At 37.9% G+C, this 144,179-nt stretch overlaps 8 protein-coding genes, 1 long non-coding RNA gene and 3 pseudogenes across 12 annotated transcripts; 4 read left to right on the top strand and 8 right to left on the bottom strand.

The window, feature by feature from the left end:
- Positions 1 to 8,676: 8,676 nt before the first annotated feature.
- Positions 8,677 to 16,347, bottom strand: LOC147503817 (uncharacterized). The gene is made up of 6 exons (XM_086604966.1): positions 16,253 to 16,347; positions 14,764 to 14,877; positions 13,945 to 13,998; positions 9,259 to 9,548; positions 8,858 to 9,163; positions 8,677 to 8,715 (listed from the first exon to the last, which is right to left on the bottom strand). The coding sequence occupies exons 4-6, from the start codon at positions 9,532 to 9,534 to the stop codon at positions 8,677 to 8,679; spliced, it is 621 nt and encodes a 206-aa protein (XP_086461092.1). The 5' UTR covers positions 9,535 to 9,548; positions 13,945 to 13,998; positions 14,764 to 14,877; positions 16,253 to 16,347.
- LOC147503818 (uncharacterized) lies at positions 9,945 to 10,860 on the bottom strand. Its single transcript, XM_086604967.1, has 3 exons — positions 10,661 to 10,860; positions 10,478 to 10,583; positions 9,945 to 10,397 (listed from the first exon to the last, which is right to left on the bottom strand). The coding sequence occupies exons 1-3, from the start codon at positions 10,858 to 10,860 to the stop codon at positions 9,945 to 9,947; spliced, it is 759 nt and encodes a 252-aa protein (XP_086461093.1).
- A 342-nt stretch (positions 16,348 to 16,689) lies between the features above and the next one.
- Positions 16,690 to 17,026, bottom strand: LOC147503819 (ATP synthase small subunit 6, mitochondrial pseudogene; annotated as a pseudogene).
- Positions 17,027 to 39,057: 22,031 nt separating this feature from the next.
- Positions 39,058 to 40,176, bottom strand: LOC147503820 (uncharacterized). The gene is made up of 2 exons (XM_086604968.1): positions 40,037 to 40,176; positions 39,058 to 39,307 (listed from the first exon to the last, which is right to left on the bottom strand). Exons 1-2 carry the CDS (start codon positions 40,174 to 40,176, stop codon positions 39,058 to 39,060), a joined length of 390 nt encoding a protein of 129 aa, XP_086461094.1.
- Positions 40,177 to 42,169: 1,993 nt separating this feature from the next.
- On the bottom strand, positions 42,170 to 42,622 carry LOC147503821 (uncharacterized). The gene has a single exon (XM_086604969.1). It carries the CDS (start codon positions 42,620 to 42,622, stop codon positions 42,170 to 42,172), a length of 453 nt encoding a protein of 150 aa, XP_086461095.1.
- Positions 42,623 to 43,126: 504 nt separating this feature from the next.
- On the bottom strand, positions 43,127 to 43,435 carry LOC147503822 (uncharacterized). Its single transcript, XM_086604970.1, has one exon. It carries the CDS (start codon positions 43,433 to 43,435, stop codon positions 43,127 to 43,129), a length of 309 nt encoding a protein of 102 aa, XP_086461096.1.
- A 1,957-nt stretch (positions 43,436 to 45,392) lies between these two features.
- On the top strand, positions 45,393 to 46,308 carry LOC147503823 (uncharacterized). The gene is made up of 4 exons (XR_015220270.1): positions 45,393 to 45,471; positions 45,559 to 45,624; positions 46,015 to 46,077; positions 46,174 to 46,308. It is a non-coding gene; the product is annotated as an uncharacterized LOC147503823 (long non-coding RNA).
- A 240-nt stretch (positions 46,309 to 46,548) lies between these two features.
- Positions 46,549 to 48,220, top strand: LOC147503824 (uncharacterized). 2 transcript variants are annotated; one of them, XM_086603998.1, is made up of 5 exons: positions 47,123 to 47,252; positions 47,346 to 47,418; positions 47,500 to 47,595; positions 47,736 to 47,837; positions 47,992 to 48,220. In XM_086603998.1, exons 1-4 carry the CDS (start codon positions 47,155 to 47,157, stop codon positions 47,826 to 47,828), a joined length of 360 nt encoding a protein of 119 aa, XP_086460124.1. In that variant the 5' UTR covers positions 47,123 to 47,154; the 3' UTR covers positions 47,829 to 47,837; positions 47,992 to 48,220. The 2 variants fall into 2 exon arrangements, 1 of the variants encoding a protein (XP_086460124.1); XR_015220271.1 differs by lacking the exons at positions 47,123 to 47,252; positions 47,346 to 47,418; positions 47,500 to 47,595 and adding exons at positions 46,549 to 46,740; positions 46,832 to 46,990.
- A 6,891-nt stretch (positions 48,221 to 55,111) lies between these two features.
- LOC147503825 (E3 ubiquitin-protein ligase UPL5-like) lies at positions 55,112 to 59,476 on the bottom strand. Of its 3 annotated transcripts, XR_015220273.1 has the most exons (4): positions 58,044 to 59,476; positions 57,764 to 57,978; positions 57,401 to 57,478; positions 55,112 to 55,898 (listed from the first exon to the last, which is right to left on the bottom strand). XR_015220273.1 is itself a non-coding variant. In XM_086604000.1 (2 exons), the coding sequence occupies exons 1-2, from the start codon at positions 58,374 to 58,376 to the stop codon at positions 55,714 to 55,716; spliced, it is 798 nt and encodes a 265-aa protein (XP_086460126.1). In that variant the 5' UTR covers positions 58,377 to 59,469; the 3' UTR covers positions 55,112 to 55,713. The 3 variants fall into 3 exon arrangements, 1 of the variants encoding a protein (XP_086460126.1); XR_015220272.1 differs by having other exon boundaries at positions 57,764 to 59,475; XM_086604000.1 differs by lacking the exon at positions 57,401 to 57,478 and having other exon boundaries at positions 57,764 to 59,469.
- A 2,298-nt stretch (positions 59,477 to 61,774) lies between these two features.
- LOC147503826 (ribonuclease III domain-containing protein RNC1, chloroplastic pseudogene) lies at positions 61,775 to 62,693 on the top strand (annotated as a pseudogene).
- Positions 62,694 to 68,660: 5,967 nt separating this feature from the next.
- Positions 68,661 to 69,786, top strand: LOC147503827 (double-stranded RNA-binding protein 4-like). Its single transcript, XM_086604971.1, has 3 exons — positions 68,661 to 68,903; positions 69,017 to 69,227; positions 69,369 to 69,786. The coding sequence occupies exons 1-3, from the start codon at positions 68,661 to 68,663 to the stop codon at positions 69,623 to 69,625; spliced, it is 711 nt and encodes a 236-aa protein (XP_086461097.1). The 3' UTR covers positions 69,626 to 69,786.
- A 5,395-nt stretch (positions 69,787 to 75,181) lies between these two features.
- LOC147503828 (protein FAR1-RELATED SEQUENCE 4 pseudogene) lies at positions 75,182 to 75,559 on the bottom strand (annotated as a pseudogene).
- Positions 75,560 to 144,179: the final 68,620 nt, after the last annotated feature.

Here is a 144,179-nt window from a genome sequence, read left to right on the forward strand (position 1 = left end):
ATGCATCATTTCATTTTGTTTGGGGGTAAATGCTTTCATATATTTTTCTATAGAAATCCCTAACTGTTTAGACTATTAGTATATAGTTAATAGCATATCATCCATCTCATATGCATAGCCTTAAGGAATCTGACTTAAAACAACCCCACATATAGTCTTGCATATCTGACTATAAAAGATTCATGTTATGTTTTCTCGATGCATTCCATGAGAGTGCATCACAAAGGTAAACGAACCACTCCACTTGGAGTGTGTGGTTGTAAGTGCCGAAGTCCTGAGTCCACGTATACTTGCATATTCCTTGTTATCACTTTTACTCGTAGTTTGAGTAGTGTACCCCTATGGAGCAAGTATACAATTTTCTTTTTCTTTATTTTACATTTTTTTTTAGAAAAACTTTTCTATTCCTGTCTTTATTTTCATTTCCTTGTTTTCTATTTTTAAATAAGCATTTTTCTTTCAATCTTCACTTTTGATGTTTGAGTAGTCTTTCCTTATAAAGAAGAGATGTGAAACAAAGCAGAGGTGAGATGGTGATTGAATGGAGGTGTCTTATGGTTGTTTTTCATGGTGGTATTATATAGGCATGCCAAACCATGGGATGGTTGGCAATTGTAGCCATTTTAATTTATTTTTTTCCCTTTTGTGGGTGATTTCTAGTTGTTTCGAGTTTCGTCTTACAATCTAGTCGGAATGACTTTAACTAGGGCTAACTAGAGAGTATGAGAGGAGAGACTAGATTATCTAGAAATAGAGCTAGTCTTCCTCACTAGATTTGCCTACTTGCAAAACAAGAGGTGGAAGATCTAGGGAGGCCAAATCATGGGATGGTTCGCAATTTGAGTCACCTAAATTCAAAAATATTTTCCTTCTATTGGGTGGATCACTCTCCTCATAGTGATTTTTCTTAGTAGTTTTCTCTTTTTCTGTTATTGTTTTAAGTAATTTAGGAACAAAAACCCAAAAAAAAAAACCCTTCTCTCACCCTTTCATAAAAGTTCTTGTTTTTCCTATGCTTATAATAGATGATTCTCGATACAACAATAGTTATAGGATTTTCTAAAACACGGGCAATGGATTCCATATAGACCAACCCTTAGAAGTACGCAATCTCCATTCTTCTAAGGGTGGTTTGAGAATCAGTTATGTGTTACTAAGGGTCCGCCCATATCACCATAATATTCGTACAAGACATCTTACGTCTTGCATAGTAAATTCTCCAACACACATAACTGAAGCCACAGTCTGACTGGATTGGGTTCAATAAAGAGCCCGCACGAAAGTTGCCTAAGATCACCTGTTATGATTTGTTTTCAAACTTAGAATAGAAATCACATCTTTTGTACGAGTTATTTTTATAACATCTCTCCATAGTTTTTCAAAAACTTGAGGATATAAAAATTAAAATCTTACGCCCCAGAGTAACCAAAATGATACTAAATAAATGTATGATTTTATCTTCTTGTAAAAGCCCTCTATATTGTTAGAGATACCTTTTGAGAAAAACAAGATTCAAAAAAAAAAAAAAAAAACCCCAAATATTTCATGGTAGAATAATTACGTAGCTTACTATTTAGATAAACCATGTATTTTTTATTCTATATCTAGCAAAACATACTCCAAACTTATTTGGGGGTGGTATATTCTCATCACGAAGAACAGAGTATAGGTTACTGCCATTTTTGCTCATGTTCTTATGATAAGCTCTTTCATTTTCTTTATACTTTGAGGACAAAACATATTTCTATTTGGGGGTGGTATAGTAACATTCTGCAAAAATTAGGCATTTATTATATAGCAACATCTCACTACACCAGAAAAGACGTTTACTAACGGTTATATCCGTTACTAATATTTTTACTAACGGTTATATCCGTTAGTTCTGGGGCGTCACTCTCAGTTAGGCCAACTTTTGTAACGGATATAACCGTTACTGATAATAATATTAGTAACGGATATATCCGTTACTAAAATTATTTGTAACAGATAGCCAACAACCCATGGTCCGATAAATTTGGCATTTGTAACGGATATAAGTGTTAGTCAAGTTGGCGCGTTTCAATTTCTAGCGGGAAAATAATTTGTTTGTCACGGATATAACCGTTAGTAATGTATGTGGTCACTTGTTTACTAACTATTGTTTGTAACGGATATATCCGTTAGTAAATTGGAGCCACTAAAAAAAAAAATTCCTGGGTCAAATAATATCAAATACAAATTTGGTCAAATAATATCCAATACAAATTTGGTCAAATAATGTCAGATGAGTAGAAACAGAAATATGTGACTGACTTCTCATATTTACATGCAATGATATGATGAGTACAAAATTTTCACCAAGGCTGGGCAGAAAAAGGAGCTCCCAAAGCCTTCAAGAGTGGTAGACGTGAATGGACTAAGTCAGGAGACTATGGAGAAGCAAATTGATTATTGGACCCTCTCCTTCGCCATCGACGCTTCTTCCGAATTCTACATAGATCTGAAAAGCTCAAAGTCATCTGAATTTCAGCTCACCCTTTAACATTATAACCTTCACTATTAAAATTATTATAAATACCAACCTCATTACTCTCCATTCTCTACTAGATCTAAGTAAACACAAAACATTTAACAGAATGCAAACATAAAACAATTACCCATTCTCTTTGAGGAAATCTAGTATGGTCAATAGCAGTAGCTTCTTTGCACTAATTGAAGCTGCCCCTCCATTTCTAACATTCCCAATATTACTGCCATTCATTCCTCCATTTCCAGCCATACTCATCATCATATACTTGTTACTCTCTCACATTTTCATAAAGATCTCTTACAATGACAAAGATCTCAGAACTCAATAAATCATTTCCCATATCTGTTTTCCCATATCTCTTGCAATGAGTTTCTCACGGAAACAAGACAAAAGTGCATACCCTAGAAGCTACAAACATATGCAGCTTGAATCTTTGGTCATCCCCTTGAACGGTGTAAGATTAGTGAGCAGTTCCCTCAAAACTATGGAGAAGCTGTAGATGTCAACCTTATGATCATAGTGTTTCTTCTCTCCACGTAGAAGTGGGGTTGTGCTACACAACTGATTAAAATAGAGAAGGTTGAGCATAATATGCTTTGTGATTGACATATTTATTTCAATTTTCAAAAGCAAACAAGTAGTCGGCAGAGGAGATACCTCGGGGGCCATCCATCCTGTAAAGTACCAATCTCGATGAGACATTGCTTCAAGACATACCTCGAGGGGCCGGCCGACTTAACCTTTGTTTGGTCTTACATTATGACACATTACCGTAAAACAACAATCATTTAGCGGTAGAATTACTCACTTGCATAAACTTGAGCCATATTTGATTATTATATTTAAAATTCAAGTCGAAATAGAAGGCGAGCAATACACGGATAAACTATGAAAGTTTTAAATTTGTTAACCTCATAAAATCGAGGAAAGAACTTTACCAGGCTTCAGTTCACGGTGAATGATGCCATTAGAATGTAAGCATTCCATCACTCGAGCAATATCTAATGCAAAGTTTAGAGAGGGGCAAATCTGGACAGCTTGGACGCATGTCCCACAGATACTTTTTAAGTGAACCACCTTTCATCAGATCCGTGACTATTAGCATATATGGTTGCAGAGATGCACCAATAAACTGTCACACCACAAAAGCTTATGTCAGTATCAAGAATAATGAGCCACAAAAGCATTGGTCTTTTTTTTTTTAAGGTAGAACAAAGCACATTGGTCTTTGATTTAGTTGGTTAACACCTATCTCCCATTTAGGTGTTGAGGAATTCTACCAAACTATTCTGATTTCTGATTTGGATGTCACTAGTGCCATAGGCCATAGCCACCCCTAACCTCCTGACCTTAATAATTAAAAAAAAAAAAAAACTACGAAACCCTTAGAAGTGTATATATATAGAGCAAATCCTATACAACTTCTTGCATCATAGTATTTTAGGAGACAAACAACTTCTCATCTTCAAATAATGAATCCCTCCAAGAATATTCAGTCAATCATTCCCTTGTTGTTCCTTTTTCTCTTCTTGAATCCTCTTGTTATCTGCCAACTTGACTACAGTTTTTACGATAATAGTTGTCCTAATCTGTCAAATATTGTCAATAGAATGTCCATACTTAAATTCCAAAAGTATTCAGTTATATGTGTGGTATATCTGAAGAGTAAGATGCAATTTATATTTAATTACAAAGTTGTAGGCTGCATATATGAAATATAAGTCGTGAACTATTCATTTCTACTCAAAGAAAAACAGTTCCTGGACACTTAGAGATCAATAAATTACATGCATTGTTCATTTCTGCACGATTTTAGAAGAACATATAAGAGTCAAGTACTAGGATATGACAAACTCTCACATACATATCCACAAGGTGGTAACTATGACGAATTCAAACTGAACTATGGAGAAATGACTCATAAACAATATAAACATAAACATGACACAACCTGATCCAGTGTCCAACTTTTACAACGCCTCAGACATCTTTGACCCTCAAGGTAACCTAACACACTCCCATCCCGTGGTCCACATGGGTCTAAAATGCGAGGCACAACATGGTCAGCCCCGAGACATAAAGTCGAGACTAAATGTGAGCTCTAAGCAAGTAAAAGAATCTATAATTAAGATGTCCAACTCTTACCATGAACTGGAAAGAAGCATGAACTACTTAAAAACGGGCGGGATCAGACCATGTGAAGCTTGTGGGGAGCTGGTGCTGGAGGAGTGACTGAGACAGCAATTCCCAAGCAAGATGAACTTCCTAATATTGGAGAATGCAATAGCAAGATCTCTATAAGAAAACATACAGGCTGCTAGAGGTTAGGATGTTGCAATTGCATCACTGCCATCTGCTTCATATATATCTCGAACACCACGACTATCACAGATATACACAATGACTCCTTTCTTTAACCTGAATTTGTAAAACAAAAATGGAAAAGTACAAGAAAATGAAAATGAATATGAAAAAAAAAAAACTATGGTTCTAAGACATATCATGCATTAAAGTTCATGTATACATACACAACACATGCATGGAAGCTAAGATTTGTTTCTAAGGAATATATCATTAAGCTTACGGATCTTTGCAATGCCAGCCCTACTGGCAGGGGTTCCGGAGAAGAAGATATAACAACAAGCCCATGGACAACCCTACACACGATTAAGAGCACCTTGAGTACCGATTCGCCTTCAAAGAAAATACAAAGATACGCCGAGGGAATAAGGTAAACAATTGCCACACTAGATTTTCCTCGGCTTTTTGGGTTCCTTGATGAAAACAAAACTAGGTCTCCCATTAAATAAACACTATCCACCATTCCTTCATTCAACCAATGAATGCCGATTTCTTTTAACCCGGTATCACGATATATCTTGGCATTTTGTACTATACTTCGTGGTTAAGGATATCCCTGTCTTGCAAATGCACGGAACCTCGGCTCCTTCCCTTTTGCTCTTTCTAAGAAAACCTCCACAACAAACATGTTCGTTTCTGATTCCATTCTCCTCATTAGCTTGTTTAAATTTCAATGCAAGTATATAGTTGTAAGGTTGAAAAGTTTGTTTCTTCGATGTCATAGTGCGAACTAACAAAGAATTTTGCCTTATGTATCAACATTATATATTTTCCAGTGTCTAATTGCAACAAATAAAAACTAAACAAAATCAATCAAACCACAAAAAACATAGATACCTTTGATAGATCAATGTATTAAGTATCAGGAAGGAACATTTCTACGACTATTATGAGACGCACCTTTGCAAACCGTTTTCAAACTAGCGATACCGCTTCTCCCCAAGTGCAAATGCAACTTCGAAAACCTCTCCCCGCATATTCAATTCTACAGAATCACATTCGGCTTCGCAATAAGGTTTTATGATATACTGAATAACGGAATCAAACCTATCCATTTGGCAACATCCATTCCATCATGGCCTAGATATTGAGATTTAAGTTTAGGAGAGAAATTAAACCTTATCTAGTTTTTCTTTTTTTTTGGATAGTTTCAACTTTATTCTCTAATCCCTTAAATTCCCCATTTCCTGTGAAGGTGGGAAAGGAACCCAAACTCCCAAGTCTCGACCGGTGAGACCACGACACACTTTCACAGTAGACCTTAACTAGATTTATCTACAAATAACATATAATTTCCTGCATTTCACAACTGTATAATTATCACAGAAAGCAACGATTTGTTCCATATAAAGTGAATATTAACTCATTAACTAAGCATCACCTATATTTAGCAGAGTGAGGATCTTGATCAAGGTGGTATTGGAGGTAAGATAAATCTTGGACATCGGTATAGTAGTCGAGGTTAAAAGCTGAAACATAACAAACAAAAGAATTAACAGAGAGATGCAGTACTTAAAAGAATGAACGGCGCTTTAATTTGTCACTAATATTTAACTAATTAGAAGTGCTTTACCACACCTAGCTTCCCAAAACTCTCAATGAGATCGATCTTAGACAAGACATTTATGTGAGGGAGTTCAAGATGTAACATGATTGATAATGAGAGAAGCAATGCGCTAACATATTTCGGGGTCAAATAATGTAAATGTAAATGAGAAGCCAAATAAAGCTCTCCCTACTGAAAGAAGAGCCCACATTGCGAAAAGCCAATGTTGTGTTACTAATAACTAATAAGAGAACTAGAGACAAGCTCAAGAGCTAAAGAAGGTTACAAGTAATTGGCTTCTTTACGATACAACTTCTTTAGTCCTTTAGATCATATTTATATAAACACGAAGTGGTTAAGGAGTTAATAAAACAGGAGTTCTTTAAGTATAAAGGTGATGGGGTCCCATGTTTATTGTGTGCACCAATTTTCTAGTTCAGAAGACATTTTCTCCATAAATTGAAGGGGTATATAGCTGTCTTTGGAAATTTGGAGAACTAATCGTATAGCAATATACCATGCACAACAAAACTGACATAGAAAGTCTCCTATAAGTTGGTGGTTCCATTCATTTAAAGATTATAATCATCTCCAGATATGGTTACTGCGCCTTACTGGTAGTCTGGTACTCACTATTCACTAAGTCACTAATGCATCACTTACTATGCGTTCCTAATTACGGTTCATCAAACTTGTCTTGATTCTTGATCAGGATCTCGCGATACGAAACCAGGCGAGGAGGGTATGTACTAGTTACATACTGCTTTCATTAGTTTCATATACTAGAAAAGCCAAAATAATAATAAAAAGAAAAACAGATAGAAGGATAGTATGTACCCGGTATGTTGCATAATCGGAAGTAGCAACAATGGAGTTCCAACATTATGAACCTCGCATGCATCAAACAATTACACAATCATTAGTGGCAAATAAAAGTAAAAACTTCAAATTAAAATAGCTAATGGAAAGAAGAAGGAAAAAAAAACTAACGGGGGCTTACGATCCCCCCGGTGACTACTAATTGCTCCAAGCATCTCGTCATCTCTATCCATGTTGCCATCTGCTTTTTTAAACTTAAAATACGAAAAGGCCTTGATTTCTTTACAACAAGGCAAGTCAAGACATAAAACTAATAAAAAGAATTGACATCTATGTACAATTAAGATTCTAAGTCATGATAACACTAACAGGTTCCAAGTCCCGGCAACCACAACCACATCAAAGTTTAACGCCATATTTGTTTCTTAAGTTTCCAAACTAAAGCACAAAACCAAAAAGTAGAGCAATCCAAAAAGATCTAAAACCTACAAACATCAATCATACTTCAATCGCCCATCAAGCCAAGCTATATACCCTCCTTCAACCCACGCGTTCAAAGTTGCATTACCATCTTGTGGACCGTCATAACAAAATAAACATCGGGAACCAATACTTCATCAATATACACTCTTCTCTCTCCACCAACCAGAATTCTGCCATGACAAATTGTTGCACCAACATCAATGGACCCTTAGCAACCGCGACCAAACTTATCTAGTAATGTGACTCTAGAACATTTCAAAGCGACCCAAAAGCAGGGGGTCAAGTTCGAGGAGTTCTTTGGAGAATGGCGTTGAGCAGAATTTGAACCAAGTTCAGTTCTAGGTGTAGTCACACCCATATGTGCTTCGGCATTGGCTGTCACATTATTATTGCATAGTTGTTGTTGAATGAGAACCTGCGATGGAGTAGATGATGCAAGGATATTTTTTATGTGTGGATCAAGTATTAACAACTCTAACCATTACCACTAATTGCAAAGAAAAAATTGACCTTGAGCATTGATTTGACCTCAGACATGTCTCCATCGACCTTTGATTTAAATGAAGCCATGTCGGCCTCGACCTTTGCAACTGATGTAGTGGCCATCTGGTTGATTAAATCATTTGCCACAGCAGCATGTTGTAGCTGCTTTCTAGTAATATTAGAACCAACTCCACGGACACGGTTCTTCTTTTCCTTGCCAAGTACTTCATTCAACGCATCAGAGTCGATGTCTTCAATGTCAGTCTCTCCCTTTCGCTAGTCTTTTCTCGAACCGCTTTCACTTGATCCCCGCAAATATATATATATTTTTTAAATCAAATCAAATATCTAAAAATATGTCCGATAGCAATAAAAACTACAGTTAGTTAATAGAAAGAAACAAAATTTCTACTCACATATTTTTCACGAGCACTTGGCAAACCGAACCATCCGGCGTTCACGGCCCTTGCACCGATCATCTACCGAGTCCTTTTGCTTGAGGGTTTTGTTCTTGCTACAAGCAAATAATCAATGCTTAGTAATAGTGCTAAAAGAAAGACAACTAAAAGAAAATATATTAGTCAACTAGCTAGTTAATTGTTTTGCAAATTTTATACATGATCAAAGCGACATTTTATTTCAAAAGTGATACGTACCAGCTCCTTATGTATTTGGGAAAAGGTTTTCCTCCCATTAGTAGTACCAATATCATTCATTGCCCTATTGTTTGCATTTTTTGCATTTCTTTCCTTTACTTTAGGTTGAAGCTCATAGTCAACAAAATCAACCCAAAGAGTTGGATTAACACCAGGTGGGCAGTTTGCCTTAGCTGCTTCAATGCTTTCAGAGTTTGCCAAGAACTTTGACCGATACGTCGCTTTCACAGTCCTAAGTTTTTGAGGATAATTCGTCTCAACCCATGGACGAGCAGCAAAATTGGATACATTAAATTCATATTCCTTCTGTCATGAGTAAAGTGATTGATAAGAAAAAAATATAGTGAGATATAGATGAAAGAAAGGTAGAATTGACCAAAAACAATACAAAAAAAAAATACCGTCAAGGCTTTCCAAATAGCATCCTTAAAGCTATCTTTCACTAGTCGCCAATCTTTAGTGTTGATCGGGATATGAAGCCTCACTTCATTCCCTATTGCAGTCTTGAAGTTGCTTGCATTTGGTCCAACAATTTGGCCATTAGACCACACCTCAACAAGCAACTTCCCAGAGGGACCTCTTAATTGTGCCGTTTTGGATGATCGAGAACTACATTCACCTGTGGGAGAAGATGCATCTGATGCGCTGCGGTGTGCATTTGTATTACCTGACTCCATTATTAAAAAACAACCTAACAATTCCCAACAATTGAAAACATATTATCAAGGATTTCATAATGCTTCAAATATGACATATAACAAACAATTATTTAAGATCTTTAAAATGTAGAATAGATAAAGTAAAAAGAAAATAAGAAAAATTAAAGGAAGAACACTATCAAATTAACCAAGATATCAAAAAATTAGCACCCAAATCTAGTACATAATCATCAAAAGAGAAAACTAGTCTTTTGAACATGTTTTCAAAATTACAACTACACACTACAATCATCGACGTGGTTCTAACAATGATCTCAAATTAGGTTGTTGTGCAAGAGTAGATTGAAAGTCTTCGGGTACTTCTAGCTGGTCCACTTGACTAGTCATTCGCCTTGGTGAATGTATGACCACCCACCAATCAGGATTTTTCAGATCTCTTGAATAGAACACTTGATGGGCTTTTTAGCTATAAATGGCGGTTCATCTAACATTTTGTCAGAGCTCTTGAGCCGATTAAAATTTACCATCAATAAGTTAGAGTCTGGGCATAGCTTACAGCCATTGGTCTTATCTTCCACCCTAACCCAGTCACAATAAAACACCACTTCCTTGAAATTTGTGTAATCCACCTCTAGTATTTGTTTGATGACCCCATACCACATAGCAGATGCATCGATAGGATTTTTATCTTTCCTACTTGATGTGAAAGTAGTAATTGCACTCATGCAAACACCACTGTCTTGCGTAAGAACGGTCTCATCATGAGACTTAGTAGAAAATAAATAACCATTAACGTGATACTTTCGAAAAGTTTTAGCTTTGAACAATGGCCCTCTAGCAAAGAACCACAATTCAGATGAAGTGTCATCATTCTCCAGCAACTACACAAAGAAAACATAACACAATTCAAAAAGTGTAAATAATATAAAAATCGTATCTTCCTATCCCCATTAAGTAATACCTTATTATATAACCAGTCGATAAAATCTGTTTGTATCTCTATTTCTGTCTTTGCTATCCCTTTCCTACTGCCTCGGAAACTAGATTGCAAAGACTCGCGATACTCACTACAATTTAACCAAAAAAGTTAGTATATATCTGTCAATTTATTACGGGGAAATAGACACATGTGAAGAACTAACACCTATAATGATCGTCAAGTCCATCGACTTCCAACCGAAAAAGTAACCATCTACGGATTTGTACAAATTGCTCCGACGACAAAATCACATCTTTACCTTCAAACACAGGCCCTTCATCAATATATTCATCATTTTCATCTAGAAACACTTCACTAGTAGTGCTTTTGTGATTTTTGCGCTGTGGATTTGGAATGTACTCCATTGCATATAATGGACTTCGAGACAAGATCACGACTCTGCAATCGATCCTTCAACAAATCGTTTGTTACTAGGTATATCTTTGCACTCCTTCATCGACCTATTTAAGCGATAAACCCATGAATGCATTTATTAATTTTATTTAAAACCGAGACAAAAACAATGGGGATTGAAAGAAGCATAATTTACCTCTCAAACGGATACATCCAACGATCTCTAGCTGGTTCACACATTAATGCCTCGTCAGCTAAATGCACAACAAGGTGGATGCTAATATCAAAAAATGATGGTGGAAAGTACTTTTCCAACACGCACAATGCCTCTGCAACCATGTATTTGGCATCTTGGATTTCTTTTCGAATTACAACTTTCGAACACAATATGTTAAAAAATAAGCTTATCTGGTGAAGAGCTCTCCGCAAATCGGGATGAGATGGAAAAGCATGTTGAAGTAGCACGGGCAAAAGATATTGCATAATCACATGATAATCATGTGATTTCATTCTGAAACAAACAAGGTGGATCAAGACTCCATCGATGTTACTCAGATTAGATGAAAAACCTGATGGGAGCTTCAAATTTTTTAAAGTTTTAAGAAAATTCATCTTCTCCATTTTATCTAGAATGAATGGTGCTGTAGGTTTAACTTGTTTCCCACTTGCAGGGTCAATTTGCATCCACTGATTTCGGTGTATGCCAAGTTCCCTCATATCCTCTCGTGCCTGGTCAGTATCCTTTGATTTGTCTTTCTTACTAAGGATCGTGTCGAGTATGTGCTCTGCAACATTCTTTTCAGTGTGCATCACATCAATAACATGACGAACTTTATGATGAATCCAGTAAACAAGGAAAAACAATATGGACTTTCTGTACCATGCCAATGTAACTTCATTACCCTCATTGTCGTTAACCACATTTTGACCGCCTCTCTTCCGCTTTTTACCAGGTTTATACTTCACATAACTCAACGTTTGCAAAAGTGCATCACCATTTAATCGTTGTGGAGGAGTTCTCGCTCCTCTTTCTTGCTACCCACTAGTCCCAAGTACTTACCGCTCTGAGCGGATGATTACCTTTAAGGAATATCGGTAATCAAGGTATACATTCTTCTGCTAGACTTCAAATATATGGAAGAAGTGTTGTCACATAAAATAGGACAAGCTTTGTAACCATGTGTTCGCAGCCCGCTAAGTTTCCATATCTTGGGCAAATCATGGATCCCCACATTAGTATAGCTTTTTAAAGTGAAGTCTTCTTTTTTGTTCATGTCATAAGCTGGCACTCCTTCCCACAACTCTTTCAACTCGTCATACAAAGGTTCAAGAAAAACATCAATGTCTCCTTTTGGTGCCTTGGGACCCGGTATAAGCAAAGACAACATCTGAAACTCTGATTTCATGCACATGGAAGGGGAGATTGTAAAGGCCACGATTGATGACAGCCAACAGCTATAACTAGTAGATTTGAATGCCACGCGGATTAAACCCATCGGGTTGCAATTGCAAGCCAAACATTGCGTTGCTCATTAGCAAAGTCCGGCCACTTTTCTTTACAAATTTTCCAGCGACCGAATCAATTGGATGACGATATAAAGCCACGGAAGTCTACGCTTTCGTGCATGCCATGTCATCTCATGTGCTATCCACGGTATACTATACAACCGCTTAAGTCTTGGAATTAAAGGAAAATGTCTCCGATTGCTTTGTTAGGCTCCTTGGAATTCTTCTTCCCTTACCCCCCTCCTTAACTTTATATCTTGGAGCTTGGCACTTAGGACATTCGTCAAATCTTTCTCTGTCTTCCAATATAAGATCTGTTGTTCCGCGCGATGAATGCACGTAGCCTTCATCCCTAAGTCTTTCAACATCTCCTTCATTTTGGATACTTCTCGGGGGAGTGTGTTACCTTTAGGCAACCATCGCCTCAACAAGGATAAAATCTTGTCATACCAGCTCGGACCAACCAAATTGCTTCTTTACATTGTGAAGTTCTACAAGTGCGAGAGAGTTGTCTCGGGACCCTCACATGCAGGATACAATTTTTCAGTTGCCTTTTTCTTATATTCATAATACCTCTTTCCTAAGTCTGGTTCGGGGAACATAAGGCTCATCAAACTCCGGTCCCGGTGCCATCACCCACAACTCTTTCATGCAATCCAAAAGAAGAGTCAACAAAGTTTCCCATCCCAATCCGACCTCCCCAATAGTTTCTTCCTCGGTGCCTTCCATCTCAATAGCAACATCACCAATGGTTGTTTCTCCAATATTTGCAACCATTGGAGGATGAACGGCAATGTTAGATAAGTCCTCACCATGTAAAGTCCATACACAATAGGACTTCTCTATACCGTTTGAGACTAAATGGTGCTCAACATCTTTATAAGTCAACCAATACCTATTTCGACACTTCTTGCACGGGCAAGGACACTTCTTCCCACCCAACTTCCACTTTGCAAATTTAAGAAAATCCTCGACTCCCATAGAATAGACTGTGCCGCCTCTTTCCTTTTCACTCATCCATTCTTTGTTTATTGGCTCAGACATTCTATACTATATTTAGACACCAAGGGAAATAATGATCAGCATAAATAACAGACAATTAGCTATCCAAGTACAACCAAAAGCAAGAAACAAAGCGGCATCATAAGATTCAAATGCAGGTAACATTGTTTTCAATCCATAAAGGCAAAGAATGGTTAGAACACTAAATTTTGCAGGTGTATAGCTCGTCGCTTAATGCAACATATAATTTCCATCATATCTACAACTCAAAACTAACAAATACTATGAATATATGTCATGCGCCCATATTTTTTCAGAATGAAAGAGCCACTAGGAAATTGTATTTGTGAGTACAGATGCTACTTTAGCACTACCTATTGATTTGATTTATTCTAGTGCAAGGCAACTAATGAAATTAAATATGCACCAACCTAAAAGAAAATGTCTAGCCTAGTTATATTCTTATGTCCTCAACAACTAATTATCGCATTTCAAGTAGTATGTAATCCTGGAGCTATGTACATAACCAACAAAGAAGCAAACTTTTATAACCACATCTATTAAACCAATAAAGATTAATATTTTACCTCAAAATTAGACTTAGCAGCAACAAGTGAAACTTTTGAGAAAATCAGTCAACCCTTCAAAAAAGAAACATATCAAGTATGAGAAAATAAATTCCAGTAGTTGAAAAGATGAGTCAAAGAAAGAAACCCCCAACTAATTTATATATATATATATATATATATATATATATATATATATATATATATATATATATATATATATATATATATAGTCTACTTTTATTTATAGAAAGAACAATCATAACACCAATATGGCCATCCCCATACTGTTATTATCCCTCTCCCTTTCATATAAACCACCTCCACCTTATCTCCAAGTAGGAGCAAATGTGCAATAAAGCCCAAGTACACCTTACGTCTGTAAGAGCAAGACACCTCATGCTACAATTAGACCCTATATGCAAATGACCAGTCCTACCTTAGGACTAAAGTGTTTCCCCTCCCCCACCCCCACCCCACACACACACAACTAACTTTAGTAGTAAATGTATTCCTTCTTTGCCGATTGATTAGAACTACTACAAACATCGTACTTTGGGGCCAAATTTTCAAAATGAACCCATTGTCTGGATCGCTCAATTTGTGGATATAATAATTATAATATTCTCCTATTCTATCTAATGACAACATCTTGTAATCTTGGACATCATCTCACACAAAAATCATTAAAGCTATGTGATTACAAAGAAGGAAATCATGATCTTAGTCTGAACACCCATACTCATCATCGACCAAAACGCAAATTAAACAAAATTAATTTCGAAATTAGAATACACTTGCCAGAGAAATGAAGAAAATACAATAAAAGCACAAACTTACAGATTAGAAGAAACTTTTTGTAGAATGCAGATCTGATTTGTGTACCAAACACATGGGTTATGGATTTCACCTCTTCAAGAGAAGACTTGTAGTATTTCAATAAGATCTGCAGAACTGAATCAGTAGTGCGTCAGTACTGGTTCAAGCCTTAAAGTCATTTTTCATCTTGCTTCTCTATAAAACAAAATTACTCAACCGCCACTATTATTATTCATTACATGCAAAACATAATGAAAAACATTTTTTTTTTGTCAAATTCAAACAACCAGATGAACACTAACGGTCCCTCTTTGAGTTCATTAATCAACTAACAATCAGAATTCCATATCTTACAACAATGAAAAATAGTAGATTCTTTGTCTAATAGAAATCCCAACATTAACTAATAGAAAATAGAAAGAACAAGAAAAAAAAAAACTAACTAGGGGAAACGCATCCCCCGGCTGACTACTAACCGCTCCAAGTATCTTATACCATTGACCAGTTCCATAACACACTCTGTTCACGTGTAAGAAACCACCACATCATCAACAACTTTCATTCAAATGAAACATGTAGAACTTAATAAGGTAACAACTTATCACCATGTGTACAAGGTACACTAGTTAATAAACCATTTTGTTATACAAAAAGTCAATAGGAACTAAGGCCAACACAATCTCATCCAAATCACTTATTCACAAACGTACTTTTTGTACATTATCAATTCTAGATAATAGATTCCAATAGTCCAATACCAATGATACTTAGATAAGTCCAAAAGAAAATAGTACCAACGAATTCTTGCAACTAATTAAATAGTTAAATTAATAAATCCATAAACCGAGGGGTATTACATAGGGTGCGCTTGTGTCACTATGATTAACACACTAGTCAAGAACAATTCTTAATAAATAATTAGCTCGAAATAGTAACATGGATTTGTATTAGACAAATAATTGACTATTTTTCATTGGAAAACAGATAGAGGAGCTTACCAAATTGAACTTCCAATTTAGAGCCTAAAATGATGCATTTCATTCAAACCTAAAATCTTAGAGAAGCAGAGGCCTTGTCTAAGTCACACGGTCAACTCACACTCATCCTTTGAAAAGAAAAAGGAAATAGAAAGAGGGGTAAAACTAAAGTATAAATTCAACTAAAAATATGACGGGCGAGAATCGTCAAAGGCGCTTTCGTTGTTTCTAGTCATTGTCTTGCGTGTGGTACGCAAAGGGATGGAAAAAAGAAAAATTGAAAAACATTTCCTAGTTGAACTGTTTCTAGAATTGTTCCAATGAATTTAAGAATTGCTGCAATTTTTGCAAATTTAGCTAAAAAATCAAGCATTTTCCGACGAGAACAAGCACAATGCACCATCAGTAAAATTTCTAACTACGATAATACAATAGAATACTGATGTAACAAAGAATAAGAGCCAATATGTCTTACTAATAGCATATAGAGTAGAATACCGACTTAAGAAACAATGAGAGGGAATGTGTCATACAATTGCCAATTCATATTCTTCTCCCTCTGCGCAATTTAGAGCTTATCCAGAATAAACTAACCCTTCAATGGAATTCTGCACATAAACATGTTTACAAACAACCAACAAAAATGAGAGAGAGAGATAGGTAGGTATCGGTAAAAAAGCAACCTTTTTTTTACTTTTCTATGATTCAACTACTTTTTGAGATTTCAAGCATTTAGATTAGCCAACATTCACTTAACCGGCATAGAGACCCTTTGAATTCAAGCACACAATGTGTTACGCAATCTACAATCTGCACAACCATGCACCGCGCCCGCCATGCATGGAGGAAACGCACTAACTACTGATTACTAAAGGAAAAGGTTGCATTTTCATACATTTCGACCACGGTTTACTTATCCATCGAGGAAAAACAAGCGCATGAATGAATTGAAGTCCAACTTTTTTCATAACGTCGGCTTATTGAGTTCAAAACAGCTATTTACTTCAAAACAAGAAATTTAAGAAACATCAGTGTTTTCTGAGCATTTGACAAGATAGAGCTGAACTTGCACAGTCAAGATAACAGCCCCAAACAAACCATCGCTCCAGCACTCCTCGAATCACCTCTTGTGCCTCTGCACAAAGGGCGAGTTCTTCTTGTCCTCCTCGGTTAGATTAAGAGTCATCTTAGTAATGATGGCCCCAGTGACAGCAAATCCAACCAAGAAAGGCCAAGTTCGCTTCCACTCTCTCTTGAAGAAAACAAGCCATGGATCAAATTTCCTCATTTTTTTTCTCTCTCTTGTTTGCGATGAGAAAAAAAAAAAAAAAAAAAAATCGAGCAGAATCTATATTGAGACTGAAGAGGAAATCGAAATCGAAAAAAGAAGTCAAGAGACTAAACGGTTCGTCGACAATATTTCACAACCCAAAAGAGAAAGAAGAAGATGCGAAGGAAACCCAAGATCTTTTTCCGGAAGGCTAGGGTTCTATAGAGAGTGTTTTATTTTATTTATTTTTTTGGTTTCCTCTTCATAAAAAAAAAGTGTTAGCGAACAAAAGAAAAAAAAAAAGGGGAAACAGAGTCGCTGATACCAAATATTGCCCGGCTTTTGATATTTCTTTTCATTTTAATTTATTTTACCTTATTTTCCTTTTTACTCACGGATACAAGTGTTACTCTATCCTAACATAATCGTCAAAATATTATTAAATATTAATTCCGGACTTTAAGTAACGCTTGTGGTAAGACGTAACGGATATATCTGTTACTTAATAAGTAACAATTATTTCCGTTACTAATGGAAAATTTGCACTGTTACAAAATAGCTATTATGGTGTAGTGTCTATATTAGTTATATTAAGTATATTTCTATATTTCTTTCTTTCTGTAAACAAATTTCGAAAAGACCAAAAATATTTTTCTGTTTAGTACTAAAAGTATTGTTTTCCTTTTTCTATGATAAACAAATGGTTTAGAAGTCTCATTATAGCAAATAGAGTAAAGTTTCGTTCTTCGAACTTAGACTAATATACATACAATAGTTTCTGCATATTTTAATGAATGGCATGCATCCGCATCATTGATTGTATATAGCAGTAAGTTTCTGAGACCAAGGTTGGAACAATTAAGTTCCATATCCGGTGAGAATCTAGCCAAAAGCCTCATCTGAATGATTATTGAGTGATGACACAAAGGATGTCCAGATAGAAAGATAACACGTCCACTTGCTTGGTCACCACGCCATATCCTAGGAGAGAATTTAGGCCATTTTTAGATTGATATAGCCAAATAAACGTTAAAAACCCAAAAAGATAGTTTTTCCTCTAATTACCCCCCTGAGCCTCCATCAATTTCTAAAAACCTTTTTATTTCTTCGCCATCAATCCCTGAACCATTACAACACACAATAAAAAGCGTACCTAGCTGACGAGTTGAGAATTGGATGAACAATAAAAAGAAAAGAGAAGGCTTTGTACAAAAACATAATAGTTAGAAGCTTCAAAAAGGAAAGAAAGAAAAAGAAATAAAAGAAAGAAAAGATTTAAAAATCAAAATCTCCCAAAAGTTCAAAATCAAAAGGAGTCGATTTCAAAAGAAACAAAAGCAAAGTTAGAACTCCCAAAAATCAAAATCATATGGAGTCACAAAGCCAAAGAGCTAAAAAAAATTGAATCAGAAATTCAGAAGCAAAAGAACAAAACAAGGTTCTTCTCTAGCCCTTATCTTTTATTTCTAAACCACAACCTTAGCCCCGTAATTCCTAATAAAAAACCTCTAGCTCAACTAGAAATAGGATGGTGTGATAGTAAGTGGATATTGTGATCAATTGACCCCAGTTTCTTTGGACGTCATTCGTGTATGTGAGTAATATAAGTGCCCTCTACACTTGAGAAAACAAAACTTGAGTGAATCTATTAGAGAGTTGTGATTGCAACACATCACTGTGAGAACCCACCTTAAGGACACTCTCTAAGAGTTTCAGAAACGATTCTGCTTTTGCATTTCACCGCTCATGTTTTGCATGTTTATCTTTAGATGATTAAATTACTATGTATATGTTATTCTGAGTTCAAAGGAGCTTTTCTTTATTCCCCCGCTAACGAGATGTATAGACTTCTGAGAATAACAAGGAGACAACAACCTTTGTACTAGATAGAGGAAGTTTGTGAGTACCTTCCATTGAAAACTCTTACGAGGCTTAAGCTCGTCCACTAGGGAATTCCTAGTGGTTTAAGGCTTTGATGCATATGGTCAATGCAATCACACTCCGTGAAACGAGACTAGAATAAGAAATCACACATTTGTGATCTTAGGTTTTTCTTTCTCTTCTTTGCTTAAGGACAAGCAAAATGCTGGGTAGTTAATCAGCCCCCAAATGTGCGTTTTATTACCTTTACAATACTTCAATTATGCCTTTCTTATATTTAATGAACAGACAACTTATAGCTGTTGCTACCTTTTGCAGGATACAAGCCATTTAGGACATATATTCCTAAAATGTCCATTTTAGCGCAAAAAGGATTGCTATTAACGCTGCTTGGGAAGATTCCAGTGTAGGAGCAAAAGTGCCAAAAAGTCAAAGTCAACTCTCAAAAACTCAGAACCAAAAGCTGAAGACTTAATGACTTAAAGCCAAAACCAAGAATTCAATTAGATGGGCTTTAGTCAAAAGCCCACAAAGCTTAATCTTATCCTCAAGAAGGGGCAATTATGTAATTGGTGTCCTATATAAACCAAAGAGATGTAAAGAATTAGTTATCCAATGCTTTTAGGGCCCAAACCATTTGGTTTGTAGCTTTATTTTCATACCCTAGAATTAATCTTCGGTCATTAGGAGTAGATAATATTGTTTCGGCAGTAACCTGCTTTAACACAACGAGAGCAATGGTGACGAACGCACTAAGAAACAGAGGATTTTGATGTTGGGGGAGATGAAACTGAACCAAATAATGGCTGCCTACGTACCCAAGATCTATTATCTAGGGATCAAGTTTCCACGTAGTTCCTTATGAAAAATAATGTGATATTTATATAGGTAGAGTAGAGAGTCCTTGTAGCTCAAGTAATCTTGTAGCTTGAGTAATTGTAATGGAGTATAACTGTCAACTGATAATTATCTTTTTGATAAGAAATAAATCTGGACATAAATCAATGTACATTAGTGGCAAGCCATGTGGCTAAGGTTCAACCTTAGACACATGAGTTAATGGGCCTGTATATTGATCCATGATATTGTGAATTGGGCTTTAGCCCTGTTGATTAAACGAATAAAATAGAGACCCCTAATAATGGACGTTTGACACGTATGTGGGGGTCGAAACACCGCCCCCTCTTTGTCATGCGAACAAAGTTCACATGGCAAAGAAGAGAAGAAAAAGCAAGGAAAAAATGGAATAAGAAAAAAGTGAGCGTAGTGTATAACGAAGTATCATGCGAAAGGAAATGATAGAAAAATGGAATGTCGAGAAAAATGCCTGAAATATTGTGTGTTAAATAATTTTAAACTAATTTATATGAGGCTGCAATGTAATTAATTGATAGAGGGGGAAGCAAGAAGTAAAATAGGTGACAAAAAATCGATAAAGAAAACCAATTTTTAACCCGGATTGGCAGATCTAGTATTAATAGAAGTATGGAAAAAAAATAGATTCCTTTCAAGAAAGTGGTTGGGCTGTAGTGGCACACCCACTAGTTGGTGAGAGGGGTGAACAATGTTCGAGTCTCCACATGGACAAATTAATTTTTGAATTTCAAAGATTCCCAAACCTGGGCTATTAAGCCGGTCCAGTATATTGAAAATATCCGGGTTGGATAAGGTAGGAAGAATTTAAATCTACTCAGTCGGTGGTTGAGGCAAGAAGGAGATAATGTAACGAATTTAAATCCGGATTAGGAAGTGATAAGCACGAATTTAAATCCGGATTAGGAAGTGATAAGCTCCGTAACTTGGAACAGTGGACGAACACAACAAAAACATAACTCGCGAAGGAAAAAAAATAATGAAGATTAGGAAGTGATAAGCTCCGTAACTTGGAACAGTGGACGAACACAACAAAAACATAACTCGCGAAGGAAAAAATAAAATAATGAAGCTGATGAAAATTTTCGTTCGGAAAAATTCTCGTAGAAAGATCGGTAGAAAGATCGGCAGAATACCTTAGAAAAAATAATGACGCTGACGAAAATTTTTGCTCGAAGAATTTTTCGTAGAAAGATCGGCACAATGCCTTAGAAAAAATAATGAAGCTGACGAAAATTTTCTCTTGGAAATTTTTTCGTAGAAAGATCGGCACAATGCTTTAGAAAAAATAACGACGTTGACGAAAATTTTTGTCGAAATTTTTTTCGTAGAAAGATCGGCACAATGCCTTAGAAAAAATAATGAAGCTGACGAAAATTTTCGTTCGGAAAATTTTGGTAGAAAGATCGGCAGAATGCCTTAGGAAAAATAATAATGCTGACGAAAATTTTCGATCGGAAAATTTTTCGGAGAAAGATCGGCACAATGCCATAGAAAAAATAATGATGTTGACGAAAATTTTCGCTCGGAAATTTTTTCGGAGAAAGATCGGCACAATGCCATAGAAAAAATAATGACGCTAACGAAAATTTTTGCTCGAAAATTTTTTCGTAGAAAGATCGGCACAATGCCTTAGAAAAAATAATGAAGGCGGCGAAAATTTTTTTCGGAGAAAGTTTTTCAGTAAAAGATCGGCACAATGCCTTAGAAAAAATAATGAAGCTGACGAAAATTTTTGCTTGGAAATTTTTTGTAGAAAGATCGACACAATGCTTTAGAAAAAATAACGACGTTGACGAAAATTTTCGTCGAAATTTTTTTCGTAGAAAGATCGGCACAATGCCTTAGAAAAAATAATGAAGTCGAATTGACGAAAATTTTAGGTAGAAAGATCGGTGAGAATGCCTTAGAAAAAAAATAATAATCTTGTTTAAAATTTTTCGTCGGAAATTTTTTGGGAGAAAGATTGGCACAATGCCATAGAAAAAAAATAATGATCTTGTTAAAAATTTTCACTTTCGGGAAAATTTTCGGAGAAAGATCGGCACAATGCCATAGAAAAAAATAATGATTGACGAAATTTTTCAGAGAAAGATCAACACAATGCCTTAGAAAAAATAATGAATTTGACGAAAATTTTTAAGCTCGGAAAGTTTTTCAGAAAGATCGGCACAATGCCTTAGAAAAATAATGAAAATTTGCGAAAATTTTCGCTTGGAAAATTTTTCAGAGAAAAGATCGCACAATGCCACGAGAAAAAATAATGATGATCGAAAAATTTTTAAACCGGAAAATTTCTCGGAGAAAGATCGGCACAATGCCATAGAAAAAATAATGACGTTGACGAAAATTATCGCTCGGAAAATTTTTCGTAGAAAGATCGATACAATGTTTAAAAAAATCGGAAGATAGTTAACCGAAAGCGCTAGCGAAACAAATGCAGATTTTGAATAAGAAAACGAAGATTTAATAGAGCGACCGTAAAACAATTGACAGAGGCAATTGATTAGGTAATTGTGTGAATGTAATATCATAGAGCTAAAACTTCTTTTGATGAAAAATAAAAATAAAGATGGGTTTGCTATTGAATATTGTTGTTGTGTCAGATAACATACCTGCGGAAAACTGACAATGTTGTAGATTTATAATTGAAATGAAATAGAACGAGACGCCCCCATGTAGATATAAACACCTCCAATGCGTACTTAACTTTGCAAAATTAGGCTAAGCGAGCATAAAAGCGTTCAAACTTAGGCTGACGAAGCTAAATGTGGTAACCTCGTCAGATTTTGTCGGAACGATAGTAATGGATTAAGCGAGCGTAAAAGCGTTCAAACTTAGACTGACAAAGTTAAATGCGATAACTTCGTCAGATTTTGTCGTAGCGATATTAACGAACTAAGCGAGCGTAAAAACATTCAAACTTAGACTAGCGAAGTTAAACGTAGTAACTTCGTCAGATTTTGTCGTAGCGATAGTAATGAGTAAGCGAGCGTAAAAAGCGTTCAAACTTAGATTGACAAAGCTAAATGTGGTAACTTCGTCAGATTTTTTTCGTAATGATAGTAATGAACTAAGCGAGCGTAAAAGCGTTCAAACTTAGACTGACAAAGTTAAATGTGGTAACTTTGTCAGATTTTTTTTTCGTAATGATAGTAATGAATTAAGCGAGTGTAAAAACGTTCAAACTTAGACTGACAAAGCTAAATGTGGTAACTTCGTCAGATTTTTTCGTAATGATAGTAATGAATTAAACGAGTGTAAAAACGTTCAAACTTAGACTGACAAAGCTAAATGTGGTAACTTCGTCAGATTTTTTCGTAATGATAGTAATAAATTAAGCGAGTGTAAAAACGTTCAAACTTAGACTGACGAAAAGATGACTGCAAAAGTGATGTGTCAAGCCCCCGCTTCTAACGTGCGGAGAGATAAGCCAATGAATCTGCATGGCGACGAAGTCATTCGAGTCTTTGAGTGATAGAGATGCTATCAAATTGTCGAGCAAGACTATGTATCAAACTAAGATAAGTCGCCATACGCTCATCTCTTGCTTCAAAAGACCCACCAAACTGATTTGCAACAAGGCGAGAATTCGTGTATAACTGGAGCTTTCGCGCCCCCAGTGTCAAAGCTGTTCTCAAGGCACAAATGGCATCCTCATACTCGGCTTCGTTATTTGAAGCGGCGAAGCCAAGTCGTATAGATTTCCCAATCTTTTCTCCGCCGGGTTTAACAAAAACACATCCAATTCCCGACCCAGATTTACTATGGGAGCCATCTGAGTAAACAATACATAGGTCAATGGGTTTAGGAATTGCGTTTTCAAGTTGGTCTTCGTCGCCCCCAGTTATTGGCGGCAGAATGTCTTCCATAGATTCTTCCTGGCGCAAAAAATCGTCAATAGGAGAATCATCAATCGGAAAATCAACTACCAAAGAAGCCAGAGCATGTCCTTTTTCAGTAGTACGACTTTCAAAGACAATGTTATATGCATTAAGATAACTTTCCCATTCGGCTAATCTGCTTGATTCTTGTGCATTACGAAAGATCTTGCGTAAGGGATACTCAGTATAAACTCTGACCAGCCTCCCTTGGAAGTATGGTTTTAACCGGCGAGCAGCATGAACCAATGCAAGTGCAATTTTTTCCATCTTTGAATAACGAGACTCAGCTCTAGTTAACGTCTTACTGATAAAAAAGATGGGTCTACCATCATCGACGAAAAGAACAGACTAACAGCTTGAGTTGTAGCTGCTAGGTATATGCCAATAGGTTGACTCGTTGAAGAACTTGTCAATATAGGAGGACTGACTAAGTATTTCTTCAGTTGTTGCAATGCCATATCACAATCAACGTTCCAAGTTGCCGCCTCCTTTAAAGTCTGGAAGAAGGGATGACAACGATCAGAATATTTAGAAATAAATCTATGAAGAGCGGCAAGCCGACCAGTAAGTCGTTGAATTTCCTTCTTATTTTTGGGTGATGGCATATCAATAACGGCGTGTATCTGATCAGGATTAGCCTCAATACCTCTACGAGTCATGAGGTATCCCAGAACTTTTCCAGAAGAGAGGCCCAAAATAACATTTGGCAGGATTGAGTCTCATGTTAAGCCTATCAAAAACAAGTTATAGATCGGAAAGATGATCACCCGTATCCTTCGATTTAACGACTATATCATCGATATAAGCCTTCATTATTTTTCCCAGCAGATCGGAAAAAATTGTATTGAAGAGTGAAATTCATTTCACCTAGAAGATTTAAACAGACAGACGCCCCCGGTCGAGCCTATGTGGAAGATGACACCTGCCATTACCTCTTACAAGAGTTAGAGATTTTAGGCGGTACACACTTTCGAGTCCAACTGGAGATTGTCTTTTTCTTTGTATGTAACCAACCTATCTAGGTCGGTAGTTTGTCTGGGATTGTGGTCTTCTCTCTAGTTTATACGCGGACACCTTCCATCCCTACCGGTGGGACACATGCGGGATGGCGGTTTTTCTCAAATCTGCGAGGTCGGCCTTCCCTGTAAGGTCAGTCCAGTCTAGGATGAAGGTTTTCCTTATACTTTCTTCCGTGACGCCTTTTTTCCCTGTCTGGATGGACCTGTCTAAGATGGCGATTTTTCGCAAATCTGCGAGGGTCGGCCTTCCTGTCAGTCGGTCCGATCTGGGATGAAGTTTTTCCTTATACTTTCTTCAGCGCGCCTTCTTCGAGGCGTTTGTACCGCCGTTCGCGGTAGCGGCCGGTCTTTCTTCTTCTGATTGTATGTTGCGAATTGATCCTACCACTAGGAGCAACTTTTCAACGGTTCTTGCATTGGCCGATTTAAATTTCGAGGGTTGCGAGTATTATTAGCAGGAGGAATATGTCGACTATTTGGTCTGCTTCTTGTGCTTACCATCTTGATTGTTTCACGTGATAATGAATTCTAAAATCCCCACAGACGGCACCAATTATGTTTCGGCAGTAACCTGCTTCAACACAACGAGAGTAATGGTGACGAACGCACTAAGAAACAGAGGATTTTGATGTTGGGGGAGATGAAACTGAACCAAATAATGGCTGCCTATGTACCCAAGATCTATTCTCTAGGGATCAAGTTTCCACGTAGTTCCTTATGAAAAATAATGTCGTATTTATATAGGTAGAGTAGAGAGTCCTTGTAGCTCAAGTAATCTTGTAGCTTGAGTAATTGTAATGGAGTATAACTATCAACTGATAATTATCTTTTTGATAAGAAATGAATCTGGACATAAATCAATGTACATTAGTGGCAAGCCATGTGGCTAAGGTTCAGCCTTAGACACATGAGTTAATGGGCCTGTATATTGATCCATGATATTGGGAATTGGGCTTTAGCCCTGTTGATTAAACGAATAAAATAGAGACCCCTAATAATGGACGTTTGCCACGTATGTGGGGGGTCGAAACAAATATATTTTAAATTAATAGTGTAATTTGTTATTTACTTGTTTTCCATTTTTATGTTCTTCAAGCTTTAGTGATTAAATCAAGTTCTTATTATCTTTAATACTAGTTTTCAATCTTGTCTTCAATACAAAGTTTTCATTACTTTTCTATCTTTGATTCAATCCCACAAACACTAGTCATACTCATTTGACAAGTTCAAATGAGTATACCTTTGTGAGCAAGATATCTATCAAAACCATTTTTTATACATGTTTTTTTTATCAAATTAAATCAATTGTTTAATTAAGAATTAAACCCATTATAGGTAAAGAACTAGTGTTTCCACCATTAAAACCTTAAGAACAAGAGTAGAGAAAGACTAGAAAGACTAGAAAGTGATTTTTCAACCATCAAACTATTCTGCCAAACAAAGGATTTAAGATGAACAACACAACCCTCAACACCACTATTTGCACATATTAAAAAAAACCCAAGAAAATATGTTTCCTCTAGTTAGCCCTTTTTGAGCCTTCAAAAATTTCTAAAAAGCTTTTTATTCTTCTCCATCAATCCCTCACCCGTTACAACACACAATAAAAAGCTTACCTAGCTGACGAGTTGAGAATTGGATGAGTATCAGAAAAAGAGAAGAGAAGACCTTGTACAAAAACAAATCAATTAGTTGTTTCAAAAAGAAAGAAAAGAAAAGAAAGACCCATCAAAAACCAAAACTCCAAAAAAATCAAATGTCTCAAAAATCGAATCTCCCAAAAGTTCATAATCAAAATGAGTCCATATCAAAAGAAACAAAAGCAAAGTTAGAACTCCCAAAAATCAAAATCATATAAAGTCACAAAGCCAAAGAATAAATCACAATTCGGAAGCAAAGAACAAAACGAGGTTCTTCTCTAGTTACAAGCATCTTAATGACCCAATTTCTCAACTTATCAGATTTTTTTCCCCTTCCTTTTTCTTTCTAAACCATCACTTTAGCCCGGCAACTCCTAATAAAATGCCTTTAGCTCGATTAGGAATATGATGGTGTTATAGTAAGTGGCAATTGTGATCAATCGACCCCAGTTTCCTTTGGACGTCATTCGTGTATGTGAGGAATATAAATATCCGCTGCATTTGAGAGAACGAAACTTGAGCGAATTTATCAGAGAGTTTGTGTTTTAACACATCCCCGTGAGAACCCACCTTAAGGACACTTTCCAAAAGTTTCGGAAACGACTCTACTTTTGCATTTCATTGCTCATGTTTGCACATTTATCTTTAGATGATTTAATTACTGTACATATATTATGCTAAGTTCAAAGGAACTTGTCTTTATTTCCTGCTAATGAGATGTATAAACTTTTGAGAATAAATAAGGAAACAAGACCTTTTGTACTAGATAGAGGAAGTTTGTGAGTACCTTCTCTGGAAAACTCTCACGAGGCATAAGCTCGTCTACTAGGGAATTCCTAGTGGTTTAAGGTCTTGTTGTATATGGTCAATGCAATCGTACTCCGTGAAATGAGATTTGGATAATAAATCACACATTTGTGATCTTAGTTTTCTCTCCTATTTTTGTTTGAGAATAAGCAAAATGCTGTTTGGGGGTTGTTGATCAGCTCCCAAATGTGCATATTTACCCATTTATATTACTGCATTACAATATTTCTTACGTATAATAAACAGACAACTCATAGCTTTTACTGCCTTTTGCAAGTTACAAGCCATTTCAGACCACTTATCATAGAAGATGCATTTTAGTGCCAAAAGGAGCTTTATTAACGCTTCTTATGAAGACTCGAGTTTATATGAAAATGTCAAAGTCAAAGTCAAAGTCAACGGTCAAGGACTCGAAACCAGAAGACTGAAGATTATGTCCTTAACTCAAAAGACTGGAGATGGATGACCTTGTCTCAAAAGTAGCTTTGCAGAAACCCTAGCTTGCTCAAGAAAAAGGAGGAAAAGCAAAAGCATAAAGGAAAAATGAAAAATAAAAAGCAAATGTGTGAGGTGTCTTAATTGTAAAGGGAGAGGGCAAATCAGTTATTTTATAAAGTAGGAGGTTAAAAGCAAAAAGTAGAGAGAGAAAGTATTATCCAATTTTTGGCTTGACAACCCAAAAATTGAGATCAAATTTTATTATGCTTTCTTAGGTAGATTTACATTATTGAAATTTATTTTTCTTGTTTAGTTATTATTATTTTTTTTATTTCAATCTATTTGTTTTTCTTTGTTTTCAAGTTCTTCATTGTATTCAATACTAGTTTCAATACTTGTTTTCAATCTAGTCATTTCAATCAAACTTGTTTTTAAACTTTCCTTGTCATTTAAATCTCAAGAACACAAGTTACACTAATTTGAAGACATCAAACGAGTGTGACTTGGTGACAAAGTCATCTCCTTACCTCTCTTTTCACTTCATGTTTTAATTCCACACCAACTTCAATGTTTTCAATATTTTTCCCTTCATAAGCAACTTGTTTTTCAATACCTTTTTAGATTTAGAACAATGAATAAGAAAAGTTGAAGAAGTTCTTGTTTTTAGTCATCAACCATTTTTTCCCATTTTAAGATTTAGAATGAACTTCAACTCATAAAACAAACTCACCACAATCTACATCTTTTCAGTGGTCGAAAGTCTATCTCACCATAGGCTCATGGGCTAAAATATTTCACTAGGGTCTAATAATCAAGGTCCAAATCTGTAGTGTTTTACTGTTGTGCTCTTTTCGTCAATTTATAACTACCCACCAAGACCTATACCATTAGAAAGCTATTTCCGAGTTGGTTATGTTGATATAAAATGGGGCTAAATCAGAGCTCTGAGTCCAAAGATATGCCTATTTGAAGTTCTATTGACTTTTCAACAATTTTCTATTCCGGGTTGGCTTTCGCTTGAGTTCTTTAACTTGAGATTTTTGAAGGTTTTTTCTTCATAAATATTGGCCTTTCTTCATAGTTTTCACCTTACAATCAATTTAGTTTCTGTTCACGCACAACTGACATCATTTCAACAGTTATTCAACTCGAAAGCCTGAATTACATAAAAACAAGTAAATAGTGAAACTCACATTATTATTAATATAATTGGCCTATGTAGAATACTATTAAGGTGTTTAAACTATAGTTTTTTGTGCTTATTACGTAACAAATTGGAAATATTGTAATAGGAAATTTATTTATTATTAAGACATTTTTAATGTTTAAATGGTGTTGTAATGTGAATCAAAGTGTACGTATGATTTTGTTGTGACATGACATTCCTGAAATACTGTAAAAATGTTATGCAGTATGTTTGGAGCAATGGTGATATTATGTGGTATGTTGTAATTGTTGTTCTGTTAAATGATATGATCGATATGTTATGATATCTATTAAATGTGACATTTTTGAGAAATAAATGTAAATGTACGCTTCATTATTATATAGGTGAGATGCTACTATGAGGTATTATAGTCTTTGTGGATATTTCCAAAGGAATTGTGGTTTAGTGCAATAATTTTATTTGGCACTTGAAAGAATAAAATGGTTATGAGATGGATAGTGATATTTCCAAACGTTGTGTTTTAGTGCAATATATTTTCTTTGGCATGTGATAGTGTGTGGAATGATTATGAGATATAATTGTAAGGTATTTGAATAATTTACGTAACGAAAATCCTAGTCCCTATTTACCACAACTCATTTGATTATATGATTAACCCTTGTGAAGGGAATGTGATTTTGTTTCAAGGGAATTTGGAGCCCTTGTAGCCAAATGATAACTTTATTTATCTCGTTGCCAATTCAGTATGAGACGCGCGATATGTTATGCCTAGTTAAGGCTTACTCACATAATTTTGGCGTCCATGTGGAGGTTACCTGGTATGTGACATCCCGCTTAGGGTAACTACGCACGGAATGGTTCCATTATGTGAGAGAGGCATGCAGATGTGCATGTTCGGCTCGATTGAGGGGAGCGATTGTGGTAGACAGGAAACTAGGTAAAATATAGAGACGACATTATTATAGGGACACTTGAAGAAATTCTAAATATTAATTATTATTTGTCAAAGTGTATGTTAACACAATAGTAAATGATTGACTGTGGTTGTGAGATTTGTCGTAGAGTTTGTTCTCCTTGGTTTGATGGAATGATTGGAATTTTGTATATGATATATTTTGTTTTATAGCATTTTATTTGCACTCACAACGGGTTTGCAGAAGGGTGAGTAAAATGAATTATTTATGTAGGTATGACCTACTTTGTGATCATGCCTATACCAGTGTAAGTATATAGCAAGTTTTACTTTTGTTATTTAGTTATTGTTAGATGCAGTTGATCTAGTTTAAATATAAGGCGCCTCGATGGAGGAACTAACTGCCTTTTTAATGTTGAATTGGAAACTAAATGTGATTAGTTGGATATTAAGGTGCCTCGGTGGAGGAACTAACTGTCTTATTAATTGTGTACATATGTGTATAAGTATGATTTGTATTTTAGGGCTACTCATACCAGTATTATTTATAATGCTGACCCAATTTGCATGTTTGTTTATCGGGTGTGTTCATAAAATGAACATAATTGATAAGTCTTGACAGGATTAGTGTTGAAGAAGGTTGATTGTTGCTTGTGGTTTGTGTTAACGTCTCATTACAGAATATATTTTGTTTTCCCTTGACGTGCAACAAATTTTTAGTTGAGACTATGTTTTTGTATTTTCGGTTGTAATTATAATTGAAGTGTTGTTTAATGGGAAGTTTGTAACTAAATCCTATTTGTGAATTTTTGTAATGAATAGGACTTTGGTTTATTTTAAAAAATTTATTGGTTTCAAATTATTGGAATAATTAAACAATGATAGATTTTTGAAAGTTGGGAGTGCATCACACCTCGAAAATCGAAGAGTCGGGAACAAATATTGTTTTTCCAATTTTGTCAAAATTTGGGGTGTGACAATGGTGAAACTAAAGAAATGGACAGATGTTTGGGTGGAAAGAAAACGAAGTTAACAGTTTAAAACAGAAAAACTTAACAGAGAAGATGAAACAAGGTGAAAGTTGATACCAAACTAATGATTTAATTAGAAAGCTAAAAAAGGATTTGGTATACTATAGACAAAGATATCTGAACAACAAATAGAACTTCGACGTTATAAAAGATAACATTATGGATTAACGAAAAAAGTAGGTTGGACCCATATCACTCATCGAAAAATGCAACTGCTATTATACTGATTGATTTGAAATGAGGATAGATCTTTGATTTATCAAGATATTCACATCCCTAAATTACACGGCATATAAATAAAGATAGCTTTACAATCTCACTACATCCTTTTACTCCTACATTATGCAATATCATTACATCATTTTACTCTTATGATCTCACTACATGTATCATCACTACGTCTTTTTATTCCTCATTACTTCTAGTTTTCACATATAATCATCTGTTTCCATCTCACATAACATAAATTTTTTATATATTGAAGGTTGGATATCCTTTCTTTCTTCTTATAAGGGTGGGCTTCTACCTTCCTCGATCTCCTTTTGTGTTCCTTCCATTCTTAGCTTTATCTACTTTGTGAAAACGGTAGTGTGCAGGCTTGCATAAGTAGTTTTAAACGTCGAAAATGCAATGATCCAAATTGGAATCAAACCTCATAACGTTAGGAAAGAGAAATGAAAAATATATTAAAGGAAATGCAAGAAAGTTTGAGGGAGAAGTTCTTATGTCCTACTTTTTTTTTGGTGAAACTAGAAGTGAGTCCTTGAGTGTAAAGCTATTTTTAGGTTTTTAATCCATGTTCAGATAGACCTCTATAGTGGTATATTAGCCTCTATTGTTGAAGTAGTGCACAACATTGTAAGTGAGATCTGTAAAGTTGGAAAAAACAATGAAATAACATTTTCATGTCAATGAAAGCACACGAAACTGGATAAAGGTCTACATCAAGTCTTAGATGATGTTATATATTGATGGTGCCTTCTCTATTTGATTCGTCTTCCTCTTTAAAAATGGATCAGATCAAGCAACAATTAAAAACCATTTTTGAAATTGTTCTTTTTCTCTTAAAATTTCTATTTTGATTTCTAAAAATTTCTATTTTGATTTCCAATTCGAAATCACTAACCCCTCATATTTTGTCATTTTTAGGGTTAGCTATGGAGCCTTCTTCTTCTTTGATAAGTTTAGTATGCTTTCTTATTGGGGATAGTTATATGAACTCCACTTCTACTTTATAGTGACTCCAAAGTTACTCCACTCCTAAAAGTGGACTTACAAACTAGATAAATTGATGACTATTTTTTTGTGGAGATATACATCACATGATGAAGAACACCCCCACAAAAAATCAACTCGATTGGATATATATGTTTAACTTTGTCAAAATTTGTTATGAAGTTAAAAAAAATTAGGTCGTTGGATAATTTTGTAACATTCTAAACGATTTTTGACAATATTGTACATCTTTGAATGAACTGATCTTTTTGTGAGGATGATCTCGATTGTGTGGAGAATAGGGGTGTCTCTTTTTTCCAAAAACCCATTTTTTCCGAATTCCGATCCGATATTTTTTCGAATTTGGCAATGATATTTGTGTTTCGATATTTGAAATTCCGATATCCAATTTTTTCTAAAAAATAATTGGATCGGAATTGGATGTGCTTTCAAAATACGATCCGATCCGATTTTCGATTAATTTCCGACTTTTTAACATATAGCAGTCTATTTCATATAGTTACTAAATTAAAACTACATATAATTTACAAACCAAATAAAAACTCTAGAGAAGTAGAACATTGTCTCTCTTACAACTTCAAGAAATCAATATTGTCATTTTAGTACATGTCTCAATTTATCTCATATTCCTATTTACTGAATTAATGCATTAACATGAATAAAAAAAAATTGCTAAATGAACGTGTTAAAAGGTCTAAGTTGTTTATTGAATTAATACATTTCAAAATGATTGCTAAATGAATGTATTAATTGGATGAAAAAATGGTTATTCTAAAAGAGAATCCGATTATATAATTCGAATTTCCAATTTACTTCCATATTTTGCGGATTTCGAAATTTCCAAAAAATTTCCTATTTTCCAAACTTTCTGAATTCGGAAAAAAAAATTGTCATCCGAAAAATAATTGGATCAGATTTGGAAAGGATATTGCCATCCGAAAAAAATTGGAATTTTTTTCGAAAACCCTTTATCCAATCCGAAGTCACCCCTAGTAAAGAATATCTCCACAAAAAAATCAGCTTTTAATTCATTATATTTAGTGGTGGAATAACTTTAGAGTCACTTTAAGTGGAGTTCATATAACCACCTTTTTTTTTTTTTTTAAAAAAAAATATACTTTTATCAAAATAGTATTTGTTTAATAACAATTCGTGGTGTCAAATGGGCTGGGTCGGGCCCTCAAACAATAAAGCCCTCATGCTTTGAGGGCCGGGCCAGCCCTACCCTAATTTACCTCGAGGGTCGGGTCGGGTCGAGCCAATGCTTAAATCTCAAAGCCTTTACCTGCCCCTCAACCCTCTCGAGAGGGCTTGAAAGGCCGGTCTTGAGGGCCAAATGTGAGGGCTGGATACTATGTTATACATTTGATTTACAAAATAAATTTAGAAACATTAGTTAAAAATAATAAAATCGAATGCACTTCACAATTAAACCTTCAAACTACTAAAAAAACTTGTTAAAGTTGTATTAATCAATTAAGATCAGTTAAATTCATTTCATAAAATATTATAATAAAATTATAAGGTTGACAAACTTAATAGATAAACGTTCTTTTAAGTGATTTTTAGTATATTAATGCTAAAATGAAATATATTGTAAAAACATTTATTAAAATATATGTAATAAATGTTGAGGGCCTAATGAGAGCCAGGCTTAAGGGAGGGCTTAAGTTTCAAAGTTTAGGCCCTTACCCTCCTCTCAAAGGATTGAGGGTCGGGTAGGCCCAGCCCACGAATGTGTGAAGGCCTCATTTTGAAGGTTTTACCGGACCATGGGCCGGGTTGGGGCGGGTGGGCTGAGGGTTTGAGGGCCATTTTGACACCCCTAATAACAATCACCCAGTGTTCTAAAAAATGCTAGGCGGTAGTCGGCCGGTGGGAGAGCGCCTAGCGCCTAGGCCTTTTAGGCAGTGCCTAGACGAGCTAGGCGCTAGGCGGTTTTTTTTCCTAATATATATAGTAATACACACATACTACAAGAAATGAAGAAAATCATTTACCATAACTCAAAAAATAAACACAAACAAAGATACTTATTACAAAAATACGTAATACTTGAGGAATATTGACTTCATATAAAAACATACTCTTTGTTATAGTGGCATATAATTTACATTAGACTTGAGTCTTTTAAACTCATTCAAATCTTAAGCCTACACGGGCCTTTATTTTTCGACATTTAATCATTCAAAAAAAAAAAAAAAACTTGACTGGACCGCCTAGCCAGCCTAGTTGGTCCACCGATTTTTTAAATGACTAGGGCCTAGGCAAGTTGGTTGGGCACCGCCTAGTGCCTAGAGACCGCCTAGGCGGCAGCCTAGACCAATTTTTAGAACAGTGCAATCACCCATTCGCCAGGACTTGAGAGGCAAAGTACGTGCCTTCCAGGCTAGTAAATCCTCTTCAAAGTCTACACAGCCAAAGCCACCAAGCAATTTGGCAGTAGATAATCAAGCAATGTTTCTCCCAATATGTTCTTTCTTCTCGACTTGGTCACCTGTATAACCCATGCAATGTACCTGAAGTAAATCGTTTTACATTTTCTAATATTGTTATGACGATGATTGTTATTATTAATATTATTATTTTCTTCCGATAAACAATCGTTTTACATATGATAGTTCTAGTATCCATCAATTCAGGCTATGCAGCCTATTGTCAAATTGTCTGAGAATTGGTCAGCAATCAACAGACGTAAAGAGTGGTTGTGGCTACACTAATGAACCTGCACTTCGTGTTTTCTCCAGTTTAAAATTTATACAAAAACGTTGTACAATCAAAAGAGAACAGAGAACAGCACAAAAAATTTGCTTTGGAATTTTCATTCAAATATAAAAAATTCGCATATTCTGCTTGTATTGACCTCTTTTTACTCTCTCACTCTCACCCCTTGCCTCATCCTCTTTTCCTTCCTTTTTTCCTCCCTTTCTCCTCTTTTCCCTATTCTCTTTATACCCCCTCCTACTCCCTCCTGACCCTCCACCTGTCCCTCAATCTCTCGGTCCCTCTGTTGCCACGTGTAGGGTTTATCTCTGTTCCCAAGGGTCTCAATCTCTATCTGGTACCACACGTGGATCATGCTTATCTGGCTCCTGGCTCACCCCACCTTAGACTCGTGGCCTCTATTTGTCAACTCATTGCCCCACGTGTTCACTTCTTTCCCTCTATATTCCGGTAGCTGCGACTTGGTTAGGATGCCTCCCACTTCTTGTTATCCCATTATAATGTCCCTTTATCGTTGATCTTACGACAGTCATAATTTGGGTCGCTACAATACCCCCTCTTGAGTTCGCGAACCTCCCGAGTGTTTGCGGAGTCGAGAACCCATCTTTGCCCGCCTTTTTCTTGGCTTCTGTTCCAGGCTCAATTATTACTCTTCCACGTGTCCCACGCGTGCATGGTTTGAATCGCCTCGTTTCTCGCTCCCCCACGTGTCGCGTTTCCTCTAGTTCAACTGTCGACCCCTTGGTTTCTGCTCCACTGCTTTTACCTTTTTACCCCCCTTGCTCTTCAAATCCCGCTCGCTCGCTCTTCTCTCTCTCTCATCTACAGCTCCCTATTCTCCTTGTTTTGCATCAGATGCCATTTTTGACCGCACTCACTCTTCCCTTGCTATCTTCATCTCCTCCTTGCAACCAGCCTGTTTTACCTCTTGGAGTTCTTCTTCCCCTTTCTTTCTCTTTTCAGTGCTTGCTCGGACGCTTGTTCTCGCCCTTGGATCAGTGCATCAGGTTGGTTGTCTTTTCTTTTCTCTCTTACATTTCCTTTCGTGTAACGGTTCATCTTCCTTTACTCTTCCCCTATGTCGGACTCCCAATCAGAGGATCCGACTTCTTCACAATCAGATATGGGAGAGTCCCCTCCTCCGGCAGACTCCACCGTGGCCCCCTCCATTACTGGGCGGCCCTTTAAACTTCCGCCGCCTCCCCCAAGATCCCATCGACCTAACTTAGAAGCGATTAGGGTTGGCTATGGTATACCAGATGACGTCCTCATTGAGCACGTGCCTGATGTGACTCATTTCCCGCATCTAGTTCCCAACAGACCGGGATGTCTAGTGGCCACAGCCGGTCAAATTGTTTCGGGCTTGAGATTCCCGCTGTCTTTATTAGATGTCGAAGTATGCAACAACTTCAACATCCCCCCTTGCCAAGGTATAGGCAATTTCTGGCGTATTATGTATGCCGCAAACCACTACAACCAGAACCGTGAGCCTAAGATAGTCCTCAGCGATATAATTTCCCACTATTATATATGCAAGAGTACCAAGGATGTGAGCGTGGGATACCACTATTTCTGTGTTCGTCCCGGCAAACAATCTTTTGTTCTTCAAATCACCTCTTCAGATAAAACCTGACATTATTACCCCTTGTATGTCTCTGGTAACTTTTTATCCGTAAATATGCCTCCTGCAGTGACTCTTAATCACCTCACCTTTCTGCCCTACGGTGAGTTCCATTACATCTTTCTCTTTCTCATGTTCGTTATGCCGCAGACTGACTCTTTATTTTCTCTTTGCATAGGTTGGAAGACCGACTCTAAATCCAGCTTCTACGCCGGGATCACTTCCACGGTCTTTGAACAAATTCGCAATCTGGGCTCCTCCCAAGCTGAAGTTCTCGGCATAGATCCTTCTCAGGGGACTCCCTTGTTGGCTGATCCCTCTTTACACACCTTGGGCAAATACTCTGCTCCCTTCTATCGCCCACCGCCTCCTAAAGAACGGAAGCCTCGGCCTTTACCTCCTCCCCCATTAGGACTCCGTCCTTCCAAAAGTAAATCCCACAGCCGCGGCTTTACCAGGAAAACCATCAAATCCTAGGCCCAGGTCCATGCTCTCGCAGAGATAGTCAGAAAGGCCACCGCTGACCTTCCCACTCCGTCCTGTAGATACACCCCCTCCCTCCCTTCACTTTATCATTGATTGGGAAGATCAATATATCTCTCCAAATTCCCCAGATTCCTTCTTCCATGGATGTCACCAAAATCAGGTTATATGACAGTGACTCTGATGATGAAGTGACAGAGGTTCCCGCTTCTTAAACTGTCTCGGCTCCGGCTGGCCCCTACGGCTGCGGAGCATTCATCCTGTGAGCCCCCTCTCAAGCGCATCAGACCTTCCACCTCTGCAGGACCTCCAACCGCGGCTCCCCCCACTTCCTAGACCCATCGTCGCGGCAAAGAGACCGCTCAACTACCCCCAGGGTCTGTGGCTCCAGAGATTTTCTGCCCCACCTTCAAGATACGCGGCCGTCATATCAATGTCGAGGATTCTGCTCTGGAGAACCCGACTGTGGCCTCTGCCATGTTCTATGGTTCGTATCTTCCCCGTGATCTAGCCGGTTGGTACCTTTGAACAACACCGCACCTCCCTCTACGCCGGTTGGTAGAAGGTACCCCCGTCTTTCACTGCATATCACTCCCGTCTATCTCTGTTATTTTGATCTCTCCTTCGTTTCTAGGTGAGCTTGGATATGTCATACATGATCCGCGACCTCTTCTCCTCTTTGAGCACCGTAGAGTCTCTCGAGAAGGAGGTTAGCGGTCCCAGCGGATTGAGGGCTACCTGTGCCCGTCTCTAAACTGACCTTGAGGCCGCGAATATGGCCAAACTTCGAGCTGAAGATGAACTAAAAACTGCCAAAGCTGCACATCAAAACTTCATGGATGGAGTAAATGACCGCTTGAGCAAGCATCGGGAAGCCCTTCTCCTCCAGCATATTGAAAGTACCAACGCCCTCCTTCTGCAACACACCCAGGATATGGAGCAGCTACGGATAAGCTTCAAGGCTCAAGCTGACAAATGCCTGGCTAAAAAGCTTAGTGAAGAACATGCCCGTTTGGTCAAAGAAAGTCGACTCCTCCCAGCCAAGCTTCAGTCTCCCCCACCAGAAACTCCTGAGGTTGCGGACCCCGTTGTTGCGGCTACTTCCAACCCGCTATCCAAGGACTCTATTAGTGAGAATACTCTTCCAGAACATGCTGCGAGCTCCCCTGAACAGACAATCCCTGCTGAAGTCCCACCACAGAACTTAGATTAGCCCCACTGTTGGCTATTCCGTTGCTTTGCCAATTGCATTTGAATGTACTCTACCCGTTTTGTAACTGACTTTGACATATGTGTACCCAGTTGTTATTTTCCTGGTGCTTAATTACTTTGTTTGAATTGCTATGCTTCCCCACCTTGTTTTTATCTCTCTTTGTTTTAATTATTGTCTTGACTGAGGTGCCACTACTTTTCTATTTCCATCTCAACTCTCTCAAATTCTCCGTGTCCCCGTTGGAGCCCTTTCTTTTCTTGCCCCCATGTGTGACTCAGGCCTCTCATTCGCGAAGGGCTTGTCCCACTTCGTAGGCTCTAGTAGGCTATGAAGCCCGTTGGGGCAGCTCTTCCTACCCCGGATTTGATTTGGACATTGCGTCCGCGAAGGGCTCATCCCCCGTAGCCTCTCTCTCTTGGAATGATTTCGCCGATATCTGGGGCCCCTCTCTTTGCCCCCAGGTGCGATTTAGGCCTTTCATCTGCTCCGCGGGCTCTAGTAAGCCATGAAGCCTGTTGGGACAGCTCATCCTACCCCAAATTGGATTCGGACCCCTCGTCCGTGATGGGCTTCTTTCCCCCAAGCTGTGTTTAGTTTGATTGTTGAAGTTATGCATAACAAGTGATATTCTCTTCTCAAAAGTGTCATTGTATTATATATTTACAAACAGCTCCAGCTTTTTGCTCTGGATTCCTATTACATTCAAGTGCAGAACTTTTTGAGCATTCTCACATTCCATGGCTTTTCTATTAACTTTCCCTCCACGGTCCGCAGTTTATATGTGCCAGCCCCTCCTACATCGGCCACTGTATAGGGCCCCTCCCAGCTTGGGCCAAGTTTTCCATCGTTCTCCCTCTTAGTAATGGGCATCACTTATCGCAGCACGGAATCTCCTATTCTGAACTGCCGCGGCTTGACTTTCTTGTTGTACTATCTCTGGAGACATCTTTGATACTTCTCTAGCTTAATGCGAGCCGCGTCCCTCCGTTCTTCTGCCAAATTCAAGTCATTGGCCAGTATGCCCCCATTTGAACCCTCTTCTACTGCCTTTGTTCGGGTCGTGGCTACCACCATTTATGAGGGGATCACGACCTCGACGCCGTAAGCCAGGGAGAAGAGAGTTTCTCCGATGAAAGTTCACGGCGTAGTTCTGTAAGCCCCGAGAACATGATTCAGCTCGTCTGCCCATGCCCCCTTCTTATCCTCTAACTTTTTCTTGAGATTGTTCATAATAGTTTTGTTAGAGGACTCCGCCTGCCCGTTGCCTTCGGGATTGTATGGAGCCGAGAACCCCTGTTTCACCTTGTATGCTTGTAAGAACACTTGTACCTTTGATCCCATGAACTGAGTCCCATTGTCCTCAATGATGGTATATGACAATCCAAATCTACATATGATGTTTTCCCACAAGAATTTAATCACTTACGCCTCCTTCACCTATTACAAGGGTACAACCTCTATCCACTTGGTGAAATAATCCGTGGCCGCGAGCATGAACCTCCTCTTGCCATTGGCCATGGGCAGCGGACCCACTATATCCATCGCCCACATCGCGAATGGCCACGGGCTAGATACGATGTGTAGTGGTTTTGCTGGTGCGAAAATCAACTGAGCGAATCTCTAACACTTATCACCTCGCTTAGCATACGCCACCGCGTTTCTCTTCATATGGGGCCAGAAGTAGCCCTGTGTTAGCAGTCGGTGTGCTGTGGTTCTCCCCGCTGAATGGCTTCCGCAATCTCCCCCATGTAACTCTGCTAACACCTCTAAGGCTGACCTCGGTCTGAGGCACTTCAACAAGGGTCCATTGAAATTCTTTTGATATAACTTCCCCTCTAACAGAATGTACCTCTGAGAAGTCTGTTCCAGTCTCCTTTTCTCCTTTTTATCCGTCACCATGTCCCCAGATAGAAAGCTCTTAATAGGACCCATCCAACCATCCTCCTCTTCCTCAGTTTGACATACCTCCGTAGCTTCCTATGTGCTGGGTTTCTCGAACCTTTTTACCTTTATCACCCTTTCCTCGGATCCAGGTATTATCGCGGCCACGTGGGCCAGGGCATCGGCATGTCTGTTCTCACCGTGACCTAAATGCACGAACTTGATCTTCGCAAACCTGGTGGATCTTTCCTGTAACACCTTCAAGTACCTCGCCATCCGCATACAGCGAGCATCAAACCTCCCATTCGCCTGGCACACTACCAGATTTGAGTCCGAGTACACTATTAGCTCTTTGACCCCCACATCCTCAGCCATTCTCAAACTCGCTATCACCGCCTCGTATTCTGATTCATGGTTAGTTCTATCCTGTTGTTATCTGGTGTAACCAATACAACCCCTATCCTACTACATGCAGCCGTAGCAGAACCATCTGCGAACACTCTCCACCCGTTTCTCTTGTCCCAAGGGTCCAAGTAATCCTGCTCAATGTTTCTTTCAGGCTCCATGACCATCTCTTCCCCCCAAGTGGGATCCTCTGTTGGGAACTCCGCTAGAAATTCTGCCACAGCCTGTGCCTTCTCCGCCGTCCTGATTTGATATTGTATCTCGTAAGAACTCAACATCACTGCCCACTTCAGCATTCTCCCAGACTTTTCCGCTTTTAACGCTTGTTTTAAGGGAAAATTTGTTACTACCACTACCGAGTGTGCTTCGAAATAAGGTTTCAACTTCAAGGCAGAAAAAACCAATGCCAAAGCATATTTCTCCACTCTACTATACCGGGTCTCGGCATTTAAAAAGGTTTTACTTTGGAAGTAAACCGACTTCTCTATCTTATTGACGATTCGAACTAGCACTAAGCTAACTGTATATTCCGTGACTCCCAGATACAAGTATAGTTTCTCTCCTTATTCAGGCCGCAACAATAAAGGAGCCTTGCCCAGATAACTCTTCAATTCCTGAAATGCTTTCTCGCACTCCGTGGTCCATAAGAAATCTGGTGTGTTCCTTTGCAACCGGTACATCGGCCTGCACTTGCCCGATAACTTTGAAATGAATCTATTTAATGCCGCGACCCTTCCCCCGAGGTGTTGCACCTCTTTGACGTCCTGCGGCGATGGCATTTCCACCAAGGATCTTATCTGCTCAGGGTTCGCCTCTATTCCCCAATGAGTAACAATGTAACCCAGGAACTTCCCCGTGGTCACGCCATACGTATACTTATCTGGGTTGAGCGTCAAATTGTGCGTCCGTAGTATACAGAACGTCTCCTTCAGACACTCGAAGTGCTCCTCCTCTAACATACTCTTCTCCACCATGTCATCTATGTATATCTTAATCCCCTTTCGGATTTTGCTTTCAAACATTTTCCCTCATAACCAGTTGAAACATAGCCCCAACGTTCTTCAACCTAAACGGCATCCTCGTATAACAATACGTACTGCCTTCTACCACAAAGGTCGTCTTCTCCTGATCTGGTCCATACATCGCGACTTGGTTGTATCCCATCGACGCATCCATGAAAGAAAATATCTTGAACCCTGTGGTTCTATCTACCAATTTGTCCACTTTCGGCATGGGATAGCTGTCTTTAGGGCACTCTGAGTTAACATCTGTAAAATCGACACACATATGGACCTTGCCATTCTTTTTCGGTACCGCGACCACATTTGATAACTAGTCGGTGAACGCCACTTCCCGTATTATCCCAGCTCCCTTCAATCTCGCGACCACCTCGCGGATTCCCTCGGCATATTTGGGCCTAATGCTTCGCATCTTTTGTCTCACAGGCTTAACATCTTCTCTCATGTGTAACTGATGACATGCGAATCTCGAATCTAATCCTGTGACATCCTCGATCGCCCACGCAAATACATCCTTATTTTTAGACAAAAAATGTACTAATTTATTCCTCCACTCCTCAGGCAAATTGGAACCTACTGACATGAACTTTTCCTCCTCTCCTTCCCCTAAATTCACTATTTCTATCTCATCAAGGGTCTTCGGCCCCACCGCCGGCTCAGCCTCCCCCTCCATGGAGACACATTGTAATTGCTATGCTTGCCTCTTCCTAAAGTGCGACGTCTCTCCCTCTGATCCGTGTACTAACCTCTTCACTGTACTCTGATGACTGTTCTTAGCCGTCACCTGATCACCGCGGACCTCATATGTCCCGATTATGGTAGGAAATCGGATAACTTGGTAGTAGGTGGAAGGGACCGCTTTCATCTCATGAATCCACCACCTTCCTAATATGGCGTTGTACTGCAAATCGACATCCACCACCTTGAACCGGGAGTCATGGCGGTCACGTGGGAGGGAGCAGGAGCTCCCCCAGAGGCTCAGTCATGCTTTCATTGAACCCATACAAGTTTGTCTGCGAGGGCCTCAACTGCTTCCTTTCTATCTTCATTTCCTCCATTGTCCCTCTGAACCACAAATCCACAGCGCTGCCGCAGTCAATTAGTACCCTTTTCACCACGTAATTACCCATCGCCCCCGTGATTACCAACTTATCTTCATGCGGGGAGTCCACTGCCTGGAGGTCTGCATCGTTGAACACTATGTTACCCCTTCCACTTGCAGACCATGGTGTCGACCGTGAATGACATGACGCCTTGTGGACCTGCTGTATGCTTGTAGTTCGTCTTATCTTATCTCGGTGGGCGTTGTGACTCAGAATCTCTCCACTGAAAATCACGTTAATCGTTCCCAATATCCTCCCTTGATTTGGTGCTTGTTCTGTTTTCTCCTCCTCCATTGTAAATTCCTTCAACAACCCCTTCCCTATCATCTTTTGAATTAACCACCTCAGCGCGTAACAGTCATCTATCTCATGGTTATGTAGCTGATGGTAGGCGCAATAAGGCTTGCCTTGCATTTCTGCTGGCTTGGTTCGCGGCCCCTCATACCCCTGCAGATTCTGAATTAACGACAATATCTCGCTCAACGGCTTGTTCAACGACACTTGTTCTGCTTCCCGGTAAGGCTTCCTCTCTCGGTTTTCCCTCCTGGCCTCCTCTCTACCCTTTTCGGGCCGCGATGAGTACCCCTGATACCCACTGCCTTCCTTGTCTGACGACTCATATCACCGACGGTCCTCGCCCCTGTCCAACGACAATACTGCCTTCCCCGGCCTTTTCATCTCTTTCTGCATAGTATCTTCATACCTGATATATTTTTCCACCCTCGGGTATAGATCCTGTTATGTTGCGATCTCATTCTTAGCTACCGACTCATGTACCCTCGTTCCCGGACGTAAACCTCACTCAAATGCTATCACCGCAGTTTTTTCGTCCAAGTTCTCCACCTTCAAGGTCTCTGCCTTGAATCTGCACAAGAAACCCCACACAGACTCCGTGGACCTCTGTCTTACATTAAACAAAGCTGCGATGTTTACTACCCGCTTCTTTTGATGTATGAAGTGATCTATGAAAGCCTGCTCCAACTCCTGAAAGCTGTTTATGCTCTTAGACGGTAAACGGTAATACCAGTCCGACGCTCCCCCTTTTAAGCTCACGGGGAACATCATGCACCGCAGCCCATCATACCGAGGTTCCTTCCATAGTGACATATGTTGCCTGAAATGATGGATGTGGTCCGCTGGGTCTCTAGTCCCATCATACCTCTCAAACCTGGGCTGGTTGAACCTCTTTGGAACCTCGGACTTCCAAACCGCGTCCGCCAACGGATTGCGATTTAATCCCGCCACCACTTGGCTGGCCTCTCCACCCACGCCTTTGGCCTATTCCCGGTTCACTTTCAGATCACTAGCGATCATTTCTCTAACTTGCTCCTTTGTCAGTCCAGCCACCTCTTGATCCGCCACGTTCGGCCTCCCATCCTCATCTTTCTCTGACTCCGACGCCTCCCTCTCAGACTCCTCTATGGTCTCCTTCTCCCTTAGTAGCCCTTCATTTTCTTCCCTCAACCTTACTATTTCCTCATGTAATAGCCTCGTTTCCTTTAAAGTGGGTGAAAGCATAAAAACACAGAGTACTAGTTCAAAGTGCCTTGAATCAGAAGGTGATTGAGTTCTTGATGGAATAGTCACTTGTTGTTTTTGGATACAGATTGGTGTACAAGGCAACTGAAGCATCATCGATCCATCTTGAAGGGAATCACTTTATTAATGGAAGATGGGGAGTGGGGAGTGGGGTGGTGGTTCAATCATCCTACTTTTCCAGAACATCTTCTGAAAGCAGGGGTTGCCCATTCTTTTAGGTCACTTGTATTCAAACAGATCTTTCACGCACTCTATGCTATTATGCTTACATGTTGTAGCTTCATTTGAGAAACGCAGAAGAAATTTAATCCAATTTTACTGATTTCCAACTTTCCTTTCAGAAATACTTTTTTGTCAGAGTGACATTATGTCTTAGGAGGAGATGGTCATTATTAGTTTACAGCTGCTAGGAATTATTAGTTTTCATTATGTCTATGTTAGTATGACCTTTGAACATTAGAGTGGACACATTTAGTTTACAGCTGCTAGGAATTAGTTTCTGTATGATGTGGACCAGAAAACTGATTGCCAAATGCATTTTATTAGATTCAAACGTTTATCCATATTTAGAATTACAACAAGAACAGAAGATGAAAAAGAGACTTCGCAAACATGACCGAGACCAAAAACAGAATTCTGATTCAAGTATCTTATATACTCAAGTATCACCATTTAATTTGTATGCTTGAAGTATCTTATATACTCAAGTCAAGTGCATTTGAGCCTGACTTGTTTTTCGAATCATTGTTTTGCATTTGGTATTTGGAAATTTTGGAATGCTTGTACATTTTTAGAGCTACTACCTAGTTTTGCACTTCCGCATTCAGAGATTTTGTAGTCTTTAATTACTTTGTTTAGATGATCTAAGCTTCTGCTGGCTCCGTGCCCCTTCTGTGATGGCGATATATATATATAATTCAAACGTGTCCATGACGTATCCGTATCCTATATTTTTGAAAAATGTCGTGTCCGCGTATCCGTGTCGTGTCGTATCCGTGTCGCGTGTCGTATCCTATATTATTCATAGCATTATAGAAATAGTTTTCGGGATTTCCATACATGAGGCAGACTTGGATAAAATCAGATGGAGGTTATATTCAAGTCTTAGAAGCTTTTTTCTCTGTCTTCGTCTATTCTTAGAACAACCTGTGGTCGCTCATTCGTTGATTTTGAATTTTATATCTATTTTTGCAGGAGGAGCTGAAAAATAAGGTAGAGGAGGGGGTTTTGGCAACGGAAGGAAAGAATGACATACTTACTATGGCATTGGGAACTCCAGAGCCTAGTGGTCGAGTTAGGGCGGGTGGACAATATACGACTCCCACTATGTGCTTCAATCTTCCTAATAAAAGATCAAAGAAATATCACGAGGATTTGGAAGTGAAGTTGAAAGAGAAAGAAGCTCAAAACGAGAAGTTGAAAATTTTGGTGCTACATGTGCTTAAAGAACAAGGTGAGACTAATTCACCGAAAGAACGCATTTGTTGGCGAGTGAGTTGCTCAATCAAGGACCAAAACTCGTCAACTCGTTGCCATTAGAAAATGTGGAATCCAATAGTGCCAAAAGTGATAATAGGCATCAGGTGATTGGCAAGTCTAAGTAGGTAAGTTTTTTGGCTTTTAAATTTGTATTTCTGATTTTCTACATATTTCGAGTGTTCTCTTTAACTAAACTCATATTTAATGTATAGAGAAAAGATGGTGGTCAACAAAAAAAAGGTGTGACTTCAGTAAAACTTAAGTCGAAAAATGTACAGGTAAGCTCATTCTATAGTTGCCTTAACCATGTTATATTCATTGTGGTATAATAAATGCAGGGAATGATACATAGCTTTTTTCATTCCTTTATTCCAAGTGCTTCACATATACTAACTTGATGTACACTTTGTCGTATAGTCAAAAATAGACAACGGAAAGAGAATTGTGGATTCCGAAAAACTTAAAGCTAAAGATGGGAAGGTAAAAAAATATTTTCTTAATTAAAAAAGGTTGATTAAATGTTTGTGTCAAATTTGTTACTAGATAATGTTGTTTTTGTTTTGCTTATTTGTTATAGGAGTAAATGCAGGGAATGATACGTAGCTTTTTTCATTCTTTTATTCCAAGTGCTTCACATATACTAACTTGATGTACACTTCGTCGTATAGTCAAAAATAGACAACGGAAAGAGCATTGTGGATTCCGAAAAACTTAAAGCTAAAGATGGGAAGGTAAAAAAATATTTTCTTAATTAAAAAGGTTGATTAAATGTTTTTGTCAAATTTGTTACTAGATAATGTTGTCTTTGTTTTGCTTATTTGTTATAGGACCAAGATTGTAGATTGGCATTGGGATCTAAAGACAACATTGTTGCCGAAGGTCGTGTTTTAGCAAGGAAGGGGCCAGAGGATACTATTCACAATATGCCTTTGGGAGAGTCATATCTGAAGGTCTCAATAAATAAAGCATTATGTGGTGATGCCTTTCTCCCAGTTCAAAACGGCGATGAACATGTATTTGTTAAAGATGCGGTAAACTCGTTTGTGGCATGGCCTAAGGAACTTGTGATACTTAAAAGTGACGAGGTAGTATAAGGATATGGATATTTGTATGGTAATTTATTTAATTTTGTTATATAAACATCAATCTTGTTCATCAACTTTTTGTTAGGTAGAGAAGCGTATTCCACTTCCGTGGGGCAGTATTTAATATAAGATCAGAAAGTTTGTGGATTGTGTCGACAAAATAGTGAAAGAAAACGCTTTTATAGAAGTTCCAATGGTTGGAACTCTTTTCCATGATGAGATGGCGGAAGTACGAGTTTCAAAAGATGAGTTGATGGATGTGTGTGAGAAGAGAATGTTAAATGGTAGCTGCATTATCTCCTACATGAGGTATGAATAATTAGGTGAGCTTATTTGTGTTAGTTATAATTTAACTTTTCATATGCGACGACTTAACAGAATGTATATATATATGTTGTAGATATTTATATGCGACTTTTGGAATTGCTCGAGCAAAGTATGCATTTGGTAACCCAGAAAGTTTTACTATTTATACAAAAGATGATGAGAAGGCTCGATATATTCAGAAGTTGGCTGAAGAACACGGTGATCATGTGCTTTTAATTCCTTTCAACACAGGGTAGTTGTGTTTATACATTTGCAGTACATATACATTATTTTCATATAATTAAAATTATTTTATTTTTATTTTTATTTATTTTTTTTCCGATTGGTTATATAATTAAAAGTACTTAATTGAATTTGTATCCACATAACTGGTCATGTAGGGGGCATTGGGTTTTAATGGTTCTTGACATACCATCAATGGAAGTGTACTGGTTGGACTCTTTAAAAGATTTTCGAGGGCCGCCGGATCCAACTTTTAAATTATTAGTAAACACGTGAGTTTAGTCTTTATTTATTGTATTTTTCATTGTATATTTGATTCTATCTTGAAAATAATGAAAATGAAACAAATGCATTTTCATTTTCAGTGCGATCAAGACATCAAATATGTCCAAAGGAAAGAGAAAGATGAATCCAAATCCAAATTGGAACTATGTGACAGTAAGCTTAGTTTATTTGGAATACAATACAAAGTATCTTTCAATTTGTGTATGTGTTAATGCAAGTATTAATTATGTATAGTGCCCACAACAACAAGGGGGGATTGTATGCGGATATTATGTATTGCGCTTTATGCGAGATTTAGTAGAGGATCCTGGTCCACAGATAAAAAAGAAGGTGACTGTAAAGTATCATTATTTTTCATATAGTCTTAGCTAGCTTATAATTTGGTGCATTTGTAAATATGTTAGGCAATGCATTGCATTGCCTGTATTATTCATTTTCATAATATTTATAATATATTTTTCGTCGAACAGGTATTGGAGTTCTCTAGCAAGAAGAGTTACACCACTGAAATAGATGAACTTCGTCTTGAATTCATCGACTTTATCCAACAATTTATCGAGTAGTTAATTTGGGTAAGTGGGCTTCCATATTTTCCCTTTGTTTATGTATATATACTTTTCTTATTGTTTTTTTTTCTTACTTGTACAATATACCCTTCTTGATTCACTTGCTTTTTAATTTTATATACTAGTCATAGTGGAATGACGACTTCATGATATGATACAGGTGTCATGGATCGATTAACAGATGAATAGATGGCAGCTAGGTTTTTGGTGTTGGAAGTGCGCACAACAAGCTAAGATATTGCTAGGATAGTATTGGCGTTATGTAGTTTTTTTTTTTTTTTTTAATTGTGATTCTTTTGGTATTGGAATGACTTCTTTTGTTGGGAGTCAAACTAGATGATAAATACTTGGTTTGATCGATGAAATCAATAGAAGTTAATTGTTTTGAATGTTGTTTCTTTCTTCTCGAGTGGATGTTGTTTCCGTATCATAAAGCAAGTTAAAGTGATTTTGGTTGTGATGTTTTGATAAATGTATGTGGATGTTGTTTATGTCATAAAGCAGGTTAATGGGATTTTGGTTATGACGTATAGGATGCAGATTGATAAATGAATACGATCGAATACAAAAATGAGAAAATGTTTTAAAAAAAAATAATTTTCATTTGTCTCACTTTTGGAAAAAGTGACATAATATCTATTAAAAGTGACACAACTGACCACTCTTATGTGTCGCTTTTTCTTTTCATAATGAGTTTATATGGAGTTGATTTCCCAAAAGTGACACAAGAAGTAAGGGGCTTTTGTGTCACTTTTGACGATTTGTGTCTCGCTCTGGTCCAAAAAGTGACACAACTAGTATAATTTTAATGTGTCACTTTTGATGTACTTTATGTCTCACTCTGGTCAAAAATGACACAACTAGTATACTTAATGTGTCACTTTTGACGTACTTATGTCTCACTCTGGTCCAAAAAAGTGACACAACTAGTATACTTAATGTGTCACTTTTGACGTACTTATGTCTCACTCTGGTCCAAAAGTGACACAACTAGTATATTTAATGTGTCACTTTTGACGTACTTATGTCTCACTCTGGTCTAAAGGTGACACAACTAGTATACGTAATGTGTCACTTTTGACGTACTTATGTCTCACTCTAGCCTAAAAGTGACACAACTAGTATACTTAATGTGCCCACTCTGGTCCTAAACGGATACAACTAGTATCACTTTTGACAAGCACTGTGACACTCTTTCTTAAAAGTGACACATTTAGTAAGGCTTTTGTGTCACTTTTGGTAGAACTTTATGTGTCGGGGGCTTATAGTTCACTCCAGAATTAGTTTCAAAAGTGACACAAAAAGCCCTTCTTTTAGTAGTGAAATCTGACATTATTGTCTCTTCCCCGCCTCACTCTCCCCCTTCACTCCTTACTGACTCCACATCCTCGTCGGCGACCACCGTCTTTCTCAGTCTACCCACACTCTCGTCGCCATTTCTCTACTCTCTTTGATATTTCCTACAGACGGCGCCAAATGTATTGACCTCTTTTTACTCTCTTACTCTCACCCCTTGCCTCCTCCTCTTTTCCTTCCTTTTTTCCTCCCTTTCTCCTCTCTTCCCTATTCTCTTTATAGCCCTTCCTACTCCCTCCTGACCCTCCACCTGTCCCTCACTCTCTCGGTCCCTCTGTTCAGTGCCGTCCCTAATATTTTGGTGGCCTAAAGCAAGGCAATAGAATGTGGCCCTATATGCGTTAATGTTATCGATTTTTTTTTTGTTATCCAATATAATCCAAGAGAGAGCGAGTGAAGTGATTTTGTTATTTAACAGAAGAGTTTTATTTGTTTTTTTAGATATAGATAAAAGTTTGGGTTTTTTAATTGTGAGTTGGTTTAATGTTTTTTGTTTTTTTTAATTGTTTGTAACGAGTGGAGGTAAGTATTACCAAAGAGTTTAATAAGGAGTTAGGTTCTCGGGGATTGTGAATAATTTTGTTATTTGGCAGAAGAGTTTTATTTGTTTTTTTAAATATAAATAAAAGTTTGGATTTTTTTAATTATGAGTTGGTTTAGTATTTTTTGTTTTTTTTTATTGTTTGTAACGAGTGGGAGTGGGGTAAGTATTGCCAAAGAGTTTAATAAGGAGTCGGGTTCTCATGGATTGTGAGTGATTTTGTTATTTGGTAGATGAGTTTTATTTGTTTTTTTAGATATATATAAAAGTTTGGGTTTTTTAATTGTGAGTTGGTTTATTTTTTTTTTTTTTTGGAAATTTTATTGATACCGATAAGGATTTTACAAATAATTAGGACAAGCGTGCAACAAAAGCCGTGCATGAAGTCCTTTCTGAATAGCAAATCCTATTCTTCTAAAACAAACTTCGTTAGAACCAATTTGTCATAACGCGTTCGTCCATGACTTTTCAAGTCTCTTGAGAAGCTCAACCGATTTGTTGTTCCAAGAAACCGAAAGTGTCGAAAAACTAAACGGAATGAAACAATTTGGTTAGCCGTGCAAGCTTCCTCATGCTTCTCCATCTTCCCCGTCGCCGCTTTCTCTTTTTCGCTTCTCCCACCTCAAAGACTCCATTCCCAAATTTCTACCAATGGAGAGGCTCCGGTTATATCAACACATGCATGTCTCCCCTCGGACCAATCAGTATATCAAGACATCCAGCGGGCCGGAGTGTAGATCTTCCCTCATTCGGATCGGTGAGAAAATTCACGGGAGCCTCCTTCTTTACTTGTACCCCAGCCCTCCAAAATGCATCACATAAAATATCTCGACATGATCATGTCGGTATTTGAAACCCGGAAAATGCCTACAATGTCTTTGCATGGTCCCCGGCGTCTAGTCTACTCTTTTTGCAAAGCGGGGCATAGACCACCATCGAGTACAAAGGAATCATGAGACGTACCGGAGAATAGAACGATACTCCACCGACGACATACGCTGTCCCAGTCCCTCCATTGGAATGGCAAGTAAAAAATCCTTAGCGTGTTCTGACTGCAAGCATCCAATGACTGCTTTCTGATGAGTAGATAACACAAACTCCCTCTCAAGACCAGCAACAATCTTACTATAGAATGCTTCCGCCAAAACTTTTTGTGGTTTTGAGGGGACGGTAGCATTCCCAGCCATAAAACTGAGGTCAAAATCGGGTAGACAAAGACTCAATGCACTCTTAGCAACATCAAGAATCTCATCCAAAGGCACTGGCCCACAACTCCTAAGAATGTGGTTCTGAAGCTCAGAAGTCTGACAACGGGAGGCCACAAAAGCAAAAGTAGAGACATCAGTGGCACAATAAATACCTAACCCACCAAGACGTAATGGGAGTGTCGATAAACGCCACTGCAAATCACCCGGTTAGGACCATCAGAAACCACAATACCCTGGAGAACATTGCGGAGATGCCGATCAAAAGTCTTAGCTGCCTCTCTAAAAAGGGATGGTGGACAAGTACGAATCACAAATACCAACTTAGAGAGCCCAGCACAAGCACGTAAGAGAGCTAACTCACATGCGTGGATCATCTAATATAGCTAAACGGTCCATCAAAGTCGCAACCTTTTCAACACGCCTTGTGAGCAAGGCCCATGACAAAAGATGGATCGAGGCCGACCGCACCTCCAAGCAACCCGACTCCTGGCGAGGGCCGGGACAAATCTGAAGGAAAGAGACCGGGGAGTGGAGCGGCGTGGATCCAATGATGGCCAAAATATCTCGGTTTTAGCCACATTAAGAACCCGACCCGTAAGAAGGTCCTTCTTCCCCGAATCATACCAAAGTTGCCGCCACTGCTCGTATCTCCAATCGAGTCCCATCATCTAGATACCAAGCATGCAAAGAACAATCGACAACCGGACTGGATCCGAGAATCGGGGATGCAACACCCGTCTGCAAATAGAAGGGGACCCAAAGTGGTCGCCTTCTTTGACCCCAAGAGCGGACCATATGTAGCCATCCCCCATATATAACCTCGCAGGTTGACAATACAAGTATTCAACCCAAGGGGCAATAGCTGGGCAACAGATACGAACCTCTCTCAACATGGTAGTCCGATCAACCATGTTAAAAGCATTCCGGAAATCTACAAAAAGATCGAAGAGTCGCATCCATCGTTAGCATACACTATGCGGTTGACAGCGTGCAAAAGCGCTTCTGCACCACCAGAAACACCAACCCCATACTGAAAATCCTGTAGGTATCCTACCACATCTTGGGAAACTCCTTTCATTGCAATCTTGGAGACTAGACGACGCCAAACCATCCCTACAGCTATAGGACGAATACCATTATCCGGCTTGAGAAGTGGAGTAAGCGGAGCACTCGCGATGAATTCCGCTAACGGCTGTGGACATCGTCCCTGTAACCAAAGATTCACCACAGGGGTCAATGCATCTAGCAAATCAGACGATATAGGCTGGCAAAGCACCACTCATGGCATCCAACAAATGCTGAGCTCGAAGACCATCACGACCACAAGAAGTGCCTTTCGGAAATGACCGAATACATGCTAATAGGGGCGACTCTCTCTACCACTAAAAAGGGGCTCAAAGAAAAGGAACGGTCGGGTCTCATGGGTGGTTGTTGTCGGGTGCTTCTCCTCTAATGCACATATAGTCTCTACAAGATTGAGGCTACTCGATGATGATAACACTTTAACGGCTGCAAAATGTCCATCGACAACTTTTCGTAAGCATCGACGCGCATTACATTCGAAGGTGGGAGCAGATTTCCTATTTGGCTAGATTGAAGGAGGCTCTATTACACACTCTAAGAGGCGAAACATCCCACCAGGCTCATTCCATGTCATCAAGGCATGGAGAAGAATTCTGGCGAAGGTTTTTCTAGTACCAGAACGACGTTCCTGACGATTCTGTGGTTGAAAAACTTGCAGAGTACAGCGTGGCAGAAGAAGGAGACGAACCCAAGGCATAACTGACCCAGGATCAGTCGTAATATCCCAAAGAGCAGATTTCAATGCACGTAAAAGCCAAACGACAAGCCGCGTGGTATACTTTTCACAAAGACGAAAAGGTATACGGAATGCACTATCAAGTAACGCCTCATCAAGTTCGCGAAACATTACCAACCCGATTAGGGTATCACCCGTCACCCACATTGTGTCGTGGAGTGTAAGATCCGTAGTGTTGGGCTTAGAGGCGGCCGTGGTATGCCCACAATAACACACGCGGGTTCTCCACTCTCCATCAAAGCGGCGGTTCTATGGTATCATCCGGATGACGACCACGGTATCCCAAGAGCATGGATGCAAAGACAAATGCCGCAAACCCATTTGTCTAATGACCTTAAGGAGTTCTCCAGTGACAAATACAATTCACGATCATCCTTAATTTCATCTCGTACCCTATCGATACTCAACTGGCAATCCAAATGTTGTTTATCGAAATGCGGAAAATATAGGGAACAGTAAACCCATTACCGTTTACAATCCAAATGATTTTTTTTTTTTTTTTTTTTTTTTTAACGAGTGGGGTAAGTATTGTAAAAGAGTTTAATAAGGAGTTGGGTTCTCGGGATTGTGAGTGATTTTGTTATTTGACAGAAGAGTTTTATTTGTTTTTTTAGATTTAGATAAAAGTTTGAGTTTTTTAATTGTGAGTTGGTTTAGTATTTTTTTTTTAATTGTTTGTAAGGAGTGGGGTAAGTATTGCCAAAGAGTTTAATATAAAGAGTTGGGTTCTCAGGTATTGAGGGATTAATTGAAATCGTGTGTTTATTTTTTTTTCTTAAATATGGTTGGTTTATTTTTTGTCCAAAATAAGTGGCAACTAACTAAACTCTTTATTAGAAAGTTTATTGTTTTGTGCCGATAATAGTGTGTCCCCTATTTTTTGTTTTGGTTTGGTGGTCGCTTTTCCTCAGGTCCGGCACTGCCTCTGTTGCCACTTGTAGGGTTTATCTTTGTTCCCAAGGGTCTCAATCTCTATTTCGTGGATCATGCTTATCTGGCTCCCGGCTCATCCCACCTCAGACTCGCGGCCTTCATTTGTCAACTCATTGCCCCACGTGTTCACTTCTTTCCCCCTATATTCCAGTAGCCGCGACCCGGCTAGGATGCCTCCCACTTCTTGTTATCCCATTATAATGTCCCTTTATCGTTGATCTTACTGCAGTCATAATTTGGGTCGCTACAATGCTATTCTGTTTTCTGTCTATTGACTTCCACACACCAAGGGACCAGTTTAGGGCTTGGTCCCATTTTCATGCAAACCTTTCCTACCCAGCGAAAGGCGGAAAGCTAGTTCATAATAAGCAACCATATTTACAGAGATTGGAATGTATTCAGTATTCAGTATTCACATGACAAAAAACCAAAAAGGTTTTCCAAATACCGGTCACCACCAGCGAGCTCCTTTCATCACATCCTAGACAATTTACACTATCCACTAGGCTTTGACAGTCTGAACCAGCAATTACTCTGATGATGCCTAGTTCAAAAGGTTTTTGTATACTCCTTCCCTCAGAGCAAGTGCTTCTGAATCTCCTGATCTTTGGCCTTCAACTTTTGAGCTTCCTGCAAATATAAACTTGTTTTTCATTTCTAGTAGGGAATTGTTTGAGAAGATGTTTTATAAAGTCTGAGGAATTTAAGATGTGGTCAAGCTTATCAAAACCAAGGAAAATGAGAGGTAAACCAAACATGTACCTTAGCCTCTTAGGGCAGGTGAATAAGAAATGAGCTAGGGCTTTAATGTTGTTGTGAGTTGTGACAACTGCAACAAGTGTCATCTTGAATGATGTATCTATAGGTTAGAATACTTTTAGAGCGAAGACAATTTTGAAATTTTTTTCCAAAGGAAAAGTCGTATTTGAAATGGAGAGTGAATCTTCCATATCATACTCCAAAGTCTTTTCAGGGTATTTATTCCAGAGCTGTGTTTTTTTTATAAAGATTCCAGAGTTGTTGGATTCAGTAGATTAGTGTACAAGTCAGTTAAAGACAGATTTTACAGTAAGTGAATCCAGTGACCCTGATCATCCAAGAAATGTGTAACAAATTTAATTCCAGAATTTTGGGGTCCAAAGAGAGTGGAATTGGGGGAAGGCAGTGATCCTCTCAAACTTTATTTTACTTGCACTTCCCACTTTCCAGCACAACCCCAGGTTAACGAGATCTCCGACTTCAAATAATTGTACATTTTCAGAACTTTGTATGACGCAGTGCTATGAGGGTACGCAATTACAGATTTTGAAAAAAAAAACTACTTTGAAAGGTGTCGATAAGAATGCTGCGTTATAACATTACTACAGTACAAAACACAACAAGAAAGGCTGCTATTCTATGACATACATACACTGTAATAATCTATGTGGAAATTTCATTTTTGATTGTAGTATGCATAGTTCACTTTAAGGTCAAAATACATCTAAAAGAGACGAGACATCAGAAAACAGATTTTAAAGATAAATGCTAATAAAAATCGGCAATCCAAATCTGCTCTACAGTTCAAAAAGTAACTACCATCATCAAGGACTACACAGGACTACCAAAATATAAATAGTAAGACTACACAGGAGCAAAACAACGTTGAAATCCATTTAGAAGTACAGACCAGAAGCTACAGAACTTCCAGTTTACCCATATCGAACTATCGCTTCCATGCAAGATGCGATCAAGATCTTCAAGCTCTAAACTCTGGAAAAATAATACTTCGAACTGTGACTTCCAAACAATATCACCAATCCCTTGCGCAAAATGAGCTACCTGTTCAGAAATAGATGTGACAAAGCGATGCTGAACAAGTAAGTTGACATAATCCTCTCTATTTTTGCTATTGACAGTAACGCTCTTTCCTCCAGGGCAGAGCTCGATTATTTTCCTTGACCCTAACTCGTCAATTTCTCGAACAAAAGTTAGTCCAAGAGCACGTGAGTCCAAAATTTCAGCATTCATCTCCCAAATCCTTTTTCATCTCAAATAAAAGCATGAATCTGCATCACGAACATCCTCCAAAGAGACTGACTTTTCAGCCAATTGCAAGAAAAATAGGCGATCAAGTACGACTCCTGCTTCCACTTTATGCATCAAGGCTAATGCAATCATCCGACAGCAAAAGTGAAAATTGTTAAGGTGCAGAGAATCCACTTTTGATACTGCAATCAGAATACACTGAATCAGAAACCTAAAATCTTTGTTTTCCGTAAAAGAAAAGGAAAAGTAAAACGAGTAAATAAAAGGTTTGCACAGCAAATAACTGTGGACAATTTCTACTTGTTTGGATTCACTTATACGGGTTTTATAGTCAGATATCTATTCTTCGCCAAAGCCTTGCAGGATATGTCCAAGTGTGTCGAAGCCTTGAATATAAAGGATAGAATAGTTACTAGATTTGATTGATTTGTACAATAAATTAGGGATGAGCAAGCACTTGTAATTGGACTGCTCCCGTTGTCAGGTGCAAGGTACAATTTATATTTTTAAGCTAAAGGGGCTTCAATAGATTCAGTGCCCAACCATTTCAAACTAAACAATCCTCCAATCTTGACTGACTACCAAGGGATGAATGGGTCGTCTGGCCATGGAGGTTCAAGGGGAGGTTTGAACAATAATTTATCTTTTCTATTTCAAGAATCGTGTGGCAAAGAATATGGTCCAGAGTTAGTTACCCAGTTCCCAGTAAACATTACAAATTTCAGAACTAATAACATAATAGGAGCATTCATCTGCAATTTAAACAACAGAAGGTGGGTTACCTAAATACTGCATTGCAGTTAGACCTAAAGTTCAATTTTTCCATTACTAATAGCACAATAAACCATGCCCTCTTATCTTGACCAATGTATGGAACACATTATACTTTTTCGTGCTGGAGGAGATGGGTAAAGCGGACATTTCAATTATCTGAACTCAATAATGGATTACAGAGGTCAGATTGAGAGCAGTATGTCATTTTGGCTTCAGGCCTGCTTTTTCCTCAGGGGGTCACTTAAGTAGCTTGCTTAGTTTGTGGTTCTTGAAGTTTTCAACCACAAGATGTGAAAGGGATTCCTAACTAGGTTAACTCTACAAAGGACAAGAAACTCCCATACGACAACTCCTGCTCAAAAAAGATCATCGCGTATACATGATGCCCACTAAATGACACACTCAAAACAAATAGTCATCCTAAATCCTAGTTCATAACCAGTACCAAAACCAAGTTTTAGTAGCTAACAAGAACTGTTTTTAATATAGGTAAATATTATGAAGTACATTTTACAACCTTCCAAGAGGCTCCTATGTGTATGTGAGATGGGTAGTTTGCCAATCATACTGCCATCCTCAGTCCCTACCCCTGCCACGTTTGATGGTAGTCTCAACCAGTTTAGGGTTGTACGTGTAGTTCATGTTTAGTGAAGGATTTGCCAGCCTCCTTATGCTCAAAAGCACACTCGAAGGGCAGTACAATGTGGGGCATATTTGGTATTAGCGTCTCTGGAGGTTGCTTTATTCTTAAGATGTGGAACAATATGAGCACACCATATCATTTCGCACAAAGTTCCAAAACGATCTAACTATCAGTTTTCTTTTGGTAAGGAGCAGCCTGTAAGAATGATGACAGGATCTCAGGTCGAAGAATAAATCACTGTGAGATAAAGAAAGATTTCCACTTTACCATAAATAGCAATGCTCGAGCTCCACAATCACGTTAAATGCTGCACTTTTCTCCATGGGGATACCAGCTTGGACGTGCCTAGATCAGCGTAAATATACTAGAGGAGTTAGGAAGGCACACGGAGTTTTGGGATGATTGTTTATTGAAAGCTCATATTTGATGTCTTATTGCAAATACTGTCTAACTTCTCTCCCACTACAAGAATAACGATAACAATAACAATAGCAAGATAAACAATTAATTACTAAATTAATGACGACAACAACTCATATTTCAAACATGAATATCTCCCAATTTAAAAGGAGACGAATGGCGACTAAAGATAAAAGGAACACAAGATGACTCAGATAAGTGGAAGCTTACCTGGATTGGGGAAAAACCTCCGACAGTCATTTGGACATGCTAGAAAAAGTGGATTCCTTGGATTAAATATCGCTTGGAACACCAAGTGAAACCATTCCTGTAGTACACCAGGACCCTTAGCTTCCTCGTTTTTGAACTCCACAGAAAGGCCACTGCGAAGTGACTCAGCATCGGCACGGGCAATATACTCGAAAGATTCCTCCAACAATTTAGATCTGTCAATAAGCATCTCATTTAGTTCCTGATGTTCATCTACCAACTTAGGAAACATCATCATTACCAGGTGCCTTCTTGATTCAAAATCAGTCACATCCTTGTACTCGAGAAGCCAATGATGGTCATCGCCCCGCTTTAAGTACCTGATAAGAAAATTTAATGGAAGCCTTCTAGACTTCATCATAGAAGCTAGTCTATCTCCAGCACCTTTATAGACTTTACAAACACTTTTCAATTCTTTCAAAATAGGAATATATAGATACCAACTGAATGGATGACTTTCACTTGCCCCCGCTGCACCTTCTGAAACTAAGACGCCCTCCACTCTAACCAGGCACTGGTTAATTGTCTCTAGCAACTTGCAGAAAATATCATAAAGATGTTCAATTTCAGCCATGTAACTCGGGTTCTTATTATCTAGATAGATAGGGAAGGGTACTCAACCCACCCACATGGTCTTCAATAGCCCTAAATAGTGGTTGCAAGAAAGCAGTGAAATCATGGGCATCAATCTTTAACGACATCTCCATGCCCGGCAATGAATTCCAACTCGACTCCAAACCGATAGTCAGCTTACCGGCCAGGTCACGAACAAATGGGAGAAACTCTTGAATTATAACAGGGGGTTTTGCATCATCAAAGATTTTATTCACATGAGCACACTTAATAGTATCTAACAAAGTCCCAAGAGTGCTCCGACAAGCAATGTATAGTGAATCATCATAAGCATTTCCATGTAACAAATTACAAAACAATAAAACAATAGATGCAAACTGATGTTGTGTAGATTTCAATAAAAACTCAATATTAGGAATGAGCAGTAGCCGAATTGCCTCTTCGGCATACTCCTTATTACCATCAAAATGAGTTAATAACAAAACAACCAAGGCAGTTGGAGCACCCAGAGTCTTAAAGATTTTAAGATACCTCGACGCAGATTCCCCATCATTCTTATTAGGAGTCAATCTTATAAACTCCTTAATTCTAACCTTAACATTTATAATATGCTTTAGAGATTCACCTTTGGAAAGACCACCTTTGCAAAGAGTACGAATAGAGGATAACAAATCACTGACAAGTTGCCAAGTTGATGATAAGCTATACTCCTCATCCGTCCAATAAGTTGAAGCCCTGCATCATTCTGAATAGAACACTCCTCAAGTGTTTGTTCCGACTGAAGCTGCCTTCCTTGGTAAAGCAATCTCTGTTCAGTTATCGGAATGCCAGTCATTTTCTTAATATGTTGGTGAACAGATTCGACGGAATCATTAGAACTTGCATGTATTACTATTGTGTTACCACCCCATACTCGAACAAAGAAATGCAAAGAAGAAGAGATTTCTGTGCTCGACATGAGAGAGAAAGAATGAGAGTTTTTCAAGATCATCTCAAGGAAGTTGGATACTCTATATATGGGCACTCGTGGTGGGCCATGATAAATTCACCCACGACCCGCTAAAAGATTTTGAAATTTTGTGATAACAGTATGAATAAAGAAGATATGTTTCACATAATAAAACAAATAACAATAAAAGAATACTAAATCTAAAATGCGAAGACCTATAAATGCATCCCAATGAGCACAGATCTAGACCACACATCTGTTATCTTATAGCATAAAGATGAGAAAATGTACTAAGGGTGAAACTGGCATAAAACTGGATGAAATTTTGTTTAGGTTTCCCATTTTTCTGTAACAAGAAACTCGTGCCTAGACTCCTCGCCCCAGTCTCTATTTTCGATAACTCTCTCCTCCGTCTCTCTTTACTCATTGACAAATAGGCTTGCTTGCATTTTCCTTTTCTTGGTACTATCCAATCTAACAAAGATAATATTGAACTTATAACCTAAACACAAATACACACAAAGACACAAAGCTTATCTTTGAGGCCTTCAAAGACGCTTAGCTTTGGATTTACGTGGATGGAAGGATTATGACATCCTATGGCAAAAATGTACTGAACCGCTCTTCCTCATGATGCAAGGAGGTATATCTTTTACTTGAACCCCGGGTTGAAATAATAGTTGAGACTTATATTATCAAGTGTTGCAAGTTATTATTTTTCTCTTGTATGATGTTAATTAATATCAGAAAAATTATTACTTGCCCTTTGTAAGAGGTTTAACAATATGTTTGCCATGTTACGTAAAAATTATCACGATTCATGGATACTAAGTGACACAATGTGTTTAACTTTTTGATGTTTTTAATTTTACGGATGTATGTAGGAAAATTATTCACCTCTTTAGCATTGATTCTAATTGTTTTTCGGGATGGATTGACGCCGCTATTGCCAAAAGTAGTTGATCTCGTTCTTTGGTCAAGATAGACCCATCATCATTGCAGGTGGTATTGTGGATGGGCGTGGTTATGTTCTTTGCTTTGGCCCTTGGGGCTCGGGGCATCGGACTTGGCACTAGGTGAGCGGTATAATGGTTCTTTTCACGAAGCTAAGGTAACAACTCTTTGTAATGAAAGTTGTTCTATCCGTGAAGGAGATGTTTATAGTAAAAAGTTAGAGTGATAAAAGTCCTCGTTCGAAACTATGTATAGAACGACACTTAGGTTTCATAGCCGTGTTCTGATTTCATTTTTTTTATTTACACACTTATCATTTAAACTACTTTAGTTTTTGCTTTTTAGGAAGCTATCGTGCGACAAAGTGTCTAGGTTCCAACATAGACATGCAGTGTTTAAACCGGTGTGCCGAGAAAAGATATGATCTTACCTTAGAATTTGTTCCATTATTTACAGATTTGTCATGAATCGAGGAAAGCTATGCCCATCCAACATATAAGAGGAAGTTGGTTGAACTAGATAAAACTGAATATACCGATATATTTGGGGCGTGTAAAGGTGGCTCGATGTTCCACGAGGGTCCTTAGGACCCCTTCTTAACCGACTTGAGGCTTCTTCCGGATCATGAAAATGAGGCAAACCAACCAATCATTGGCCATACTACGATACATAGAAGGGTTGGCTTCTCCTAACTTTGTGTACCGCTCTAATGAAATATTTAATATTTTCAACAAGTTGTTATATTTTGGCTTGCATATGTTTTTTTTATGTAACGTCATTTTATTACACGAGATGCAACACATATGATTGCAAGTACTATTCTATTATGTTATATATGCAAGAAGGCCAAGTAGTCATGATGAAAAATTGATGTTTGATATGCTTGATTCAATTATTCCATCCCCTTCTCGCATAATAGTTTAATAGCATCTCAGCTTGCATATTTTGACCTGCCGTGTGCTGAATAACCCCAAATTGTCTACTATCTCTGAACGAAAATGCTTTAAGGTAGGGTAGTCCTGTTCAAAAGTTCAAGGAAGCGATGCCTCTTTCTACATTTTAGCGTGTTATTTTCCCACATTCAGTTTTTTAGAGCACAATACAAAGAACTGCCTATGTGTCAAGTTATTTCCTACTGATTTGGTGGGAACATAACAGTGTTCCTTCAGGACTTTGAATTGCATTACTTACTTCGAAATAAAGCTTGGATAAACTGAAGCTCTTGGAATACATGAGCAATCTAATTACCTGAGCGGTGAGCGCATACAAGCATACCTTGATGAAGTCTATTTTCACCTGCTGCAATGTTATAACTTATATCTATCTTGAACCTTTTTAAAGTGAATCTCCTACCTTTTCCCCCATCAAATCACCCTTAAATTGATTTTCTTGTACCCTTTGTATGTATATCAGATCAATACGACTTATGATATATGAACTTGTTACTTATCATATGGTGAATGTTTGTCTTTGTCAATGGATCCATAAGCTCAAAAGGGTAAGAGCGCTCATTATTTGAGAGGCTGATGGTTCGAATCCATCTGGATCCACTTCTAATTAATTGTTTAATCTGAAAGAGGCACATTTTTTTTTGTGTTTCTCTTTTTCCGTCTATTTCATGATCATATTACAACTTAAGATAATATCGCAGCATTGAAGAGCCAAATATGAAATTTATCTATTTTTCTTCTATTCAGGATCTTGTCATGGCCGAGAAGCAACTCATGAAGCATATCGATGCTCCTGGAAGATGGTTACCGGAGAGGGATCGGCGTCTTCTGCTCAACAAGTTCTGTGGGAGGTACTTCAGGGACAAAAACCTCCACCGCTTTATCATCTACGATGAGCAGATCCAGGACAAGTACGAACATAACCGAAGACTTATGAATCCTGTCACCACTGCTATTCAGCAAGCCATCCATGGACTCTCTTACACCGTGTATGGGAAGGCAGATGTGAGATGCCTCATGTTTGAGGTATTTGACTTCGAGCAAATTCAGCCAAAAGAAGTGTGAAGTTGGTTTGTTATCAATGAATTGGTTCACATGTACTAGGCGAACACAAGTCTCTGTTGTTGCACATTCAGTTCAAATGACAGCTTTTATTGCAATTATGGATTGTGGCTCTAGACAATCCTCTATTGATGGATGAAAGCCGGTCTAAAATCTTTGGAAGTGTTTTAAGTGATGTTCATTAGGATAAACTCAAGTTTTAGGAGACACTTCTCATCAATCGTCATGGTATATATATTGTACCGATGTCAACATGTATTTAATGTCCTTCACTATACAGTTGTATCTTCAGCTAAGCTATTTGCCATTTCTAACGTAGACATGGTGTTAACCAATGTATTTCATTGTAAAATTCGTCTGGCATTATATATGTCCTGGTGTGTTAAATTTAGCATTAACAGAATTGGTAGGTCCAGAAACTTTTGCTTGTGGTTCTGGTTGATGAAGTTATGTGGAATTGTGTACTGTGCTTCCAATTCGAATTCTCATATCAGTTCTTACAGCTTCAACCATTTTATCCATTATCATTCCTTAAACTCACCTACCTATAATTGAACGACCTGGTTATATACTAAAAGCGGTTTCCACTAGACAGTAAAATGGTCCTCCTCCTTGCTTAGTTTTGACTTTTGACTGTGTACCCATAAAATTTTTGGCCACGAGCGACTACATGGCAGTATTGTGCAACAGAATCCGTATGTCAATGCAAAATTGCAAAGCCTCTGTGAGCACTATAAGAAACATTAGGAGGGCGATCAGAAATTCGAGGTTAATTCAGATATTAAGAAAATTGCTAATCGCATCCAGCTCTTGATTTGTCATTCGGGAAAGGAATTGCATAAAGATTTCAAAAATCTTGTGTTTCTGTTTCCACTAACGCTTGGACAACAAAAGAGTGCTGAAATACAACTATCAACTATTGGACAAGTATCACTCCTGAAAAACAAAAAACTTAGAAGTTGGCTAGTAGACAAATGAGGCTGCATCAAGCAGAAACCAAACATAGCAAGATGAATATGATAAATTTGGCTGATGATTCATAAGCAGGATTTAACATTAGACCATGATTGATACAAAGATCTAGAGTGGCAACCAATGAACTAAATAAACAAGTTCCAAGTTAAGCACATTAGTGGAGATATCATAACCACTTATGGTTGTATGAGATGAAATATTTACATTTTTTTTATGAGAATTATGTATGACCTTCTAAATTGAATCGCATCATGCTAATTTCCTATAGTTTTGCTCAGAAAAGTGTTTGGTGTCACTCAGTTGTGTAAGGCTTACAAAGACAATGGGGGACAAAAATTAATCTATGGGATAGTAATTCAAACAATAACTACGATCATGTAAAAATAGATACGCATGCATTTGGAACAATGTCAGTACGTAATGGAATTTTATTGATGTCAAAGTTGACGTACAAAGCATAGGCTAGCTTGGGAAAGATTAAACATTAAAGAACTATGTGTCCTCTACACAAAACAATCCAAAGCAGCTACACTATGTTGTTTATGCTATGTGAACCATTCCGCAGGCCACCACCACTATGATCGAATGAATGTCCTTGAGCCCTCAACGGTCATGTCTTCCTGCCATTTGACACTCAGTACTCCTGAACTCTTGTAAAATTCTTCCACCCTCAACAAAGACATCCACAGACACCAAAGTCCAGCTGTCACATTTCCAATTTTATTGTCTGATGCCAAATCAACCACTTATGAACCAGGGGCAACCTCTTGATCCAATTTTGAAAACAATTGAAAAGATGACCATTAGAGAAGGCATTGCAGTAAATACACTTGTGCATTCAACATAAAAATCAAAATTTAAAAGAAAATAAAATTTGAGAAGAGCAGTTACATCAAGGAGCAAATATAACTGGAGTGCCTTAAAATTTCATGTTCCAATAAAATTTGAAACATCTAGTTCCAAAAGGTAAGTGAAGATATGCACACCTAGATTCATTGGCAGCAGGCAACTGATATCATATCAGAACTTAACTACATATGGGTATGATGTGAGAATATCGACTGCAATAGTAAGATAATGTTTTCCTAACATGAAATGGAGTGGTGGATGGACCAATTAAAGGTGCAGAAACAATGTGAAAATATTGAAAAACTTAAAGCATTTTAATTAGGGGCAGACTGCATGTCTTTCTTAAGGTTAATCAACATCTGCAGCAGCATTCAGATAGTCCTTGTCTCTCAGAGTGACACTTTAACACTTCTATGTCTATGTTAACGGACTCAAACAAGTACTCCTTGTCAGTTTTAGTTGTGCTTCGGTTGGTCAGGTATATAATGTAAAAACATGCTAATGTGAAATCCCAAGGAAAGTTGATCATCCCCTCAAATTCCTCATTAGCTCAAAGAACAATGGTCAAAAGCGACACAAACAACAATCTTATCCATGCTGACATACAAATAATTAGGTAATACACAAGGCTTGAAATATCGCATGGAGCAAGGTATATAATGAGAATCCTAGTCAAATCAGATTCGTTGAGGGTAGTGTAAAGATATCAGAGGCACAGAGGCACCACCTTGGTATTGCCTCTGCGTTTGCTAAGCTCCAAGCTTCAAGTTCATTGAATTCTCACATGTATACAGTGGGGTCTATAGATGTTCCAATCATGTAGCCTAACTTGGTGATAATTTTTGTATGTACGTATTATGCACCTCCAATAATCCAAATATTAAGTACCAAGGTGCAGGAAGAAGGCAGTAGTAGGACTTACGTATGATATTGACGATGAATATAGGTTATGGTCACCCTATGAAATTTTCTTCACTAAACAAAAGAAAACAAAAACAAAAGCAAAAAGAATTGGAGAAAAAGCTTAAATGCTGCATGTATTCTTCGTTGATGGTAATGTACTTATGATGGCCATGAAAAGTGAAGAGCTTCTCACTTTATAATCATATTTTTGGTACTTCAATATCTACAAGAGTCAACTCGCTTGTATGCCCTTGACAGTGGCAATTTGCTCCCCCAACATCGACAGTGGGTGAATACAAACAAAATAAGTCAGGCATTTGATAAAGGCCAAACACACCATTCACATCCTAACCCCTTCAGCCAAAAAGTGAAGAGGTTCTCACTCTAGAATTAGTAGAAATAGTTGCACACCATTTTTGTTTTGTTAATGACCGGGGAGAGATTCATAAAAGAGAAAAGAAACCTTGATGCAACGGTGATAAACTACATCCCCTAATAGCATTATTGGAAAGAAGCAGCTAACCTTGTGCTTGAGGATTCAACGATGTACACCAAGGCTTAGTATGACCTGGTTGACTGCAGATTCCACACTTGAACCTAATTCACACAAATAACATTTTCCTTACTAAGAAACAAAATTTATACCAGTGCAACACATTTACAAATATTAACTCTTCAGCAATATGGTTACTTGTATCGGAAAAATTTATGCGATAGTAAATGTAGCCACTTACCCCCAACTTCTGGATGTAAATCTGGGTATGTGGGCTTTGTATGCCCTGGCTGATTGCAGATTCCACACTTGTTGTTACCATATTACTAATAGGAACGTGATGAGCAAGATAGTAATATCAGTGATGTTCTTTTTGAAATGACTCAGAGCCCAATGTAACATCACTACAAAGACAAGATTACAAAGTAACATCGGCATGACCATATACAAAGACCAGACTAAATCAACAACATATGCAACAAGAGATCATTTAAATGACCAAATTGAGTTGAAGGAAAACACTTGCCGCAGAATAGCAATGGAAACACAAAAATGAATAAAGAAAGAAACTTATCTCGCACCCAATGTAAAACACGGTTATGACAAACTTGGAGCTACTAGCACCGCACGTCCGCATTCCATATCCTTCCCTCATTATCAAATACCATTATTTGACCACCATCAATTTAGAACTTGATAGGATATCAACTTAGGCATAAGAAATAATAAAATTTTAACTTAAGTACATCACAATAACAACTAGATAGAAAATTCAATGTTGTTGCACTAACTGACAACATCAACAAGAGAATGTTTGTCAATAGTCTAATCTAGAAAACAAAAGCATACACTTCTACTCAATAACAAAAAACATTTTCTTAATACTAACTGAAAATATCAATAAGAGAATGTTTGTCACGTCATTTGGGATAACGAACCATCCTTTCTCTGGTTTAGACAAAACCTAAATAATATATGAAATGTCTTTCCTGCAGGTTTAATGAAAAACCATATTAGTTCAAAATAAGTGTAAAGAAGTCATAAAGTTAGATGCATAAAAGTAGAATGAAAAAGAAAATTTTAAATATCGCGACAATGTAGGAGCCTCCTACCAAGTCGGTCTGAATCACTCGAAAAGTGGAATCACATGGTCGCCCAAATGATCATCTCTGCAAGAGACAAGTGGAAATGCATCAAAGTGAGACATGAAATATGATTTCCACTCATTTGCGATTTCACGATGATGTTTTTCCCAAAACGTCGCGATCTTTGGCATTGGACAATTTGCTTCCAAAATCACCAATATCCTTACCAAACTCAACCTAAAACAATAACAAATGATTATCTTCGTACTTGTAACAAGTAAAATGAGTATTATGTGAATGCACCTTTTTCGTTGTTACAATGGGGGTATTGTCTAAAGAATCTCTAGCACACACCGTTTCAAGGGTACAACAACATCTCACTATGCAACTATTTTTCTTTTCATTAATATAGTTTCTACTTAATCATAAAATCCTTAGCATAGCATGATTTTACCTTCCGTTTTGCTTTCATTGTCTCCTTCATCACATTTCGGGGAGTGATAGGTAAAGCATCTTTATATCTAATAATTGGCGCAGGAGTATTCTCTAGTTCCACTAAAGTTGCTTCGAAACGTCTCATCTCAGGATCATTCTCCCATTTCTTTGCTGATATTTCCAACTTAACTCTATCCTCAATTTGGTTGGCATGAGATTCTAAACCTTTAAAACTCTCATCAAGATACGATTTCATTGCACTTAAATCTAGCTTCACGCCAACCACCTCCTTATGTAGTTTTTCCATTGGTATCTGAAAATCAAAACTAAATAAATAAACATTAATATTTGAGGCTTCAACGACATATTGATAACTCTAGTCGAGCATAACAATTGACCCTTAACATTCTTTAAACATTCATTTTGACTCGCAAACGAGACGGTGCAGTATACGAATATATGAGAACTAACATAGCAAAATTTAGAAAACAATCAAACTTCTATTACTTCTCAGGAAGAAGGTATGGGTATTATCTGAACAAAAACAATAATTACTACCTGGGAGACATAATGAAACTAAGTAACAAAACCAAGGAACAAAAAGAAAAATAAAATGACAGACTAAGAACTTCTAAGCAACGGGAAATAGGTCTATACCTCGGAAATGTGAAGTCCACTGATATCCTTTAATGAACCAATGCTAATAAAAGTGTCACCTCTAAGGGTAATGAGCGTTGTAGAGGAAACAATTTAAGAAAACTACTAGAGACGTGGGGTTTGAACCTTGTTGTTGGGGTGGTTTGGGAGTTCCGAAATAACCTCAGCAGTTTCTTTTTTTTTTAAGATTGATTACCTTGTCAACCCTGTTTAGATTCGGTTTACCTTGTCAACCCTTGTCAACCTCCGAATCTAATGCTAACTGATTAGATTCGGTTTAGCTCATCAGTTACCTTGTTTACCTCTTAGAGTCCATTTGAGTATTCCTGATTTCTCAAAACAAAAAAAAAGAAATCACTCTTCATTCTCATCCTCAATCGTAGGCACGAGTTCTTTGATAGGTACTCTTTCTCTCTCAGCGTTCACTTCGATTTCTTCTGAAGGTTTCATCGTTTAACTAAGATTTGATTCTATTTACAATTCAAGGTTTTCGATTTAAATGAGATTGACTGTCATAGAAAGATATATTTGTTTTGATAAGATAGATTAGCTTGTGATTTTTTTCGTTAAGTTTGGTTGTGTTTGAGGTGGTCCATGTGTCTGCATGTTTATAATTAATATACAAACTCTGACTATTATAGTTTATAGTTTGCATGTTCATATATATGAGTTATATAGTTACCAAATATCATTGAGGATAATTATGGCCTATTAATGCAAAGACATAATCTGATTAGGTTTTAAACTCACCTATTACATTACATATGACAATGAGTATCATAGATTAAATCTGCGGAATGGTTTTTGTCCGACAATGAGTATCGAGATTAAATCATGGAATGGTTTTTTTTTTTTCCTTCGGACTTAAAATTTTATTTTTGTCTAGATACTTTTTAACTCAGTGCAAAAAAGTTGTTGACATGGATTTTATTTTTTTGTCTAATTAGGAACACCCCGTGGTCTAATTGAAGTCATGATGCATAAGAACCGATTGCAAGAGTATGCTCAGAAATCCAAACTGCCACTTCCAACCTATACTACTGAATGCTTTGGAACTGTGCCACAATTTAGATCTTCTGTTTCTGTTGATAGGGGAAATTATATGTTAGTTGAGACATTTCTACATAAGAAAGAGGCAGAACAGAATGCTGCTAAAGTTGCTCTGGAATCTATATTGAAGAAGGTCAAAGACAAAGGATGTCCAATAATAGATGAGGTGTGTTGCATGTATGCGTGTGTTTGTGTGTGTTATTTTACTATTATGTTAAACTTTGTTCTACTTTTTCCTCTTAGGTTATATATTTTTATTTGTTTTTGTCACTCTTGCAGGATATGACCTATTGCAAATCCATCCTTAATGAATTTGCTGTGAAGATTGGTTTGAAAATTCCTATTTATACAACTACCCAGTCAAATTGTCTTATTCCAGTGTTCATCTCAACTTTGGATTTTCATGGTAAAACATATACCGGTACTCCCGCTAGAAGCAAAAAGGCAGCAGAACAAATGGGTGCACGTTCTGTTATTAAATTAATTTTAGGTAGTTCTTTATGTTTTGATTCACGTTAATTAGATTTGTGGTTACATGGATTTTACTTTAACTACCTCTTAGATTATATTATCATGAAATTAGACCTGTTTGTTGGAGTGCTTTGAGTTCGCTTATTGAAGTAATTTGCAGGTACTGAGGCGGGATTACTTCTACCTCAAATCATCAAATCCAAAAGGAATGGTTTTGATGCATTGCCCAAAGTCAGTAAGAACGCAATGTTGCCAATGGTTCTGTGTTCAAAAAAATTTGCACAAATTAGAGATGCCCCAGAAATGCATTTGGATGTCCAACCATCAAAAAGAGTAAAGTTGGAACATTTGTGTGGATGTAGTACGGGTGTGGTTATCAGTGTATTGGCAAAGCAAGCTAAAGATCAATTTATGTAAGCCTTACGAGGTATCTCCGATCATGGAATTAAATTGTAGTTTGTCGTAAATTTTTTGATTATTCGCACTTGTTTGAATAAAATAGGGCAGTCTGGTCTAGTTGTATTCCTTTGACAGTATAAAGCTTTTCTAGTAACTGTGTTTATCTATGTTAGTTGCAATGGTATGAGGCTCATCAAGTTTTGTGCCAAATCAGCACTTTAGCACCTACTTTTAGCATTGTTAAATAGCAGATTTTGGCCTGTTTAATGTAACCGAAATGAACTGAAAATTCTGAAATTGTGTCGTCCTCATGGAAGAAAAAGCAACTCTTAAGGACAGAAATCAGATTACGATATATTCTTCTGAATCAATATACTTGATTTACTTGTTGAACTCAACATTCAAGAATACAACTGGGATTGCTAGATACTCCTCATATATCCTTCTATAGAGCTCCAATATTTCACGAACCTGATAAATATTATCACAAAGGAAAATAGAATGACCACGTATCCAAAAATATAGAATATCTTCTGGTTGTCAGATAAGAGATAACAACATCTGCACTAGAGTCTAAGACACATAGCCCCAACTACAAAAGCTAATCCTGAATATGCCATCATCTGGAATCCAATACTTCATAGAGTTGCCAATGTATAAAAATCCAAACTACTACAATAAATCAACGAAATCAAGGGTAGAGCTAGCGGCTGTGACCAAAGTTTGAAAGATCTGGAAGAAACCCGGGCATTTAACAAAGCCAAAGACGACTGGCGTAACTTGCCGGGATTAAAACAAATACAATTACCGATCACCAAAAAAGAGATGAAAGGAGAGAGTCAACAATCCAAATGCACGGATCAAACGAAAACCAACTGGAATGATTTTTATTTACCAAAGGATCTAAAGGTAATATGCTTATACGGAGGACGGGGAATGAAATGAGGAGGAGGTGGGGGAGTGGACTATGCTAAGTATTACAAACTTTTGGTAATCTAATATCATGAAAGTGGCATCTTGATAAATACTCAAAGTATCCCTCGCTTTAAAGCTCTATTGACTAAAAAGTGATCAATTGTTTACATCCTTTGAAATAGAGAAAGTGAATTCTAAAGGAAAAATATCTGCCCACATTCAAGGTTATCCTCAATTTCAAATTCCACATAAAGGCACGAATTATTATTGCGATATTCACTTATGCCTTTTCTTTAGGCACCCAATATGAGATTTGGCGGACCTTCTTTCCCAAAGCACAAACACATTTGGACTCCAATATTTTTAAGGAAAGCATCGACGGCAGCAGAGTATCAAGAGGTGCAAACCGCCATTTAAACAAAATGATCATAAAAAGTAAAAACAGAAAAAGTCAAGAAAGATTAGTTTTCGATTAAGTTAAGCTATGAAGGCTTCCGAAAATTTACGGAAGTATTGAATATAGAGAAGAAAAATTCAATCAATGAAACATCAAAATACCTAACCGGAATAGATATAAGACTTCCTAAGGACTACAGAGAAACTAGTTAAACTTGTCGAAAGCACCAATAAACTACTAGTAGGCCTTAAATACTACTACCATATCTTTATACTACAGAAGCTACAAACCACTAAAGCAGCTTTCCTATTCAAATAAGAGATCCCTGTTAAATTCCGAGATTTCTCCTCATTCCTTGGAAAAACAGTATCTTGGTCTAGTTAAAGCCGTGGTAGCGGTAACCTCTAATCAAGGGGTCCAATCAAAGAAAAATCTAGTTAAAGTGTTTTACCTGTTCGGGAGGACGAGAGAGAAGAACACCCCGTCGGACACCAAAGAGCTACATCAAAATCTACCAATAGAAACTAAGCTTATTCCAAAAAGAATAAGATATTGTCGATTAAAAATAGTACGTAATAAATAACATAATTAGAAAAATTATCCGAACAAACTACACTTATCTCTCATAGTAATCGCATAAGGTTTCCCATATAAATCATTAACTTCGTCAAGAAGATCCCAAACATCACCGCTTAAAACTACTTCTTTGTACATGGATTTTGTTTCACGGCATCTCCAACGGTGTGGTTCTGACTGATTTTTTTATATATATATAATTTGAGAGAGACAAAAGATTAATTCTATATTCGAGATCAATTAATAGCTCGCCAAGGTGTTATGAACTTATGGCAAAGGCATGATAATTGCAAAGCATTTGATAAATTAAATCTACCATAGCAATGTCTATTTTTGTTACAAGAAGTCCCACAACCGGCCAGAGGACATGAGTTCTAAGCTCCTTATTCATAACTGGAAGCTTGATAAAATGCCATGTGCAAAACCGTTTCCCTAAGTCGATACATCGGATAAGAGATGACCATAACCAAGTTCAATACGATGAAGACTCTCGTATTTAAATTAAAGTTGTGTGATTCACTCTGCAAAAGGTAACGAAGTTTGGCATGTTAGGAGTTTGGTTTGGGGAAAACAAATGTGCTTGGAATTTTATTAACCGGACCCCCACCGACCACTTAAAATTTTATTTGTATTATACTTTTTTTCACATTTTTAGGTGAGTAAATTTCATCCATGAAGGAAGCATAGAACACTGCATAAGGATGGCGAATCAGGTTAAAACTCTTCCAAATAGAGTATCTGAGGCCAAATAGCTTAATGAAACATATTTTCAAAAAGTATATTAATACTAGCTAATAATCCGCTAGTTGTTATAATAGCTTCTTATCTGAAAAGGATGAAAAATAAAATAGAATTTTACAGATTACAAATTGCATATGATTTGACAAAAAAAAAAAAAAAAAAAATTAGGAGTTGACATATAAAAGCATTTTCTGAATTATTTAACGGTAATATGCAAATAATTACCTTTCCACGATCTACAAAATCAATTAGTTCTTAGTCCATAGTCTTTTAGCAGAAATTTGCAAGATTTTCTCTCTTTCTCTTTGAGTTGGCGTTGAAGATGAAAAACTCCATCCATCCCGACCAGTCCTTTGTAGGGCCCGATCTATTTGCTTCAGATTTCTGGTTGGAGCCATCAAAACAACTCCATCTTGCTTTTCAAACTCAGTACAAAAATAACGTTGCACTTGAGGGAAAGAACCAACGGATGAAGAAGGGTTAAATATCTACACATAACTAAGACTTAAAACAAAACATTCCAATGAAGCCACCACCTCCAATGAAGCCACCACCACCACCACCCGCCAACAATAACCCGAAAAGACAGTGAGAAGAAGGAGTGACAAGAGAAAAGGAAGAAGAAACACCACCGGATGAGTGCCAGAAAAGAGCGGCTTGAACAAGTTTCCTCTGCAGAACTCAAAAGTTGATGAAGCCGATGCTTCTAAATCTCTTGAATACGCTTTCCACTCCATACTTTCCCTTAACCCTTGCGGACAAAAGTGAACACTCCCATTCTTTTTTCTTCTTCTAAAAACAGAATTGTTATTATGACATGATGGTGAAATTCTCAAACCTCTTTTGTCTCAAATCTCAAGAGTTTACAAACAAATTTAGTGCAATAAGATAACTACTACTACACTTAAATTTCTGAGCAGGCCAAGTTCATAAATAAAACAAGTGTTTCTTATCTAACATGCTTTTTTTGGCCGGGCAGACAGAGGGTTAGGGCATTGCCAAGACACAGGTCTAGTAGCAATGACCAAGAACTGGGACAATGTCTTTCTTCACAATTGAGTACTTCTTCACTTCTATAGCCGATAGATCGATGATTCACTTTCTTTGTCCCACTAACTCAATACAAGGCCTATTAACTGGGGCGCCAACTTTGACAAAACAACTGATCAACTTACGGTCATGAGATGCAGCTAATATCCACTATTGATCACCCTGCAAAAACCTTCCCAATGGCATCTAATCTCACTACCGATCACCCCAAAAAAAACTAATACAACACGCTTTAACGTCTTCGAGTTTACATTCGTTTAGTAAATATGGTCGATTGGTGGGAAAATATATCCTAGAAGATAAATGTAATTACCTGAGAAGGTGGAGGAGTTGTTGGAACCTTAGAAGAAGAAGCTATTTGAAAAGAATTCAAGCAATAAATTAAATAATTAAATACTAAGATTTTGAAAATACTAATATTAAATAAGTATATACATAGTTCAGGATATTGTAACCTTCCAAATATAACTACTCAATATGTAGTACTTACCTTGTGATTGAGGTTTAGGCCATGTACACGTAGTTTTCGTATGCCCTGTTTCACTGCAATTTCCACACTTGCTGATTCGAGATCTTCCTTTCCTTTTATCAGAATTCTCCGTAGCAACAAAACCACTCGCACCTATATTAGAACAAAAATTGAGAATTATATTGAGCTTTGGAAATCAAAATTGAGCAAATGGCAGTACCTACCACTCGTAGAATGTATCTCCTCTTCTTCTCTCAAATTGGCTGATCGAGCACATTTTCTCACACGTTTTGAGTTTGTACTTGGCCCTATTACACACACATAGCATTGTAGTTATTAAAAAAATAGAAGTACTAGCAACGCAACATGTTTAAAAATTATAGTTCTTCAATAATATAGATACTTGTATTGGAAAAACTAAAGCGGTGAACATAACTAGTTACCCCCAATTTCTCGATGTAATTCTGGGCACGTAGGTTTTGTATGCCCAACAACACCACATTCGCCACAACTTTTCTTCCTTGTCTCATTGTGTCCTTTAAGTCTTTTTGGTCGACCCTTAGGTGCTACCTGGGGTGGATCACGTATCAGTTCTAAGTGGGCCGCATCTCCGTGAGTATCTGATGGCTCCTCAACGGGAACTTAAGGATTTTCTTCAGCAGTTGATGGGATCTCTTTTGATATAAGATAAGAATGTAGGAAATCTTTGAACTCTTCACTAGCTTCTTTAGTTTTGGAGGCCTTCAAACAAATATTCTTGCAAATCCCCATAAGCTCACTATAACAAATAGCAGAAGTTGCTTCATTATGAACATTAGCTGAAGTAACAGTAGGAATGACCGTTTTCACATGTCGCGTCCACCTCAATAAAATGCAACTAGAAGGTATTTCAGCGACGTCTTCATTTTTTAAGACGGAAATGATGTGTCGGCATGGAAAACCAAATGACTCAAATAGACCACAAGAACACTTCGCTTTTTTATCAACAACATTGTATTCCACAATAGACTTGCAGTGCCTATACAAATGACGATGCAAAGTGTAGTAACGAATATTGTCACCTTGATGATCCTTCATTGAATCAACAATGTACAATGCCTTTTGCTGCAATTGCATCTTAAACACATTAAAAGCCGCCCGTGTATAGATAGAGTTCGCCTGATTTTCATACTCAGTCAGGTGGGTCACAATTACCGGCTTGGTTGTCAGAGTAATAACTTCTTCTTCGTGCTCACGGTGCCGGATCTTCTCAAGTGCTAGCTCCATTTTTCCATAGAGCTCAACCATTTTTAAACCAGGCTTTACATGAAGCCGTATAACAGAGTTCATGCTTTCACAACGTTGGTTGGTTCTACAACCACCAAAGAATGCGCCTCGAAGATATGCCTCTGCCCACCTCATCCTTCTTTTTGTATATCTTCTTCACCTACTCATGGTCATGGACCTGGAGTGCTTCTAACAAATGTTCCCACATTTGGTCAAACTCTTCTTCTGAACATTTCATAAACATGAGTGAACAAAAGTCCCTTTGAAACCCAGAGACACGGACATTGTCAATACAATTTTTCAGAACGTGCCAAACACATAAACAATGTCTAGCACTAGGTAAGGTAGCTTTAATAGCCTTGCGAATTGCATGATCACCATCTGTTATGACCAATTTAGGTGCCTTACCGCCCATCGCTGTAAGAAAACGCTCTAACGCCCAAATGTAAAACAGCTCTGACTCACTAGTCATAACTGCAAAACCAAATACAATAGTTTGTCTATGATTGTTCACTCCAGCAAATACGACAATTGGCATTTTGTATTGATTTGTCTGGTATGTTGAATCAAACAATAACACATCACCAAAACAGCTATAATCTACACGAGACGTCGAATCTGCCCAGAACAATCTGACCAATTAGCTAAGTTCATTCAGCTCGTATGAGTAGTAAAATTATGGATCAATCTTCGACTTGTTTTTCATGCAGGAAACAAGTGTGCTAGCATCTCCATTCATATAATAAAATTTTCTCATCTTGGTCATATAATTATACAAATCCTTTCTTATGTAACCAACTTTACAAAACTGGCCAGCCCTATAAACAAGGAAATCCATCACTTGACATTGTCTAATGCCCACATCAATTAGACTATTTGCCAAAGCCGCATCTTCACTGCCCATCTTTCTATGTGAGCGACCAAATATCGAACTAGGATAAGGCACAAGTGGATGAGTGTGTTCAGCAACAAACTTATTAACAACCCACATATTGCATTTAATATAAAAAATCACTTCAAAAATCGCAAGACACTTGCATCTAGACAACTCACGTTGTTTCCTTTTGTGTTCCATATTCAAATATTTCACCTCTCTCTCACCTTGGCACGAGCACACAAAATTTCTTTTAACCGGGATATCTTTATGAAATCGGTAAACACCCTTGTGTACACTAAACCCAACAACCTTGGCATACTCATTGTAGAACTCAAATGCCTCGTTGCTGGTTTTAAAATGCATTGAAAGCATGATTGCATTTTCATCTAGATCTTCCCCTCCCAACTTACCACTGAATAGTTCGAAATCATTCTCATTAGTTTGTTTACTTCTTGCATCTGCTTCATTTGATTGTCCTTCAAAACCTTTAATTTCACTAACACTATGGTCATCTGATTCATCTTCGTCTTCCAAACTCACATTGGTTGAACCTTCCACAATATTTATTTCGGTGTCTGAAGAATCACTTTCCTCATACGGACATGTGTCATTACACATATTTGTAGCCCAATCTCTGTCTTCATTAGAGATATCCACCATCACTTGATCACTATAATATGGTAATAATATAAATATGCATTCATTACTTCTTGCACTATAAGTGCAAAATAAAATAAACAACAAATAAAGAGTATACACGTGAAGTAACATTAATTTGAAGTTAAAATTTCATTTTAAAATAAAAAATAAAATAGACAATAGCATTTTAGGTTCACAAATAAATAATTAAAAGATTCACCTTTGTGTCATGAAGGGACAAAAGGTGAAGGTGAGTAATGCGTAACGATAATTTAAGCAACGGAAGCAAGTCAAAAGAAACTAGCAGTAAAATTAAACTCTCCTTATTATGTGACATAAGAAGATAAACAAGTTCAATATGTGATTAAACTCCCCCTATGGAGCTCAATATTTACATGTCTTGAATCCTAGAATTGAAAATATGATCAATTTCAATTTTCAAGGAGTAGAATACCTTCATAATTGGCAATCCGGCCAGGCCAGGAATCTACTTATAATTTATAAACTATCACTACTTCTCTCGTTATTACGTTGTATAGTACTAAAGTTCTTTCAAGATGTCATTCCAGAACTATAAAATAGGTAATACTATTCCAACATCATTTTTTTTTTTACATTTATGCTAGAAAAAGTGACAATTTAGTTTCTCTGGTCTCAAGGATTGTTTATGCTCTTGCATGTGTCATGTGTGCCACTAAAATTATAGGATCGACTAACAATGCCAGCAGTGATATCAGGATGAAAGTAAATTAGTTTAACTGGTACACTTTTAACTGTTTAACTGATCCACCCTCCCCCTCCTGTGTATGCCTATGCCGAATCACATTTCTAACTAATAATTCTTTTTCTCAGACCACTTGCTCATTTATTTCCTCGCATTTTTGGCCATGAAGCATCGGGGTTCAGATCTCTCAACTCTTTTTCACTTGATCACATTATTACTGTGTACACACTTTAGCACAATCACATAAATATTCTAGATTATAATCTGGTACCTACTTTAACTCAATTTTGCAATCCCGCCATTTGTCTACTGCACATCTCAAGAGTTTACAAACAAATTTAGTGCAATAAGATAACTACTACTACACTTAAATTTATGAACAGGCCAAGTTCATCAATAAAATAAGTGTTTCTTATCTAACATGCTTTTTGCTGGCCAATGAGAGCGAGGGTTAGGGCATTGCCAAGACATCAGTCTAGTAGCGATCACTGCTGTTAGCCTTAGTAGATAGTATTATCGCCTAGCACATTTAATTGCGGATTCTGATGGCATCAGTGCATTTATATAGAGGAAACCATGATATATGTGTGAAAGTTATAAACAAGCAAGAAAAGCAAACCATTGAACCAAAATATACATGTAAAAAACTTGTGTTTGCCATTGAAGACCAAGCACCACCATATGTAAAGAACAGATATTTTGAAACTAGATATTAATTCACTGATCAATCCATAGAAAAATTTCATAAACTAAGCCTAAATTACTAAATACTCATATCCAAACCTGAAGGAGTATTTGAGAGATGCCCAATCTAGAGTTTGAAATGCAGAGGATTTCTCTTAGAAGATAGTGAAAAAGGGAAACAATGGAGATGAACTCAGTTTAGTGGAGATGAACCTAAAAAGAGTATGAGAGTTTGGCGCCAACTGTTTTCCTTTTTTATTCGAACCAGCCCGAAGTAAATAGCGAAGTATTTATTTTACTTTCCAATTTCCACGATGGTTATTTGGTTGGATTAGTTTTTGGGTAAATTTGGTATTTCATATATTTGTTTTTTTTCCAAACCAGTTTATCCGGTTAACAAGTCTGTACTGGATCATGAATTTCCCAACAAAAATCAGATGTGGGGCTGAGATTAGTGCACATTGGAATGCATTGGAATGCCTGTGCATGGAAGCAAACCTCATAAAAGAAATTACTCTTGATAATTGAGGATTACAAATGCAATGTCCTAAAGACGAATTTCACCCCTATCTGATTGCTTCGAAATCATAACACCACAATTTCGAAGCCCTAACGAACCTTTTAATGGATTTTTGTACTCTCAATGAAACTTCATAAATCAACAAGGAGAAAAGACATGGACGATTTTTGTCACTCTCAAAAGTTTTTTTTCACTTCTTTAGATATCTTTCTCAAGTGTATTTTGAAATAACAAGACAAGGGTTTAAATAAAACGAAATCTTCTCATTCTCATAGAAGTGACCCGACTTCTTCTCTCATATAGGTGATACTTATTTGTAGAGTATCATGCTATACTCCTCTTAATCAAGATATAAGTATCATTTAATATTACATACCCTTAACATCATTACAGGAAGCACACATATATCATAGGGAAAGGAAAAGTGTGCTTATCAACACTTTGAATCAATCCCAACTAGTTTGCCTATTGAATCTTGGGATCTCCTTCAACTAGGTTAGGTTTTCGCTAGGATGATTCATTGAATAAGCTTAAACCCCATTCCCCTCGATGTAAATACCACTTGCTCTCTTTGTAACCCTTTGGTTAGCGGATCTGCAAGGTTTTCCTTTGACTTTTTTTTTGAAGAAGCTAGGGGTTAGGCAGACCCCAACCTGTATTAATCAAGACCTCAAGTACACTTTTCTTTACACATCCTCCATTACAATTTTAGTTAGTGCACAGTTGATAAAACATAAAATGAATAATAGTTTACCTACGAAATGAACGATAAAACTCAACACGTAAGTAAACTAAAACTATGTTATGTGCCTATATTTTATCAAAGATTTCTACTCTCAATCCTATGAGATATAGTGGAGTAGAGTGATTCGTTCCACTCTTAGTCCTTCCGCATGCTGTATTCTCGATGTATAAGTACTCTTAACTCTAAAGTCTAATGAGAGATTTACGAAGTGGTAACTAGACTACGATGCAACTACCTACAAGATGCAACTAGTCGATTATCAGAACAATTATGGGAATGCTACGTTGATTCGATGATAAGGAGTTAGAGGGGGGATTGATTCCACCTTAACTCGACTTAATCCTATTAATCCATTTAATCGTTAAGTAATCGAATTTGAATCGCCCGGCAGAACAATATGGTTTCTCCTAATCCCTAATTACACATGGCATTTCTACCAATTCATAACTAGTATGTGAACGATTAAACCCATTCTCATAGTGAACTAATCATTTCTAGATTGGAAAAGAAATTACGACAACTCTACGATAATCGGAGTCAAGCTTTCATCAAGGCTTCTCAACCCCCTCAATGGAGGTTTAGCCGAGAATCATTATGCAATCATTTCCGATTAAATTAAAACTAAACATAATACAAAGAATTAAAATTTACTAATCTAAATTAAACAATAATTAAAATCTAATTAATAACTAAGAATTGAATAATAAGTAATAAATGAAATCAGGTCTAACACAATGTAAATGACAAGAATCGAAATTGACAAATAGCTATTTTATTTATCAAACTAATTAAGAATAATGATTCTAAGAGTTTAATCTAAAACAAGAATTGGATTTGAAACTAAACTTAATTAAAAACAATTAAATCTAGATCTAGAAGCTATTCTAATGGCTACTTTCTATTCTAAGCTACCTTTATTTTCTAACCTAACTATCTACCCTATCTACCATTAACAAAGAGTGAAGCTTTGGTTTTTATATATTTAGATCCAAAAATCATGCATGGAGCCCATATTTTGGGCCAGAGAATTAGGCCCAAAACCCAATTCTTTCAATCCAAAAAGGACTCTTCAGTTGCAGTTGGCTTCAACAGACTTTTCGTCCACTTCTGCTCCTCTGATTGGGTCAAGGCTTAGACCATTGGAAAGATCTTTCCGAGCCGGTCGTTTTGACATAAGGTAGGCCCCATTCCGAGGTCTGAGTCCAAAGATATGGCCTTCGGAAGTTCTGCTGACTTGTGTGCTGTTTCTGCCCACGTCGACTTTTCAGCTTTTGATCGGGCTTTAGAAAGGCTTTGTTTTCTTGAATCTTGGCCTTTAGTCATGGAACTCCTTAGTAACCGACCTTTGCTCCTTTATCTCGCTAAAATGACACATTTCTGCACATAATGGACTTTGAAGCCTGAAATGCATAAAAACACGTAATCAGTGTTAACTCTTAATTATTACTCACATAATTGGTAGGTCTAAAAGTATGACTGTTACAGGGTTAAAACTACAGTTTTGGGCTCTTATCAAACCACCCCCAAACAGCATTTTGCTTGTCCTCAAGCAAAGATGAGAAATTAGAATAAGTGACCAAAAATGGAGTTCTAACTACTCGTTTATTTGAGCGATTGCATTGACCATATGCAACAAGGCCTTAAACCACTAGGAATTCCCTAGTGGACGAGTTATAGCCTTGTGAGAGTTTTCCAGTGAAGGTACTCACAAACTTCATCTATACTACAACGACTAAGAAATAAAACTATTGTTTTCTTATCCATGCTCTAAATTAACTATTCCTCTCACTAGCAATGCATATAGAGTAATCAAGTCGAAACCTAAGCTAATATATGCATAATAATCAATCATCTATAATAAGCATATATACAATGAGTAATACTATGAAATGCCTAGCAGGTTCGTTTCTGAAATTCGGGATAGCGTCCTTAAGTAGGTTCTCACAAATTAGTCAAGATACAACAGTCTGATTTTTCCACTCAAGTTCCATTTACTCCATTAATGCGAGTGGGCACACTTTACCTTACAATCTCAATGACAACAAGGAAGCCGGAATCGATCAAACACATCTGCCACTTACTATCACACTAACCTATTCCTAATTGAGCTAGAGGTCTTTATTAAGTGTTGCGGGGATTAGGAGATGGTTTAAGAAGGAAGAAAATGGATATTCAAAAAGGACAAGTCTGAGATAATAGAGTCTTCAGATTATGTAACTAGAGAAAACCTTGTTATTTAGTTTTGCTTCTACACTTTGTTTCCATCCTTAGCCATATATATAATATATATATATTTTATTTTATTTTATTTTTTATTTTATTTTTTTTCTTTTCTTTGGCTTTTGACTATCTTTTATTCTATTTTTGGAGTTTTTATTTTATTTTTATTTTTATTTTTCTTTTCTTTGGATGGAAACTTCTTTTCTTTATTTTCTGAAGCCATTAACTAACTTTGTTTACAAAAGTTTTTCTCTTCTTCTTTCTTCCTCATTCTATTTTCAGACTTATTCTAGATTGGGTAAGTTGATTTTTTTTTTTTTTTTTTTTTTTTTTTTTTGTAATAGGGTAAAGGAATTGTGGTTTATGGAAGGCTAAAGAAATGTTCAAATGGGCGACTAGCGGAAAATAATTCATAGGTTTGAATTTTTGGCTATATCGATCCAAAGAGGGCCTAAATTCTCGCTTAGGATATGGTTTAGTGATCAAGCAAGTGGACGTGTGATATCTCTATCCGGATTTTACTTCTCCCTTGTGTCATTTCTCAAATGTTTCGCTCATATAAGGCTTTAGGCTATATTCTCACAGGATTTGTAGAATAAGTACTCTAGCCTAGATTTCAGAAACTTACTGCTAACAATCATCGATACTCATGTAATATATTTATAGATAGATGCAAAGATTATTACCTACATATTAACCTAAGTTTCTAAAAATTATTCTAATGCAAAAACTACGTGAGACTTCTAGATTGTTAAGAGCATAGATAAAGAAAACAATACCACTATTCCTAAGTGTATAGCATGAACTTATTTATTTATATTTTTGAATTTTTGAAATTTTAACTAGAAAACAAATGCATATTATACATATCTATATCCTAATCAGATGCCTTTAATTACACGTGTTTCTATGCCCCCAAACAAGAAGCATGCTTTGTCCTCAAAGCATATAAATAAAAAGAGGGTAGGAAAAATACCATTCAAAGCGCGTGAAATTCGGGGAACATCCGCAAAACAAAGTTAGAACGCACTAATATAGGAAATAAAACTGACTCAACTCTATAAGAGTTCTACCCATTATGGGGTTAACAAGAATGAAATTGCTTGGGACATAAGCAGACACTAAAAAGAATGAAAACTTACCTTATCTCCCGCATTACTCATCATCTTCCTCATCCTCTTCTTCCATAAAGAAGTGAGGTTCCTTCAAGGCCCTCTGCCATGCCATGATAATTTGCGGGCTTTCCGCCATTTATCATCTATTATTGCTAACCTATTAAGAGCCACTTGGTCTAACGGGGTGTAGGGTGCAACCTGATGAGGTTGTATCCTCCACCCTTGCCAAGTCATTGCACGGAAAGATCGAATAATATTATTGGTGGGTCGTAGAGTGTCGACCGTAATCCAATCCGTGAAACGTGTACAAAAAACAGGAAAGAAACATAGCATAATACGGGAAATTAGAACAGGCATAAGAAGGTACTTATGCCTCATGCTATGGGATCGAGCTAAACTAGACATCAAGGTTCGGGGAAGGTCATGACACATACGTCCCGTGGCTAAAGCAAGGAAGACGCTGCAAGTGGCATCATTCACAGAAGAAAAACGCCATTCCCCTAAAATGTTTAGCATGATCCAAAACATAACAGTTCCTATGGTTCATGGACAGGCTACCAAAGGCGACGTTATATTCCCCTTGGTCCTCGATACACGGAAAATGCCCGCTACCATACCGACTCATGCAAAACCTCGTAAGTGTAGATATACATATTATCTACCCAATAGCACCATGGGTCTTGTATTTCAGCAGGCATAGCAAGTCCAAGAACAAATGCTAGCAAGAACCTGGTAATTTCCATTGGTTCATTATTAATGTTGATGGAGAACTTGTTCTCCATCTGGTCTTTCAAAGAAAATGCAGTTATCATAAAAATAAGATGCTAGTGTTGGAGAATAAAGTGCATCAGGTCTTACCATAAGCGGCTCCCAGCCAACGTATGTGATCGCCTCGCGAAACCAAGCACCATAAGTAGTGCTTTGGAACAAATCTTTGAAAGACTATTCCGGTATCAATGTTGGAGATGTCATCTCAAAATTACGCTCTGGAATAGCTGCGAATGATCCGAAAACTACCCGCAGAAAACTGGAATTTTTCAGGTCCACGGAAGACAGTGCGCGAGTGCGCGAGTGCGCTCTGAAGATTTGGAATTCCAGTGTTTGAGCGCGGGTCGCGCTCACCTTGGGAGCGAGTGCGCTCTGACAAAAAATCTGAAAAAAATTGCAGAGCGAAAAGCTCCTCTCGGGCGCTGTTCGAGTTTTGAAACTTCGGAAAATGAGAGGCTAAACGCGGGAATCGTGGGAGTGAAAGGTGAGTGATGGAGGTTAGGTGTAGTGTGAGTTGTGAGTGTAGAATGTATGAAGTTTATATAGGTTTTAAGTTGCTAAACCGGATCGGGGAAGTTGCCAAAAGGTTTTACGGCGGTTTAGGAAATACCAAAATTTCCAAACCCGAAAACGGAAACAACTCATTTTCTTGATTCTAAAACAAACCTAGTATCTTTTAGGTTGAATTTATGATAGAATCTACCTATTTAATCGAGATTTCATCCTACCATGATACTTATTCATAGATATGCCTAAACGGCCATATTTTCATCTTGACTCCGCAATAATTTCTAAGACGAGGGTTATATAAAAATCATGCTGGAATAGATAAAACCACCCCCAAACAATTTGGAAAGGTGGGATCAATATTAAACAACCACTCATAATGAAAATAACCGCATTATATTAAAATTTTCATTCGGAGTACATTTCTCTACAAAATTCAAATTACAGAAATAAAACTTACATTAAAATAAATGGCAATAATGAAACGACAAATAAAAATAGAAACATCAAACGATACTATCCCTAATCACTTCGGTACTGGTAGCGGAGGGCACACGGTCCGGGGATGGCTCCTGAGCTCCCGATGGGCTAGCACCATTCGTCTTTCGGCGACGACGCTCGTGCCTCGATGGTGTGTCCTCAGAAGGAGAATCCCCGTGAGGTGGGAATCGTGCAAGCATGTCGGCCCGGAACTGACGCTGAGCTTCTAGCTCGGCCCTCATCTGTTCCCACCTCTCATCCTCTCTCTTGGGTACGGATCTCGAAGTTATGATGGATAGTTGCCTGTCGAGTTCGGAGGTCTTCGCAGATAGTGTTGAGTTTAACGATGCCCACGATGAATTACGGCCATGCGTTCTGCATCTGACCAACACCTCTCCAGAGCATCCGCATCAAAACAAGTCAAGTCCTCCTCATCCTCCGAGGCATTCTCATTTCCACCATCCTCCTCGGCGTTCTCATTTCCCCCATCCTCCTCGTCCTCTACCCTATCCTCAGGCAACCTCCAAACTCGTTGGACACACTCCTTATAGATGCGAGGATTTCGGTGTAGGGTGATGTAAGACCTATCAGACGCCTGAGCTGCTCTCAACTTCAGCATGATCTTGGTTATCAACACAGGGAGAGGTGCAACAGACTTTCCTACTCCCCTAATCATGCTAAGCAAAAACTCCAAGATACAGAACTCGTACTTCTACTCATGGAGTATCCATAAAATGTGGAGGCAGTTCAGACCGATGTCGCTGACCTTCTCCTTCCCCAGGACGTTCCGACCAATCCACTGAGCTACAACCAGCTGGTTTGTTCATAGGGATGCTTGGCAAACACAATGCGATCTCGCATTGTAGTTCCCTTCGGTAACTGTCACGTTCATCAGTGGCTCTACCCCATTATATTGGGACTCCTGCAACGTGACATCCAGATGGATTCTAGGCGGAATGCCTAGAATCACCGCCAACAACCCAGTAGTTACTTCCTTTCTCCTCTTCGCCACCATTACAAAAATTCTAGTCCCCTCCACCTCCTTCGTGTTGTAAAACCGTCGGACTAAGTCTTCATGGTAAAAGGCTTCAGTTGAGTACGACAAGCTATTCCAGTCTCTACTGATCATTTCGTCACCGTAAAATGGCGCGAAGTGGTCGCCAGTAAAAGCTTGCTCCGGCAAAATTCGACGTTGTTGAGCCATTTTAGTGTTTGGAATGTAGTGGGGGTTTAAATGGGATGTGGTGTTGGAATTTGAATCGACGGACTGAAACAAACTGTGGTGGTGGCGTGGTGGTGGCGCGGCAGTTCAAAATTTGAAATTTTCGGTGGTATTTGGTTATTTAATTTGGTGGAGGTGGTGGTGGAAAGCTTTTAGATTAGATTGGAAGTAGATTTGAACTGTGGGCGTGGGTTAATTTGGTTTTATTTTTATTTTTATTTTATTTTTAGGTTTTTGGAGCTTTGGTGGGCGTTAATGGCGGTTTTGAGAAGATGAACCTAATTTGTTGGGCAAAGGTAAGGCGCTGGCGCGCTTGCCGGTGAAGCTGGTTAGGCCCAAGCCCAATTCGAAATTTTTGAATTTTTCGATTTTTCGCGAAACTTCAAATCAAAATTGCCGCTTCGTTACCCGTCCGATTTTTGTGAATGAGATATGGAAATGATCAGGAGAGAATTTCCAATCTAATGATCCATAAAACACTCTATTCCGACCGTGGATGACATATAAGATAGTGGAAAATGCCTCGAAGTGCGTGCATAGCGTACGTTATGCGAACAATTGAACTCTAAATTCATGGATTATGTCAACCCGGATCGTAATACAATTCAACGGCCTAAGCAACTCTAATGGGACATAAAACATTCTAGTACGGAAACACGAACACCCCACCCCCAAACAAATTTTTTACAACAAAGCTTAGAAAATTTGTTTTTTAGCAGTGGGTCTTTTAAAGTCAGATTTCCGAGACTTCCTAGATTACTATGTTCATTCTTTAATATATATATATATATATATATATATATATATATATATATATATATATATATATATATATATATATATATTTTACTTTTATAATGAAAAACAATAAACAAGAAAGACATAATTCACCCCATAGAGAAACATGACTCAAAAATCCGAGAAAACATGTAAGTGGAAAACGTGAATTATGTTAAACGTGGACTTAGGATCCGGTACTTACAGCCACACACTCCGTAGGGAGGGCCCGGTTACCTTAATGGTGCACTCACCAATATATGGAAATGAAAGGAAATGCACCAAACACAAAAGTTGAGTCGTTTATAGTCAGATACTCGAGACTTTATCTAAACATATGTATGAACATGCAATTTATCATATATCAACAACCGAAATAGTTGTGGATCATTCCATAAATAAATATCACAGAAAATATATCCAAACACAATCAAGCACCAAGATTTCCTAAGACGCAACCTAGTGAAATGAAAGCGAAGTCGGATAACCCTATTACGTAACCTAGCATGCACCTTCTTTTTCATTTTTGAACGAGTGGGTGTTCTAGTAAATAAGTATGGAAAAGTGAATGGTTGTGGAGAATATGGTGGATATGGATAAGTTGTAGAAGGACAACATGTAAACAATGAGGATGTGGGTTTAGCACAAAACTCATTCATGGTGTGTGTAGGGACTGTTTCAAGTCTGAAAATGAAGGTGTCAAATGCTTTTGTCTTCTGAATTATTTGTTTACTAGGTGGATTTAAAAAATTATGAAGCACAGAAGAAACAAAAGGATCGAGTGCAAACTTGAGATTCCTTTGAAAGGGTGGAAGAAGGGAAGTCGAGGTGTATGTTGTGCAAAGTAGTTCTTGATAGGGTGATTCATCACCTGCTCTAAGAAACTCATCGAATTCCTCATCTAGATTGGTCATATCCTCGTTACTATGATAGTCCTCTACATCTTTGAGAAAGTCATCTATCTCATCCTCATCCGTAATATGTGTATCGACTAGTGTAGGGATGGAAATATTGGAGTATGAACTTCCAAAGGAAAGAAATTTGGGCATATGATTATCATGGAACGTGTTGTTGAAATAATCTCGAGCAAAGCTCTCGATCATGCTAACCTCTCCATCCATAGACGAATCGGATAACTGTGTCTTTGTTTTAAAAACATTGACTTCAACAACAAGATGGCCAAAAGACATGGACATTGAACCATCGTGGCAATTAATGAGCGCATTGGCAGTTGCCAGGAAAGGACGCCCTAAGATGATCGGGACAAAGTCGTTAATTGCAACGCCCTAAGATGACAAAATCAGCCGGATAGTAAAAATCCTAAACTTTTACCAGAACATTTTCGACGACACCCTTAGGATACTTAATAGACCGATCAGCTAATTGCAACGTCATTTTAGTGGGTTGCATCTCGTCTAGACCTATTTGTCTATACAAATAAAACGAGAGTAAGTTAACACTAGCCCCCAAGTCTAATAACGCGGTCGTCGTATAAGAATCTCCTAAGGTGCATTATGCGAGGGGGCGACCGGGGTCCTTGTACTTAACAATTCCATTATGTTCAGATAGAGTTGGGAATTGTTCTATTAAAAAGGCGTCTTTTGGTATATTGGTCTTACGCCTAGTAGTACACAACTCCTTAAGAAACTTAGCATGGTGTGGTAGCTTTTTAATAGCTTCGAGGAAAGGAAGGTTTATAGTTAGATTCTTGAAAACATCCTTAATCTCCTCATAATTAGTATCCCTAGTTAACATGGCTAATTTTTGTGGAAACGGTAATTTCTTTCTATATTTACTAATAGTATCACCTGGATGTTTAACTGTGGCTTTCTGTTTCTTAGGTTGTGTTGTAACTGGTACCTCTAAAGTGGTAGGCTCTTCAGTTTCTATTTCGGTATCTAGTAAAATAGCAGGTGTAGGGGCTACTGGTGGGGTACCTATAGGCATTGTTACTTTGTTATCAACCACTCTGCCAGAACGGAGAGTGGTGATGGCCTTTAGCTCACCTACATTTTCATATTCATTACTAGTATTATCGGTTACCTCAAAGGCTGTACTTGTTGTTTTAGGATTAGGTATTTCGTGACTGAAACACACCTTTGGGTTGGGCTTTATCTTGAGCCAACCTGTTGGGTTAAATTATTAACGGATTGTAGAAGTTTGTTGGTTAGATTGAGCCATGGTTTGGAAAAGTTTTTGCTCACTTGTATGAAGGTGTCAAGACGATCCGGTTGTGTGGGGCGTAGTAGTAGTCACGGGTGGTGTGGATTTGGAACTATTTCAAGTGAATTATTTATGGGTGTATTTTGATAGTTATTATTTAGGAACGATACCTCTATTAGCATTATAATTATTATAACTACCTTGACTTTGTGCTTGACCTTGTCGAGGTTGCACTTGGTTGTTATAATTATTAAAATTACCCCGACCGCGCGGTGTCGTGGTGGAGCTTGGTTAAAACTTTGTGTTGGCCTAACATATTGATTATTGTACCCGGAGGTGTGGCGTGTTGGTTATTTCTCCAACCGAAGTTGGGATTTTGTCTCCAAAGGGTTAGGTTCACTATTAATGGAACAAGCCTATTCATAGGATATAGGACAGTGGAAGTCGGGATGCTCAGGGCTCCAACAGAAACTACATGGATTTGAATTTTCATTCATGATGGGGATAGGCTTTTGTTGAATCGAAATGGCCTCTACCTTTTTAGTGAGTGATTCAATTAGAGTTTTAAGCTCGGGATCGTGTTTAATTTCAAACATACCGTGGCCTTAATGTATTTGATGAACTAGCGGAATGGTGGATATCGTCACTACCCCGTTGTTATTTCGCTTTAGTTTGATCCTCTAAAAATTTATAAGCCTCGAGGGTTCCTTTGCTTAAGAAACTACCCCTATTCATTATGTCTAGGACTTCTTTATGGTGGTGTAGAAGTCCTTTGAAAAAGGCACTAACTAACGTGTCTTTTCGCTAAGTTATGATGTGGACACTCTATAAGGAGATCGGTGAAACGATTCCAAGCCTCACGAAAATGATTCATGAGGATTTTCTCGAAAGAAATGAATCTTGGAAAGCATCTCATCCATCTTTAGGGGTGGGTAAAATGTTCCATAAATAATTTGAACAAGTTTAGCCCACGAGTCCACGTAATTAGGCTTGGGCGGTTAACCAAGACACGCGCTTTATCGGCTAAGGTGAAAGGGAATACCCTTAGTGTAATTTGTTCCGCACCAACCGTAGGATGGTGGAATGTTGTTAGGACTTGTTCAATCCTACGCATGTGCTGATAAGGTTTTTCATGGTCTAATCCATGAAAAATGGGTAACAAATTAAAAATATTTGGGGGATTCGAAATCCCCACCGGGTCCGCTAGAACGATGCAAGATTTGGGGCTATCGCTCAAGGCTTTGTAGAAGTCAGAGAGAGGAGTCTCTTCTTCGTCGGGCATTGTGTCAGGTGATGTGTGTGATATAGTAGCTAGAGGTGTAGTGGGTGGTATACTAGATAGACTTGTTTGTTGACGTTGTTGTGTAATTACGTTCGGTGTTTTTGTTCGGCCAGACCTTAATCTCACACAAGGCTAAAACCAAACTTAGCTAAACACATCAACACTCCAAACAATTCTGATATACTAGTATAAACCTCTAACAGGAGATGCGAGGTGTGGAAGAAAGGAATACCTGATTGCGTCCTTGCTTCGCTTATGAATAGCGTCTTGTTTACGCGTGTTCAGTGTATATAACAAGTTAGAACACTGAAAAACTTGAAAAATCAAAGTTCGAATGAAAACTGTAGAAATCCGGAAAAATCTAGCTTAGGGCGCGGGTGCGCTCGTATAGGGCGCGGTCGCGCTCCTTGTAACTTCAAGTTACAGTGATTTAGGGCGGTCGCTCCACACAAGGGGCGGGTCGCTGTTCCGTGTTCAAGCTTATTATGGTAGTGCGCTCGTCTCGTCTGCGAATTGGCTGCGCCAAGTGTAATTTCTAGCGGGACTTTTCAACGATGAAACGGAAACCCACAGTATGAATCAAACAAGGGTGGGTGGGTGAAATGGGACTTTAAGAAACGTATATACACTACAAAAACAATGCGAAAGTGAAACTAAGATGGCACCGGTGCCATTTGATAAAACATAAAATGAATAATAGTTTACCTACGAAATGAACGATAAAACTCAACACGTAAGTAAACTAAAACTATGTTATGTGCCTATATTTTATCAAAGATTTCTACTCTCAATCCTATGAGATATAGTGGAGTAGAGTGATTCGTTCCACTTTTAGTCCTTCCGCATGCTGTGTTCTCGATGTATAAGTACTCTTAACTATAAAGTCTAATGAGAGATTTACGAAGTGGCAACTAGACTACGATGCAACTACCTACAAGATACAACTAGTCGATTATCAGAACAACTATGGGAATGCTACGTTGATTCGATGATAAGGAGTTAGAGGGGGGATTGATTCCACCTTAACTCGACTTAATCCTATTAACGACGAATCGTCGTAATCCGAATTTGAACTGCTTCGCAGAACAATATGGTTTCTCCTAATCCCGAATTACACATGGCATTTCTACCAATTCATAACTAGTATGTGAACAATTAAACCCATTCTCATGGTGAACTAATCGTTTCTAGATTGGAAAGGAAATTACGACGACTCTACGATAATCGGAGTCAAGCTTTCATCAAGGCTTCTCAACCCCCTCAATGGAGGTTTAGCCGAGAATCATTACGCAATCATTTCGATTAAATTAAAACTAAACATAATACAAAGAATTGAAATTTACTAATCTAAATTAAACAATAATTAAAATCTAATTAATAACTAAGAATTGAATAACAAGTAATAAATGAAATCAGGTCTAACACAATGTAAATGACAAGAATCGAAATTGACAAATAGCTATTTTATTTATCAAACTAATTAAGAATAATGATTCTAAGAGTTTAATCTAAAACAAGAATTGGATTTGAAACTAAACTTAATTAAAAAATTAAATCTAGATCTAGAAGCTATTCTAATGGCTACTTTCTATTCTAAGCTACCTTTATTTTCTAACCTAACTATCTACCCTATCTGCCATTAAAAAAGAGTGAAGCTTTGGTTTTTATACATTCAGATCCAAAAATCGTGCATGGGCTTGGAGCCATATTTTGGGCCAGAGAATCAGGCCCAAAACCCAATTCTTTCAGTCCAAAAAGGCCTCTTCAGCTGCAGTTGGCTTCAACAGACTTTTCGTCCACTTCTGCTCCTTTCATTGGGTCAAGACTTGGACCATTGGAAAGCTCTTTCCGAGTTGGTCGTTTTGACATAAGGTAGGCCCCATTCCGAGGTCTGAGTCCAAAGATCTGGCGCCCGGAAGTTCTATCGACTTGTGTCTTTGTTTACGCCCAGCGTCGACTTTTCAGCTTTTGATTGGGCTTTAGAAAGGCTTTGTCTTCTTGAATCTTGGCCTTTAGTCATGGAACTCCTTAGTAACCGACCTTTGCTCCTTTATCTCGCTAAAGTGGCACATTTCTGCATATAATGGACTTTGAAGCCTGAAATGCATAAAAACACGTAATCAGTGTTAACTCTTAATTATTACTCACATAATTGGTCTAAAAGTATGACTGTTACAGGGTTAAAACTACAGTTTTGGGCTCTTATCAACAGTCTAATGGAGGAAGAAAATAGAAAACAAAATCCTCATGAGACTTACATAACTTAGAGAAGCAATCAGCTACCCTGTTTGTTTCCCTATACAAATGCTTGAAATCAACCTGTTCAACCTGTTGTTTCAAGAGCTGGATAGAAGCAATAATGTTAAGACAGTACCAAGGAGGTTCCTCTTGTCCAGTCATCGCTCCTACTGTACATTTAGAGTTTGAGCAACCTGTAATTCATCGAGCTCCAATACAAATAGCTCCCTTCATACCCGCTTCAATAGCTAAGAGTTCTTGGGTAATGACTGACCTCTTTATAGAGCTCCCAGTATACACGAGCTGAACAACCCCAACTGCATCTCTTATCGCACCACCAAACCCATTAAATTCTTCAGTGACCGATCCATCTGTATTAACTACAAACTCACCTGGTTCTAGCTTAAACCATTTACACCAGATAGGGGCTCGTGCCGTGAAAGAAGCTTGTATTTCTAACCTGTCGAGAAGTACTCTAGCTGCCACCGTATCAGGGACTTCTTTCAACACTGTCTACAGATATAATTTCATATCCCGCTTCACCTTTTCACAGACTCGGTCTTCAACTTGCTGCTTCTGTTGGAACTTCCTCAAGTTCCTTTCAACCCAGATGGCATATACTGTGGCGCAGACAATAGCTCTAACAATTTCAGATTCCATAGTGGCATCTATACAAATCCTCATAATGTTATACCACTCGGCAGTTGATGACTTAACTTGAGTGCTCAAGCCCAACCAACTTTTCACTCTCGCCCAAACACCTTTAGTATATGGACAATAAAAAAATGGATGCTTTGAGTGCTCCCTGGAAGAGTTGCAGAAACTACAAGTAGATTGGGTAATAATTTTCTTCCTAACCAACCTATCCTGCGTAGGTAAACAATTCGCAAACAATTGCCAACCAGTGAAGGAGTGTTTAGGAACAACTAGCTTACCCCAAACCACTCTGTACCATTTGACTTTTGTTCTAGTCTGCTTGAGTGCCATGTACGCTGACTTGGCTGTGAAACGTCCTGAGACTGTTGGAGTCCAGATGACTTGGTCAGTTCTCTTAACGCGAATACCAAGTATGACATCTGCTCGACCTAAGTCTTTCATGTCAAAGTTGTTATTCAGCAACTTCTTTGTGGAATTTTTAATATCTTTGTTAGTCCCCATGATCAACATGTCATCTACATATAAACAAAGAATAACACAAGCACCATGTTCATTCTTTAGGTATACACATTTGTCACACTCATTAATTTTGAAGCCATTTGATTGCATTACATGATTGAATTTCTCATGCCATTGTTTCAGTGCTTACTTTAAGTTATAAAGGGATTTAACAAGTTTGCAAACTGTATGTTCTTGCCCCTTTACAACAAACCCTTCAGGTTGTTTCATGTAGATTTTTTCATCTAGGTCTCCATTTAAGAATGCGGTATTTACATTCATTTGGTGTATTTCCAAATTGTAAAGTGCAGCGAGTGCAATCAACATCCTAATAGATGTGATTCTAGTAACAGGTGAGTAGGTATCAAAGAAATCCAAATCTTCTTTCTGTCAGTATCCTTTGACAACAAGGCGAGCCTTATATTTGTCAATTGAACCGTCAACCTTTAGCTTCCATCTAAAGAGCCACTTGCTGTCAATTGGTTTGTTACCAGGTGGTAGACTAACCAGTTCCCATGTATGATTTTGCATAATGGAATCTAACTCACTGTTTACAGCCTCTTTCCAATATGGAGCTTTCCAGAGTTGACATGGCTTTTTTAAATGTTTGAGGTTCAGCCTTGGATAAACATGAAAGGAAGTCAGGTCCAAAAGAGGTAAAAGTTCTAACTCTTTTACTCCTTCTAGGCTATACTTCCACTTCTGCATTAGGTAGAGCACTAGTTAAAGTATCATCATTTGGTCTCTTTTTAGAGATACCAGACCTATCTCCTTTGAAAGGAAACACCTTGATAAGCGCCCAAAACTGTAATATAAAACCCTGTAGAGACATAACATTTTGGTTAATTATGTGTATAATAATAATGAATTAATTATATTTTCGTGCTTTTACAAGTTTTCGCAATGAACGTAAATATGAGGATAAAGCCAATATTTAAGCACGGAATAGTGTGTCTACATGAAGTATTATGATTTAGCCCATGTGAAGCTCTATGAAACCTAACCAAAGCCTGGGACTCAAACAGGACATTTCCAAGTCAGAACAGGGTTAACGTGCCAAAAACATCAAACTTTCGACAATAATATCTTTTGAACCTGGACTAAAACTTCAACAAGTGAACCATCAGAACAATCAGTGCAGCGAGCTCTATCCAATGTCGAATTTTGCAGAAAACTAACTGTCAGACCCGCTACTGGTCAGAGTACATGGGTCCACTATGCGGACCCACAGAATTTGGTTGTTCATTATTGATCAAGCTCACATGTCAAACTCTCATAAGGTTAGATCAAGTCAAGCTTCATTTAAATGATGAAGGACTTTTGTGCACACTTTTGCATACAAATTCCTGCACACAAAGTCTTGATTAGTGATAAACGTAAAAATGAATGTTTACCTACGAAATGAACAATAAAACTCAAAACGTAAGTAAAACTAAACGAAATTTCGTGCCTAGTTTATCAAAGATTGTTCTACTCTCTATCTATTGAATAGATATAGTGGAGTAGGAAGTTCGTTCCACTCCTAGTTCTTTCACATAGTAATGTTCTCTAAGTATAAATAATCTTAACTAAAGTCTAATGAGAGATTTACGAATTATAAACTACGATGTAACTACCCACAAGATACGACTAATTAACTACGGAATGCTGCATTGATTCTATGATAAGGAATTAGGGGGGGATTGATTCCACCTTAACTCAACTTAACTTACTAATGACGAATCGTCGTAATCCGAATTGAACTGCTACGCAGAACAATTGGTTCTTCCTAATCCCTAATTATACATGACACTTCTACCAATTCATAACTAGCATGTGAACGATTAAACCCATTCTCATGGTGAATTAATCGTTTCTAGAGTGGAATAGAAATTACGACGACTCCGCGATAATCGGAATCAAGCTTTCATCAAGGCTTCTCAACCCCCTCTAATGGAGGTTTAGCCGAGAATCATTACGCTATCATTTCCATATGAAATTGAATACAACATAATCTAAAGATTCTAACTTTATGAAATTTAACTAAACAATAATCCAACCCAAAATCAATAACTATGAAATGAATAACAAACAATAAATGAAATTAGATCTAACAACTTTAAATGACAAAATCGAATTTGATCAATAATAAACTACTTTATTTATCTAATCAAGCAATAACAATACTTTTAAAGGTTTAATCTAAAACAAGAAATGAAAATGAACTAAACTTAATTAAAAACAATTAAAAACTAGATCTAGAAGCTATTCAAATGGCTACTTTCTATCCTAAGCTACTAGATAGATTAAGAGTTAAGTCTTCTTTGTTGCTATGGAGGAACTCAGATCCAAAATCGTGCATGGGCTTGGAGCCATACAAAACCCAATTCCTTCAGTCCACAGACCCCTTTTTAGTTGGATTCGGCTTCAACAGACTTTTAGTCCACTTTTGCTCCTCTGATTGGGCCAAGGCTTAGACCATTGGAAAGCTCTTTTCGAGCCGGTCGTTTTGACATAAGGTAGGCCCAAATCCGAGGCCTGAGTCCAAATATACGGTCTTCAGAAGTTCTGCTGACTTTGTGCACTGTTTCTGCCCGCGTGAACTTTGACTTTTCACCTTTTGACCGGGCTTTACAAAGGCTTTGTCTTCTTGAATCTTGGTCTTTAATCACAGAACTCCTTAGCAACCAACCATTGCTCCTTTATATCATCAAAGTGGCACATTTCTGCACAAACTTGACTTTGAAGCCTGAAACGCATAAAACACGTAATCAATATTAACTCTTAATTATTACTCACATAATTGGTCTAAAAGTATGATTATTAAGGGGTTAAAACTACAGTTTTGGGTTCTTATCAAACCACCCCCAAACAGCATTTTGCTTGTCCTCAAGCAAATATGAGAAATTAGAATAAGTGACAAAAAAATGGAGTTCTAACTACTCTCGTTTCACTGAGTGCGATTGCATTGACCATATGCAACAAGGCCTTAAACCACTAGGAATTCCCTAGTAGACGAGTTATAGCCTCGTGGGAGTTTTCCAGTGAAGGTACTCACAAACTTCATCTATACTACAACGACTAAGAAATAAAACTATTGTTTCCTTATTCATGCTCTAAATTAACTATACATCTCACTAGCAATGAATATAGAATAATCAAGTCGAAACCTAAGCTAATATATGCATAATAATCAATCTTCTACAATAAACATATATACAATGAGTAATACTATGAAATGCAATAGCAGGTCCGTTTATGAAAACTCGGAATAGCGTCATTAAATAGGTTCTCATAATAATAGTCAAGATACAACACTCTGATTTTTCCACTCAAGTTTCGCTACTCCAGTGCGCAGTTTACCTTACAATCTCAATGACACACAAGGAAGCCGGAGTCGATCAACACATCTGCCACTTACTATCACACTAACCTATTCCCAATTGAGCTAGAGGTCTTTATTAGGTGTTGCAGGGATTAGGAGATGGTTTAAGAAGAAAGGAAATGGATATTCAAAAAGGACAAGTCTGAGATAATAGAGTCTTCATATTATGTAACTAGAGAAAACCTTGTTATTTACTTTTGCTTCTACACTTTGTTTCCATCTTTAGCCATATTTTTCTTTTTTCTTTTCTTTGGCTTTTGCCTCCTTTTATTCTTTTTTTTTTGGAGTTTTTCTTTTATTTCTATTTTTATTTTTCTTTTCTTTGGATAGAACTTCTTTTATTTATTTTCTAAAGCAACTAACTAATTTTTGTTTACACAGGTTTTTCTCTTCTTCTTTCTTCCTCATTCTATTCTCAGACTTATTCTAGATTGGGTAGGTTGATTTTTTAATTTATTTATTTTTTATTTTGTTTTGTTTTTGTAACAGGGTAAAGGATTTGTTGTTTATGAAAGGCTAAAGAAAGGCTCAGAGGGGCAACTAGCGGAAAATAATTCATAGGTTTGAATTTCTGGCTATATCGATCCAAAGAGGGCCTAAATTCTCGCTTAGGATATGGTTTAGTGATCAAGCAAGTGGACGTGTGATTTCTCTATCCGGATTTTACTTCTCCCTTGTGTCATTTCTCAAATGTTTCGCTCATATAAGGCTTTAGGCTATATTCTCACAGGATTTGTAGAATAAGTACTCTAGCCTAGAGTTTAAACTTCATCGCCAAACAATCATAGATACTCATGTAATATATTTATAGATAAATGCAAATATTATTACCTACATATTAACCTAAGTTTCTAAAAACTATTCTAATGCAAAAGCTACGTGCGACTTTTAGATTATTAAGAGCATAGAGAAATAAAACAATACCAATATTCCTAAGTGTATAGCAATTTTTTTTTTTTTTTTTTTTTTTTTTTTTTTTGAATTTTTGAAATTTTACTAGAAAACAAGTGCATATTATACATATCTATATCCTAACAGATGCCTTAATTACACGTGTTTCTATCCCCCAAACAAGAAGCATGCTTTGTCCTCAAAGCATTTAAATAAATAGGGTAGGAAAAATACCATGGAAATGCGTGAAATTCTGGAACATCTGCAAAACAAGGTTAGAACATACTAATATAGGAAATAAAAAAAAACTGATGCAACTCTATAAGAGTTCCACCTATTATGGGGGAACTCTTATAGAGTTAACAGAATAAAATTGCTTGGGACATAAGCAGACACTAACTGGAATTAAAAAGCAGACACTAGCGGGCATATCAAGTCCAACAACAAATGCTAGCAAAAACCTGGTAATTTCCATTGGTTCATTGTCAATGTTGATGGAGAGCACTTGTTTTCCATCCGGTCTCTCAAAGAACATGCAATTATCATAAAAATAAGATGCAAGTGCTGGAGAATAAAGTTCATCAGGTCTTACCATAAGCGGTTCCCAGCCTACGTATGTGATCACCTCGCGAAACCAAGCACCATAAGTAATGCTTTGGAATAAATCTATGAAAGACTATTCCGGTATTATTGTAGGAGATGTCATCTTAAAACGATGCTCTGGAACAGCTGCAAATGATCCGAGAACAACCCACAGAAAACTGGATTTTTTTTTTTTTTTTTTTGACGGGTCGAGGTCACACAAAAGTGCTTTCGGGTGTTTTGGATTTACAGTGTTATGGGCGTAGGTGCTCCCTCTTGGGCGATGTCGCTCGATGTAAAATTCGACGACAATGGCTAGAAGAAAAGTGCGCTCCGAGGTGCTGGTTTGTGAAAATGGTGAAAAATAACGGGAAACGTGGGAGTGAAAGGTGACTGATGGAAGTTAGGTGTAGTGTGGGTTGTGAGTGTAGAATGAATGAAGTTTTTATAGGTTTTAAGTTGCTAAAATGGATCGGGAAGTTGCCAAAAAGTTTTTACGGCAATTTCTGGAAATACTAAAATTTTCAAACCCAAAATGGAAACAACTCATATTCTTGATTCTAAAACAACCCTAGTATCTTTTAGGTTGAAGTTAGGATAAAACTACCTAACTTATCGAGATTTCATCCTAACTAATATTTATTCATAGATATGCCCAGATCGGCAATATTCTCACCCTAACTCTGAAATAACTTCTAAAAATGAGGGTCATATAAAAATCATGCTGGAATAGATAATACCAACCCCAAACAATTTGGGAAGGTGGGATCAATATTAAACAACCACGCATAATGAAAATAACCACATTATATTAAATTTTTTATTCAAAGTACATTTCACTACAAAATTCAAATTACCGAATTAAAACTTACATTAAAATAACTAACAATAATAAAACTACAAATAAAAATCATCAAGCTATACTATCCCTAAACACGTCGGTACTGGTAGCGGAGCGCACACGCTTAGGAGATGGCTCCTGAGCTCCTGATGGGCCAGCACCATTCGTCTTTTGGCGACGACGCTCGTGCCTCGATGATGTATCCTCAGAAGGAGAATCCCCGTGAGGTGGAAAGCGTGCAAGCATATTGGCTCGGAACTGGCACTGAGATTCCAGCTCAGCCCTCATCTGTTCCCACCGCTCATCCTCTCGCTGGGTACGAATCTCAAAGTTATGGTGCATAGTAGCCTGTCGAGTTCGGAGGTCTTCGTAGATAGTATTGAGTGAACGCATGCCATGATGAATCACAGCCATGCGTTCTGCATCTGACCAACACCTCTCCAAGGCATCAGCATCAAAACATGTCAAGTCCTCCTCATCCTTCGAGTCATTCTCATTTCCGACGTCCTCCTCGTCGACTACCCTATTCTCAGGCAACCTCCAAACTTGTTGGATACACTCCTTATAAATCCAAGGATTTCGGTGTAGGGTGAGGTAAATCCTATCAGACGTCGGAGTTGCTCTCAACTTCAGCATGATCTTGGTTATCAAAATAGGGAGAGGTGCAATAGACTTCCCCACTCCCCTAATCATGTTAAGCAAAAACTCCAAGATACAGAACTCATACTTCTACTCCTGGAGTATCCATAGAATGTGAAGGCAGTTCAGATCAATGTCACTGACCTTCTCTTTCCTTATGACATTCCTACCAATCCACTGAGCTGCAGCCAGCTGGTTGGTTCTGAGGGATGCCTAGCGAACACAATGCGAGCTCACATTGTAGTTCCCTTCGGTAACAGTCGCGTGCATCAAAGGCTCTACCCCAGTATATTGGGACTCCTGTAACGTGGCATCAAGATGGATTCTAGGCGGAATGCCTAGAATCTCAGCCAACAACCCAATAGTTAGTTCTTTCCTCCTCTTGCCACCGTAACAAAAATTCTATTCCCCTCCAACTCCCTCGTGTTGTAAAACCGTCGGACTAACTATTCGTGGTAAAAGTCGTTGGTCGAGTACCACAAGCTATTCCAATCTATACTAACCATTTCATCACCGTAAAACGGTGCGAAGTGGTCGCCAGTAAATGCTTGCTTTGGCAAAATCCGACGTCTTTGAGCCATTGGAAGTTTGAACTGATTTGGGGTTTGTAGAAGGTGTAGGAAGCAATGAGGAACAACCTCACTGTAGAACAACAATGGTGGTGGTGCGGTGGTGGATCGGCAGCTCCAATCTTTGGATTTTTCGGCGGTTTTTTGGTTTTGCAAAATGATGGAGGTGGTGGTGGAAAGGTTTTTGAGAAGATTTGAAATTGATTTGGATGTTTGGCGTGGTGTAGTTAGGTTTCTTTTTAATTTTTTTTTTGTTAGGGTTTGAAGCTTGGATGTTTGTCAATGGCGGTTTGGAATTGAAAACTTCCTAGATTACTATGTTTATTATTTAATATATATATATATATATATTATAAATACGGATTAATATATAGAAAAACAATAAGCAATAAAGACATAATTCACCCCATAGAGAAACATGACTCAAAAATCGAGAAAATATGCATAAATTTAAAACGTGAATTATGTTAAACATGGACTTAGGATCCGGTACTTATAGCCACACACTCCATAGGGAGGGCCCGATTACCTTAATGGTGCACTCACCAATATCTGGAAATGAAAGGAAATGCACCAAACACAAAAATTGAGTCGTTTATAGTCAGATACTCGAGACTTTATCTAAACATATGTATGAACATGCAGTTTATCATATATCAACAACCGAAATAGTTGTGGATCACTCCATAAATACATATCACAAAAAACATACCCAAACACAATCAAGCACCAAGATTTTCTATGACGCAACCTCGTGAAATGAAAACGAAGTCGGATAAACCTATAACGTAACCTAGCATGCACCTTCTTTTTCATCTTTGAACGAGAGGGTGTCTTAGTGAATAAGTGTGGAAAAGTGAATGGTTGTGGAGAATATGGTGGATATGGATAAGTTTTAGAAGGAAAAAGTTGAAAAAATGAAAATGTGGGTTTAGCACAAGACTCATTCGTGGTGTAGGTAGGGACTGTCTCAATTCTGAAAATGAAGGTGTCAAATGGTTTGACCTTCTGAAGTATTTGTTTGCTAGGAGGATTTAAAAAATTATGAAGCACAGGAGAAACAAAAGGATTGAGTGCAAACTCGAGATTCCTTTGAAAGGGTGGAAGGAGGGGAGTCGAGGCGGATGTTGTGCAAAGTAGTTCTTGATAGGGTGACTCATCACCTGCTCTAAGAAACTCATCGAATTCCTCATCTAGCTTGGTCATATCCACCTTACTATGATATTCCTCTATATCTTTGAGAAAGTCATCTATCTCGCCCTCATCCATAAAATGTGTATCGACTAGTGTAGGAATGAAAATGTTGGAGTCTGAACTTTCAAAGGAAAGAAATTTGGGCATCTGATTATCAAGGAACGTGTTGTTGAAATAATCTCGAGCGAAGCTCTTGATCATGCTAACCTCTCCATCCATAGACGAATCGGGTAACTGTGTCTTTGGTTTAAACACATTTACTTCAACAGAAAGATGGCCAAAAGACATGGACATCGAACCATCGCGGAAATTTATGAGCGCATTGGCAGTTGCTAGGAAAGGACGCCCTAAGATGATTGGGACAGAGTCGTTAGCGACTTCTGTATCGAGGATGACGAAATCAGCCGGATAGTAGAAATCCTGAACCTTTACCAGCACGTTTTCAACCACACCCTTAGGATACTTAATAGACCCGATCGCCTAATTGCAACGCGTCATTTTAGTGGGTTGCATCTCCTCTAGACCTATTTGTCTATACAAATAAAATGGGAGTAAGTTAACACTAGCCCCCAGGTCTAATAATGCGGTCGTCGTATAGGAATCTCCTAAGGTGCATTATCTGATAGGGCGACCGTGGTCCTTGTACTTAACAATTCCGTTATGTTAGGATAGAGTTGGGAATTGTTCGTTAAAAGGCGTCTTTTGGTATATTGGTCTTACGCCTAGTAGTACACAACTCCTTTAGAAACTTAGCATGGTGTGGTAGCTTTTTTAATAGCTTCGAGGAAGGGAAGGTTTATAGTTAGATTTTGAAAACGTCCCTAATCTCCTCATAATTTGTATCCCTAGTTAACATGGCTAATTTTTGTGGAAACGGTGGTTTCTCTCTATATTTAGCATATGTATCACCTGGATGTTTAACCTTGGCTTTCTATTTCTTAGGTTGTGTTGTAACTGGTACCTTTACAGTGGTAGGCTCTTCAATTTCTATTTCGGTATCTAGTAAAGTAGCATGTGTAGGGCCTACTGATGGGGTAACTATAGGCATAGTTACTTTGTTATCAACCACTCTGCCAGAACGGAGAGTGGTGATGGCATTTAGCTCACCTACGTTTTCATTTTCATTACTAGTATTACCGGTTACCTCAAAGGCCGTGTTTGTTGTTTTAGGATTAGGTATCGCGTGACCTGAAAACACACCTTTGGGTTGGGCTTTATCTTGGGCCAACTGTTGGCTTAAATTATTAACGGATTATAGAAGTTGTTGGTTAGATTGATCCATGGTTTGGAAGAGTTGTTGGCTCACCTGTATGAAGGTGTCAAGACGATCCGGTTGGGTGGGTGTAGTGGTCACGGGTGGTGTGACTGGAACTATCTCGTGCTGATTATTTATGGGGGGATTGTGATAGTTATTATTTACCGGAACGATACCTCTATTAGCATTATACTTATTATAACTACCTTGACTTTGTGCTTGACCTTGTCGAGGTTGCGCTTGGTTGTTATAATTATTATAATTACCCTGACCCAGTCCTTGTCGTGGTGGAGCTTGGTTATAACTGTGCGTTGGCCTAACATACTGATTATTGTACCCTGGAGGTGTGACTTGTTGGTTATTTCTCCAACCGAAGTTGGGATTTTGTCTCCAAGGGGCGTTAGGTTCACTATTAATGGAACAAGCATGTTCATAGGATATAGGACAATGAGAGTCGGGATGCTTAGGACTCCAACAGAAACTACATGGATTGGAATTTACATTCATGACGGGGATAGACTTTTGTTGTACAGAAATGGCCTCTACCTTTTTAGTGAGTGATTCAATTAGAGTTTTAAGCTCGGGATCGTGTTTCATCTCAGACATACCGGTGGCCTTAACTGTATTAGAAGAACTAGCGGAGCAGTGGATATCGTCACTACCCCCCCAATTGTTATTTCGCTTAGTTTGATCCTCTAAAAATTTATAAGCCTCCTATGCTCCTTTACTTAGGAAACTACCCCATTCATTATGTCAAGGACTTCTTTATGGTGGTGTAGAAGTCCTTTGAAAAAGGCACGAACTAACGTGTCTTTCGCTAGGTTATGATGTGGACACTCTATAAGGAGATCGGTGAAACGATTCCAAGCCTTTGAAAATGATTCATGAGGATTTTGTCAAAAGAAATGAATCTTGGAAAGCATCTCATCCATCTTTAGGGGTGGGTAAAAATGTTCCATAAACAGTTGAACAAGTTTAGCCCACGAGTCCACAGAATTAGGCGCTTGGGCAGTTAACCAAGACGCCGCCTTATCGGCTAAAGTGAAGGGAAATACCCTGAGTTTAATTTGTTCAGCACTCACCGTAGGATGGTGGAATGTTGTAAGAACTTGTTCAATCCTACGCATGTGCTGATAAGGTTTTTCATGGTCTAAACCATGGAAAACGGGTAACAAATTAAAAATATTTGGGGGGATTCGGAAATCCCCCACTGGGTCTGCAAGAACGATGCAAGATTTGGGGCTATCGCTCAAGGCTTTATAAAAGTCCGAGAGAGGAGTCTCTCCTTCGTCGGGCATTGTGTCAGGTAGAGTATGTGGAATAGTAGCTAGAGGTGCAATGAGTGGTATACTAGATAGGCGGGCTTGTTGACGTTGCTGTGTAATTACGTTAGCTGTTTTTGTTCGACCAGACCTTAATCTCATACAAGGTTAAGACCAAACTTAACTAAACACGACAACCTCCAAACAATCCTGATATTATAGTATAAACATCTAATAGAAGATGCGAGGTGTGGAAGAAAGGAATACCTGATTGCGTCCTTGCTTCACTTATGAATAGCGTCTTGTTTACGCGTGTTCAGTGTATGTAACAAGTTAGAACACTGAAAAACTTGAAAAATGGAAAGTTTGAAACAAACCAGAGGAAATCGGGCAATTTCTGCAGAGGACACAGGTGCGCTCTGTTTGGGAGCAGGTGCGCTCCGTGTAACTTCAAGTTACAGATGTTTGGCGCGAGTCGCTTCGGTTTGAAGCGCAGTCGCTTCGGGGGTTCCAACCGTTTGGGTGCAAGTGCGCTCCGTGTAATTTTTCGAGGAACTTTTCAATGCTGAAACGGACAACCATAGTATGAAGCAAACAAGGGTGGGTGGGTGAAATGGGACTTTAAGAAGAGTACTTATACTACGAAAACAATGCGAAAGTGAAACTAAGATGGCAGCGGCGCCATTTGATAAACGTAAAAATGAATGTTTACCTACGAAATGAACGATAAAACTCAAAACGTAAGTAAAACTAAACGAAATTACGTGCCTAGTTTATCAAAGATTGTTCTACTCTCTATCTATTGAACAGATATAGTGGAGTAGGAAGTTCGTTCCACTCCTAGTTCTTTCATATAGTAATGTTCTCTAAGTATAAATAATTTTAACTAAAGTCTAATAAGAGATTTACGAATTATAAACTACGATGCAACTACCCACAAGATACGACTAATTAACTATGGAATGCTGCGTTGATTCTATGATAAGAAATTAGGGGAAATTCTTAACTCAACTTAACTTACTAACGGCGAATCTAATAAGTAATCCGAATTGAACTCGCCAGAACAATTGGTTCTTCCTAATCCCTAATTACACATGACACTTCTACCAATTCATAACTAGCATGTGAACGATTAAACCCATTCTCATAGTGAATTAATCGTTTCTAGAGTGGAATAGAAATTACGACGACTCTGCGATAATCGGAATCAAGCTTTCATCAAGGCTTCTCAACCCCCTCTAATGGAGGTTTAGCCGAGAATCATTACGCTATCATTTCCATATGAAATTGAATACAACATAATCTAAAGATTCTAACTTTATGAAATTTAACTAAACAATAATCCAACCCAAAATCAATAACTATGAAATGAATAACAAACAATAAATGAAATTAGATCTAACAACTTTAAATGACAAAATCGAATTTGATCAATAATAAACTACTTTATTTATCTAATCAAGCAATAACAATACTTTTAAAGGTTTAATCTAAAACAAGAAATGAAAATGAACTAAACTTAATTAAAAACAATTAAAAACTAGATCTAGAAGCAATTCTAATAGCTATTTTCTATCCTAAGCTACTAGATAGATTAAGAGTTAAGTCTTTCTTGTTGCTATAGAGGAACTCAGATCCAAAATTGTTCATGGGCTTGGAGCCATGTTTTGGGCCAGAGAATCAGGCCCAAAACCCAATTCCTTCAGTCCACTTCTGCTCCTCTGATTGGGCCAAGGCTTAGACCATTGGAAAGATCTTTCCGAGCCAGTAGTTTTGACATAAGGTAGGCCCAAATCCGAGGTCTGAGTCCAAATATACGGTCTTCAGAAGTTCTACTGACTTTGTGCACTGTTTCTGCCCGCGTAGACTTTGACTTTTCACCTTTTGACCGGGCTTTACAAAGGCTTTGTCTTCTTGAATCTTGGCCTTTAATCACAGAACTCCTTAGCAACCAACCATTGCTCCTTTATATCATCAAAGTGACACATTTCTGCATATAATTGACTTTGAAGCCTGAAACGCATAAAAATATGTAATCAGTATTAACTCTTAATTATTACTCACATAATTGGTCTAAAAGTATGATTATTAAGGGGTTAAAACTACAGTTTTGGGCTCTTATCAATTAGGATAGAACATTTTGGGTTAAGACTTTTGTGCACCTAAATATTGATTAGGTGGAAATTAAAACTTTTGATTAGGTGGAAATTAAAATTCTTGATTAGGTGGCAATCAAAAGTCTTGATCAAAGAAAATCAAAATGGAGCATTCAATGAGATGGTTGGTTTAATGATGTGGTTGATTCATGTGGAGGAAGGAAAAAGGAAGCACTCTCTTATGCTTAAGAGAGTGAGAGTCTTTAATTAGAGCTAGCTAGGTAGAAACAAACTTGATCAATAGTTTTGTTTACTTCATGTTTTAAAACTTAGCATATTTTCCAATTTTTCTTCATGCAAATTTCCATCATTGTTAGTTCTAGTTTTTTGTAAGAATTTGTATTAGTTTCCAACTCTAAGTTCTAATAAAATATGTTCTTATATTATAATTTAGGGATTCTTTCTTTATTCTTCTCTTTCTCCTTCTTTCTTTCTTGAAATCTTATTTAGACTTTTATTCTCATGATCATGAGCTAAACCCTCCAGTGTGGAGGGTTAATGACTCTTATGTGAAGATCATGCTCCGTTTTAGGAGGCCTAAATCATTGCTTAGGAACTTCGGTTATATTTTACATCCTGTCACAAAATGACAGTGATCAACCAAATTTGGAGTCTGGAGCTCTAGATAAAGCCGCGTGCGTGACCCAGGTGACACTGGTACTAGTCGCTCACGCGACCCTCTGAAAGAATTAGACTGTAAAAATTGAACGACTAGTGTAGAATAAAACTAGGAATTGGAATGGTATTTTGATCAGCTCCTGAATGTGCATTTGATTACCCTTACATTACTGCATTACAATATTTCTTACACATAATGAAAAGACAACTTATAGCGTTTATTATCTTTTTCAGGTTACAAGCCATTTCAGACCACTAATCATAAAAGTTGCATCTTAGCGCCAAAAGAAACCTTATTAACACTTATTATGAAGACTCAAGCTACTATGGAAACGTGCTGAAAAAAGTCAAAGTCAAAGGTCAAGGACTCAAAACCAAAGTACTGAAAGTCATGTCCTTAACTTAGAAGACTAGACATGGATGGCCTTGTCACAAAAGAAGACTTGTGAATTGTACAAATTCTTGTCGTTTAGAACTTACAAATCAATAAATATAATTTTCAAACCTGCAACAATTAAAAAGAATAGTGGGAAGTTAGAGTCAAACCACACCTTGAAATGGAGAAATTAGAGCGAACATAATTAATGAACCATTAACTAACTAAGTACATGAGATTTAAAACAATTTTTGGATATTTGATTTTATCAAACTAATTTAATATAAGAATGAAAATTTGCTTCTATTTTATCAACTAATTAAACTAAATTTTTGCCAGTTTTCAAAAATTCAATTAATGAGAAATCCTAATGGTGAATGACTTCATCCCTATTTTTAAAGAATAGATTATTTTAATATTTCAAAATATTTATTCCCCTTTATTTTATAAATTTCATCAAATAAACTCCAATGCTAGTTGTAAATTTAATGGATAATTTTTCAGTGTAAGCATTTTGTAGACGCTAGCCACATTTAAAAGAATATCTCAATAAATGAATCCTCCATTTCGTCAAGCATTTACATTTATTTATCCAAGTATGAAAAATCACCACATATAATAGAGGAGCATAAACCATCCACGATAAATAATTAAACATCAAAATCAAACTTTAAAATAGACTTAGATAAGAACAAACAATGGAAAATATCCCGAATGGTGATAGAATCCATGACTATTTTTCTCTAAGTTATTTTGGAAGAATATCATTGGACATAATTAAAACAACAAGATATGGGGAATTAAAACTTGGAAATATAAAACTAAATCTATATCCACTATTAGGGTGAAGATTTTACCCTGTCATGCTAATAGAGTAATAAAAAGAGTAAGAGAATACCACCATTTTATTCAACCTTGAAATCACTTTATTGCTCATCGGAAAAATAGTACGTACACACTCTAATATCTCTCCCTCACTAATTAAATGAACTAAAATTAGAAAGCAAAATTTCTACTAGAATGGAGATATAATGGGTGTAGAATGAGTGTAAAATGGGTGTAGAATGAGTGTAGAATGGGTGTCCCCTCAATACCAATTCTCTTCTCTATTTATAGCTTTCACCAACAAGATCTTTGTGCATATAATATCTTCACACAAAATAGAAATAATCTTTGGGATATAGGAAGAAAATATAAGATAAAAGAATTTAGGAAATGGAATACGGAAGAGATATTATCAAGGCATGAGGAAGGAAGGAAATATAAATTGGAAATCAAATAAAGGATAAAATGGAATGATATGGTTTTGAATTATGAATGGAGTGATTGGCAAGAATATGGTGAGGATATATGAGCATATATGGTGGCTAGGATATAAGGTATTATGGAATGATTTGATATAATGAAATCTAGGGAATAAGTAATTAATGAAAATTGGGATATTTAATGTGGTGAAAATGGTAAGAATATATGGTGGTAGTTGCAATTATCTTTTCTTGATTTCCTTCCATAATTATCAATTCTCTAACATTTCCTTCCATTATTGATAACACAATTTATTCCATGAGCTCTCACTTATTGATTCTCTAAGGGTGTGTTTGTTAAATTTTAACTCATGGAAAGGAAAGGAAATAAAATGGGTGGTCCACTATGGAATGGAATGGAAAGAAAATAATTTTAAATGGTATGTGTTTGGTAAAATGGGGAAAGAAAAGTAAAAATTAGGGAAATGAATAAACATGTTTGTTTGCAAAAGCTACGGAAAGGAATAATTGTATTGTTGGGTGTGCTAGTAGTAAGTCCCTAGCTATCTATTTCCTTTCCTTTCCACAAAATTTTCAGGGGTTAGCTAAGGACACAAAACCTTTTCCATTTCCATAATTTTGTTTCCATATGGAAAAGCTTATTTCCTTTCCATGGGTAAACAAACACGTTAAAAACTATGGAAAAGGTGGACCACTCTTATTTTCCTTTTCTTTCTATAGTGTTTCCATCATAACAAACACATTCTAAATGATCTTCTTTGGCTTATGGGCTCAGGCTTTGATTGGGTTTTGACCAACATCTTTATTTCCTACAAAAAATATTAAACCAAATTAATAAAACATATTTTGCATTGGACTTTTTCAAAGACATGCACATATATGCAAATAATCCTTTATGACCAAAAAATGTGCATAATGTCATGGAATAAAGCAAATGTATGGTTTTACGTTAAAAATACGCAATTAAGCATAAATGATATTATAAAGTGCCTATAAAACTATATATAAAATATACAATTTTAGACACTTATCAAACACCCCCAAACCTACATTTTGCTAGTCCTCGAGCAAAACAAAAAACAAAACAAAATCCTAACTCACTTTCGCAGGAATCGCGATTGCACTAAGCTTGTGAAACAAGCCGTTAAACCTCAAGGTTACCCCTAGAGGACGAGTTTTGTCTCATGAGGGTTTGCAGAGAATATACCCACAAAATTCCGGTGTTCTAAATTAGACTACAAATACTCAATTGTCCAGGTTATCACCCTAAGTTATCTCAGAAAAGTCTTTTCATCTCTCTTGGCAACAAACTTCAATTCTCGTGACACCAGAGTTAATAAAAATGCAATAAACACAAGCATTAAACAATATAAGCACTCTGCTAAGAAAAGATGCAATGCTATGTACAAGTAACTTTACTTCTGGTATCCTTTAGAAAGAAACAATAACTTGGGTTCTCACTTGTTGTGTCATTGACACATATCACTCATATTATTACACTCCAAGTCAAGGTCTCTCTAGTGTGCGAGGGCACACTCAATCCTTACACTCTCAATGACTAACCAAAGAAGCCGAGGTCAATCATCACATCATCTTCTTACTTTCACACCCCACTTAGCCTAGGAAGCTAGAGGTCTTAAATGGGTTGTAATGGGGCTTAGGTAGGGGTTCACAAGAAAAGGAATGGATATTTCAAAGAGCTATTACTTGAGAGAATAGGGTCTTCACAACTACTTAGAGAAACTTCGAACTTTAGTGTTTCTTCAATTCAAATTGTAACTTTCAAGGAGGCCCAAGATTTTTTATTTATTTATTTATTTTTATTATTATTTTTTTGAAGGTGGGCACATCTTCTTGCCATTTTGATTTTTAATTTACTTGTGGCAAGGTCTTGAAGCTCTAAATTTTCTGTTAAGGAAGCAACTGATTTTGAGCACACTTTCTTTATTTTCTTCACAGTCATCCTAACTCTCAAGTAACAACTTAGGTAGGCTATATTATGGGTTAAAATATATGGGTTAAAGAGTTTGGTTCACAAGAAAAAGGCTAAAAGATCAACGCTTCAAAAGGGCTTCTAAGAAAATGATATATATAGGTGGGATATATCACACTCAAATGGTCAAAGAAGGCCTAAATTCTACCTAGGTGTCCGTATGGTGATCTAGCAAGAAGAAGTGTGCATCTCTCTACTCGGAAAGGCTTCATCCATGGTGTCATCACTCAAAAAAATTCACACGCAATGCCGACTTTTGGCTCAGACTCACAGGTTTTGTCTAGTTAATTCATCTGACACTTGGATTCCAGAAGTTCATTACTCATAAAAAGCAATGCAAGATTCATGCAAAGATACTCAAGAACTAATGCAAGGTCTATTACACTCTAATTAACTAAGATTTCTAAGACTCAAGTCAAAGTATGTAACCAAATTGAGACTTCTAGACCTATTTCATCATTGAAAGGGTATCAAACCTTTATTATCATAAGAATCCCATAGTTGAAATCTAGAACACCATTTTTTTTTTATATATATATATTTTTTTAACAAAAATCATAAACATCAAAGAGAAAATTTTAAATTTCAACACCCCTAAACCTAAATGAAACATTGTCCCTAATGTTGAAAACTAAGCCACCAAAATGACAATAATGATGTTAAGGACAAAATGAACATAAGCTTGGAAAGAGAGAAATTAAAATATTTTACCTTGTTTGATGCTTATTTACTAATCACATTTCCTGCCAATAAAATAAGAATGAAAGCACAAGGAAATGTAACTATACTATAACGACTATATATACAATTGCACCCCCAAACCTAGAGTTTGGAATAGGTACAATACTTTAGGTTGCCTCCCAAAAAGCGTTAAGGTTTATGACGTCAGCCCGACGCAGCAGTGATCGAAGAGATGATCAATCCTGATAGACATGATCTTCTAGAAGTACTTCCTCTACTTCTGGGGAACGTAACTCCAAAAATGGCTTCAAACATTGACCATTGACTTTAAACGTACTACCATATTTTGGGTTCTCAACTGTGATTGCTCCATAAGGAGTGACATGTGTGACTATGAAAGGACCAGACCAATGAGTTTTCAATTTCCCAGGGAACAAATGAAGACGGGAATTATACAGTAAAACTTTTTTACCAACGAAAAATTCCTTCCTCATGATTTGGTTATCGTGTACCCTCTTCATATTGGCTTTGTACTTTTTAGAGAGGTCATATGCATCATTCCTAAGCTCCTCAAGCTCATTCAATTGCAACTTCCTATGGTCACTAGCCTTGACAAGGTCAAAATTAAGGCTTTTTACGGCCCAATAGGCTTTGTACTCTAATTCTACAGGCAAATGACAAGGCTTACCAAAGACTAGACGATAAGGTGACATACTAATAGGTGTTTTGAAAGCAATTCTATAAGCCCAAAGTGAATCAGGGAGTCTTAAACTCCAACCTTTCCTATCTGGTTGGATCGTCTTTTTAAGGATTTGCTTAATTTCCCTATTGGAGGCCTCGACTTGGTCATTGGTCTGGGGGTGGTAAGATATGGCAACCTTGTGAGTAACCCCATATTTCTTCATTAAACTTTCAAAAACCTTGTTGCAAAAGTGTTTTCCCTCATCACTAATGATAGCGCGGGGAGTACCAAATCTAGTAAAAATGTGTTCCCTTAGAAAATTGACAACAACTCTATGGTTATTGGTCCTACATACAATAGCCTTAATCCGCTTTGAGACATAGTCAACTGCCACTAAAATGTACTCAAAGCCATGGGAGTTAGGAAAAGGCCCCATAAAGTTAATACCCCACACATCAAAAACTTCCACAATCAGAATAGGGGTAAGAGGCATCATGTGTCTATGAGACATACGTCCTAGGTGTTGACATTTACTGAAAGCTTGACAGTAAGTATGGGCATCATGAAACAATGTAGGCCAATAAAACCCGCATTACAACACTTTTGCAGCGGTCATTTTGGAGCCAAAATGTTCACCACATGCATGATCATGAAAAAATGAGAGAATAGCTCTCTGTTCCCACTCAGGAATGCATCTACATACTATCTGGTCTGGACAACACTTAAAGAGGTAGGGGTCATCCCAAACAAAATATTAGGTAGTGGCCAAAAACTTAGATTTATCGTGCTTACGCCAATGATTGGGTAATTGAGTGGTGACAAGGAAGTTCACTATGTCAGCATACCATGGGGTCTGAGCAACAACCATCAAGTGTTCATCAGGAAAATTCTCAGAAATAGGCCAGTTTTCAATGGATTCAGTCACTAGCCTAGACAGATGATCGACAACTACATTTTCAGTTCCTTTTTTATCACGAATCTCAAGATCAAACTCTTGTAACAACATGATCCATCAGGTTAATCGCGGTTTGACATCCTTCTTAGAAAGAAGATGCCTTAAAGCCGCATGATCGGAGTAAACAATCACTTTGGAACCAATCAAATAGTGTCAAAACTTATCAAAAGCAAAAACAATTGCCAACAACTCTTTCTCGGTGGTTGAGTAGTTAAGTTGGGCATCATTGAGAGTTCTACTAGCATAATAGATGACGTGAGGGAGTTTATAAACCTTTTGACCTAAGTCTGCACCAACCGTGTAATCAGAAGCATCACACATCAACTCAAAAGGGTGGTCGGATAATGGGTGCAGTGGTCAAAGCATTTTTCAAATAGTCAAAAGCTCTAATACAGGCCTCAGTGAAATCAAAAGGAGCATCCTTAGCAAGTAAGTTACTCAGAGGCCTAGCAATTTGACTAAAGTCCTTTATGAACCGACGAGAAAAACCCGCATGCCCTAAAAATGATCTAACATCTTTAATAGACTTGGGAATGGGTAGAGTAGAAATCACATCAATTTTAGACTTGTCAACTTGGATACCCTCACTAGAAACGACGTGACCCAAGACAATGCTTTTCTTCACCATGAAGTGGCATTTCTCCCAATTGAGAACTACTTTTTTCTCCTCACATCTTTCTAAAACAAGACTCAGATGGTTCAAACAAACATCAAAAGAAGAACCAAAGATAGAAAAGTCATCCATAAAAACATTTAAGAACCTCTCTACCATGTTGGAAAAGATACTAACCACACACCTTTGAAAATTCACAGGTGCATTACAGAGCCCAAAAGGCATGCATCAATAAGCGAACGTACCGAAAGGATAGGTAAAGGTAGTTTTTTCTTGGTCTTATGAGGCTATAACAATCTAAAAGTAACCCGGGAAACCATCTAAGAAACAATAAAAAGTATGGCCTACTAATCTATCCAACATCTGATCAATAAACAGGAGTGGAAAATGATCTTTTCTTGTTTGTGCATTAAGCTTCCTAAAATCTATACACATTCTCCATCCGGTCTGAACTCTGGTAGGGACTAACTCATTTTCATCATTTGGGACAACAGTTATCCCAGATTTCTTGAGTACAACTTGTATAGGGCTAACCCACTGGCTATCTAAGATGAGGTACATGATACCTGCATCTAAGAGCTTCAAAACTTCAGCTCGGACTACCTCCTTCATGTGTGGGTTCAATCTCTTCTGGGGTTCTCTAGAAGTTTTAGCATTATCATCTAAGTGAATTTTATGTTGAAATACTAAAGGATTAATACCTTTGATATCACTAAGGGACTAACCAATGGCAGGCTTATGCTTTTTCAAAACTTCAACTAACAAGATCTCTTGTTCATCTGATATATCAGAGGCAACAGTAACATGTTATGTCTCATTAGGTCCTAAGAAAACATACTTGAGTTCAGCTGGCAAAGGTTTAAGTTCTGGGCTTGCGGGTGAAGGAGTAGAATCAACTTTGGGCTTACTACTAGGCTCAACCTTGGAATCAACACTGGAAATTATTTCGGGAATAGGAAGGTGGAGTGGTTCTACCTTTGCTTTTCAGTTTTTGGTATCTAGGATATGTGTAGAGTCTAATAACTCATTCACAGCACTAATGGATCCATCTGTGTCAAAGTCACAAGCAAAATGGGTCAAACATGCTTCTAATGGGTCTTCCACTTGTGGAGTAGGGACCAAACTATTGAGGAGAAAAACTTCACCAATATCCTCATCAATACTGTGTTTCTTCATAAGGTGGAAGATATTCACATCTACAGACATGTTCCCAAAGGACATCTTCATCTCACCATTTCTACAGTTTATCAAGGCATTGGCTATATCTAGGAATGGTCAGCCTACAATGATTGGAATTCTATTATCTATGGGATCATGAGTATCTAAAACTATGAATTCTACAGGGTAGTAGAAGTCAGTTACTTTGACTAAGACGTCCTAAACTATACCATGCGGAATCTTAACAGATCGGTCTGCTAATTGCAAGGTGATTCTTGTGGGCTTTAAATCTTGTAGGCCCAACTCTTGATAAACAAAATAAGGTAACAGGTTGACACTAGCACCAAGATCTAACAGAGCATTGCCTTTGAACTTGTCTCCAATATGGCACGAGACTATAGGGCTCCCAGGATCCTTAAGCTTAACTGCGGTTTTGTGGTGGATTAAGGATGTGGCTTGAGCAGCAAGAAAGGCTTGTTTAGGGACATGGGTGTTCCTCTTAATAGTGCATAAGTCTTTCACAAATTTCGTGTAGGATGGGATCTACTGAATTGCGCTGAGAAAAGGAATATTAATGCTCACATTTTTGAAAACCTCCATAATCTCTGAAAATTGTTTATCCTTCTTATTTTGAGCGAGACGCTCTGGGAAAGGGGCTTTTGGAACAACAGTTCTAATTTGGGAACCTGACTTAGTCTGGGAGTCATCTGGCTTTTGTTGTGGAGTCTTGGAACTCGGGGTTACAGTTGACTCAGTTTCTTGACTAGGTGGGGCTGGAGTAGTGGATTCACTTGGCATCCTAACCTTATTGTCAATTTGCCTCCCTGATCTTAGTGTGGTGACTTCTTTCATCTCCCTAGGAAAAGTATTATCTTGGGAACTTGAAACTTCAAAGGCATTTTCCTTGGTGTTCCCCTTTGGGTTAGCTAGTGGTTGACTTGGGAACGTTCCTTTCTCTCTAGCGGCTACAAGGTTAATGAGTTGACTAATCTGGTTAGACTGTTGGCTCACTTGTTGTTCAAGCTTATGGAAGGCTTCTTCCCATGGTTGTCTTTGTGGTTGTTGGGATGGAACATACTAGGAACTAGAAGATGGGTTGTACTGGGCTGGGTTCATTTGCTGGTTCATGGGGAATTGGTTCTGTTGCTTACCCTGGTTGTTACTAGAAAAGCCTGGTGGACCTAACTGTTGGTTTTGAGGCAAATTCTATCTCCAAGAGAAGTTAGGGTGGTTTTTCCAATCCTTGTTGTATGTTGGACTAAAAGCTCCTGGGGGTGTTCTCTTAAAATCATTAAAGGCACACACTTGCTCCATGGTGGACTCAGGTTGTTGAACAAAGATGGGATGTGGTATGGACTTGAACAAATTATGCACAGAAAAGTGTTTGGTTCATTGTGCACACTCATCACGGAACTAGAAGCAGACGACACTTGTTGACTTTGGGCCTTATTGGATGTTAAGGCAAAAGTAGCAAACTACTTAGTCAAATTGTTCATACTATCTAACACAACCATCGGGATCTCTCTTCACTTTGTACATACCTCCTTTCCTAGGTTCACTAGTCTGTCTCTCGAAGATTGGGGTGGTACTAGTACTAATACCCCACTGTTGTGAATCCTCATCTAAGTCTTGGAGGAATGTGAATGCCTCTGATCCGGTCAAGTAAGTGAAATAGCCTTTGTGCGTGGATTTGATCAATTGGCATTGATCTTGCAAAAGTCCTCTAGTGAAAAATTGGACTAATTGCCACTTTTCATAACCATAGTGGGGACACTTCAAAAGAAGAGTGTAAAAGCGGTCCCAACACTTATAGTAATGCTCATTTTCAGCTTGTTTAAAATCCATTATCGCCGCTCTCATCGCATTAGTTTTTGAAATGGGATAAAATTGTCCCACAAACTTTTTCAACAATTCATCCCAGGTGATGGGCTTGTCCGAGAAAGAATTAAGCCACAAAAGGGCTTCGTCCGAAAGGGAGAATGGAAAAAGCCTCAACTTCACGTTGTTCTCATCCAAATTTTGATTTTTAAAAGTACCACAAATGTTGAGAAAGTTTATTATATGGGCATATGGATCTTCATTATCCAAACCATGAAACTGGTGCTGAGCAAGCATATTAATGATGGGCGGCCTAATCTCAAATTGAGCCGGTGGGTAATTGATGCTTGAGGGTGGGTTTGAAGCAATTGGGGCAAAGTAGTCCCTTAGTTGCTTTTTAGCTGGTTGATTATTTGAAGCCATGGTGAATGGTCTTAGGCTGACTGGTGGAGAGAAACTTATGATTGTGGGAGAAAAAGGTGGATTTCGCTTAGACTTACCGTATGGAGTCCAAGATCGAGTTAGCCGTTTGTTAACTCGTTTCCAACGGGGCATAAACGAATGCAAATTCTAACCTAGATGTATACACACTTCCTAAACATTCACCTAGCAAACAATTTTTTTTTTTTTTTTTTTTTTTTTTTTTAGATGCACAATCCAAATGCCAAGCAAAATGCAATAAATCCTAAAGTTTGACTTAAAGGGTCTACACTTGAATCTTTGTCAAGGGAGTTTGTGTTCCTACCAAGAGTAGGGGTGTTAACTGGGCTTTACCACTATGAATAACCGTTCACATCCATAAGGTGGTCAATGGTAACTCCAATGGGGCTATGCGTACTCTAAGTTCATTGAACTTTTCGCATTCCACTGAAATTATCTAACGGTTGCACCAGTAGTCACTGAAGTGAAACCATGTGTTCCAAGAACTTGAAAAATATTTACAGTCAATAGTGGGCTTTTCCCAGCACTCTACCCTTTAGTTGGGGTCTTATGAACACCGATCTAATTATTTGGCTCTAATCTTGGTTAAATTTTAAGTTCAGGTGCAAAACTCAAACAAGTCAGAATTAAGTGATCACTTGTAGGCTGGGTCTGCCTTTAGTCAGATTGGAAATTTAAATTGACTCGCGAAATTTAAAACACCCAACACACAATATGCATTTGAACACACAGAGAACTCCTCTAACAGGGGATTCGAGGAGGGCTTAAAAATTGTACCACCTTTGCTTAAATCCTTATGCTTTCCTTACCTGTATTATTATTTTTTTATTTTTTTTAAAGTGGAAATTTTATTTATACTGATAACGAATTTTACAAAAAAAATTAGGACAAGCGTGCAACCAGCTGCGCCGCAAGTCCTTTATGAATAGCAAATCCTATCCTTCTAAAAACAAACTCGTTAAACCAGCTGTCATAACATTACTATTTATAACTTTCTGAAGTCTCTTGAGAAGCTCAACAAACTGTTGTTCCAAGAAACCGAAAGTGTTGAAACTGAACGGAATGAAACAATGCTGGTTAGCCCTGCAAGCTTCCTCATGCTTCACCATCTTCCCTATCGCTGCTCTCTTAGCTACTTCTCCTACCTTAAAGTCACCATTCCCCAACCCTACCAACAGAGAGACTCCAGTTACATCAACACATGCATGTTTCCCCTCAGACCAACTGTAAATCAAAACATCCACAGGCCGAAGAGTCGATCTTCCCTCATTCGGATCAGTGAGAAAGTTAATAGGAGCTTCTTTCTTCACTTGTACCCCAGCCCTCCAAAATGCATCACATAAAATGTCTCTGACATGATCATGTCGGTATTTGAAACCTGGAAAATGTGGACAATGTGCTACATGGTCCCCGAAAGCATCTAATCTACTCTTTTTGTAAATATGGCATAAACCACCATTAGAGTACAAAGGAATCATGAGACGGTATCGGAGAATAGAACGATACTCCATCGGCGACATACGCTGTCCAAGTACCTCCATCAGAATAGCAAGTAGAAAATCTTTTGTGTGTTTTGACTGCAAGCATCCCATGACTGCCTTTTGACGAATAGATAAATCAAACTCCCTCTCGAGACCAGGAACAATCTTACTGTAAAACGCTTCTGCCAAAATGTTTTGTGGTTTTGAGGGGACGATATCATTCACAGCCAGAGAATTGAGGTCAAAATCGGGTAGGCGGAGACTTAATGCACTGCTAGCAACATCAAGAATCTCATCCATAGGCGCTGTACCATAACTCCTAAGAATGTGGTCTTGAAGCTCAGAAGTCTGAAAACGGGATGCCACAAAAGCAAATGTATAGACATCAGTGGAACAATAAATACCTAAACCACCCAGACGTAATGGGAGTGTCGATAAATGCCACTGTAAATCACCGAAGCCAGGACCATCAGAAACCACAATACCCTGGAGAACACTTTAGAGATGCCGATCAAAAGTTTGAGTTGCCTCTCTGAAAAAGGATGGTGGACAAGTACGAATTGCGAAGACTAACTTAGAGAGCAAAACACAAGCTCATAAGAGCACTAACTCACACTGTGGATCTTCCAATACAGCTAAATGTCCATCAGAGTCATAGCCTTGTCAATACACTTGCGAGCAAGACCCATGACAAAAGATGCATTAGTGCTAACTGCACCTCCAAGCAACCTGACCGAGGATGGGGCAAATCTGAAGGAAAGAGACCGGGAGTAGAGCGACGTGGATTCTTTTGACAAATCTGACAACATATTATTATTATTTTTTAACCTAATTTGCAACTGGAAATCAATGCTTTCACCTCTTTTTTCCACACTGCAAGTTGGCAGCGACGCCATTTGAATTGCACAAATTCTTGTCGTTTAGAACTTGCAAATCAATAAATATAATTTTCAAACTTGCAACAATTAAAAATAATAGTGACAAGTTAGAGTCGAACCACACCTTGAAATGGAGAAATTAGAGCGAAGAGAATTAATAAACCAATAACTAACTAAGTACGTGAGATTTAAAACAATTTTTAGATTTTTGATTTTATCAAAGTAATTTAATCTAAGAATGAAAATTTTCTTCTATTTTATCAACTAATTAAACTAAATTTTTGCCAGTTTTAAAAAATTCAATTAATGAGAAATCCTAATGGTGAATGACTTTACCCCTATTTTTAAAGAATAGATTATTTGAATATTTCCAAATATTTATTCCCCTTTATTTTATAAATTTCATCAAATAAACTCCAATGCTAGTTGTAAATTTAATGGATGATTTTTCAGTGTAAGCATTTTGTGGACGCTAGCCACATTTAAAAGAATATCTCAATAAATGAATCCTCCATTTCTTCAAGCATTTGCGTTTATTTATCTAAGTATGAAAAATCACCACATATAATAGAGGAGCATAAACTATCCACGATAAATAATTAAACATCAAAACCAAACTTTAAAATAGACTTAGATAAGAACAAACAATGGAAAATACCCCAAATGGTGATAGAATCCATGACTATTTTTCTCTAAGTTATTTTGGAAGAATATCATTGGACATAATTAAAACAACAAGATATGGGGAATTAAACTTGGAAATATAAAACTAAATCTATATCTTCATGATAAGGGATTCATCTTCCACCATTAGGGTGAAGATTCCCTATCATGCTAACAGAGTAATCAAAAGAGTAAGAGAATCCCACCATTTTATTCGACCTTGAAATCACTTTATTGCTCGTGGAAAAATAGTACATACACACTCTAATATCTCTCCCTCACTAATTAAATGAACTAAAACTACAAAGCAAAATTTCTACTAGAATGGAGATATTATGGGTGTAGAATGAGTGTAGAATAGGTATAGAATGAGTGTAGAATGGGTGTCCCCTCAATGCCAATTCTCTTCTCTATTCTAGTAGAAATAATATCTTCACAAAAAATAGAAATAATCTTTGAGATATAAGAAGAAAATATAAGATAAAAGAATTTAGGAAATGAAATACGGAAGAGATATTATCAAGGTATGAGGAAGGAAGGAAATATAAATTGAAAATCAAATAAAGGATAAAATGGAATGATATGGTTTTGAATTAGGAATGGAGTGATTGGCAAGTGTAGAGGTTTGGTGTTTTGGGGTGAACGACCTGATGTTCTGTTTGATAGGGAATGGCTGTACTCTTCTTGGGACAAGAGCTACCTACGTATCAAGTTTCCAGGGGTAAACTTGAATCAAGCCTTACGTAGTTTATCGCTCTCTACTTATAGATATTTGAGCTGACCTTCCATATTTGCTCCAGGCCGTTTGTCAAGTGTAAATCCACATTGTCACACCCCGAATTTTGACAAAATTAGAAAAACAACATTTGTTCCCGACTCTTCGATTTTCGAGGTGTGATGCACTCTCAACTTCGAAAAACCCATAAATTTTTTTTAAATAAACAAAAGTCCTCTTCATTACAAAAATTCACAAATATGATTAAGTTATAAATTTCCTTTTAATAATTCTTTAATTATAATTACAACTGAAAATACGAAAAAAAACATTGTCTAAATTAAAATCTATTGCACCTCAAGGGAAAACAAAACATATCCTGTAATGAGACGCTAACGCGAACTACAAGCACCAATCAACCTTCTTCAGTACTAATCCTGTCAAGACTTATCAACTGTGTTCATTTTATGAACACACCCGATAAGCAAACATGCAAATCGTATCAGCATTATAAACAATGATGGTATGAGTAGCCCTAAAATACAAATTATACTTATACATATATATACACAATCAATAAGGCAGTTAGTTCCTCCATCGAGGCACCTTAACATCCAACGAATAATACAACATTCCTAAGTACAATAATTAAGGCAGGTAGTTCTTCCACTGAGGTGCCTTAGCTTCCAATTCAATAATAATAAGGCATTTAGTTCCTCCACCGAGGCACCTTAGCTTCAAACTGCACTAGATCAACTGCATCTAATAATAAAATAACAGAACTAAAACTTACTCTATACTTAAACTGGTGTAGGACTAATCACAGAGTGGGTCACACCTGCATAAATAATCAATTCAACCCACCCTTCTACAAAACCATTGTGAATGCAAAATAAATTACAATAAAACAAACATATCATATACATAATTCTAATCATCTCATCGAACCAACAAGAACAATCTCAATGACCAATTTTATAACCATAATAAATCATTTATTATAGATTTAATGTACACTTTGATATATCATCAGAATTATTGTTTAGAGTTTTTTCAAGTTTCTCTGGAATCATGTCGTCTCTATGTTTTACCTAGTTTTCCTGGCTACCACAATCTCTCCCATACGCCGAACATGTACATCCACATGCCTCCCCTCACGTAATGAACCACTCCGTGTGTAGTTACCATAAGCGGGATATCACATACCAGGTAACCCCCACACGAACGCCATTAGGTGGGTACTTCCACTATTCAGCATAAAATATTGCGCGTCTCATTCTAATTTTGCGAGCAAGAAAATCAAGCCACTATTCGGCTACGATTGCCCTACATAAGGGTCAATCAACATCACATACACCCTACACAAGGGCCAATCATATCACATACGCCCTACACAAGGGCCAAATCATATGAGTTGTGGTAGCTAGGTTCTAGGATTTTCGTTATGTAATTTATTCAGGTATCATACATTTGTATCTCATAACAATCTCACTCTATCACGTGCCAAATAAATTATTGCACTAAGCCATATTATTTGGAAATATCACAATACCTCTTATTTTCATTCTTTCACGTGCCAAATAAAATATATTGCACTAAACCACAATCCCTTTGGAAATATCCACAAATACTATAATACATCATAGTAGTATCTCACAGATATAATGATGGAGCATTTATATTTATTTCACAAAAATATCTCATTTAATATATATCCTAACATATCATATCATTTAACAGAATAACAATTTCAACATACCACATAATGTCATAATTGCTCCAAACGTACTGCATAATATTTTTATAGCATTTTAGGAATATTATGTCTCCTAAAATTTTAATCTCGTCACGTGTCAAAAATTGCACCATATCAACGTAAAATCTTTCTTAGATAATGACAAACCAGTTATACAGGCTTCCACAACATTCTACCATTTGATTAGTCCATACAATTTAATATATAAAAACATAACACAATAAGCAGTCAACAGTCAACGGTCAACATTCAAAGGGCCAAACCCAACAGTCACCAGTCCCAAACCGGTGTTCGTCCATATGGGTCCTGACGCAAACCCGTATGTACAACACTTTAACCCATAGTCCTAATCCAACTAACCAAAACAAAGCCCAAAACTAAGGCCCAAAAGTCTAAACAACTTAAAGACCCAAACTGACCCATCTTAAGTCATATGACCCGACCCAAAACAAAAAAAGAAACTGGCCCAAAGAAACAAACTAATTTTGTTTCGGCCCAAATAAACAAACTAAGTTGTTTTGGCCCAAGCCCAACTAAGGCCCAACTAAGAGGTCGTCTTCCTCACCTCACTAGTAGCTCTCCTCCACCACCAGCCACCACGAGTTCCACCTACCAGCACTCCCAAAACTAACCGAAATAGTTCGGTTTTGAACCCCCAGAAAAACTCAATATTTCGATACCATCAAAACTCGATTCCCCTCACATCCAAAACTCGATCTCGACCGCCATTAACCACTTCTTCAAGCTCCCAATAGCATCTCTGCCAACCCCCAACCACCACCAAACAGTTGGGTTTTGATGTCCATCAAAATCCAACCTTTGGGTATAATCAAAACCCAAAAATCCTCACTCCTCACAAATCGCGTTTGACACTATTACTGCCTTTTTCGAAGCTTCAACAGTCCCACTCTCCAGCACCCAATCACCCCCACTACCACTGATAAGAGCCCAAAATTGTAGTTTTAACCCCTTAACAATCGTACTTTTAGACCAATTATGTGAATAATAAGTAAGAGTTAATATTGATTACGTGTTTTTATGCATTTCAGGCTTCAAAGTCTATTATGTGCAGAAATGTGCCACTTTAGCGAGATAAAGGAGCAAAGGTCGGTTGATAAGGAGTTGTGTGATTAAAGGCCAAGATTCAAGAAGACAAAGCCTTTCTAAAGCCCGGTCAAAGCTGAAAAGTCAAAGTCAACGCGGGCAGAAACAGCACACAAAGTCAGCAGAACTTCCGAAGGCCGTATCTTTGGACTCAGACCTCGGAAGTGGGTCTACCTTATGTCAAAACGACCGGCTCTGAAAGAGCTTTCCAATGGTCGAAGCCTGGGCCCAATCAGAGGAGTAGAAGTGGATGAAAAGTCTGTCGAAGCCAACTGCAGCTGAAGAGGCCTTCTTGGACTGAAAGTATTGGGTTTTGGGCCTGATTCTCTGGCCCAAAACATGGATCCAAGCCCATGCACGATTTTTTGATCTGAACATATAAAAAAACCAAAGCTTAGCTCTTTGTTAATGGTAGCTAGTTAGACCTAAAACTATAGATAATTCTAGATCTAGTTTTCATTAAATAAAATTAAATTTAGTTTAAATTCAATTCTTGTTTTAGATTAAACTCTTAGAATCATTGTTCTTCATTAGTTTGATAAATAAAATAGTGAGTTTGTCAATTTCGATTTTTGTCATTTACAATTGTTTAGATCTAAATTCCTTTATTACTTGTTATTAATTTCCTAGTTATTACCTGAGATTTCAATCATTGTTTAGATAAATTGCATAAGAATAGAATTTTTTTATATGATATCTAGTTTTAAATCAATGGGAAATGATAGTAGTATGAATCAAAGCTAAACCTCCATTAGAGGGGTTGAAGAAGCCTTGATGTCGCTTGATCTTTGTTAAACTTAGAAATCGTCGTGATAATTATTCCACTCTAGAAACGATTAATTCACCATGAGAATGGGTTTAATCGCTCACATGCTAGTTATGAATTGGTAGAAATGCCATGTATAATTAGGGATTATAATTACTATTTTGATATGCGAAGCATTCAATTTGGATCACGACGAGTCTTTGTTAGTAGGATTAAGTCAAGTTAAGGTGGATTCAATTCCCTTTAATTGTTTATCTAGATTAAAACCCTTAGCTGCCTCTCATTTCGTTATTCGTAACTTGTTAATTGAATTCACCTCGTAGTATAGAATTCCCCTCGTAAACCTCTCATTAGACTTAAGGGGGATTAATTTGACTAGAAAACATTTCATGCTAGAGAACTAGGAGTGGAACGAATTTGTTACTCCACTCTATTTCGATAGAATTGAGAGTAGAAAACTTGATAAATTATAAGCTCGTATTAAAGTTTTAGTTTACTTATGTTTTGAGTTTCATCGTTCATTTCATAGGTAAACTATCATTTTCATTTTTATCAAATGGCGCCGCTACCGTCTTAGTTACCTTTAGCATTTTTTCATAGTATAATTAGTCATTTTTAAGTCCCATTAAACCCAACTACCCTTGTTTGATTCATACTGTGGTTGTCCGTTTCAGCATTGAAAAGTTCCGCGAAAAATTACACTGAGCACGACTTGAGCCCAAGCGGGCACTCGCTGCCAAACGCTGGAACCTTGAGCGAAACCTAAAGCCAAAACCAGCTTCCAAACCCAGCGACGACCTAAATAAACTACTATAACTTGAAGTTACCGCGGCGCACACCTGCGCCTAAAGTGAGCGCCGGATTTCCACAGGTTTGTTTCGAACTTCGAGTTTTTAAGTTTTTCAGTGTTCTAACTTGTTATATACACTGAACACGCGTAAACAAGACGCTATTCATAAGCGAAGCAAGGACGCAATCAGGTATTCCTTTCTTCCATACCTCACATCTCCAGTTAGAGGTTTATACTAATATAGCAAGATTGTTTGGAGGGTTGTCGTGTTTAGACTTAGACTTGCATGAGATTAAGGTCTGGTCGGAGAAAAACACCGAACGTAATTATCCGTCAACGTCAACAAACAAGTCTATCGAGTATACCAATCACTACACCTCTAGCTATTATCCCACCCACCACACCTGACATAATGGCTGAAGAAAGAGAGACTCCTCTCTCCGACTTTTACAAAGCCTTGAGCGATAGCCCTAAATCTTGCATCGTTCTAGCAGACCCAGTGGGAGATTTTCGAATCCCCCCAAACATATTTAATTTGTTACCCGTTTTTCATGGTTTAGCCAATAAGGCACATGCGAAGGATTGAACAAGTCCTTACAACATTCCACCATCCTACGGTTGGTGTGGAACAAATTAAACTGAGGGTATTTCCCTTCACTTTAGCCGATAAGGCAGCGTCTTGGTTAACTGCCCAAGCGCCTAACTCTGTGGACTCGTGGGCTAAACTTGTTCAGCTGTTTATGGAACATTTTTACCCACCCCTAAAGACGGATGAGATGCTTTCCAAGATTCATTTTTTCGGATGTAATCCTCATGAATCATTTTCTGAGGCTTGGAATCGTTTCACCAATCTGCTTATAGAGTGTCCACACCATAACCTAGCAAAAGACACGTTAGTTCGTGCCTTTTTCAAAGGACTTCTACACCACCATAAAGAAGTCCTTGACATAATGAATGGGGGTAGTTTCCTAAGTAAAGGAGCCTCGGAGGCTTACAAATTTTTAGAAGATCAAACTAAACGCAATAATAATTGGGGGTAGTGATGATATCCCCCGCTCTGCTAGTTCTTCTTCAACAGTTAAGGCCGTCGGTATGTTTGAGATGAAACCCGATCCAGAATTTAAAAATTTAATCGAATCTCTAACTAAAAAGGTTGAGGCTATTTCTGTTCAACAAAAGCCTATCCCCGTCATGAATGTAAACTCCAACCCATGTAATTTCTGTTTGAGTCCTGAGCACCCTGACTCCTATTATCCTCTCGCCTATGAACAACAACAATTAGAGCAAGATAATGTTTGCTCCATTAATAGCTATCCTATTCCTAATGCCCCATGGAGACAACATCCTAACTTTAGTTGGCGAAACAATCAACAAGTTACACCTCCAGGGTTTAATAACCAAAATGTTAGGCAAGCAAACAATTATAACCAAGCTCCACCTAGACAAGGACAAGGTCAGGGGAATTATAATAATTATAATAACCAAGCGCAACCATGACAAGGTCTAGCACAAGGTCAGGGTAATTATAATAGTTATAATACCAATAGAGGTATCGTTCCGGTTAACAATAGTAACTATCACAACCCACCCATAAATAATCAACGTGAGATAGTTCCAGTCGCACCACAAGTGACTACTACACCTACACAATCGGATCGTATCGACGCCTTTATACAGGTTACCCAACAACTTTTCCAAACAATGACTCAATCAAACCAACAGATCTTACAATCCATAAATTAGGGCATACAACAATTAGCCCAAGAGAAAACCCAACCAAAAGGCGTGTTTCCAGGACAAGCGATACCAAACCCTAAAATAGCAAACACAGCCTTTGGAGTTAACGGGAATACTAGTACGGAAACTACAATCGTAGGTGACCTAAATGCCATCACCACTCTCCGTTCTGGAAGAGTGGTTGATAACAAAGTAACTATGCCTATAGTTACCCCATCAGTACTCCCTACACCGGATATCAAACTAGATACTGAAATAGAAACTGAAGAGCCTACCACTATAGAGGTACCAGTTAAACAACAAACTAAGAAACAGAAAGCCAAGGTTACACATCAAGTTGAGCCATACGCTAAATATAGAGCGAAACCACCGTTCCCTCAGAAATTAGCCATGCTAACCAGGGATACAAACTTTGAGGAGATTAGGAACGTTTTCAAGAATCTAACGATAAACCTTCCTTTTCTCGAAGCTATTAAAAAGCTACCTAACCATGCTAAGTTTCTTAAAGAGTTGTGCACTACTAGGCGTAAGACCAACATACCTAAAGACGCCTTTCTAACTGAACAGTTCCCAACTTTATCCGAAAATAATAGAATTATTAAGTACAAGGACCCTGGTCATCCTATTGTAAAATGCACCTTAGGAGATTCCCACACGACGACCGCTTTATTAGACCTGGGGGCGAGTGTTAACTTACTCCCGTATTATTTGTATAAACAAATAGGTCTACATGAAATGCAACCTACAAGAATAACGTTGCAGTTAGCGGACAGGTCAATTATCCTAAGGGTGTAGTGGAAAACGTGCTTGTTAAGGTTCAGGATTTCTACTATCCTGCCAATTTTGTTATCCTCGATACAGAAGTCGCTAACGACTCTGTACCTATCATCTTAGGGCGCCCCTTCTTGGCAACTGCAAACGCGCTTATAAATTGCCGCGATGGTAAGATGTCCTTATCTTTTGGCCATATTTCTGTTGAAGTAAATGTTTTTAAAATGATGAAACAGTTACCAGAATCGTCTATAGATGGGGTGGTTAGCATGACTTAGAGCTTAGCTCAAGATTATTTTAACAACACTTTTCCCGAAAACAATATGTATAAATTCCTTTCTTTTGGAACTTCAGATTTTGTAAATGACTCCTACTTAGAGGATGTCAACACAATCCTTGAGTCCATACCAATTGTAGACCCTTCGGTTGCTCCATATACTGAGTATGAAGACTTGCTACCTAAGCAAGTATTCATTATGCAAAATGGGGACCCTGATGAAACATCTATTGATTTTCCTTCCACCCTAGTGCTTAAACCTCTTCCCCCGGAGTTAAAATATATTCAACTTGATCCGGATGGTAGTCATCCGGTAATTATATCTTCTCAGTTAACTAAGGGTGAAGAGACACATTTAATCCGGGTGATTAGGGAACATCGGTCTGCGATTGGTTGGTCCCTAGCCGACATTAAGGGAATTGACCCTAATGTTTGCACTCATCGCATCCATTTGGAGGATAACGCGAAGACTTCTCGCTGAACCTCGGCGTCGTCGAACCCCGCCATGAAAGAGGTGGTTAGGGAAGAAGTCTTACGATTACTCGATGCGGGTATCATATACCCAATCTCTGATAGCGAATGGGTAAGCCCCATTCATGTAGTTCCTAAGAAATCGGGGAGTTACCATGGTGCGTAATGGAAAGGGTGACTATGTTGTCACCAAGGTCCTATGAAATGGAGAATGTATTGATTCTGAGGGCGTTTAAATGCTATGACACGAAAGGATAACTTTCCTTTACCTTTTATAGATCAGATGCTCGAACGCCTAGCTGGTCATACTTTTTATTGTTTTCTGGATGGTTACTCAGGCTATTTTCAGATTATTATTGATATTGATGACCAAGAAAAGACTACCTTCACATGTCGATTTGGAATGTATGCCTATAAACGAATGCCTTTTGGTCTTTGTAATGCTCCAGGTACCTTCCAGTGGTGTATGCTTCATATATTTAGTGACATGGTAGAGCGCTTTATGGAAGTTTTCATGGATGATTTTTCTATCTATGGAGACTCCTTCCACCAATTTGCTTGCTTGTCTAACACGTCTAAGGTTTTGACACGGTGTGAAGAAAAGAGCCTCGTTTTAAACTGGGAAAAGTGCCATTTCATGGTGAAAAAGGGCATAGTACTAGGTCACATTGTATCTAGTGATGGCATCGAAGTAGATAAGGCCAAACTAGATAATATAGTGACTCTACCTAAACCACGGACTGTCCGTGATATTAGAGCCTTTCTAGGCCATGCAGGTTTTTATAGGCAATTTATTAAAGATTTCTCAAAAATAGCTAGGCCTTTAACTAATCTGCTTTTAAAGGATGCAATCTTTGATTTTAATTTTTAACGTAAGAAGGCTTTTGAAACTTTAAAAGCGCCCTAACCTCTGCACCAATTATCTGACCTCCGATTGGTCTAAACCTTTCGAACTCATATGTGATGCTAGTGATTATGCGGTTTGGTGTTTGTCTTTGGGACGAAACTAGATAATAAGTCCACTGTTATTTATTATGCTAGTAAAACCTTAAACGATGCTCAACGGAATTATTCAACTACCGAAAAGAATTCTTAGCTGTCATTTATGATTTAGATAAGTTTAGTCCTTATTTGGTTGGTTCTAAAACTTTAGTTTACGGACCCATGCAACCTTAAAGTACCTTCTTGCAAAGAAGGATGCTAAGCAGAGATTAATCCGATGGATCCTTCTCCTGCAAGAGTTCACATTAGAAATAAAGGACAAAAGAGGGGTCGAAAACGTAGTTGCCGACCACTTATCTAGACTTACAAACGACGATAATAGTGATTCTGAGTCCATACCGGACTCCTTTCCTGATGAGCATCTATATGCTATTTTTTCAGCACCATGGTATGCTGACATTGTAAATTATTTAGCGGCTGATGTTATGCCTTATAATTGGTCAAGAAATGAACGTAAGAAGTTCTTGGCCAGAGTTAAGTTATACTACTGGAATGAGCCCTACCTTTTTAAGTATTGTGCGGATCAGATTATTCGTCGTTGCATTCCCCAGTGGGAATATAATGAAATTCTATCGTTCTGCCATGACAAAGAGTGTGGTGGCCATTTTAGTAGAATGCAAACAGCCGCTAAAGTTCTTCAATGTTGATTTTATTGGCCTACCCTTTTTAAGGATGCCCAAGTGTATTGCAAGATGATAAGAGCCCAAAACTGTAGTTTTAACCTCTTAATAATCATACTGTTAGACCAATTATGTGAATAATAAGTAAGAGTTAACACTGATTACGCGTTTTTATGCATTTCAGGCTTCAAAGTCCATTATGTGCAGAAATGTACCACTTTAGCGAGATCAGGGAGCAAAAGTCGTGAGAACTTCAAAGCCGTATCTTTGGACTCAGACCACCGAATTGGGCATACCTTATGTCAAAACGACCGCTCGGAAAGAGCTTTGTAATGGTCCAAGCCTTGACCCAATCAGAGGAGCAGAAGTGGACGAAAAGTCTGTGGAAGTCAACTGCAGCTGAAGAGGCCTTTTGATTTGAAAGAATTGGGTTTTGGGCACGATTCTCGGCCCAAACCCCGGCTCCAAGCCCATGCACGAATTTTGGATCTGAATGTATAAGAACAAAAGCTTAAGTCTTTGTTAATGGTAGATTAAATAGTAGAGAATTATGGTAGATAGCTTAGAATAGAAAGTAGCCATTAAAATAGCTTCTAGATCTAGATTTAATTGTTTTCTTTAATTAGTTTCAAATCCCTTATTAGATTAAACCTTTGAATCTTGTTCTTCATTTGATTAGATCAATAAAGTAGTATTCTTTATCCATTTCGATTTTGTCAATTCCAATTCTAGATCTAATTTCAATTCATGTCCTTAGTTCAATTTAGTCATTAAATTAGATTTCATTATTGTTTAATTAAATAAATTTCAATGCTTTATATTATGTTTAGTTTTAATATAAATGGAAATGATTGCGGAATGATTCAAGGCTAAACCTCCATTAGAGGGGGTTGTGAAGCCTTGATGAAAGCTTGATTCGATTTATCGAGAGTCGCCGTATTTTCTATTCCACTCTAGAAATGATTAGTTCACCATGATAATGGGTTTAATTGTTCACATGCTAGTTATGAATTGGTAGAAATGCCATGTATAATTAGGGATTAGGAATAACCAATTGTTCTCATGGGCGATTCAATTCGGATTTGACGATTAATTCGTTAGTGGATTAAGTTGAGTTATGGTGGAATCAATCCCCTCTAACTCCTTATCATAGAATCAACGTAGCATTCCCTTAGTATTACGATAACCGACTAGTTGCATCTTGTGGGTAGTTGCATCGTGAGTATAATTCCCTCGTAAAACTCTCATAGACTTAAAAGCGACTAGTTAGATTAGAAAACATCCATGCTAGAGCACTAGGAGTGGAGCGAACTTAGGTACTCCATTCTATTTCGATAGATTCGAGAGTTGAAGATTTGATAATTGAGATAGTAAAAGTCTAGTTATAGTTTACTTACGTTGAGAATTAATCGTTCATTTTAGGTAGGTAGACTATTCATTTTTCATTTATCAAATGTACCGCCTGCCATCTTAGTTGCACTTTAGCATTGTTTTCATAATAGAATTAGTAATTTTAAGTCCCATTTCACCCACCCACCCTTGTTTGATTCATACCGTGGTTGCCGCTTTTCAGTTTTGGAAAAATTCGTGAGGAAATACAATGGCAGCGCCACAAAGAAAGAGAGCGACCAGCGCTATCTTTTGGAACTCGTTTACAACCGAAGCGCCAGCTTCAAGAAAGAGCGACCAGCTAAGTTCTTGGAATTTCGAATTTACTCGAAGGCCTTGGCGCTTCAAGATAGAGCCGCGCCCTTAGCTGAAATTTCCGGATTTCCACAGTTTGCTTCGAACTTCGAGTTGTCAAGTTTTTCAGTGTTTTATTCTCTTATATACACTGAACACGCGTACACAAGACGCTATTCATAAGCGAAGCAAGGGCCTTAATCAGGTATTCCTTTCTTCCACACCTCGCATCTCCTGTTAGAGGTTTATACTAGTACATCAGAATTGTTTGGAGTGTTGCATGTGTAGTTAAGCTCGACTTAGTCTTGCATGAGATTAAGGTCCGGCGAACAAAACACCAACGTAAATACACAACAACATCAACAATCAAGTCTATCTAGTATACCACACACTACACCTCTAGCTACTATTCCACACACACCACCTGAGATAATGGGGGAAGAAAGAGAGACTCCTCTCTCGGACTTCTACAAAGCCTTGAGCGATAGCCCCAAATCTTGCATCGTTCTAGCAAACCCAGCGGGGGATTTCAGAATCCCTCCAAATATTTTTAATTTGTTACCCGTTTTTCATGGTTTAGACCATGAAAAACCTTACCAAAGACGTAGGATTGAACAAGTCCTAACAACATTCCACCATCCTACGGTTGGTTCGGAACAAATTAAATTAAGGGTATTCCCTTTCACCTTAGCCGATAAGGCGGCGTCTTGGTTAACTGCCCAAGCGCCTAATTCTGTGGACTCGTGGGCTAAACTTGTTCAGCTGTTTATGGAACATTTTTACCCACCCCTAAAGACGGATGAGATGCTTTCCAAGATTCATTTCTTTCGACAAAATCCTCATGAATCATTTTCAGAGGCTTGGAATCGTTTCACCGATCTGCTTATAGAGTGTCCACACCATAACTTAGCAAAAGACACGTTAGTTCGTGCCTTTTTCAAAGGACTTCAACATCACCATAAAGAAGTCCTAGACATAATGAATGGGGGTAGTTTCTTAAGTAAAGGAGCCTCGGAGGCTTATAAATTTTTAGAGGATCAAACTAAGCGAAATAACAACTGGGGGGGTAGTGATGATATCCCCCGCTCCGCTAGTTCTTCTTCCACAGTTAAGACTACCAGTATGTTTGAGGTTAAATCAGATCCTGAGCTTAAAACTCTAATTGAATCCCTCACTAAAAAGGTAGATGCCATATCTGTACAACAAAAGCCAATCCCCGTTATGAATGTAAATTCAAATCCATGTAGTTTCTGTTGGAGTCCTGAGCATCCCGATTCCCACTGTCCTATAGCCTATGAACAGGCTTGTTCCATTAATAGTGAACCTAACGCCCCTTGGAGACAAAATCCCAACTTCGGTTGGCGGAATAACCAAAACGCCACACCTCAAGCGGTACAATAATCAATATGTTAGGCCCACGCAAAGCTTTAACCAAGCCCCACTACGACAAGGACGTGGTCGGGGTAATTTTAATAATTATAACAACCAAGTGCAACCTCGACAAGGTCAAGCACAAGGTCAAGGTAATTATAATAATTATAATACTAATAGAGGTATCGTTCGGTAAATAATAACTATCAAAATCCACCAATAAATAATTCACGGGGAAATAGTTCGGTCACACCACCCGTGACCACTACACCCACAATAATACCGGATCGTCTTGACACCTTTATACAAGTGAGCCAAAAACTTTTCCAAACCATGGCTCAATCCAACCAACGGCTTCTACAATCCGTAAATAATTTAACCCAACGGTTGGCTCAAGATAAAGCCCAACCCAAAGGTGTGTTTCCGTGTAACGCAATACCTAATCCTAAAACAACAAACACAGCCTTTGAGGTCACCGATAATACTAGTAATGAATATGAAAATATAGGTGAGATAAATGCCATCACCACTCTCCGCAGAGTGGTTGATAACAAAGTAACTATGCCTATAGTTACCCCACCAAGAGCCCCTACACCTGCTATATTACTAGATACCCGAAATAGAAGAGCCTACCATTGTAGAGGGTCCCAGTTATAACACAACTTAAGAAACAAAAGCCACGGTTAAACATCCGGGTGATACCATTGCTAAATATCGACGTAAAACCACCGTTTCCACAAAAAATTAGCCATGTTAACTAGAGATACAAATTACGAGGAGATTAGGGATGTTTTCAAGAATCTAACTATAAACCTTCCTTTCCTCGAAGCTATAAAAAGCTACCACACCATGCTAAGTTTCTTAAGGAATTGTGTACTACTAGGCGAAGACAAATATACCAAAAGACGCTTTTTAACGTAACAATTCCCAACCTTATCTGAACATAATGGAATTGTTAAGTACAAGGACCCCGGTCGCCCCATCGCATAATGCACCTTAGGAGATTCCTATATCGACCACCGCGTTATTAGACACGGGGGCTAGTGTTAACTTACTCCCATTTTATTTGTATAGACAAATAGGTCTAGACAAAATGCAACCCACTAAAATGACGCGTTGCAATTAGTCGATCGGTCTATTAAGTACCCTAAGGGTGTAGTCGAAAATGTGCTTGTAAAAGTGCAGGATTTCTACTATCCGGCTGATTTTTGTAGTCCTCGATACTGAAGTCGCTAACGACTCTGTCCGATCATTTTAGGGCGCCCTTTTTCTTGGCAACCGCCAACGCGCTCATTAATTGCCGCGGATGGTTCAATGTCCATGTCTTTTGGCCATCTTGCTGTTGTTGAAGTCAATGTTTTTAAAACAAGGACACGCGTTACCCGATTCGCCTATGGATGGAGAGGTTAGCATGATCGAGAGCTTTGCTCGAGATTATTTCAACAACACGTTCCATGATGATCATATGCCCAAAATTCTTTCCTTTGGAAAGTCAGACTCCAACATTTTCATTCCTACACTAGTCGATACACATATTATTGATGAGGACGGGATAGATGACTTTCTCAAAGATGTAGAGGACTACCATAGTAATGTGGATATGACCAATCTAGATGAGGAATTTGATGAGTTTCTTCGAGTAGGTGACAATTCACCCTATCAAGAACTAACTTGCACAACAACCACCTCGATGCCCCTCCTTCCACCCTTTCAAAGGAATCTCGAGTTTGCACTCGATCCTGTTGTTTCTTCTGTGCTTCATAATTTTTTAAATCCTCCTAGCAAACGGATACTTCAGAAGGACAACCTATTTGACACCTTCATTTTCAGAATTGAGACAGTCCCTACACACACAATGAATGAGTTCGATGCTAAAACCACATCCACATTGTGTACAAGCCGCCTTTCTAAAACTTATCAATATCCACCATATCCTTCACAACCATTCACTTTTCCACACTTATTTACTAGTACACCCACTCATTCAAAAATGAAAAGAAGGTGCATGATAGGTTACACAATAGGGTTATCCGACTTCGTTTGGATTCCACTAGGGTCGCGGTCGAGGAAATCTTGGTGTTTCATTGTGTTTGGATATGTTTCCTCTCGATATTTATTTATGGAATGATCCACAACTATTTCGGTTGTTGATATATGATCAACTGCATGTTCATACATATGTTTTAGATAAAGTCTTGAGTATCTGACTATAAACGACTCAAATTTCTGTGTTGGTGCAATTCCTTTCATTCCAATATATTGGTGAGTGCACCATTAAGGTAACCGGGCCCTCCCTATGGAGTGTGTGGCTGTAAGTACCGGATCCTAAGTCCACGGTTCACATAGTTCACGTTTTCCACTCTTGCATGTTTTTCTCGGATTTTTGAGTCATGTTTCTCTATGGTGTGAATTATGTCTTTATTGCTTATTGTTTTTCCTTCTAAAACTAAAATAAAAAAATAAAAAATAAAATAAACATAGTAATCTATGAAGTCTCGGGAATCTGACTTTAAAAGACCCACTGCTAAAAACAAATTTTCTAAGCTTCGTTGTAAAAAATTTGTTTGGGGGTGGGGTGTTGTGTTTCTGTACTAAAATGTTTTATGTCCCATTAGAGTTGCTTAGGCCGTTTTATTGTATTACGATTCGGATTGACATGATCTATTCATTTAGATTTCATTCGTTCGCGATAACTTACGCCATGCACGCACTTCGAGGCGTTTTCCACTATCTCGTATGTCATCCAAAGTCGGAATAGAGTGTTTTATGGATCATTGGATAGGAAATTCTCTCCTGATCATTTCCATATATCATTCGCAAAAAATCGGACATGTAACGGCGGAATTTTGTTTTGAAATTCGCGAAAAAAATCGAAAAATCGAAAATTTCGATTTTGGGCCCAAGGCCCAACTACCACCATGCCCATGGATGGCGGCAGCCGCTCTTACATTCTCACGCAACAGTTCATCTTTTCCATCTTCCACCGCCATTAACAACCTCCAAACCTAGAAAAATCAAAATTAAAAAGAAATACCATAAACCCACGCCAAAAATCAAATCCCAACCCCAAATCGACTTCAAACACCAATCAAAACAAACTCCACCAATTTAACCCAACAAAAACGACCAAAATTTCAAAAATTTGTTGCTGCGCCGCCACCACTCCACCACCACCACTTTTCTTTAGGTCGGTCAAGTTAAACCACAACTACCACACCCTCTACAAACCCCAAACCGTAATCAAACTCTAAATGGCTCAACGCCGAATCATACCGGAGCAGGTTTTCACTCCAGACCATTTCGCTACCGCTTTTACGGTGACGAAATGGCTAGTAGAGACTCGGAGTAAGTTGTGGTGGTACTCGACCAAGACTTCTACCACTTAAGACTTGGTCCGACGGTTCTACAACACCGGGGAGTTGGAGGAGAGTAGGATTTTGTGATGGTAAGGAAGAAGAGAAGCGGAGTTGACTACGGATCGTTGGCCGAGATTCTAGGCATTCCGCCTAGAATCCATCCGAGGCCACTCTACAGAGCCCGGTTTTGACGGGTAGAGCCGCGTTGATGGGCATTCTTGTCATCAATGGGAGTTACAATCCAAACTCCCATTGTGGCGCCGCCAGCATCCCCGAGGACCAACCACCGGCTACTGACCCGGTGGATTGGTCGGAATGTCCTAGGGAAGGTCAAGGTCGCTGACATCGGTCCGACCGCCGCCTCCACGTGTTATGGGTACTCCAGAGCGTATAACGATTTCAGATCCGGAGTTTTGGCCGAAAGCATGATCGGGGGTCGGAAGGTCTTTGGCACCTCTCCCCGTGCTTATTACTAAGATCATGTGAAGATGAAGGCAACTCCGCTTTCGAGAGGATTTACATTACCTTGCACAAGAACCCGCCAGATCTATAGGGGTGTGTCCAACAAGTCCTGGTTGAGGGCTGAGGATAGAGATGAAGAGGATGGTGGAGCTGGGAATGAAGAGGAGGCCGGGGACGCAGGATGATTCGGAGGAGGATGAGGAGGATGGCACTTGCTTTGATAACGGATGCCTTCCAGAGGTGTTAGTCCGATCTTCGAGCGCATGGCTATGCTTCATAGGGCATCGCGTTCACTCAACACTCTCATGCGGACCTCCGGACTCGACATGCGACCATTCATCACAACTTCGAGATCCGCACCCCAGAGAGGATGAGAGATGGGGAGCAGGCGAGGGCTGAGATGGAAGCCCAGCGCCAGTTTAGAGTAGATATGCTAGCACGCTTCCCACATCATACAGACTCTGCCTCTGAGGACACAGCTACTAGGCATGAGCGTCGTCGACGAAGGATCGACTCGCTGGCGGACCTTCTAGAGCCCGTGAGCCACCACTGAAGTTCAGGCCCTCCGCCACCAGTGGCGAGGTGTTTAGAGAGGATGAGGAGTGATAGTGGTAGTTATTTTTGTTTTATAAGTTGTTGTTTTTATTTATTTTGTTGTCTTTATTGTAATGTAACTTTTATTTCCGTAATTTGAATTTTGTAAGTGAAAGGACCTCCGAATGAAAATTTTAATATAAGGGGTTATTTTCAGTTTGTGTGCTTGTTTCATATTGACCCCACCTTCCCAACTTGTTTGGGGGTGGTTTGATTATGTCAAGCTGTATTTTTTATAAAAAACCCTAGTGTTAGAATTTACTGCGGAGTAAGGTGAAAATATGGTAGTTTAGGCATATCTATGATTGAGAATCATTGTAGGATGAAATCTAGATTAAATAGGTACATTCACCATAAAATCCAAATAAGAGATAATCGGGTTTGAATTAGAATCCGTGAGATGAGTTGTTTCCGTTTTGAAGTTTGGAAATTTTAGGATTTCCCGAAACTGCCGAATTAGTTTTGGCAACTTTCCGATCCATTCTAGCAACTTTAAACCTATATAAACTTGATACAATCTATCCTCACAACTCACACTACACCTAAACTCCATCACTCACCCTTCACACCCGCGATTCCCACGTTTTGTCTCCATTTTCACAAAACTTCTCGAGCGCCAGCGCTACTAGTTCTAGTTTTCGCCCTAAAATTTGTCGAGAAAAATTTGGTCGAGCGCCAACGCTTAAGTCAAGCCGACCCGCTAAGTTAATGGAAATCAAAAATACAAAAAGCGCCAGCTGCCTAAGTTAAGCGCCAGCTACCGACTTCTCCTCGACCAGAAATTTTCCGGTTTTTTCGCGTAGTATCCGGATCATTCGCAGCTATTCCAAAGCGTAATTTTGAGATGACATCTCCAATATTGATACCGAACAGTCTTTTCAAGATTTGTTCCAAAGCACACTACTTACGGTGCTTGGTTTCGCGAGGTGATCACATATGTTGGGGAACCTCTTATGGTAAGACCGGTGAACTTTATTCTCCAAAGACTTGCATCTTATTTTTATAATAACTGCATTTTCTTTGAGAGACCGGACGGAGAACAAGTGTTCTCCATCAACATTGACGATGAACCAATGGAGATTACCGTGTTCTTGCTAGCATTTGTTCTTGGACTTGCTATGCCCGGCCGAGATACAAGACCCATGGTGCTATTGGGTCGATAATATGCATGTCTACACTTATGAGTCTTTGCACGAGGCTTATGGGGCAGGCATTTTCCTCAGATTGAGGACCAAGGGGACTATAACGTTGCCCTTGGTAGCCCTGTCCATGAACATAGGAACTGTTATGTTTTGGATTATGCTAAACATTTTAGGGGAATGGCGCTTTTTTCTTCCGCGTGAATGACGCCACTTGCAGTTTTTTTCCTTGCTTTTAGCCAATGGACGCCGATTCTATGACCTTCCCTTAACTTTGATGTCTAGTTTAGCACGAGCCTATATACCATGAGGCATAAGTACCTTCTTATGCCTGTTTTAATTTCAACGATTATGCTATGTTTCTTTTCCCTGCTTTTTGTACACGTTTCACGGATTGGATTAAGGTAGACACGCGCGACCCACCAATAGTATTATTCGATCTTTCCGCGTAATGACTTGGCATGGGTGGCGGATACAACCTCACCAGGTTGCACCCTACACCCCATCAGACCAAGTGGCACTTAATAGGTTAGAAACCATAGATGATAAATGGTGAAGCCCGGCAAATTATCATAGCATGGCAGATCGCGAAGGAACCTCACTTCTTTATAGAAGTAGAGGATGACTAAGATGATTTAATAACAACGGGAGTGGAGGTAAGTTTTAGTTTCTGTTAGTGTCTGCTTATGTCCCAAGCAATTTAATTAGGTTAACCCCATAATGGGTGGAACTCTTATAGAGTTGCGTCAGTTTTTATTTCCTATATTAGTACGTTCTAACATTGTTTTGCAGATGTTTCTGAATTTTCACGCTTCATGGTATTTTTCCTACCCTCTTTATTTACAATGCTTTGAGGACAAAGCATGCTTCTTGTTTGGGGGGGGCATAGAATCACGTGTAATTAAGACATCTGTTAGGATATAGATATATATAATATGCATTTGTTTTCTAGTTAAAATTTCAAAAATTTAAAAATATAAATAAATAAGTTTATGCTATACACTTAGGAATATTGGTATTGTTTTCTTTCTCCATGCTCTTAACAATCTAGAAGTCTCACATAGTTGTTGCATCGTAATAATTGTTAGAAACTTAGGTTAATAACGTAGGTAATAATCTTTTCATCTATCTATAAATATATTACATGAGTATCTATGATTGTTAGCAAGAAGTTTCTCAAATCTAGGCTAGAGTACTTATTCTACAAATCCTCGTGAGAATATAGCCTAAAGCCTTATATGAGTGAAACATTTGAGAAATGACACAAGGGAGAAGTAAAATCCGGATAGAGAAATCACACGCCCACTTGCTTGATCACTAAACCATATCCTAAGTGAGAATTTAGGCCGCTTCTTTGGATCGATATAGCCGTAAATTCAAACCTATGAATTATTTTCCGCTAGTCACCACTCGAGCCTTTTCTTTAGCCTTCCATACACCACAATTCCTTTTACCCCGCAAAAAAAAACAAAACAAAAAAAAAAAAAAAAGAATAAATCAACCTACCCAATTTAGAATAAGTCTGAGAATAGAATGAGTGAAGAAAGAAGAAGAGAAAAACCTGTGTAAACAAAAATTGTTACTTGCTTCAGAAAATAAAGAAAAGAAGTTTCCATCCAAAGAAAAGAAAAATAGAAATAAAATAAAAACTCCAAAAAAAAAAATAGAATAAAAAGGAGTCAAAAGCCAAGGAAAGAAAAAAAAAAAAAAAAAAAAAAATACGGCTAAGGATGGAAACAAAGTGTAGAAGCAAAAGAAAATAACAAGGTTTTCTCTAAGTTACATAATACGAAGACTCTATTATCTCAGACTTGTCCTTTTGAATATCCATTTCCTTCCTTCTTAAACCATCTCCTAATCCCCGTAACACCTAATAAAGACCTCTAGCTCAATTAGGAATAGGTTAGTGTGTGATAGTAAGTGATGATGTGTTTGATTGACCCCGCTTCCTTGTTGTCATGGAGATTGTAAGGTAAAGTGTGCCCATGTGCATTAATCGGAGTAACTTAAACTTGAGTGAAAAATCAGAGTGTTGTTTCTTGACTATTATTGTGAGAACCTACTTAAGGACGCTTATTCCGAGTTCTCTAAAACAACCCCGCTAAACATTTGATAGTACTACTCATTGATATATGTGTATTGTAGATGATTGATTATTATGCATATATTAACTTAGGGTTTTGACCGGGTTATTCTTATGTAATTGCTAGAGAGATGTATAGATAGTTGAGCATGAATAAGGAAACAATAGTTTTATTTTCTTAGTCGTTGAAGTATAGATGAAGTTTGTGAGTACCTTCATCGAAAACTCTCACGAGGCTATAACTCGTCCACTAGGGAATTCCTAGTGGTTTAAGGCCTTGTTGCATATGGTCAATGCAATCGCGACTCAAATAAACGAGAGTAGTTAGAACTCCATTTTGGTCACTTATTCTAATTTTCATATTTGCTTGAGGACAAGCAAAATGTCCGTTTGGGTGGTTTGATAAGAGCCCAAAACTGTAGTTTTAACCCCTTAATAATCATATTGTTAGACCAATTATGTGAATAATAAGTAAGAGTTAACACCGATTACGTTGTTTTTATGCATTTCGGGCTTCAAAGTCCATTATGCAGAAATGTACCACTTTAGCGAGATCTGAGGAGCAAAAGTCGCCAGAACTTCCGAAAGCCCGTATCTTTGGACTCAGACCTCGAATTGGGCATACCTTATGTCAAAACGACCGGCTCGGAAAGAGCTTTGTAATGGTCCAAGCCTTGACCCAATCAGAGGAGCAGAAGTGGACGAAAAGTCTGTGGAAGTCAACTGCAGCTGAAGAGGCCTTTTGATCGAAGATTGGGTTTTGGGCCCGATTCTCCGCCCAAACCCTGGCTCCAAGCCCATGCACGAATTTTGATCTGAATGTATAAGAACAAAAGCTTAAGTCTTTGTTAATGGTAGATTAAATAGTAGAGAATTATGGTAGATAGCTTAGAATAGAAAGTAGCCATTAAAATAGCTTCTAGATCTAGATTTAATTGTTTTCTTTAATTAGTTTCAAATCCCTTTATTAGATTAAACCTTTGAATCTTGTTCTTCATTTGATTAGATCAATAAAGTAGTATTCTTTATCCATTTCGATTTTGTCAATTCCAATTCTAGATCTAATTTCAATTCATGTCCTTAGTTCAATTTAGTCATTAAATTAGATTTCATTATTGTTTAATTAAATAAATTTCAATGCTTTATATTATGTTTAGTTTTAATATAAATGGAAATGATTATGAATGATTCAAGGCTAAACCTCCATTAGAGGGGGTTGTGAAGCCTTGATGAAAGCTTGATTCCGATTATCGTAGAGTCGTCATATTTTCTATTCCACTCTAGAAATGATTAGTTCACCATGAGAATGGGTTTAATTGTTCACATGCTAGTTATGAATTGGTAGAAATGCCATGTATAATTAGGGATTAGGAATAACCAATTGTTCTTGGCTGATTCATTCGATTACTTACGATTCGTCGTTAGTGGATTAAGTTGAAGTTATGGTGGAATCATCCCCCTCTAACTCCTTATCATAGAATCAACGTAGCATTCCCTTAGTATTCTGATAACCGACTAGTTGCATCTTGTGGGTAGTTGCATCGTAGTATAATTCCCTTCGTAAAACTCTCATAGACTTAAAAACGACTAGTTAGATTAGAAAACATCCATGCTAGAGCACTAGGAGTGGAACGAACTTCCTACTCCATTCCATTTCGATAGATTCGAGAGTTGAAGATTTGATAATTGAGATAGTAAAAGTCTAGTTATAGTTTACTTACGTTGAGAATTCATCGTTCATTTCGTAGGTAGACTATTCATTTTTCATTTATCACAAGACGTGTATTCGTTGCCAACAACTTGGGCGAATCACGAAGCGTAATATGATGCCATTAAATCCAATCTTGATAGTAGAAATTTTTGACGTTTGGGGTATTGATTTCATGGGTCCCTTCCCTGTTTCCCACGGTTTCATTTATATTCTAGTTGCCGTGGACTACGTGTCTAAATGGATAGAGGCCATGGCTTGCCGTAGCAATGACCATAAGACAGTTGTATTTTTTATTAAGGAGTATATTTTCTGTCGGTTTGGCATTCCTAAAGCCATCATTAGTGATGGTGGAACACATTTTTGCAACAGAGTTATTGCATCCCTAGTGAAAAAGTATGGAGTTACACACAAAGTAGCAACTCCTTATCATCCACAAACTAGCGGACAAGTAGAAGTTTCTAATAGGGAAATCAAAAGATTTTAGAAACAACCAGAATCCCGATAGGAAAGACGGGTCGGTTGCCTATCGGATGCCTTTTATGGGGATGATAGGACGGCTTTCAAAACTCCTATAGGTATGTCTCCCTTTAGACTTGTATTTGGGAAATCATGTCATTTGCCCGTTGAATTAGAGCACCGCGGCTCGTGGGCTATAAAAGTCGATAAGCACCCAAAACCGTAATATTAAACCCCAAGAGACATATCATTTTGGTCGACATTAAGTATTTAATAATCATGTAATAATTATATTTTGTACTTTTGCAGGTTTCCGCGAATTAAAATAAATATAGTGATAAAACATGCATCGGCACGGAATACGAGAATATTTGAAGTTTCCCACTCGACCCTCGTGGAAGCCCAACAAAGCCCCGACTAAAGCCGAAGTTTCCAAAAGAACAAAACCAAAGTGTAATGGGTCCACATATAAAGAAGCAACAAACTTCCAAGCTCAAATCGGATAAATCTAGATACCGACGTTGGCTAGTGAAGTCGCCAAGCACGGAATACGGAATATTTGAAGTTTCCCACTCAACCCCCGTGAAGCCCAACAGAGCCCTAGACTAGAGCCGGGTTTCCAAAAAGAACAAAACCAAGGTCGTAATGGGTCCACATATAAAGAAGCAAAGAAACTTCCAAGCTCAAATCGGATAAATCTAGATGCCGATGTTGGCTAGTGAAGTCGCCCATAATGACCCGGCAACGAATTCGCTAAGGACAAAAAGTCGTAAAAACGCCAAAATCGGCACGCCACCGGACACACTAAGTGGGCCCACTCTCTGGCCCAGAAGGCATGACGAAGTCAAGATAGGCAGGTGGCAAAGGATGGTTTCAATTTGGTACCACTGGCAAGAGAGAAGATTATCGCACCAATTCAAACCGTGGTTTGAATTGAAACGAGCTACAAGATCTAAACTTAAAAAGCAAAAGACAAAAATTAAAACAGCTTAAAACAAAACTTTGTTTGAACCATTCAATTAGCATAAAGCCAAATCTAAATTAAAACATTCACGGATAGCCTTCGGTCTCCCTATATATATATGAGGGGGTCACCTTCATTATTACCCTTTCAAAGCATATTAATGTTTTAGCTTCCGCCTAGTTAGATTTTTCTTCAATACTTACATTCTGCCATTTCCATTCCAGCAGCTTAAATACTGTAAGTTATTTTACCCTTAATAACAGTCATTTCTTTTCTAGTTTAATTTCTGCCCCCGCATTTATTTACTTAATGTATACAAAGAAGTTCTATTATTCCTTTCTATGACCACGAGTTAATCCCCCCGGGAGGGTTATCTCGCCGTGTGAAAATCCGGATTGACTCGTTAATATTCTAGAATCACTACTTAGGAATTAGGCATAGATTTGATATCCAGTCCCAAAATGACTGAGAATGTACAAAGTTGATCTGGCCGATGCTCCAGATAGTCTCCAAGGCGGACCCAAAATGTTCGCGACTCTCCGGTGTCGACATGACTCTCCAATTCGGTCCAACTGATGTGAAATCGAGCCAGGAGCTGAAATAATATACCAGAGATGAGATATTATTGAAACTCCTTATGCTAGTGAAATGCAACCTAGAGATGTGGGCATGCACTAGGATTAATATCGACGCCGCCTCCGAACACGACGAATTAATTAGAGATAGTGATGTAATAGTAAACTGTTGAAAAATGATTTTTGCATGAGCATGATTAACTCTCTCCCTGTTTCTCCATCTTTGTTTACCTACATCAAAATCACCGTAGTAATTTACATTAA

This window comes from Coptis chinensis, chromosome 4 (assembly GCF_015680905.1).
Source record: "Coptis chinensis isolate HL-2020 chromosome 4, ASM1568090v1, whole genome shotgun sequence".
NCBI classification, from domain to species: Eukaryota; Viridiplantae; Streptophyta; class Magnoliopsida; order Ranunculales; family Ranunculaceae; genus Coptis; species Coptis chinensis.

What these genes read in the sequence shown, in the direction of transcription:
- LOC147503817 (XM_086604966.1), bottom strand. Translation starts at nt 9,534, where the DNA reads ATGGAGTCAGGTAATACAAATGCACACCGCAGCGCATCAGATGCATCT. An exon ending in CTATTTGGAAAGCCTTGACG is followed by an intron (nt 9,164 to 9,258) that starts GTATTTTTTTTT and finishes TACTCATGACAG; the next exon opens with AAGGAATATGAATTTAATGT. An exon ending in CCCAAATACATAAGGAGCTG is followed by an intron (nt 8,716 to 8,857) that starts GTACGTATCACT and finishes ATTTGCTTGTAG; the next exon opens with CAAGAACAAAACCCTCAAGC.
- LOC147503818 (XM_086604967.1), bottom strand. Translation starts at nt 10,860, where the DNA reads ATGGAGTACATTCCAAATCCACAGCGCAAAAATCACAAAAGCACTACT. An exon ending in GGACTTGACGATCATTATAG is followed by an intron (nt 10,584 to 10,660) that starts GTGTTAGTTCTT and finishes GTTAAATTGTAG; the next exon opens with TGAGTATCGCGAGTCTTTGC. An exon ending in TCGACTGGTTATATAATAAG is followed by an intron (nt 10,398 to 10,477) that starts GTATTACTTAAT and finishes TTCTTTGTGTAG; the next exon opens with TTGCTGGAGAATGATGACAC.
- LOC147503820 (XM_086604968.1), bottom strand. Translation starts at nt 40,176, where the DNA reads ATGGCTGAGGATGTGGGGGTCAAAGAGCTAATAGTGTACTCGGACTCA. An exon ending in TTACAGGAAAGATCCACCAG is followed by an intron (nt 39,308 to 40,036) that starts GTTTGCGAAGAT and finishes CATCATATGTAG; the next exon opens with ATTTGGATTGTCATATACCA.
- LOC147503821 (XM_086604969.1), bottom strand. Translation starts at nt 42,622, where the DNA reads ATGGAGGAGGAGAAAACAGAACAAGCACCAAATCAAGGGAGGATATTG.
- LOC147503822 (XM_086604970.1), bottom strand. Translation starts at nt 43,435, where the DNA reads ATGTCACTATGGAAGGAACCTCGGTATGATGGGCTGCGGTGCATGATG.
- LOC147503824 (XM_086603998.1), top strand. Translation starts at nt 47,155, where the DNA reads ATGGTTCTTGACATACCATCAATGGAAGTGTACTGGTTGGACTCTTTA. An exon ending in TTTAAATTATTAGTAAACAC is followed by an intron (nt 47,253 to 47,345) that starts GTGAGTTTAGTC and finishes TTTCATTTTCAG; the next exon opens with TGCGATCAAGACATCAAATA. An exon ending in CAAATTGGAACTATGTGACA is followed by an intron (nt 47,419 to 47,499) that starts GTAAGCTTAGTT and finishes AATTATGTATAG; the next exon opens with TGCCCACAACAACAAGGGGG.
- LOC147503825 (XM_086604000.1), bottom strand. Translation starts at nt 58,376, where the DNA reads ATGGCTGAAATTGAACATCTTTATGATATTTTCTGCAAGTTGCTAGAG. An exon ending in GAGGTTTTTCCCCAATCCAG is followed by an intron (nt 55,899 to 57,763) that starts GTAAGCTTCCAC and finishes TTCTGATTGCAG; the next exon opens with TATCAAAAGTGGATTCTCTG.
- LOC147503827 (XM_086604971.1), top strand. Translation starts at nt 68,661, where the DNA reads ATGATGCATAAGAACCGATTGCAAGAGTATGCTCAGAAATCCAAACTG. An exon ending in GATGTCCAATAATAGATGAG is followed by an intron (nt 68,904 to 69,016) that starts GTGTGTTGCATG and finishes TCACTCTTGCAG; the next exon opens with GATATGACCTATTGCAAATC. An exon ending in TGTTATTAAATTAATTTTAG is followed by an intron (nt 69,228 to 69,368) that starts GTAGTTCTTTAT and finishes AGTAATTTGCAG; the next exon opens with GTACTGAGGCGGGATTACTT.